Consider the following 121,896-nt stretch of genomic DNA (forward strand, 5'->3'; position numbering starts at 1 on the left):
GGTAGCTATATTGAATTGGGTTGTGCTATAAGTATAAAAAATATAACAACTTTGAAGGCTTAGTTTCAGAAGTAAGATACATCATTAATATAGTTTTATGTTGGTTGCACATTGAAATGACAGTATTTTTATTATTTTATGTACATAATAGCATATTATTAAAATTAATTTTAAATGCTTATTTTTACTTTTTTTCATGTGGCTACTAGGAAGTTTAAAATTACATGTGCAACGTGCGTTATATTTCTCTAAGATAGCATTACTCTGGTGTATGCTATAGTTTAATTACCTTTACTTTAAAAACATTGCAAGGAAGTTGTGAAAAATTTTCCACCCCAGTAGAGGAGACAAATTAATTGATAGTCTACTGTGCTGCAGGCCCTGATATTTTACATGAGCTATTTTGTTTAATTCTCCCCAAATCTTATTAGATAGGTGTTATTACTATTCTAAGACAGGTAGACTGGAGCTCAAAGAGTTTAAGAAAATTTCCTTAAGCCCTTGATCAAACAGCTACTGTCAATACAACTTACTCAAATCTAACCTGACTTTGGAGATCGTTCTCTTCCTACTAGAGAACACTCTCATCTGCCTTTCCTTTTCAGAGATTGGCACCATATGCTAACAGAAATTCTAATAACACCCACAGTTGTGAGGTCTTACCAGACCTTACCGGGACTTACCAGGTCTTTGAAGCCTGTTACTTCAAAATAAGGTCCTATTTCCTTTTTCACCCAAATGAAAATAACATTTAAGCCCCTCATATACTAAATATCAGGAATTCCAGTCTTTTTCTATGGTTCTCCTCCCCCATGTAGTCATAAATGACTGAGAATTGTTTACTAATGCCTGAGTATTGATCCATTGGTCTTATGAATAGACAATAGAGTGGAAATTCAGATACACTCTTGAGGCTGGAGGACCACCTCACAAACTGTCTAGAAGAGGGTTAATTCCGTGACAGTGGTTTTGTTTTCTAATGCTGTGTAACAAATTATGATTAGTGGCTTTAAACAACACCCGTTTATTAGCTCATATTATCTGTAGGTCAGAAGTCCCACATGTCATTGCTGAATTCTTGTTCATGGTTATCACGTGGCTGAAATCAAGGTGCCTGCAATTCTGAGCTCTCGTCTGGAGACTTTGGTGGGGGGGTGGGCATAAATCTGCTTCCAAGTACATTATTGTTGTTGGCAGTATTCATGCTCCTTGTGGGTAATAGGACTTAGGTCTTGTTTCCTTGTAGCTGTCTACCAGGAGCCATTCCTTCTTTCTGGAGATGGAGTGTATTCCTTGACATGTGCTCCATACCCCGTCTTCCAGCCAGCAATGGCTCATCAAGTCTTTTTCATGTTTTGAGTTTCCTTGATTTCTCCTTCTGTCACTAGTGGTAGAAAACGCTCTACTTGAAATGTTCTTTTAGTGAGATGGGGCTCACCCTGATAATCTTCTTTTAAGGTCAACTATGAAACAAAACAAACATAATCATGGGACTATCTCATCCAAGTCACAGGTTCCAGGAATGAGAGTACCGCATATTGGGGTAGTGGGTGGTACATTTTCATCAATCTGCCTACTATAGTCCTGGGGATTATATAAAACATGTACACCACCACAGTGGTAATGACACAGAGACGACTATCAAAATTCTCCCCGCTACTTAGCTTTGCTAGTCACAGGGAGAAAAGCAAGAGCTGTCTTACTATCAGGTAGTAACGCCTGCCAGGGAAGGAATGGAGGATGCGACATGAAAGATCCTGGTGTGCTCCTTTCCCTTTCTTCCAGTTATACCCTCAAATCTTACTCATCATAAACTTTCCTTGTGAAAGCAACACAAAGGTTAAGGGCATTAGGTGGAACTATAACATTTCTGTCCTATCTGGTTTAAGGGCAGCAATGTCCAGTCATTTTGAGGTATGTTGGAGCTTCCACCTCTCCTCTTCCACACCACTGCAGAGGTGTGAGTCCTACTGGTGCCTTCTGAATGGCTTCCTAAGAGGTCACTGAGGCCCGTTCTCCTGGTCTCTGAGCTAAGGACTTTCCTCAAGGTGCAGGGAGTAGCACCCTCTTCCCAGCACAGTACAGACCTCAGACCCTCTTGGTTACCTGCCTTTTGGACTCTTTCCCCACTCTCGTATGCCAATCTGCCAATATTCAGCTCAAAATCCATTGTGGCTTTTGCTGTCCCTGGGAACTCGCCTTTAATTAAGTGCTAGTTGCTGAAGTTGTCTTTGCTAAACTTTGTGCTCTCCTAAGTGCCACATCCCCTTTCTTTTTATTGCTACTATTGTTTACTTGAGAGGTTTCTTTTAGCTGACTCCTTTTAATTGTTAACAAATGTGTCAATGAAATTTTTCTCACTATCACATGTGGAAAATCTGAGTTATGTGTCATATATAGCTGTTAACTGTAAGAAAAAAAAGGAAAAAAGAAAAAAATTGTTAGTCACTGGTAGTCTCTAACCTGACATAGCAGAATGCCTCTCAAAAGGCTCCTTTCTTCTCTAGTTGTCCCCAGGGGCATTTTTATTACAGTTCCTAACGCTTTTTGTTGTTGTTTTTATTTTTGTTTTGTTTTGTTTCATTTTTTGGTTTTTGGTTTTTGTTTCGAGCTGAGGGGCTATAATTGTGATTACATTTAACCCTTGAACATCATGAGTTTGAACTGTGTGGGTCAACTTACAGACATATTGTTTTTGATAAATATAGCATAGCACTATAAATGTATTTTTTTAAGGAACTTTTTTTCTTCCTTAGGGTTTTCTTAATATTTTTTTTCCTTCTAGCTTACTTTATGGTAAGAATACAAATACATATCACATAAAAACTGTCATATGGGGCACCCGGGTGGCTCAGTTGGTTAAGCTTCTGACTTTTGATTTCAGCTCAGATCATGATCTTAGGGTTGTGAGGTACAGCCCCACATCAGACTCCATGTTGGGCATGGAGACTCCTTAGGATTCTGTCTCTCCCTCTCTGTCTGTCCCTCCCTTCCCAGCTCCCACACTCTCAAAAAACAAAAAATATGTGTTAGTTGACTATCGTTATGTTATGTTTGTTATGTTATGTTATGTTATGTTATGTTATGTTATGTTATAGGTAAGACTACTTGTCAACAGTAGGCTATTAGCTAATTTTGCAAGGAGTTAAAGGTTAAACATGGAAGGGCTAGGCCCCTCACTAACCCTGTATTGTTCAGGGGTCAGCTGTACATTTGAGGCTATGTGTTGAAGCTGCAGGTCCCCAAACTACCTATCCCTATCCTTGCCCCCAAACTACCTATCCCTATCCTTGCCCCCTCTATCCATGCTTCTTTTAAGTTTATTACCTAAAATCATCTCCCATACCACCAGAGGTATGCAATAAACAGAAAACACTGATCTACTCCCTTTTTCCCAGAGACCCACCTCAAATTCCTTTCCCTCTAAGAGACCTTTGCTGACAATACAGACCTCAGTGATCCCCTCCATGGCATTCATAAGGCTACTATGTCTAATTATTCAAATGCTGCTGTGTGACATTTCATTAAGGACAAAGACCATGCTTTATACTAAGTTTTCCCACAGCACTTGGTATGCTACCTGGCAAACAGCAGGCATTCAAAAAATATTTGTGGTTTGATGAACAGCAAGGGGCAGCTCTGGGTAAAAGTGTGGAGTGAAGTTTGACTTAGGTTCTTCTACCTTTGACTGCCTCCATCACGGAAAGGGCCATGGATCATGATACTCCTCTGAACTGGTCATTTTCTCCTTTCTCAATCAGTTCCAGATGTCTCCCAATTTTTCTCAATCTCCCCAAATCACACTTCATGTGCTCTGTGTCTCCTTATCACGTTGACTACTAGCTAAGGTATTTGGTGTTTGCCACGAGATTTTGTTCTATTTAAAATTGTGTCACAAAAAATTTTTTTGTATCTTCTATCACATCCAAGACAGACATATGTATACTTAATAGATGCTCAATAGATATTTATCATACAAATAAATGAATCTGTGTTATATTGTTTGTGTCTTAAGGTTTTGCTGTTACATTTTTAGGAAAAAGTAAAAAAATCACCCAAGTAATTCATTTAAGATTGGTCAAGGGAATTTACTAAGTTTATTAACAAGTATATAAACATTTTATGGTTTTGATTCAGAATAATAAAAATAAGATCTTCTGTTTGCCTTTTTTTTTTTTTTTTTTTTTGGTTCTTCTTCGGCTCCTTCATTTGTCCACTTGGCCAATCTAAATGTTTCTTTTAAGGAGCAGTGTAAGTCTCTATAGCTTTACATAGAACTGATGGTTCCTTCTCTGTATTCTGAACATGCCATACATACTTGTAGTTAGGGGTGACCACATAATTTATTGTCTAAACCTGGACATACTGAGAATGAAAGTACGCACAAAAAACTATTAAGCCAGGATAAGAGGTGTCCCTGACAAACCAGGAAGTATGCTTATACTACTTTGAAAGTAGTTATTTGCTAACTATATGTCTCTTGTCATTCAACTGTAAAGCTATTTTAGGTCTAGGCCTTATTTCTCTTAGTTTCCTTCTTATCTAGAACTGTGCCTACCACTCATGGTGGTAGAAGAAATGTTAGTGTCTCTTTAAAAATGTTCATTTAATTGCATATTATACTATCTTGCTGTAGAACTCAAACCATCCCATTTGGGTCCTATTATGAGCCATTTTCTCAGTATAAAAATATAGGGCATTGAGCTTAATTGTATGCTTGTGTAATGATGGTAGCTAGCATTTACCAGCACTTAACATGTGCAAGGCCCAAGGCTAAGAATTTTGGTTGAGTTTGGATTTCTCACAATTCTTGGAGGTAAGTGTTGCTATGATCCCATTAAGTTAGAAGAAAAGACACATTTAGAAAGATTAAGAATCTTGTTCAGGGTCACCCAGCTAATTATGTAGCAGAGTTTGAACCTCAGACTCTGATGCCATACACCATCTCTCCTATGTGTAAGAAATAACTGGTACTAAATTTTTAAAGTAATTTTAAAAGATTAATACCATACTTCTAGAAAAAAATTCATATGCTTCTGCATGTTTACAGGAGAATGTGTTTAAGTAAAGATTGCAGAATAAGGTCAATGTGGCCACAATGTGAGGTCACGAGTAGTGATAGACAAACACATTCTTATCATTGTTCTTGGTGTTAACATCTCCATTTGTTATGAGACAAATATACCTTTAGTTTTGTTGAGATCATTTTCTTGTTTTCAAACTAGTAAGTGTGCAAAGCAGTTTGTAATACAAAAAACCTTTGTACTACAACAGTTGGGTGTACTTTCAGCAGTATTTTCAGTGCACATTATGTGAATAAATTATAAACAGTGTGTATTTTCTACCTTGTCCTTTTGACAAGATTCTATTTGGTAACAATTTTAATGATAGTCATTATTGAAACAACATTATATTAACTCCAGAAAAATTATTATTTGTTACTATCATAATTATAAACCATGTTTTGATGTTGATAAAACACATTATCAGTGGTTCTTAAGCAAAAATAGTCTAATTGTATAAAAAATAATCTAAATTGTGAGGATAATCTGTAGTTTTAACCTGTTTTAAATCATAAAGGTTAAATTAAATGCATAAAGAGACTATACTATAGGGGCGCCTGGGTGGCTCAGTGGGTTAAGCCACTGCCTTCGGCTCAGGTCATGATCCCAGGTCCTGGGATCGAGCCCCACATCGGGCTTTCTGCTCAGCGGGAAGCCTGCTTCCTCCTCTCTCTCTCTGCCTGCCTCTCTGCCTACTTGTGATTTCTCTCTGTCAAATAAATAAATAAAATCTTTAAAAAAAAAAAAGAGACTATACTATAAATATGATACTGAGCAAATAAATATATACACAGACTTTCATACAAAAGGGTATCCTTCAAAAATTGTATTCTTAATTTTTTTTTCTACTGACAAGAGAGGTGTGTGAATAGCTGTAGCAACTAAAATTAGATTATTATCAGGGTATTCAGTTGCATATGATGTTTTATAAACATATGGGAAGCCTGAAAACAAATGTTTACATAATGAATGTTAACTCATAAACAAGTGATAAGAAAAGTTACTCTTAAGGCATTCACACAAAATAACTACATTTGCAATTCAAAGGAAGGATTAGAAACATACAGGACATATTAAGTTAAGGAATTTTGTTTTGTTTTGTTTTTTGTTTTTATTTTTTTTAGCACCCCAAATTTCTTTTAATTTTGCGGTAATTATAGATTCACACAGAGTTGTAGGAATTTCCTGTTTTTTTTTGTTTTGTTTTGTTTTTGTTTTTTGTTGTTGTTGTTTTTGTCCGAGGAAGTTTTTAGAATTAATATGCCTTTGAATTTCAGGTCAGAAAGCTTCCTCTAGTTTATTATGTTATTCCTATTTTTTGAAGTAGGATACCAGAATATCACGGGTCAGGAAAAACTGCACTGAATGTCAAGTTTTCAATGTACTCAGGGTAACTAGAAAATTAAAATACTTATATTATAATGTAGATAAAGATCTATGGTTAACTGATAGAAATTGGGACCAAGAGCAAGTTTAACATAAAAATATATATATTTTTTTCTTTGCATTTTTTATTATCTCAGGGGACTTAAACATTTCATTTATTCTAGGTGCCAGGGTACATCAGCTGAACAAAACAGACAAAATTCCATTTTGTGTTGGGGAAGACAGGCCTTAAGAATAAACATACGAAATAAATAAATTATAAAGACTGTTGCAAGGTTTAAAATGTCATGGAAACAAAAAAGCCAGTTAAGGAATGAGAGTTTGGGTTGGGGCGGTTGCAATTTTAAATAGTGTGGTCAGGCTCAGCATCACTGTTGGGGTGAGATTTGAGCAAAGAGTTAAAAGAGGGAAAGCAGACATTGAGGAAGAATGTTCCCAGCAGAAGGAAGAACACTTCAAACGCCCTAAGTATTTGTCTGGACTATTCAAGTAACAAAGGGTGGAGATGGAGTGAGAAAGGTAAGGGAAGAGGCACAATCAGGGGCTTCGTAGGTCACAGTAAAGACCTTAGTTTTTACAGACAATGAAATAGGGAGCCACTGAAAGGTATCCTTCAAGAATTGTATTTTGGGGGCGCCTGGGTGGCTCAGTGGGTTAAAGCCTCTGCCTTCGGCTCAGGTCATGATCCCAGGGTCCTGGGATCGAGCCCCGCATCGGGCTCTCTGCTCAGCAGGGAGCCTGCTTACTCCTCTCTCTCTGCCTGCTTCTCTGTGATCTCCGTCTGTCAAATAAATAAATAAAATCTTTAAAAAAAAAAAAAAGAATTGTATTTTGGCCAGATGAGATTGGAGCTGACTTTTCTTGTTAAGATAGTATTCTGTTTGTTGCTCAGACAATAGAGTTAATGGTGGGCAGAGAGACCATTTAGCTAGCAACTGAAGTAGGCCCCTGAAGTATGATACAAGTCAGAGAAGACGGAAGTAATGCACTGATTGGCCTGATTCTGATTTACTCTGAGAGTACAACAGTCTTGCCTGACAGTGTGGAGGTGAAGATCAGTGAAGAAAGGGAGCCAAGGTCTCCACAAAGTATTTGTTATGAGCAACTAGCTAGGAGGACCGTGGCTAGGTCTTGAACTGCTTTTTGAGCAAGGGACAATTAGAAACTTAGGGGAGAAAGAAAACTAATATTGCACTAATATAATCAACCCAGATGAAGAAGACGTATATATTACTACATCATATTCCAAGTGTTGTAGGCCTGAAAACTTAATGTAGGGGTTTGGTGGAAGGCTGACGGCTGGATGGACACTCTTAGGTGTTACTGATTTCTGGGTTATACAAAACACAGCTAAAGAAGACTCAGATTCCAGGAGACAAGTAATTTCACACTTTTCAAATGTCAGGTGGAACTTCTAGGCCGTAAAAGCCAGTTAGGACAGATTCAACGATTCTGACGTTTACATTAGTAAAAAGCGCTGGTCCGAGGATTTCAGGGCATCTTTCCAACAATTCCAACTGACAAGTGGTGCCAGGACTCTGCGCCTAACCTGGGCAGCCTGGGAGCGTCCGCGGTCCCGCTAGGAGCGCAGGCACCGCCCCTCCGCGCGGTTCGGGGTGGGGGCTCCAGCCGCCGCTGCCAGCCGCCGGGGGGAGGGGAGGGCGAGGAGGGGCTGTCGTGCGCTCCCACCCAGCCTTGGTCGCCATCTTCCGACGCGTCCTTTCCCGCGCGGGCTCCAGCCCCAGCTCTCGGCCCTCCTCGCGCTTAGGAAGAGGCTTCCTAGCCCGCGCAGCTGCACGGAGCTGCGCGCTGCGGGGTCGCTGGCTCAGTCCGACGCCCAGGCGGGGCAGGGGGTGGGGCCGGCGCGGCGGCGCAGTCCTCGCGCGGCTCTCCGGGCGCGCGCCGCCTCTCGCTCCGCCCGCGCGCGAGCCTGGGCGGGGAGGGAGGGGCCAGGAAGCGCCAAGCGCGCTGGGGAGCGCAGCTGCGGGCGTGGGGGTGGCAGGAGCCGCGGAGCCGGCACCGAGAGCGGCTGCGGCTGGAGCCGGCGGTCCAGACAAAGGCGACGGTGAGTGCCCCGCCGGCCCGGGTCGTGCACCGGCCCCCACACCTCGCCCTCGCGGCCTCCTGGGCGGGGGCCCGCAGCCTCGAACCCCCGCCGCCGAGGGCTCGGTGGGGAGCGCGGCCCGGCCCTGCCCCCCGCGCGCTGCGGGCTGTGGGCTGAGCCTGCGGCTCCATTTTCAGGTCTGGGCGAGGTCTTCCTGCGGACCCTGCCTTTGGTTTTTCTTCCATTCCTTCTGAGAAATGGTTACATGCTCAGTTCAAAATTGACGACAGGCGGGCGGCTGAGGGAGCCAACCGCCAGCCTGATGTAAAATGGAAATGAAAAGACCCCCTCCCCCCAACTTTGCAGGTCTGGGAGTCGGGAGGGGAGGGGAGGGGCGGAGGGCAGGCGGAGAGGGCCGGGGTCCTTCAGGTGTGAGTTTGGGGGTGGGGCTGGAACCCCTGCCTGAGGAGCCGGGGCTCTTTCCTGAGGCGTGCGGCGCGTTCCGCTCGCGGGTCTCGCCTCGCTTCTCTTTGGGCTCCGGAGAGAAAGCCCTGCCTGACCACCTACACGGAGGAAGGAGCTCGTGTTACTCGTACAGGTTGTCTTTCCTTTGCCGCTTCAGTTGTGATTTTTGGTAACGGGTGTGGTAGGTAGCGGCTGTCTGATGCCCCATTCATCGCCGAAAAGCCCCGGTGGGCCGATTTCATGTGTACTTGAAACAACATTGGAATTTCTCTATAGTTGCTGTTATTTCAAATGATAAACTTTTGTAGGGAAATTTGGTGCTGATGTTCAGTTTACAGAACTGACAGTTTGTTTAAAGAGTCTGGCTTATAGTAGGTGCTCAGTAAAATATTTGAATGAATGAACAAATCTTGAAATATGAAAACTGATTTCACAGCTATTAAAAATTTAGGCACAAACCCTCTTGACTCAAGGGGAAAAAAAACCGTTGGGAAACAACATGCAGTTTCTGTTTATATGCTGTTTTTTTATTTTTACCCACCATACATGTAGTGTTGATCAGTTATTATCAATGTTACAAGTGTAGGAAATGTAGTTGAAATGTGAAATTTTTCATTTGGAGGAAAAGTCGGTAGACATTTTCTGTTATTTAAAAAATAAGTATTAAAAGACAAGGGTTATTTCTGATTTTCTTTCGAAAGTACAGAAATTAAAGAAGAGGTGTTTGGATTGTACTTTGTTCTTTTGAGACACCCAAAGTCTATTTCATTATGAATAGATAAGTTTATGTGCTTTTGGCAGGGCATGGTGGCATGGTCTTCAGTTGCTTTTTGAGCCAGAGGCTCTCTAAAGTTAGGGGGAAAAGAAAACTAATGTTACACTAATTAAACCCTACCGTTTATTCAGCCGGTGTTCATTAAGCACCCATTATGTACTGGCACCTGTGTTGGTTGCTGAGTTTCTAGAAGCAAACAAAACCCACAATTATCGCTTTAACCTGAGCGTGAAGTTCTTTCCTCTTTATCGATGTTGCCAGTAAGGACTGTCTTATACCTCTACTGCCTACTTACAGGAAAGCTGGCAAGTGGAGTGCAGGAAGTATGGATCCCTAACAGGCTATTTAAAGGTTAATAAGTAACTTACTAGGGCTGAGATTATTGGTTTGCATTTTCTTATTGTCAGTTTAATAAAATCAGTCTACATTTTAAAATGAAGGGAGGAAAAGGTTTAACAAACTAATTTTTCCCCTCTTTCCATAGTGGATGATTTTGGTACAGTGTGTTTATAGAAGAGTAATGTACTTCTGGTGGTTTTCTGTAAATAATCTTTGCTATACAGTATTTTCTATTTTTTAAATTCTCCAAGGAGGGGCGCCTGGGTGGCTCAGTGGGTTAAGCCGCTGCCTTCGGCTCAGGTCATGATCTCAGAGACCTGGGATCGAGCCCCGCATCGGGCTCTCTGCTCAGCAGGGAGCCTGCTTCCTCCTCTCTGCCTGCCTCTCTGCCTACTTGTGATTTCTCTCTGTCAAATAAATAAATAAAATCTTAAAAAAAAAAAATAAATTCTCCAAGGAGAAACAGTGGATTACTTTTCTACAAGGAATGTTTTAAATAAAGCACCTATTTGGAAGTTTTATTTTGACCTTTTAGTCGCTATTTACAGATAAATACAGTATTGACTTAATCATGGTGAAAAGGGAAGGACTACTAGTGATAATTTGTGGTTCCATATTTGGACTTTCCCCCTACTATTGCGACTGTGATGGAACTGCTTACTAAAAGGAGAATGCTGTTTGTAGTATTTATTCTGAACATAAGGTTGCATTGTGTGTGTTTGTCTTAAATACATAGGATTTTTTTAATATAAAAACACCTTGTTTTTTTTTCTTTTTTTTTTTTTAAAGATTTTATTTATTTGACAGAGATCACAAGTAGGCAGAGAGGCAGGCAGAGAGAGAGGAGGAAGCAGGCTCCCTGCTGAGCAGAGAGCCCTATGCGGGGCTCTATCCCAGGACACTGGGACCATGACCTGAGCAGAAGGCAGAGGCTTTAACCCACTGAGTCACCCAGGCGCCCCTACATAGGATTTTTAAAAAAATATATTTTATTTTTATTTATTTATTTGAGAGAGAGAGACAGCGAGAGAGAGCATGAGCGAGGAGAAGGTCGGAGGGAGAAGCAGACTCCCTGTGGAACTGGGAGCCGGATGTGGGACTCGATCCCAGGACTCCAGGATCATGACCTGAGCATAACCAACTGAGCCACCCAGGTGCCCCATAGAATTTTTTTTTTAAGTGCTTTTTTTATTTGGCCTATCCAAAGGCCAAATTGATGTGTTCCAGTGTCATTTTTTTGAGCATTACAAAATAATGTAGATTAATAAATTTTTTCATAGATGGCATTTCAGTTTAGGTAGATTGACTTGTTAACACCTTATACATTATTGAAGATAATTTGTACTTTCAGATAGAACTTTCAGGTTTTTAGGTTGGCTGTTTGTTTTTTGTGGTTGTGCCTGGGAGTAATGTGGAAAGTAATCTCAAATTTTAGTGGTAGAGGGTTTTGTTTTATTATTTTTTTTAATGTACATTTATTGTAGGAAGAGTTACTTTGACAATATACTGTTGATAGTCTGGTGCTGATGAGAAACCTAGTGTAGTAGGTGATAATAGTGATGTTGAAGAAGGTGTAAGCAAGCTGTGATATGTTGAATAAAATGCTTGGTGTATTGTATTTGGTTAAGAACTTCATCATCAGAGCTTGTGACAGTCAACAGTATAGAGAAATACTAAAATTTTTTCAAGAAGTAAGAACCCATGGAAAACCTGGGTGGTTTGGTAGGTTAAGCATCTGCCTTTGGCCCAGGTTGTAATCGCAGGATCCTTTGATTGAGCCTTGCGCCTGCTCAGGGGGGAGCCTGTTTCTCCCTCTCCCTCCGCCACTCCCCCTGCTTGTGCTGTCTTGCTCTGTCTCTGACAGATAAATAAATAAAATCTTAAAAAAAAAAAACAAAATCATGATTATGTTTTTGTACCATAAAAAATACTATATTTTCATAGTATTCTTTTTTTTTAATTTTTTATATTTTTTATTTATTTTTTTTTTATTTGACAGGGATCACAAGCAGGCAGAGAGGCAGGCAGAGAGAGGGTAGGAAGCAGGCTCCCCGCTGAGCAGAGAGCCTGATGTGGGGCTAGATCCCAGGACTCTGGGATCCTGACCTGAGCCAGAGGCAAAGGCTTTAACCCACTGAGCCACCCAGCCGCTCCCATAGTATTATTTCTATCTCAGAATAGTTTATAATGTTTTGAGTCTAAATAAATTCCAGGATCATCCCATTTTATAATTGTTGGAGATTTGAAATGATGCTTTCTTCCTCAGGGTGTGTGTGTGTTCGACAGGATGGGAGTAGGGAGTTTGTTCGTTTTTTTTAAGACCCTTCAGAATGCTTTGCAAAGTGTTTTATCGTATGTAATTAATAAAGTGATTAAGAATGATGCCCATAAAAAAAGCATTGCAGCTGTGCTCATTTTTGTATAGATCATTAAAGTATCAATTAGCATTTGTATAAAAACATTTCCAAAATGCTTTGTAAGTAATTTGTCACATTTATTCTCTAGGACAGATTACTATTACATTTTTTATATCCCAGGTGTCACTTTTTGGAAGCATTTAGGTTTTCATCTGCTTTTGGATGAGTCTGGGGTACTTTTGTTAACATGTCTTAAGTTTTTTTTTTTTTTCCTCACAACTGGAAATGTGTATTGGTTTTCATCTGTTACAGTGTTCTTAATCTCAGTCCCCATGAAATATTTTAGCATTGTACTGAAAAATGTTAGTGATGTTTTTGAGAGGAACATTATGGATTCCCTGTACATTCTTGAGAAGAACTGAGTGAAATGTGTACTTACCCTTAATTCTTACTTATTAGTTAGGTGAGGGAATTTATCCTGATTTTTTCCCCCATACTGTGTGGAAAAACTTGAAATTTAGCTTGTTAATAATTAACTTCATGCATACTGCTGCCTTACCTCAAAGCTTAAGAATACTGGAACTTTTCTATAATACAAACAAATAACAGGGCAGGATTTAGCTGAAAGAGTTATAGGAATCCATCCAAAGGGAGTTTCTGAACTGAAAGCCAAAAGACTTGGTAATAAGCTATCTTTATCATGACACCATAAAATACCTGCAAATGTATTTTAGTCAAAATGGATTACAGTAAAACAAACTCCCTCTTTTTCCTAGAAAGCATTAGATAACTGCATGTTAAATTTAAGTATCTTTGAAAATGACTAAATGATGAGCACTGAAATTTTTTTTTTTAAAGATTTTATTTATTTATTTGACAGACAGAGATCACAAGTAGGCAGAGAGGCAGGCAGAGAGAGAGAGAGAGGAGGAAGCAGGCTCCCTGCTGAGCAGAGAGCCCGATGTGGGGCTTGATCCCAGGACCCTGGGATCATGACCTGAGCTGAAGGCAGAGGCTTTAACCCACTGAGCCACCCAGGTGCCCCTGAAATTTTTTTTTTAAAGATTTTATTTATTTATTTGACAGAGACACAGCGAGAGAGGGAACTCAAGCAGGGGAATGGGAGAGGGAGAAGCAGGCTTTCCTCCGAGCAGGGAGCCTGATGCCGGCCTCCGTGCGGGCCTCGGTATCAGGACCCTGGGATCATGACCTGAGGGGAAGGCAGATGCTTAATGCCTGAGCCACCCAGGTGCCCTTAAATTTTTATTTTATATCTTACGCTTTTAGAAATTCATGCTAAAATTTGTTAAATCTTTGATTGGATTATTGTAAGCATCTTTTAGTAAAACAAAATCATTTTATTCCATGTAGCTTAATAATATACTTCCACTTTTTGCTTAATAAAGCAAAAATGAATTTTTTGTATATTCAGAATTGTATATGTTTTGCACTTACATATGGTGAGAACCCATGGGTATTTGTGGAACTGGTATGTGCAGTGGATTGGACTTGATAAAACTTAAGGAGAAAACAACTCTCTCCCTGTACCTTCAAACTGTCGCTGTAGAGTAAGTATTTCCCTGCCTCTGGATGAGCTTTTAGGAAGGTCAGGTAGCTTTTCTAGTTAGTTTTAGGTAATAAGAATTCTTGTGCTTACTCGTCAATGATAGTGTTACTTTAGTCATTACAAGGTACAGTTCAGTATAATCAGTGTTAAAACTCTTACACAATTCAGAACTTCTCTTTATGGCTTAGAACTTTTTGAGCCCTAGAAGTCTGCTTTGGAGTAAGAGTCCTAGTAGGTGTCTTTTATTTTACCAGCGTCACTGTGCTGTCCATTCAGCTGCCCAGGGTCTACCTCGGTGGGGAGAGAGAATTGGGGGTGGTGGTGGTGGTATGTTTTTAATGTGGCTCATCCTCTTGTGCTCTGGCATTGGTGCCTTCTGAATCAGCCAGGTTGTTCAAAGTGGACTTTCTCCAGAAGTGCTGGAAATGGTTTTCTTGGGGATTCCACGTCTGGAAACCTTCCAGCTACAATTCTTGTGATACAATTCTTCCATTACTGTTCCTTCATCTTCCAGTTTCTCTCATCTACAGGCTCACTGTGCCTAAGGAGAGGTTTTGCTTTAGTCTTCACAGTAGTTCTGTAGCTTTTTTTAAATTCTTTTTTTTTTTTTTTAAAGATTTTATTTATTTATTTGAGAGAGAGACAGTGAGAGAGAGCATGAGCAAGGAGAAGGTCAGAGGGAGAAGCAGACTCCCCATGGAGCTGGGAGCCCGATGCGGGACTTGATCCCGGGACTGCGGGATCATGACCTGAGCCCAAGGCAGTCGTCCAACCAACTGAGCCACCCAGGCGTCCCAGTTCTGTAGCTTTTTAACCGGATCTGCTCTTTACTAAGATTATTTCATAATATGCAGTTTTGTGCATTCCACTCTGACCTCAACATTGTACCTTTCCAGCTCTTTCTGTTAATTATCCCCACTTAAACAGGACTTCTGTGTCTGGGACCTATGCATGTTGCTAATGTACTGTCCCAAGCCTCCTTTCTCCATATCCATGCTTTGAATCCCTGGTCCTCTGTTACAGATTTTACTTTTGTACACCCTCAGTTCTCTGTCGTACTTCTTTACTGTACTCATCTGGCAATCTGCCCCCTACCCCTTCTCCATCTAGTCTAGCCTATTCATGGCATTTGAGTGGGACTTGAGGAAAAAAAACACCAATGCTCACCTCATCTCCCTGTAAATTCAGGAGGGTTCTTCATGCTCCCACAGTTCTGTAATCTTAAATATTTAATTTCTTAAAGTAATTCCTACACCCAACATGGCACTCAAGCTCAGAAGCCTGAGATCAAGAGTCACACATTCCACTGCCTAAGTCAGCTAGGTGCCCCAGTTCTGTAATCTTAGTACATTTGTTGATTGAATCACTCTCCCACTCCCCTAAATGACTATTTTACATCTCTCCTGAAACTCTCTCACCTCTTTGCATTTTCAGCTGATGACTCTGCTTCCTGTATATTAAAAATGAAAGCAATCAGAAGAAACTTCTTAATCTCTTTTTGCATTTATACCCACACTTACTGCATTTTCTCTTATGCTATGAACATGGGTTCCATTCATCTTGCCCTTCTCTGGTCAAGGACATTGCATTGCCTCAGTATTCATCCCAGGCTCCTGCCTGCCAGTGAGCTGTGTCATCCCTGTTTGCCATTTCTACTTGATCATTCCTGTCTGTGTGGAGATAGGCTGAACTATCTCCCATCTTTAAAACAAACAAACCTCCCCCAACACCACATTTTTCTTATTTATGGCTATCAGTCCTCTGTATCTCTTTTGGGTCCATTACATTCAGTTTTTGTTTTTGTTTTTTTCTTTTATCTTCTTTTCTTTTTCACTCTAACTACTCTTGTTGAGGTTACTAATGACCTCCTTGGTGATATATTCCCTAGTCAGTTCTCAGTCCGAATCCTCTTGATGTAGCAGCAGCAGCATTTGTCATGGTTGATAATTTTCTTCTCTTTGGAACCTTTTTTTTCTTTGCTTCTGGGACACTATTACTTATTTTTAGTTTGTTTTTCTGATTCTTTTATGTAGCCCCAACTTTTAAAAAATAAGGCAGTGTCCCAGAGCTCTATGTTTAAGTCTCTTCTATATTTATATATAGTCCTTTGTAATCTCATCCTATTCTCTAGCTGGAATTACCATATATTTCAAACTAAAAATGTTCTCTTCAGCTTGGATCTCTTTCCTGACCTCCACACACGTGTACCCAACTTTTGAGTCGACATTCCTAATTAGGTATCCCATATTTCATAAGTCAAAACTGAACTTTTCATCTTTGTTTCTCTCCTACCCCAATTATTGTTCTTATCCCATCTCCCTCATCTTAGAGGTGTCAATCCCATCTTTTAGTTTTTTTGTGGCTGAAACCTTGTAGACACTTTTTTTTTTTTTTTAAGATTTTATTTATTTGAGAGAGAATGAGAGAGAGTGCATGAGAGTGGGGGAAGAGTCAGAGGGAGAAGTGGACTCCCTGCTGAGCTGAGAGCCTGTTGCAGAACTTGATCCTGGGATTCCAGGGTGATGACCTGAGCCAAAGGCAGTCGCTTAACCAACTGAGCCACCCAGGCGCCCCCTTGTAGACATTGTTGATTTCACTTTCTCACACCCCCACATCTAAATCAAAATAATGTATCATGAAAGTATGTCCTGTATTTACTTTAAAATCTATCATAAGACCACTCATGACACTCTTTTCTAAGCAACCATCATCTCTTGCCTATCTTATTTTAGCAGTCTCTTTCCTGGTCTCTTTGCTGCTTCTGCTCTTTTCTGTTCTCAGGACAGTATCCAGGGTGATCCTTTTGAAATGAAGTTTAATTCTGTTACTTTGATGATCAAAATCCTTCAGTGGCTTTCCTAAGAGCAAAAGCCAGAATACAGCAGGGCCTTCAAGGCCCTCCATCATCCGTGCCTCCTACCTCTCTGATGATATGTCCTATGACTTTCTCCTTGGTCTATTCCATGCCAGGCATATGGGTGTTCTTGAGCTTTCTTGAACCTGCCAAGCACAGTTTTGCTTTCGTATCCTTAGGGAAAGAGCTTTCTTTTATTCACTGCAGAATATCCAGTATTTGTAACAGAGACATGCCCATGATGGGCATTTACATTTGCTAAATGAGTGACTGCTTATCTTGTTATTCATGTCTTTGAAGAGAGCTTTTATGTATGTTTGTATAACCAAAAGTATTTTGACTAAAAATATTTCACTTAAAACCATGTAGTCCTAGAAGAATTAAGTAAAAACTTTTAGATACAAGGAGAAAAAGTATGTTAGATTAATTTATGTGTATGGAAAGTGAAAATATGTGGGAAAATGGTTATGGACAGAGGAGGTAGGAAAGCAACAGAGAGGTAAAGTAAACGCAATAAAAAGAAAAGGCTGATTTGGAAGTAGGGTGACAGCACTTAAACTATCTTTGGCTTGCTCCATACTTCTTTTGGGCTCTTTCTTGAATTGGGTTTTTTTTTTTTTTTTTTAAAGATTTTATTTATTTGACAGGGAAAGAGAGAGAGAGAGAGAGAGAGAGCACGCAAGAGAGCATGCGCACAAGCAGGGGAAGCTGGAGAGGGAGAAGCAGGCTTCCTGCTGAACAGGAAGCCCAAGGCAGGGATCCATCCCAGGATCCTGGGATTCATGACCTGAGCTGAAGGCAGACAGTTAATGACTGAGCTGCCCAGGCGCCCTTATTTCTAGAATTCTGAGGGTTGGTAATTTACATGGACTTGGGCTCTTGAAGTTGGGCTATATTACACCTTTCTTTTATCAGGGATATTGGTTTAAGTGAGTTTGGGATCCAAAACTTGGTTGGTTTTCTATTGCCAAACTCCTTTTGTTAAAAAAAAAAAGTTGCTGTTATCTGGCTTTATCTGAGGATATTCTTAGTATTTCTTAATTGTTTTGTAGAGAGCCCAAACAGAGGTGTCATAGCTTTAGAGAGAGATTTTCAGCATACACAAATTTATTAGTATGCTGTGTTCTCTCGGTATTGCACAGCATGTTTACCACCCCCTCGGAAAAGGTGGGGCCTATAAGTAGTTTTATTGTAGTTCTGTGGTAAGCTAGCAGCTAGCTACATTAATGTGCACAATTTTATTGAGTGGTATTTATAAGCATACTTGTGCTCATAAATGAAAAATACTTGAATGCATATAAATGCATTTTTAAAATTGTACTTTAATATTTAGGTAGGAAAAAGGAGTGTGGGGGAAATTAATGATAATGCAAACTTTCAGTCTTTCATTATGCTGAGACAAGATTTTGTAAACCCTTTTAAAAATTAATTAATTAATTTTAGAGATTTTATTTTTAAGCAGTCTCTGCACCAAACGGGCTCAAATCCACAACCCTGAGACCAAGAATAACACGCTCCACTGACTGAGCCCAGCAGGTGCCCCTAAAATTTATTTTTAAACTCTTTTTTTTTTTTTCTAAGTTATAAGTCTCATTTCCTGTTGATTAAAAAAATCTTTTAGGGGGTGGTTGGTTGGCTCAGTTGGTTAAGTATCTGCCTTTGGCTTGGGGCATGATCCCCGGATTCTGGGATTGAGTGCCTGGTGGGCTCCCTGCTCAGCAGGAAGCCTGCTTCTCCCTCTCCTTATGCCTCTGCCCCACCCCCCTACTCCCCCGCACGCGTGTGTGCGTGTGTGTGTGCGCGCGCGCGCGCGCGGGCTTGTGTGTTCACACTCTTCTTGCAAATGGTTAAATCTTTAAAAAAATCATTTAAAAAAATCGTTAAAAGAGGTGGCTTAGAAGTTCCTGAATGAATAATTTTTTATGTATTAAGCATAAATTATTCTCCAAAAACCAGTCTAGACATTTTCCTATTTTTATGTAATATGCAGTAATTTGTCTTGATTGACTTGTCTGATGGACAAGTCATGTGGCCATAATTTCATGTGGCCATAATGCGGACTTAATTTTCATGGCCACAGAGGTATGGGTATGTATGTGTTGGTATGTATCGTTTGTTCTTATAATATGCAGATGTAATATAAACTTGTATATGCTTTATATTTTACTTTAACTCCTAAGCAGTGATATCTGTAAGTCAGATTTGGTATATTTTTCTTTCATATTAAATAGGGAATTAAAATATAAAAATTTTCATATTAAAACATGACATTTTTTATTTTTTTATTAAAATCTTTTTTTTTTTTTAGGATTTTATTTATTTGACAGAGATCACAAGTAGGCAGAGAGGCAGGCAGAGAGGGAGGAGGAAGCAGGCTCCCTGCTGAGCAGAGAGCCTGATGCGGGCTCGATCCCAGGACCCTGGGATCATGACCTGAACCAAAGGCAGAGGCTTTAACCCACTGAACCATCCAGGTGCCCCGAAACATGACATTTTTTAAAGTTTATTTACAAATCTTGTAAAATCATTTTGGATGACATACTAACAAGTGTTTCCTTACAGTTTTGAATTAATTGTTCTATTTTGTAGGGTAATTATGTAATCTTCATTAGAATTTGACATTGGTCTATCTGAATTCATGTTACTATTTCACATATGAAATACCCATATTGGATTAATAAGATCCTTATTTCTGGGACACCTGGGTGGCTCAGTCTGTTAAGCATACTTCTCTTGATTTTGATTGAGGTCATCATCTCAGGTGGTGAGATAGAGCCCTGCATGGGGCTTTGCACTGGGCGGTGGGCTCTGTGCTGAGCATGGAATCTGATTAAGATTTCCCCACCTTCCCCATCTGCCCCTCTCCCCCATCTCTTGCGTGCATTCATTTTCTTTCTTTCTCTCTCTCTCAAAAGAAAAAAATCCCTATTTCTGAACTAGTAAGTAGTCAAACCTCTAAATTTATTTCAAGTATATTCATAGTTTGAGGCCTGCTATGGCCTGCTTTAACTTCTTAAGGTTCTAGGTGGATTGTGAAGTAACCAAAATAATCATATTGAGAAAAGTGAATATAAGTAATAGGCTGTCAACCAAGTCTCTTAAGGGGTTGTGAAAGTATGCATGCATTTATTCATTTAACAGATTTATCACACTACTCTTCCCAGTCTACTCAGAATAAAATACAAACTGTACTCTCCCAGAAAATACAAACTCACTCATACTCTGTCTATATAATATAGACCTTACAGCCTCTCAGAGTGGCTTACCTTTGCTCACTGCCTTTAGCCACAAATTAATTTCTCAAACAGGTCTTGCTTGTTCTAGGGTTATGGTTTTTATACTAGTTGTTTCCTCTGTTTGAAATGATGGTTCCCAGATCTTTGCAAGGTAGTATCACCTCATTTCCTCGCCACTCAGTTTAAAATAGCACCCTCCCATCACTGTTACACTTTCTTTATAGCATTTGTCAGACCTTAAAGTTATATATATATAGAGAGAGAGAGAGAGAGAGAGATGTAATATGTATTTTTAAAGATTTTATTTATTTATTTGACAGATCACAAGCAGGCAGAGAGGTAGGCAGAGACTGAGAGGGAAGCAGGCTGCCCGCTGAGTAGAGAGCCCGATGTGGGGCTCCATCCCAGGACCCTGAGACCATGACCTGAGCTGAAGGCAGAGGCTTAACCTACTGGGCCACCCAGGCGCCCCCAAATAATATATTTTTAATTTAAGTGTGTCCTAAAGTAGATCATAAGCCTTATGAGAGCAAGGAACTCCTTTTTCTTGTTCCTTGCTGTCACAATGCTCAGAACAATGCATGACACTAGATAAGTGTTTAGTAAAAAGGTGTTGAATGAATAAAATAAGGTAGTAATCTCATTTATTCTTTTTTAAAATTTATTCTTTTTTGTGAATGAATTTTAGTGTATTGATGTCTTAAAGTGTCAGAAATGTATGCCTCCTAGCCTAGGGGAGTAGGAAATGGGATTATTCAAGTAAAAGCCTGATTTAAGGAAAGTATGAAAAAATTTAGGAACTGCTCTGATGATCCTTAGATGAGAGTACTGGGTAGAAAAACTGTTGGTGTGTTGGAGCTGGTGAGCTGGTCTTTTGCGTCTCTCCAGCTCCACGTTCAGTAAGTAACACTGTGTTGGCAGCCTGAAACTGGCTATGGTAGGACGATTTATGACATGGAGATCTACAAAAGCTATAAGTCAGGGTCTTTTTTCCAGAGAGGTAGTTGTTAAATATTTATCAGCAGACCACTGGATGGAACCACATGAAATTGCTGTTTTTATGGATAAAAATGCTTGACTATTGATGAACATTTTTTATCATTTAATGTAGCAGAGTTAGTTATTTTGGTTTAAAGATAATTTCTTCCTCGTGGTCTGTGAAATCAGTCAGCGACTTACCTCAGTGCTGTACCTTTTTTGTTTTTCAAAGTTGCATTCCCTTCACATCTGATGTTGGTTTGTAGATTTTTTTATTGTGTAAAAACTGGTTATTTGTGTGTTTGTATGTTAATTGCTTAACTGAACACCTTATTTTGACTGGTTGTTACAACACAAGCATAAAAGATCTTGAGATGCCTTTGAAGGTGTTTTTGGTTTTCCTACTGAGTTGCTACGCCCATTGTAAGGTGTTCTTTTCCTGGTGAAGAAAGCGGAGTGGATTGGTTTGGTCCTAGATTATTAGATAACTTTTATTTTAAAATTTGCTTTTCAGAATGATTTACATAAATATACCTGAGTTCAGGTTTTCATTTTTTTTTTTTTTTCTGGCTTGTTTTCTTCTTTCGCCCCTTATCCTCTAAGTGCTTACCTGATGTCTCTGATGATTTACTTCCTGCTACTCTGATTTTTTTTCCTATGGAACCGTATCTCTAAATCAATGAAATGATGTGGTCCTATTTTTCAGGTTTAGTAGGTTTTCTCTATTGTCTCTTCTATGATCACCTGGACATTCCATTGCCATTTTTCACCCTTATCTCCCCTCCCCCCCAAGTTCTATAAAGAGATTATTTTCTTATAGGCATCTGAGGAAATTTATTTTAAAATTTCTTGAGGAAATTAAAAATTGAACTTTGTTGATTCACTGACAGTTTTTTTTTTTTTTTTTTAAGATTGTATTTATTTATTTGACAGCGAGAGAGGGAACACAAGCAGGAATAGTGGGAGGAGAAGCAGGCTTCCGGCTGAGCAAGGAGCCTAGTGCAGGGCTCCATCCCAGGACCCTGGGATCATGACCTGAGCTGAAGGCAGATGCTTAGCGACTGAGCCACCCAGGCGACCCCCCAACTTTTTTTAAAACCGAAATAAGATCTTAGTACACAATTTATCAAATACTGTGATCATAAAAGCATTACTTTTATTACTTCAGTTTGAAAAAAATCTCTTTGGAAAGTGAAAATTTTGTTTGACAGTGGGTAAAGCTGTAAGTAAAGTTGTGATTAAAAACAATGGTGTTTATGGAGAGTAGAATTGTGGTAAGTCACCTCAACTCAAAAATTACTTGAGCAGTAATTTTTTCTTAAGAGCTCTTTTACCATTGCACAATAGCTTGATTGTGTTACACCAGCAAAGGAAAACAGTAAGTGATTCTGTGTACAGTAGACTTATTTTAATAATAGCCCTAGGGTAAAATAAGGGGCTGTAGATAAGTTCCTGTTTTTTGGTCTGCCCCAAGTCCTAGTGATGCCTTAATATTAAAATAATTTTAGAAGAAAAATGTTTTATTCAAGGCTTTTATCCAGTTTGTGACAATTTTATTAGATACTGCTATCCTTTTTAATATATCAGAATGAAGAATGAGGAGGTTCTTGGGAAAAAAAAGTTTTAGTTTAAGAATTCTTGTATTAAAAAAAATTATTGTATTAATGTTTGATTTTGTTTCATGTATGTGCAAATCCTTGTGGAAGAGTTCCTCAGATATATTGGTATATTCCATGCTTTGTAAATCAGTCTTAATCTTATCAAATAGCTGTTTTGGACTAAAAGTAGTTCTTTAAAGCTAATGAAGAGTCCTTTAAAGACTGAATAATTTAAAGATTTTTTTTCTTATTTGACAGAAACAGTGAGAGAGGGAACACAATCCGGGGAGTGGGAGAGGGAGAAGCAGACTCCCCACTGACTGGGGAGCCCAAAGAAGGGCTTGGCCCCAGGACCCTGAGATCATGACCTGAGCCAAAGGCAGATGCTTAACAGCTGAGTCACCCAGGTGCCCAAGGGTTGTATAATTTAAATGCCTTTTTCTTTATCACAGTTATGTTCATCAGTTGTGGTAAAGTAGAAAGCTGGTTTCTTACCTTGTTTTTATTTATTTTTTTAACCTTGTCTTTTTATTTTTTGTAAACTGCTTGCTCACAAGCTCTTGTACTCTGTATCTCTTTATTTTTTTTATTTTTTAATTTTTTTAAAAAGTAGGCAGAGAGGCAGGCAGAGAGAGTGAGAGGGAAGCAGGCTCCCTGCCTAACAGAGAGCCCGATGCGGGGCTCAGTCCAAGGACCCTGAGATCATGACCTGAGTCGAAGGCAGCGGCTTAACCCACTGAGCCACCCAGGTGCCCCTGTATCTCTTTTTAATAGCTGAAGTAGTCATTTCTCTTAATGTAGTGCTACTTCCTAAATGGTGCAAATAATCCTGAAAACATCTCTCATGTGGTAAAGAAAAATAAAAGGCATTATAGTTGATGTGGCCTTTTCTACAAAGAAATGATCCATTTTTATATGAAGGGGAGATTGGCAGTTCCTGAAAAAATGCTTTTCAGCGAGTGATCACGTTTGTAAATGTTGGAAGATTCAGTGAATATTGATATAAATTCAAGAAAAATGTTTAGAATTATTTTGTACATTTGCTGTTTAAGAAATAGGTATTTTTTAAGACTTTGATTTCACAGTGGATTTTTAGCATTTTTGTATTTATTTTGTAAGTAAGGACCTTGTTTTTATAAAATGATACCTACAAAGCTCAGAAATTAGTCACATAATAAATGGCAGAAAAAGTGTTCCAAATGTCTGATTTTCAGAGTCATTGACTTTGGAAGCATTGTTAAGTGGCAGAAAGAGTAGGGACTTTGGAATTAGGCACACCTAAGTTTAATCCATAACTTTGTCACATACTCGCTGCGTGGCTAAGGCCTCAGTCTTGGTGATTTTAATTTTCTTTCTCGATTAAATGAGGGTAAAAGGTTTGGTAGGATTGAAGTAATTGGCTTGTAGAAAGTGTTAATAATACTTTATTTCCTTTTTTGCTATCTCATATTATTATTTATTATTTTTTTTTAAGATTTGATTTTATTTGACAGAGATCACAAGTAGGCAGAGAGGCAGGCAGAGAGAGAGAGGGAGGAAGCAGTCTCCCTGCTGAGCAGAGAGCCCGATGCAGAGCTCCCCAGGACCCTGAGACCATGACCTGAGCCAAAGGCAGAGGTTTTAACACACTGAGCCACCCAGGCTCCCCACTTCATATTATTTTAAAACATCTCCAGGGGCAACTGGATGGCTCAGTCCTTAAGCGTCAGCTCAGGTCATGATCCCAGAGTCCTGGGATTAAGCCCCTCAAGGGGCTCTGTGCTTTGCGGGAGGCCTGCTTCTCCCTTTCCGGCTCCCTGGCTTGTGTTCCCTCTCTCTCTGTCTCTGTCAAATAAAAAAATAAAATGTTAAAAAAAAAGTCTCCAGAGTCAATTGGATATTTTACTTTAAAGTGAATTGCAGTCAGGAAACTGGAAATTCAAGTAACCCAGGTGAACTCAAATTGTAGTGTCCTTTTAATCTGCCTATTTTAGGGGAGTGATTCTTGAGACTATTTATTTATTTGACAGAGAGAGGGACAGGGAGAGAGAGAACACAAGCAGGGGGAGTGGGAGAGGGAGAAGCAGGCTTCCCGATGAGCAGGGAACCCGATGTGGGGCTTGATCCCACGACTCTGGGATCTTGACTTGAGCCAAAGGCAGATGCTTAATGGACTGAGCCACCCAAGTGCCCCTCTTGAGACTATTTTAAAAACTTTCAGGAAAAGTTTTAAAGTTAAAAGCTGAAGTAGAACAGAGTGAGGCTGAGTTCATTATTGCTGGCCAAAATGGTAAGAAAGTAACTAATTTTGGTTTATGGTATAACGGTTGTGTGCATAAAGAAGTCTGTTTATTTTATTTTTAAGTAATCTTTACACCCAACATGGGGTTCAAACTTATAACCCTGAGATCAAGAGTTGTGTACTCTTCCAACTGAGCCAGCCAGCCAGCCTCCCCACAGATGTGTATTTTAAAGGCTGAGAACTTACCCTTTGCAGAAAAAAAAAAGTGACTAAAATGTGGAAAAAAGTGTTCAACTTTAATAACAGTAAGTTTCTCTTACCAGATTTAGGATTTAAGAAACGGTGCTGATTTACCTGAGTACAGTGACAAAGGTACTAAATTTATTGCTGGAGGGAGTATACATTTATAGAACCCCCCCCTTTTTTTTTTTTTTAAGATTTTATTTATTTATTTGAGAGAGACAGTGAGAGAGAGCATGAGAGGCGAGAAGGTCAGAGGGAGAAGCACACTCCCCGTGGAGCCAGGAGTCCAAAGTGGGACTTGATCCCAGGACTCTGGGATTGTGACCTGAGCTGAAGGCATTGCTTAACCAACTGAGCCACCCAGGTGCCCAAAGACTGGTATTTTTTGTCTCTGAGGCTATAGCCTAAGAAAACAATCCTCAGGCTTTTTTTGAGGGAGGAGGTTCTTTTTTTTTTTTTTTTTTTAAACCCTATGGCAGCTTTATAGAGATAATAGGTGTGATACTGTGAGTTACAATAAGATATAACCTATTTAGTCTTCCCTTTTCTTTTCTTTTAAAGATTTTATTTATTTATTTGACAGAGATCACAAGTAGGCAGAGAGAGGAGAAAGCAGGCTCCCCGCAGGGCAGAGAGCCCTTTCCCTTTTCTTGGTGCAGAGCTCCTAAAACCCTTGGATTTCCTAAGAGAGCCATAAAGGTGTATTTTGTTATGTTCCTGGGGTGACTTTTGGGAAGCACATACAGATGGCCTCTGGTTGCCAGGGGAACCAACTCTGTGATTTGATTATTGGAACTTTAAGTCCCACTTCTCTGACCTGGAGAGGGGCCAGGTGCTGGAATTTGAATTGCCAGACACCAATGATTTAATCGATCATGACTGTGTATTGAAGCCTCCATAAAATCCAGAGGATGGAGTAGGATAACTTCCTGGTGGTGAACACACGGAGGCGCTCCGGAGAGTGACATGCTCAGAGAGCAAGGAAGCTACAGACACCTTTCCTTTCCCTGTGTATCTCTTCCATTTGGCCTTTCAGAATGACATCCTTTCATAATAAACTGGTAATCTCATGACTGAAATGTTTCTCAGACTTGTTTAAAATGCTCTGGCATATTTTTATTTTTTTTATTTTTTAAAGATTTTATTTATTTATTTGACAGACAGAGATCACAAGTAGGCAGAGAGGTAGGCAGAGAGAGGGGGAAGCAGGCTCCCCGCTGAGCAGAGAGCCCAATGCGGGGCTCTATCCCACGACCCTGGGGTCATGACCCGAGCCAAAGGCAGAGGCTTAACCCACTGAGCCACCCAGGTGCCCCTGCTCTGACATATTAATCAAACCTGAGGAAGGGGTCCTGGGAACTTTAGAAGCACAGGTGACGTTCTGGACTTATGATTGGCCTCGGAAGGGCTGGGCAGTCTTGTAGGGCTGAGCCTTTGGCCTGCCTGGGATCTGGTGCTGTCTCTAGGTATGTCAGGATCGAGCTGAATTATAGGACACCGAGGTGGTGTTGGAGAATTGCTTGGTGTTGGTGTGTTCTGCACCAACGGGATTGGTGTTAGGGTTGTTATTCACATAACGTATTTTACCTTTTAAGCATGTAAGTTAATGTTGTGCAACCATCAGTACTGTCTAATTTTAGAATATTTTCATCACCCCAGAAAGAAATTAGCAGTTATTCCCCATTCCTCCATTTCTGCCAGCTCCTGGCAACCACTAATCTGTTTTCTGTCTCTTTGGATTTGCTTCCTTTGGACATTTTATATAAAGGATCATACAGTGTGTGTGTGTCTGTTTTAAATATTTTTTTAAATTTTTATTTATTTGACAGAGATCACAAGTAGGCAGAGAGGCAGGCAGAGAGAGAGGAGGAAGCAGGCTCCCTGCTGAGCAGAGAGCCCGATTTGGGACTCGATCCCAGGACCCTGAGATCATGACCTGAGCCGAAGGCAGAGGCTTAATCCATAGAGCCATCCAAGCACCCCATACAGTGTGTTTTTGTGAGTGGCCTTTTTCACTTAACATGATGTTTCAGGATTCATTTATGTTGTAGCATGTATCAGCACTTGATTCTTCCTTGTGGATGAATGTTACAGTTGTATGGATATACCACATTTCATTTATCCATTCATCCATTAATGGGTATTTGTGTTGTTTCCACGTTTTAGCTATTATGAATACTCCTATGAATATTCATATGCAGCTTTTTGTGTGGATATGTTTTATTTTTTTTTTAAGATTTATTTATAAGAGGCATAAGCAGGGGGTGAGGCAGAGGGGGAGGGAGAGATAGAAGCAGACTCCCCATTGTGTATTACTGATAAATTCCTTCAGCCAGGATCATTCAGTGTTAGAATGTTACTTTTGTATGTTGCCCTAACAATTGTCTTATATTTTATTTTTAAACATTTTTATTTATTTATTTATTTTTTTAAAGATTATTTATTTACTTATTTGACAGAGAGAGATCACAAGTAGATATAGAGGCAGGCAGAGAGAGAGAGCCCGATGTGGGACTCGATCCCAGAACCCTGAGATCATGACCTGAGCCGAAGGCAGAGGCTTAACCCACTGAGCCACCCAGGCGCCCCCAATTGTCTTATATTTTAAATAAAGTCATTTTGGACTACTGCTAAAAGAAATACTTTATGCTACAATTGAAAGACTAAAAAAAGCCAGCTGTCAACTCTGAAATGTGCTTTTATGGCAGTCAATATCACTTGAGCTGGAGAGAGAGAGAATGTCAAGCTGAATCCCCAACTGCAGAGCCAGTCCCTGGGCAGGATCTCACAACCGTTGAGATCATGACCTGAGCTGAAATCGAGAGTCAGGTGCTTGACTGACTGAGTTACCTAGGCACCCCAGCCATGTACATTTTAAACTTAACCATAGTCTATCTGTGAGAGTTCTTTGCAAGATACAAACAGTACTCTGGGATTTTCAGGTAGATATTATACAGGGAATTTGATACTTAAAAAAATCATTGGATAGTTGGGAAGAGTTGGAGTCAGAGAACCATCACTGGATTATGTTTGAGAACATGAGGCCATAGCTAAAAGGTCAGGAAGGTAAAAACTGGGGAGCCATTAAAGGAATGCTGAATATGTGATGTGACTGCTTCTTGCTGGCATCTGGTGACTAAAGTTACTGTAATTGCTTCTAATCACGTTGATTTTGTTGTGTCATTGCTTACCACTTAAATCAGCAGTGGAAGGATAACTTCGTAATTTTCTTTTCCTTCACTTTTGTTTTCCAAATCTCAAAAGAGGACTTCTTACTGGTAGAAACTGATTTACATTCTGAATACAAACTATAACTTGAAGTCTGGGAAGTGTAGTTTATTGGTTTTATTTTGTTTTATCTTTCCTGCACCTGAGATACAGGAAGGTGTGTATGTAAGGAGTAGTAGGAAAGAATGAATGCCAAGTGCTACTTGAGTAACCTAATATTCAACAGAAGCCTTCCTTTTTTTTTGGTGATAAGGCTTTATGTCTTTATATGCAGTGTATTTTGAAGATGGTAGGATGAAAGAAATCCACCTGAGACTTGATTTTTCTTTTCCTGTAATGTGAGCCCTTACCCTTCTGTTACTTTTATAAAGTAGCATGTCTATTGTAATATTTCCATTTGAAAAACTCAGGTGTTTCTGGAAAGTTCTTTCATACTGTGTTTACCTCTGGGTTGAATAGGTGAGTAGGTGAAGAGGTGAAATATTTTCAAAGAATATAACTGCAAAATACTATGTTTTTTTGGGTGCCTGGGTAGTTCAACTGTTGATTTCAGCTCAGATCATGATCTCAGGGTCACGAGGTTGAGCCCTACGCTAGGCTCCGAGCTAAGCAGGGAGTCCACTTCAGATCATTCTCTCTCCCTCTCCTACTGCCCCTCCCCCTGCTCATGCTCTCTGTCACCCTCTCTCTTTCTAAAATAACCAAAAAAAAAAAAAAAACCTTAAGTTTTTCCTTTATTGCTTGTTTTTCTCAGGATTGAATTAACATGTAATTTATTTTTTTTAAGAATTTTATTTGTCTGGGAGAGAGAGAGTATGCGCGTGCACACACAGAAGCAGGGGAAGGGGCAGGCAGAGGGGAACAAGCAGGCTTTCCATGGAGCAGGGAGCCCAGTGTGGGGACTCAACCTCAGGACCATAATGATCTGAGTTGAGGGCAGAGGCTTAACTGACTAAGCCACCCAGGTGTTCTCTAATACGTAAATGTCTTTTTAAAAATCGTTTATGCTACCTCAGTTTGTTATTTTATCAATATAGGAGAAGCTGTAGTAATCTTTAAAAAGAATATGGGAGCTAGTAAAAGCTTTTCCCTTTATGATTTAGAATGAAAACATGTATGATTTCTTGATACTGAGCCTCTTTTTTTTTTTTTTTTTAATTTATTGTGGCATCTATCTGGGTGGCTTAGTTGGTTAAGAGTCAGACTTTGGTTCAGGTCAATGATCTCAGGGTCCTAGGATTGAGCCCTGCATAGGGCTTCTCCTCACTCAGTGGGGAGTCTGCTTCTCCGTCTGTGTGCCCCCTCCATCTTGTGTGCACATGCATGTGCTTTTTCTCTCAAATGAAATAGGTAGATGACTGGAGCCAAAGTTAAGAGTCAGATGCTTAACAACTGAGTCACCCAGGGGCCATGATAGTGTTTTAAAGAAACTTTTATTTCCTCATAGAGTATTTATACTTCCCATATTCTGTGTTCAGTAGTTTGAGTATGGTGAGCATATCATTACATAGCCTTTTAATAAATAACTTTCAAATGCTATGTCTTAGGTTCTTCAATATTAAGTATTTTTTTTTAAGATTTTATTTATTTATTGGACAGAGATCACAAGTAGGCAGAGAGGCGGTTGGGGTGGGGGGGAAGCAGGCTCCCAGCCAAGCGGAGAGCCCGATGTGGGGCTCAATCCCAGCACCCTAGGATCATGACCTGAGCGGAAGTCAGAGGCTTTTAACCCACTGAGCCCCCCAGGTGCCCCAATATTAAGTATTTGAGAATATGTTGTTATATAGCTTCAGTTGTCATCTGATGTTTGCAAGGGAAAGTATTAAGTTCACCTGGAAACCTGACTCTGCTTTATTTATTTTTTAAAAATTTTATTTACTGGGGGCACCTGGGTGGCTCAGTGGGTTGAGCCTCTGCCTTGGGCTCAGGTCAGGGTCCTCGGATTGAGCTCCACATCAGGATCTCTGCTCGGTGGGAAGCTTGTTTCCCCTCTCTCTCTGCCTGCCTCTGCCTATTTGTGATCTCTGTCAAATAAATAAAATCTTAAAAAAATTTTTTTTAATTTACTCATTTAGAGAGAGTGCCTTCATGAGCAAGGTGGGGGGTGGGGAGCAGAGGGAAAATCTCAAGCTGAGCCGAAAACAAGAGATGAGTACTCAAGTGACAGAGTCACCCAGGTGCCCCCTAAGTCTGCTTTAGAGATGGCTGTTGACTGCTTGCAGGGAACATGAAATTAGGGTTTTTTTGGGCACTGAAATTGAAGGGTTGGTCTCCATTTTTTTCCTCCCAGCTATTTTCTAATTTGATTATTTTTAAAGAGCTAGTAGTATTCTGTTGCTGTTCTAGTTAGTTCTAGAGCACTGTTATTCTATGTCTACAAGTTAATGTTATCTTTGAACTTTCTTATATATGTACCTTTAAAAGTTTTTTGAAAAACTTTGTACTTCATAAATTTTAAAACTGACATTAAAACTTCAAGTTTATGAAATTATCAAAGATGTAATTTCTGAAATATTGTATGTTGTCTTTGATTTTAAAGAATATGCTGCCAGACACTTTGACCCTATTTGTTCTGCTTACTCACTTTATTGGAAAGAACTGCTGTAAAATTTGTTAGCCCTCACTGTCAAGCCAGATTGTGTATGTTTTTCTTGTCAAAAGTGGCCTGACGTTTGCAGTGCTAATGGAAATAATAACACCTGCACTGAACAGCCACTGGACAACTATTTTCACTACCAGATTCTAACATAGATTGATTAGGCAATGAGTCTTGCTGTGAATTTCTTTGAATATTTCTTGCTTTGCTTAAATGAGACTCCATCTCTGCCAGTTTTGCCTTTGGTGCATGGGGGACTTGTTAAAAATCAGTACCATATTAAGGTTTGAGATGAGTTAAGAAATGTGGCTTTCTCCTACAACATGGAAGTGTTACTGTGAAAGGGAAGGTGGAGGAAGAGAATGACTGATGCCTTGACACATCAATTTTATTTAATTAGAAAACATTTAAAGTAGGGGTGACGAGGTGGCTCAGTCCATTAAGCGTCTGCCTTCAGCTCAGGTCATGATCTGGAAATCCCAGGGGGAGTTCCACATCAGATTCCCTGCTCAGTGGGGGAGTCTGCTTCTCCCTCTGCTCTTCACCCAACTCGTTCTCTCTCTCTCTCTCTCTCTCTCTCAGGTAAATAAATAAAATTCTTTTAAAAACCCAAAACACTTTAAAGCTCTTTTTTAAAAGTAGTTTCTGTGCCCAACATGGGCCTTGCAAACCTACAATCCCTAGACCAAGAGTTGCAAGCTCCACTGACTGAGACAGCCCAGTGCTCCAGGGCTTTTCAGTTTCAGAAAGAAGCATAGAAGGAAGTTGGAGATCTGGAAATGAATTTCCTTACAACTGTCCAGACCTGTCCTCTGTAGTACCTGGAAAGTATCAGACCTTACGCTGGGTTGAAGATCCTTGAGTGAAGGGAATAGCTTATCTTCTGCTTTAATTGGTGTTGTGTATTTATCCTTTTAAGTATATTACCTTCCTCCTTTTAAATTTTGCCTTGAAAAGCTTTGTTTTGACAAACAGCAAAACTGACCTTTGTGATGAAACCATTGTGGTTTTTTTTTTCATTGTGGTTTTCATAGTACTCTATAGCCCTTTCATCATAGTAATCAGAACCTCATGAATATGATTGCCAGTGCAGAAATTAGAAAAAAAATAAACTGATTATCTATCTTACAGTTTATACCATGATAAGTTCTTGATTTTCCAGAGTTGAGTATGCAAAAGAAAACTTTAGAAATACTGGAAGAAAACATGAGTCAGTATAAAAACTTAGGTATGGGGAAACCTTCACAAGCCATCCAGTATATAGTAATCCCCATTATCTATGGCATACGTATTTCTAAGACCCAAGTAGATGTCTGAAATCATGGATAGTAGTGAGCCCTCTGTTACTATACCTCTGTTACTATATTTTTTAATACATAAATATCAATGATAGAGTTGATATATCAGGCATAGTAAGAAATTAATAACAGCATCTAATAATAGAACAATTGTAACAGTTTACTCTAATTTTTTGTGTGAATAAATTTATGTAAATGTGAGTTCTTTCTCTCAGAGTAGCTTTTTTTAAAAAGTTCATTTATTTATTTTAAAGATTTTATTTATTGAGGGGTGCCTGGGTGGCTCAGGTGGTTAGGCGTCTGCCTTCAGCTCAGGTCATGACCCGGGGGTCCTGGGATCTAGTTCCACATCGGGCTCCTTGCTCTGTGGGGAGCCTGCTTCTCTCTCTCTGCCTGCCTGCCGCTCCCGCTGCTTGGGCTCTCTCTGTCTCTCTCTTTGTGTCAAATAAATCTTTATTAAAAAAAAAAAGAGTTTATTTATTGAAATAAATACAGCAGGGGGAGGAGCACTGGGAGAGGGATAAGCAGACTCCACACTGAGCATGCAGCCAGAGACTGGGCTGGATCCCCTGACCCTGAGAGCATGACCTGAGCCGAAACCACGAGTCAGATCCTTTAACCAACTGAGCCACACAGGTGCCCGCTTTCATTGATTTTTTTAAAGTAATCTTCTATATCCAGTTTGGGGTTTGAACTCACCTCCTCAAGATCAAGAGTCACATGCTCTTCCAAGTGAGCCAGCCAGGCGCCCCTATCTTGATACATCTCACTGTACTATAGTCCTTCTTCTTGTGATGACATGAGATGAAAAAAATGCCTCTGTGATGAGTTGAAGTGAAGTGATCTACACAGGCATTGTAAGGTAATGTTAGGCTACTCTTGACCTGATTATATTTCAATAGGAGGATCATGTCCTTGTGACTGTGGTTGAAGATGGGTAACTAAAACCAGGAATAAGGGGAAGACTACTGTACTTTTTGTCATTAGAAAAGTAAATCTCTGGGAGCCTGGGTGGCTCTGTTGGTTTAGCATCCCACTCTTGAATTTGGTTCCAGTCATGAACCGAGAGTTGTGAGATTAAGCCCTGCATTGGGCTCCATGCTGGTCGTAGAGCCTACTTAAGACTCTTTCTCTCTCTGCCCCCTTCTTAAAAAAGAATAAAAAAGTAAACCTCAGATTTATTGTTTGTGGGCCGTAATTTTTTTTTTAAAAATACAGAATCTTACCTGTTTCAGAAATACAATTTTAAAAATACATGTAAAAGTTCCAAGATTCTCATTTAAATCTAAGTTATCTTGCAAATTTCATATATTTTCCCTCTTTTAAGCTTAGAGAAACCTTTCAAAGTGGTGTTGTAATAAACATGACCTAGTACCCATAAACCTTCCTGATGATTCCTTTGCTAAGTTTAGAGTTTATTTGGCTCTTGGTAACAGACAGGTTGTACATACACAGGAGTGGGTAGAATTGAAATTGTTAGGAAATTGGCTTTTGTGTTTTCTTGGAATAACGTATAGATCTTCCTCAACTTAGAATGGGGTTATATCATAAGTTGAGACTATCCAGAACCTAAAAGGCATTTGATGCACCTACCAAACATCATCCATTAGCTTATTACCTTACATGTTCTCCAAACACTTGCAGTAGCCTACAATTGGTCAATAAAGTGTGGAATATCTCATGTAATTTTTTGAATGCCGAAAATGAAAAACGGAATGGTTGTAAGTTTATCTGTCATTTACCTTCAAGATTAGTATGGCTGACTGGGAGCTGTGGCTCACCGTTGCTGCCCAGCATCATAAGAAAATATTGTGCGCCATATCACTAGCCCAAGAAAATAACACAATTTGGAATTTATGAAGTACTGTTTTTATTGAGTGTATGTAGTTTTCTCACCATGGTAAATGTGAAAAATCCTTAAGTCAGGGACTATCTGTATTGATTACTAAACTGTTTTAAGATGGAGATCTTCATCCTGAGTAATACTATGTATAGTTGTTAATTGGAAATCTGAATGGTTGAATAAAGATATTTTTATAGCATTATTTAAATTTGTTAAATTTTAATATAAATATGAGAACTTCTTTTTCTTTTTTAAGGCTTTTATTGATTTGACAGAGAGAGCAGAGGCAGGGGAAACTGGAGAGGGAGAAGCAGACTCTGCACTGATCAGGGAGCCTAAGGTGGGGTTTGAACCTAGGACCCCAGGATCATGACCTGAGCCAAAGGCAGACACTGAACTGACTGAACCACCTAGGCACCCCTGTTCTTTATCTTTTCTATAAAGTATATACCCTCTTCACTCCCTCCCAGTGAGCAATTTGTCAAGGGCTACTTTGACCCACACCAGGGCCTAATTGAAATGCGTACTGAGTGCTGTGCAAGAGAATGACGCAGTTTACCACATCTTAAGTCCTTAGGCAGTTGGGACAAATTAAATATGTATTGACTTTCTCAAAATAAGTTGAGATTTCAGCACCCTCTGCATTTACCAGAAATAATACCACACTGAGTCACTCTTCTGGTGATTGAAAATGTACAGCTGGTAGAAGAAATTTCATGTTAATGGTTACTGTTATTGTGGGAGGGCCACTACATAAAAGATGCAGAGACTTGTCCTTTAATATTCAGAAAGGTCTCAATATTAGCCTTATCTTTGGGCAAATAGGCTGAAATAAATGGAGACATTACTGTGTTCACAGCGTATATCAAAATCTAGATTAAATTAAATGTAGCAAACTCATTTCACATAATATAGCTAATACAGGACAAAAAGGACAAATTACTGATCAGTTCGGAAACTATTATTTTGCCTTAAAGGGAAGATGTGTTGTCCCTTTTCATTATCATGTATGGTTTTCTTTTGTGGAATTTTATAAAAACATTGAGTTATTCAGTAAATACTTAGCACTAGCTGTGTGCCAGGAATTTAGGTAGTAGTTCGTTGCAAACTAAAATTGTTGTCTTCATGGAGCTTACTTTCTAGTTGGTGAAGACAAGCAGTGAATGAATGAGATATATAGAATGCCAGATAACTTGAAGTGCCATGAGGAAAAATAAAACATGGGATCAAGGTAGGGACTGTCAAGGTAGGGAACAGGTGATTGCAGTTACAAATAGGATGGCAAAAGAAAGGCTCAGTGACAAGACTATAAAAAGACGTCTGTAGGGCGCCTGGGTGGCTCAGCGGGTTGAGCCGCTGCCTTCGGCTCGGGTCATGATCTCAGGGTCCTGGGATCAAGCCCCTCATCGGGCTCTCTGCTCAGTGGGGAGCCTGCTTCTTCCTCTCTCTCTGCCTGCCTCTCTGCCTACTTGTGATCTCTCTCTGTCAAATGAATAAATAAAATCTTTAAAAAAAAAAAAAAGATGTCTGTTAGAGCATCATTTATGATAAAGACAAATATTGGCAGCAGCCTAAATATCCATCTACAGAGGATTAGTTAAATATATTATGATACATCTATATAGTGGAATACTGTATAGCAAATAAAAATATAAGTCAGGGCACCTGGGTGGCTCATTTGATTAAGCTTCTGCCTTTGGCTTAGTCATGATCCTAGGGTCCTGGAACCAGTCCCACATCAAGCTCCCTGCTCAGTGGGAAGCCTACTTCTCTGTCTTTCTCTGCCCCTCACCCCCACTCATGTGTGGTGTGCATGTGTGTGCACTCGCTCGCTTGCTCTCTCAAATCTCAAATTAAAAAAAAATTTTTTTTTTAAGATTTTATTTATTTACCTGACAGAGATCACAAGTAGGCACAGAGGCAGGCAGAGAGAGAGGAGGAAGCAGGCTCCCTGCTGAGCAGAGAGCCTGATGCGGGGCTCTATCCCAGGACCCTGGGATCATGACCTAGGCCGAAGGCAGAGGCTTTAACCTACTGAGCCACATAGGCGCCCCTCAAATAAAAAAATCTTAAAAAAAAAGTCATACCTGTAAGAATCATTTCAAATATAGGAAGTAATAAAAATTAGGTATGGAATGATAAATGGAGTATGCTACCATTATGTCTACCACAAAAATTTGTATATTTTATATATGTAATTTTATAAATGTATGGAATATCATTGGAAGGATACATAAGAAAATGTTAATAGTGCTTATCTTGGGAGAACAGGGTGATTGGTAGACAGACTGAGGATGTAATAGTTCAAATTCCACCCAAGTGTCCGTGGATAGATGAATGGTGAAAGTGATGTGGTGCATATACCCAATGGAATATTACTCAGCCATAAAGAAGAATGAAGTCTTCCCATTTGCAGCAGTGTGGATGGAGCTAGAGTATTATGCTAAGTGAAATAAATCACTCGGACAAAGACAAATACTGTATGATTTCACTCATGTTGAATTTAAGAAAAGCAAATAAAAGAGACAAACCAAAAAACAGACAATTAACTCTGGAGAACAAACTGATGGTTACCAGAGGGGAGGTAAGTGAGGGGGTAGATAAAATAGGTATAGGGGACTTACAGTGGAAAGCAGTCAATTATGTATAGAATTGTTGAGTCATTATACACATAAAACTAATAAAACATTGTATGTTAACTATACCGAATTTAAAATATTGAAAAGAACCCCAAACCAAAAAACTTTGAATTCATTGAAAAAAATTCACATCGCATTTATTTTGTATTTATATTACTTAGTCAAAATGAGTAAATAACATGTAAAGAATGCAAGGACTGTTTGCCTAATTAGAAAGTGATGGAAAAAAATATGCGTATTTATAATACCCAGTGGCCTAGATAGCAGTCTAGCCTAGATAGTGAATAAATTGATAGTTAATAGAAACACGGACTCAAAATTGTAGTTAATAGAAACAGGGACTCAAAATTGTATTGAGCTGGAGACCTTGTTGTTGGCAGTTATAGTTGCAAAGCGATGCCAATACTGTTTTCATTGGATGATGGATTGTAGCACTCACGATGGTAACATTTAGATTCATGTGATGTTTGTTTCTTTTCTTTTTTTTCTTTTCTTTCTTTCTTTTTTTTTTTTTTTTTTCCTCTTCTAATCAAATGGAAGGTGTTCATTTCCTTGGCCTGCCACAGTGAGGTACCATCAACTGAAATTTGCTGTCTCATCATTCTGGAGCCTAGAAATCCAAAATTAAGGCATCATCAGGCCCAGGCTCCCTCAGAAACCTGTAGGGGAATCCTTCCTTGCCTCTTCCTAGTTTTTGGTGGTTTACAGGCAATCTTTGGCATTCCGAGCTTGCGGCTGCATAACTTCACAATTTCTGTCTTCCTCATCACATAGCATTTTCCCTGTTTTTATCTTCACAAGGCTGCTTTCTTATAAAGATGCCCATTATAGTGGATTAGGGGCCCACCCTACTACAGTATGACTTCATTTTAACTGATTACATCTGCAACAGCCCTATTTCCACATAAGATCATATTCAGAGGTAGTGGGGGTTAGGACTTGAACATGTCTTTTCTTGGGAGGGGGGCAGTGAAGGGAAATGGATACAATTCAACCCCAAATAGAGGCTTGTCTCTTTACTGTTACAGCCTTCCATATATACAAAAGTGTTTTGTAAAGTTGTATGAAAAGATAATGTTTCACAAATTTATTTTTAAATTTATTTATTTAAATTTATTTTTAAAGACTCTATAAGGAGAAAAGATCCCATCTCTGAATCAAATCAAACTTAAGAGTGAAGTCTATTTATTAAAAGTTATGTTTGGGTGCCTGGGTGGCTAAGTGGGTTAAAGCCTCTGCCTTTGGCTCAGGTCATGATCCCAGCGTCCTGGAATCAAGCCCCGCATAGGGCTCTCTGCTCAGCAGGGAGCCTGCTTCCTCCTCTCTCTCTGCCTGCCCCTCTGCCTACTTGTGATCTCTGTCTGTCAAATAAATAAATAAAATCTTAAATAAAAGTTATGTTTTAATGAGAATGGAGTATTTTTTCCCTCAGTATTGGAAAGTAAAAGTATGGGGATTGTAAATAGTAGAGAGTTAGAGATAAAACGGAATGACTAATTCAGACTTCGTGCTTGTTAATAAAGTTATACTATGAAGATAAAGACCTATTTTCTTGCGTGTTTATTCTCACTCATGTAAAAATGGCTTTTTCCAGATCAGTGTGACCTGAAGATACAACTAAATATGGCAGCAGAGAGGACAGAGTATTGAGCCCCCTTCCATGACCATTGAATTCTATAAAACATTAGGAAAACTTTAAAAATTCTTTGTCCCCTTTCTCTCTTCCTCCTGTATAAATCAAAAGCCAAGTATTTGGTAGTCTACAAAGTCTCTTTAGAGATTATTTCTTAAGCCTTTTTGATACCTTTTTATCCTTTGAGAAATAAGCATTCTGTCTGAATAAACTGACCAATTGTCATTTAGATTTTCTTCCCCCAACCCCCCACTCAGGATCAAATAAAAAAAGAAAACTCTCCTTATTTACAGTCTTACTTAATGTGCTTTTTTTCCTCTCTGAAATGTTCATTAATAGAGGAAAAATATGTATTCAGCTTTTTTAATAATGAGTGATTCCTCTGATTTCTTTGTGATACAGCTAAATCTTATATCTTAAGACATTATGTTCTTTTTTTTTTTAAGATTTTATTTATTTATTTGGCAGATTTATTTATTTGACAGATTTATTTGACAGGCAGGTGGGGGCCGGGGCAGGGGCGTGTGTGGAAGTAGGCTCCCTACTGAGCAGAGAGACCAATGCAGGGCTTGATGCCAGGACCCTGGGATCATGACCTGAGCCGAAGGCAGAGGCTTTAATCCACTGAGCCACGCAGACACCCCTTAAGACATGTTCTTAATAGGGTAGGCTATGGTAATATGTTTTAATTCAGCTGCCACCAAGTCATAGTTAAAATACTTTTATAAATTCATGTGGTTTTTATAAATTTTGTATAAAATTTACTAGTTTATATAAATTTTATAAATTCAGAATGTTAGAATTCATTTGGTCTGTCAGTAATTGCTTAGTCTGATGTTCTCTCAAATGTGGGCATCTTTTCTTTAAATTTTTATTTATTTAAAAAAAATTTTCATTGTTCCAAAATTCATTGTTTATGTACCACACCCAGTACTCCATAATACCCACACCAGGCTCACCCAGACCCCCAATCCCCTCCCCTCTAAAACCCTCAGTTTGTTTCTCAGAGTCCACAGTCTCTCATGGTTGTCTCCCTTTCTCCACTTCTCCCAATTCACTTTCCTTTCCTTTTCCTACTGTCCTCCATGTTATTCTTTATGTTCCACAATCTTTTTAAATTTTTTTTTGTTTCAAGTTTTTATTTAAATTTTAGTTAACATATAGTGTAATACTGGTTTCAAGAGTAGAATTTAGTGACTAATGACTTACATATCACACCCAGTGTTCATCTGAACAAGTGCTCTCCTTAAAACCATCAAATGTAGGGATCTTTTTAGTATTCCTTCTTTTTTAAAAATTTAGGGAGTATGAATTCACCACTTCTCTATCTAGTCCAGTATCTTTTGGCAGGCAGTTATACTTAATATGGTTCTTTTTTTAAATAAAAAATTGCCGGGTGCCTGGGTGGCTCAGTGGGTTAAAGCCTCTGCCTTCGGCTTAGGTCATGGTCCCAGAGTCCTGGGATCGAGGCCCGCATCGGGCTCTCTGTTCAGCGGGGAGCCTGCTTCCTCCTCTCTCTCTGACTGCCTCTCTGCCTACTTGTGATCTATCTCTCTGTCAAATAAATAAATCTTTAAAAAAAAAATAAAATAAAAATAAAAAATTGCCTTTCTGAAACTTATGCATAATGGCTTTGGTTCCATCCTCTTTGATAACCCACAGTAATGCTTCCTCTTTTTCATGCTATATGCTTTGGCCTACACATATTTGAAGGCTGTCTTATCTCTGTTTTTTTTCTGAGCTAAATCTCTAGTTCCCTTAACTCTTACCTGACATCTTTTTCAGACTTCTTACCATTCAGCTCTTCTCTGGATATATTCCTTTTCTAATTTTTAATTTTTTAAAAAATTTGAGTATAGTTGACGTACAGCATTAACACTGGTTTGACGTGTACAGCAAAGTGGTTCACCTTCTTTATGTGTTATGGTGTACTTACCACAACTTTAGCTACTGTCTGTCACCATGTGATACTATTACAATATTGGCTATATTCTAAATGCTATGCTTTTATTTCTGTGACTTACTCATACCACGACTGTATCCCTGTACCACCCACTCCTCTTCACCAACTTGACCTACCCCCACCCCAGTTACCTTGCCTCCCCTCTGACAACAGCCATCAGTTTGTTCTCTGTATTTATAGGTCTAATTCTGCTTTTTGTTTGTTTACTCATTTGTTTTTATATATTCCACATGAGTGAAATCAATGGGGTCTGTCTTTCACAATATGATTTATTTTTACTTAGCATAATATCCCCTGGGTCCATCCATGTTGTTGCAAATGGCACAATCTTTTCTTTTCTTTTTTTTTTTTGAGAGTGTGTGAATATCTTCACCCATTCAGTAGTTGGTCTTTTTGTTTTGTTGATGGTTTCCTTTGCTGTGCAAAAGCTTTTTATTTTGATAAAGTCCCAGTAGTTTATTTTTGCTTTTGTTTCTATTGCCTGAGGAAACATATCTTAAAAAATGTTGTTAGGGCTGATGTTAGAGAAACTACTGCTTGTGTTCTCTTTTAGGATTTTTATGAATTCATTGCTTTAATCCATTTTGAGTTTACTTTGGGTATAGTGTAAGAAGGTGGTTCACTTTCATTTTTTTAACACATAGCTGTCACATTTTCCCAGCACCATTTATTGAAGAGGCCATCTTTCCCCCATTATATATTCTTGCTTCCTTTCTCATAGATTAATTGACCATATAGGTGTGGGTTTGTGTCTGGGCTCTGTGTTCTGTTCCATTGGTCTGTGTGTGTCAGTGTTGGTGTCAGTATCATACTATCTTGATTACTACAACATAGTAATTAATATATCTTAAAATCTGGGATTGCGATGCCTCCAGCTTTGTTTTTCTTTTTCTGGATGTGTTCTGGTTAACAAAAACGTCTCTTAAGATACAGTACCCAAAACAGGGTGCCATATTCATGAACTTGTGAATCTGAAATTATAGACCTAAGTTCCTTTTCATGATGTGGAGGTATAAGCAGGATTGATAACTTCTTTAGTATAAGTGCCCTAAAGGAAAGGTGCCTGATACACTGTAGGAGCACCTAATACAGATTTGGGAGTTGAGGAAAGCTTCCTGAAGGAAGTGATGGCCATACCAAGTTCTGAAGGGTATGCCAGGCAAGAGGTGGACAGCAAGTGTGATGGCCTGTAGTCACAACAGAGAGAACCTTGTGTTTCGTGGAACACAACGAAATTGAAAATGGTTGGATGGCACAGTTATGGGGCATTGAGTGGAAGAGGAAGTAAATGATGTTAAAGGGAAACTGGGGACCACGTCATAAAGACCCTTAGAAACTGTATTAACTGAACTGTTCCTGAGGATAATAGTGAATCATTAATGGCAGTTTTAAGTAAAAAATAAACAAACAACACCAGCCATTCATTTTAGAAGGATCATTCTGTCCCAAATGCCAGTGAATTGGAGGGGCTGAGATGTGCCTGGAGATGGGTTAACAGCTATAATGGTATTTTTTAGATATAATGGTGGCACTCAGACCTTGACCAGTGGCTCTTAGGTTGGAGAGAAACAGACTGGAAAAATAGTTCAGGGAATTCCATTGTTTGGCTATAGCTGGGAGTGATGGAAAGGTAGGAGTCAAGGATTTGGTTTGTGAAACTGGGTAGATGGGAGAATTTAATGAAAATCATTTGAATGGTGGGGGGGAACACCTGGGTGGCCCAGTTGGTTAAATGTCTTCCTTCTGCTCAGGTCATAATCCCAGGGTCCTGGGATCAAGCCCCACATTGGGCTTCCTGCTCAGTAGGGAGCCTGCTTCTCCCTCTCTCTCTCTCTGTCAAATAAATAAAACCTTAAAAAAAAATCATATGAATGGGATTGGGATAGAGGAGTGCTGGGGAAGAAGTGGGGTTCAGTTAAGCTTGAGACAGAGTAGCACATGGGGTTGAGGTGTACTAGGTGCCTTTGGTTATGTGAGGTTGAACTGAAAGACATCTAGGCTGGAGAACCTTGGATAGAGCTTTGCTGGGAAAGTAGGTTTGGCTGTCATCAGTATACATATGGTAATTGAACTCAGGAGAGTGAGCTCAAATAACTTAGAAGAGCATTTGTACAGTGAAAGAAGAAGGCACAGGCTGAAACTCTTGAAGAACTGTGACCTTATTACATTTGAGCTAAACACCTTTGGTATTTCTGATTGGATTATTTGGGAACCAGCAAAAAGAAAGAAATCAGGGCTGCTCCAATTTATTTATTTAGTAGAAACCCACCTAATCCTTTGATTGGAGAAATGAAAAATGGTTCTTAAAGTATCTCCCTTACGGGGCGCCTGGGTGGCTCAGTGGGTTAAGCCGCTGCCTTCGGCTCAGGTCATGATCTCAGGGTCCTGGGATCGAGTCCCACATCGGGCTCTCTGCTCAGCAAGAAGCCTGCTTCCCTCTCTCTCTCTCTCTCTCTACCTTCCTCTCCGTCTACTTGTGATCTCTCTCTGTCAAATAAATAAATAAAATCTTTAAAAAAAAAAATATCTCCCTTAGTCAGCTGTCAGTGTCTGAAATTCATGTTACTAGAAGTTCTCTACATTGGGGTAAGGCATTGTTTCTCAAGGAGTTAACCTGTTAAAATGTAGATATTCCTAAAGACAGCTAACATTAATTGGTGGTGGTGATATTTCTAGGTCAGTAGGTTTTTTTTCTAGAATTCAGACTGAAGGAACAGATAGGAATTTGAGAAAGATTAGGCTTGGAAAAAATATGACATTGTTGCGGAGTATAGGGCAACAAAGAGGCCTGGAGGTTACCAAGTACCCGGATAAAGAGATAAGGAGATCGAGGGCCAGAGACACTCTCTCTCTCTCTCTCTCTCTCTCTCTCTCTCTCTCTCTGTGTGTGTGTGTGTGTGTCTGCCTGCCTGCCAGTGTGCATGCAAAATGGGGATGGTGAGTTAGAGAGCAAAGAGGTAATGCCATTAAAAAGAGCTAAGAGGGGCACCTGGGTGGCTCAGTGGGTTAAAGCCTCTGTCTTCAGTACAGGTCATGATCCCAGGGTCCTTGGATTGAGCTCTATGTTGGGCTCAGCAGGGAGCCTGCTTCCCCATCTCTCTCTCTCTGCCTCCTTCTCTGCCTACTTGTGATCTGTCAAATAAATAAATTTTTTTAAAAAAGAGATAAGAGAACATTTGAAAAGAACTAAATAGATGGAAAATCCTGAAAGTATTTCAGTTACAAATTAGGGCAACCATATAATTTATCATCTAAAACTAGGACATTTTGAGAACATGTTTTATCTAAACTGGGACATACTGTGATAGGGGAATGACTTCTGAGTAATCACATTGTGAAAACTTGCATAAACTGGGGCTATCATTAGCAAATAACAAATGGTCACTGTAGTTATAATGTGCTTATTTCAATATAGTATAGTAAAATACGGTCAGTTTTTAGCTACTATGTGTCAAGCATTGTACTAAGCAAGCACTTTATACATCTTAATTACATTCTTAAAATACTCCTCTGAGGTAAGTAGCTGTTGTTTCTTTATAGTTGATGAAACCAAATCTCAGGGAAGTTTGCCTATAGTTCTCCATGGCAGTCAGCCTTGGAAACAGTGAAGTGACATAAACAAAATCCAAGTAAACTCTTAAACACTACATTATATGGCACTGGCTGTGGGTGCGCATCTGTATTTTAAAATGCCCTTTAACTTGGCTCAGAAAAATTACTCTTGTCATGTTACATCATGTATTAAATCCCATTCCCCTTCTGATTGCCATTTATCTGAAAGCTTACTTTGTGCCAGGCTACATTTGAGGCATTTTACATGTATTAACATAATTTAAACCTCACAATAGCCTTATGAATTACTTCCTTTTTATAGTTTAGGAGATTGAGGCATGGTGAATAACTTGTCTAAACTCAACACATTTAGTAAGTGGCAGAGCCAGAATTCACACTCTGACAGTTTGACTCTAGGGCCCGTTTTCGTTTTCTTTTTCTCTTCTTCTTTTTTTTTTTTTTTAAAGATTTTATTTATTTGACAGAGATCACAAGTAGGCAGGCGGGGGCTTGGGGAGGGACAGGCTCCCCGCTGAGTGGAGAGCTGATGTGGGGCTCTATCCCAGGACACCAAGATCATGACTGGAGCCAAAGGCAGAGGCCTACCCACTGAGCCACCCAGGCGCCCCCAGGGCCCATTTTCTTAATTGCTATCCTCTACTGCCTCCTCTAGTCTGCGTTCTTTGTATGGACCTGTTTTCATTTCATTTTCATTTCATTTCATTTCATTTCATTTCATTTCATTTCATTTCTCTTGGGAGTGGTTTGTTTTGGTGCCTGGTAAAGTGTGTGTATACCTATATAAGAAAGTTTCTACAACGTTTCCAAAGTGATTGTACAACTTTGCATTCCCACTGGTAGTCCATCTTTATTACCTCATCCCTCCTTTTCTCTTTTTTTTTTTTTTTTATGAAGGCATATGCAGCCTTTTCCATTAGTTTTGAAACTCTGGTAGTTAGGAGTACATTCATTCTCCCTGTTTAAAAGTTTTGCCTAATTCATAGCTGCTCGTGTATATACCGTCGCTTCTGTCCGTTTCTGTATCCCTACCATGTCCTACACTTGTAGGGTCAAGGAATGTTAACAGCACCAGTGAACAGTACCAAGAAGCAAAATGTCTTGAGTCTTTAATTGTATCACCACTGCCTATGTTACTATTGCCCAGATAACTTTTCACTTAAATTGTGTAACTGAATGGTTATATGCCTTTCTTTACAGTGTACTTAAGGAGGAAATAAATGGTAGTGATTTATTGCAGTACTAATAGGTATTATAGTGTACTGATTAGTTAAGAATTTTAGGGCAAATTTCTTTACCTTTCTGAATGTGTAAAATGAAGAAATTGAACTAGGTTTCTAATAGATCTTTATTATTTTTGCCAGATCCATATTTCTTTGGGAAGAAAGAAAGAATTAGCATTTGAAATTAAATGAGCAAGGAGATGGAACACATACATAGTACATATTTTTCTTTCAGTATCAGAGTAATTTAATAGGGTCAGGGTCTGATAATTGAAGCCATTATACGTTGAGGAAAAGTGGAAACCAATCAGAAATGTTACTGTAAGACTTAGGGCTTTAGCTTCTTATAATTTGACCGGCTTAAACCTAAGACTTTTGAATTGCAGGGGATTTGGGGACTTAAAAATGGATTTTTATTTTTAAATTCAGAAGAGCATTTGAGGGTTGCAAGGAATCATAAAGTTGGTCTAGGTCAACTATCAGGTATTTTCAAATCACTGCCAGTAATATCCTGACTGGTGATGATAGGTGTCCTAGGCAGGACATCCCCTTTGAGGCAACAGTGGCTCAGAAAGATATTCTAATAGTGGAAAATAGAGCCTCTGCTCATTCATTCTAGTTGTGTCATTTGTGCTGATGCAGAACTAGCATAATTTTTCTCTGTGACTGCCCTAAAAGTATTATAAGGTAGTGCTGTTAACCCATTTCTCTAAAGATGAAGCCCTTCTTTCATAGCAGTGTCATGGAACTGAGACTGATAGCTTGGAGAATAGATATCTCTGGATAGAGATGGGCTTACACACTTTTGATATTACCTAAAACAAAATTTAGTGATTAAATTCACCTGAAGAAGTAATGTAATTTGCTGTTATCAGTATAAATAACAGGTAGATGGGGGTAGAGGTGCCATTTAATAAGGTGTAAAAAGCACCAAGCCATGCCAGCAGTTAACAATTAAAATGGATCTGATTTCATGTTTTCTTCATCAATTCTAAGCAGAATGTGAAATACATTGTAGTAGTGATACTGAGATGAATGCTAATAAAATTCCTATATTAAAATGTTTTTGGTTGACAGGGAACATTTTTTTTTTGTCTGATTCCTACCAAATGTAATGAAAGCCTGGGGTACTTTGTGGACTGCATGTGAATGAGTAGTAATGCCACTAAATTTTCTTTTTGCACATGCCAAATTATATGAGGTTAGCTAAGAGTGCAGTTTTGGTATATGCTTTCTTTGTGATTGGTAATTATGGTTTTGATCTTTAGCATTGACATAATACACTTTTCAGTGGAATTATTTTCCAGAAAGAAAAATAATGGCCATGATTTTCATAGTTAATACATTGAAAGGGTCTTGCCTTTCATATTAATCAGTTTTGCTACCAGTTATTAATATGCAATCAATTTGTTTTAAACTTAAAATGAACTGCACCATTTAAGTGTTCAGTTTAATAAATTTTGAAGTTTTTATACCTGTGGAATTACTACTACACTCAAAATAATGAAAATATCTGGCACCTCCAAAAGTTCTTTTTTCAACCATTGTGGATCTTCTTGTCCACCATCCTCTATTCCCAATTAACTGAATTGCTTTCTATCCCTAGAGATTCTAGAGTTTTGTGTATATGGATTCTACAAAAGGTACTCTTGGTATGGCTTCCTAGCACAATTATTTTGAGATATATCCATGTTAAATAGTGTATAATAGTTCATTATTTTTCTTACAAATAGTAATGTATTGAATGGCTTTGCCATACTTAGTGTATCAATCCACCTCTCGATGGATAATTGTGTTGTTTCTACTTTTGAGTGTTAAAAATAAAGGTGCTAAAAACAGTCTTCTGTGGACATAGACTTTCATTTCTGTTAGGCAAATACCTAGGAATGAAATAGCTGGGTTTTATGTTAAGTATGTGTTTAATTTTTTAAGAAACTGCCAAACTATATTCTAAAGTGGTTTTACCATTTCACATTCTCATCAGTAGGATATGATAGTTCCACTTGCTCCATATCCTTGCCAACGTTTGTATTTTCCTAATAAATGATGATGATAAGGTATATTTCCATGTGCTTATCTACTGTGGGTACATCATTGGTGAGTATGTTAAGATCATTTGTTCCTTTTTAAAATTGGGTTTTCTTAATGAGTTTTGAACATTTCTTTCTTATATTCTTTATGGATACAAGTCATTTTCAGATAATAGATTTGCATCTATTTTTTTTCCCCAGCATGTGGGTTGTCTTTCACTTTGTTAAGTGTCTTGCAGATAGCAGAAATTAGTGATTTTGATGAAGTCCTGTTTGTCACTTTTGTCTTTTACATAACATGCTTTTGTGTTTTATCTAAGAAATTTTTGCCTACGTTAAGACCACAGAGACTTTCTACTATGTTTTCTTCATGTAATTTTACAGTTTTAGGTTTTACTTTAGATCTGTGATGGATTTTGAATCAATTTTTATATGTGGCACAATGTATGGACATCCAGGCATTCCACCTCCATTTGTTGAAAAGGCTGTCCCTTTACCACCGAACTGACTTTGCAGAAAATCAATTGACCGTATATATGTAGTTTATTTCTGGACTCTCAGTTTTGTTTTATTAATCTATTTGTTTCTCTTCAGTACCACAGTGCCTTGATATTTGCAGTTTTTAAACAAGTCTTGAAGTCAGGTAGTATAAGGCTTCCAGTATTAATGATCTTTGAAGTTGTTTTGGCCGATCTAGCTCATTTACATTTCTATGTGAATTTTAGAATCAGCTTCTCAGTTTCTACAAAAACTGCTGGGATTTTGATTAGAAATACATGGACTCTTTTGCTCAAGTTGGAGAGAACTGACATGTTAAGATCATTGACTCTTTGAACATAGTAGTGTATCTCCATTTATTTGTCATCTTTACACATCATTTGATAATTTGTAATTAATATTTTCCAGTGGTAATATTTCCAAAAGTGGATTTTTTTTTCTTTAAAGATTTTATTTATTTATTTAACAGACAGAGATCACAAGTAGGCAGAGAGGCAGGCGGAGAGAGAGAGGGAAGCAGGCTCCCCGCTGAGCAGAGAGCCTGATGCTGGGCTTGATCCCAGGACTCTGAGATCAGGACCTGAACCAAAGGCAGAGGCTTAACCCACTGAGCCACGCAGGTGACCGGCCCCAAAAGTGGATTTTCTGATTGTTATTTGAATAGTTCTATAGAAACGGTTGATTTTTAAAATTCCCTTTTCTTTTTTTTTTTTTAAAGATTTTATTTATTTATTTGACAGAGAGAGAGAGATCACAAGTAGGCAGAGAGGCAGGCAGAGAGAGAGAGAGAGACGGAAGCAGGCTCCCTGCTGAGCAGAGAGCCCGATGCGGGGCTCGATCCCAGAACCCTGGGATCACGACCTGAGCCGAAGGCAGAGGCTTTAACCCACTGAGCCACCCAGGCGCCCCTCTAACTCTTTTCTTAATTTTGTTTTCAGATGAAGCATAGCATCCTAGTTCATTGTTAGTTTAGATCAGAAGAAACATGTAAGCTTACAAAATGTAATGGGTCAGTATCTTGCAAGGAATTAGGAATTAGGTATTACCCCCAGTATTTTGTCTTCATTTTTTTTTTTTTTTAAAGATAATTTCTTTGAGAGAGAGCATGCACAGGTGTAGGGGCCGAGGGAAAGAATCTAAAGCACATTCCCTGGAGCAGAGAGCCCCACGTGGGACTTGATCTCACCCAGAGATCATGCCCTGAGCTAAAGTTGTCAGACACTTAGTTGATTGAGCCACCCAGGCACCCCAGTTTTTTAAGTAATCTCTGCACCCAACATGGGGCCTGAACCTACAACTCTGAGATCAACAGTTGCGTGCTCTACCTACTGAGCCAGCCAGGCACCCGCCATCTTCATTTTCTTAAAATGAAATATTAGTATTCCTCATGATATGCAACCTTGAAACTTCAGAGTACCATTACTTAGTTGAATTTGTAGGTAATTTCAGGAAAGTAATTGATTCTGAAGGAGGAATTATTATTTTTATGGGATTCTGAAAATTCATTCAAATTACATATTTTAGAGAATCAAGTACTGTGGTACTAGTTTGGGGAGAATGAAAGAAAGTATATGATTAGGACTTTGAGGTTTGAGGCTTATGCGCATGAATCACATTGCAGCTTACCAAGATGCAGAAGACTGAGGAAGCCCTGAATTTGGGATTGTAAATTCAGCTTGGACATGGTAGATTTTAGGCCAGTTGTTTGTTGACTGTGTTAAGTGCTTATATGTTTATTAGGAGGCTTGTAGATGAAGAAATATATCTTAGGTTAAAAATATGCCTGAGGTCATACAGCTAAGTTATATTCAGAATTAGAACTCAAACCTAGGGCCTGCTGACTCCAAAGTGAATGTAGTTATTAGCCCTATACTATATTGTATTGTCAAGGCAGAAAAACATGCTTGGCTTTGACAGTAAAATATGTTCCCTGTGAGCTATTTTAGAAATATAGGGGAATTTGCAAAGTCAGATGCCAGCAGGATCCAGACAGATAATTGAGTTGTGTTGCAAGAGAGTGATGACATCTGCAGGCATCTGCAAAGCCTGTGACCCATCCAAAGGATTAACTGCTCATCAGCTCCACCAGATTGTTAGTTATCATGTGGGAATGTGGGCCCATTATTGCTAGATCTTCTGATTTTTTTTTTTTCCCCAAGAGAGATCAGAAATCATAATTTTCATGTAGGGTCGTCTTCTGATTTATAAATGTAGGCAGCTGTCCTTTAATATACTGTGTGTAGGTCAGCCTTAATTTGGGTCCACCACACAAATGTGTGTTGGATTCTATCTAGTGGGCAACCTTTGCTAAGAGTTTTACCTGGTACACTGTAGACACAATAATATGTATGATGTGAAAGAGTGATAACTGTGTAATAATCACACTACAGCTTTTGAAATGCAAGTTGCTTAGTTTGAACATGGTGCTTATTGAATCCAGTATTTAAGTTCAGTTTCCTTATGGATCAGTTAGTTATAGATGGGGGAGGACGGAATTGTTCCCCGTAGCTTTTTTTGCCTCCTAATTGCATGCTTTCATTTGCACACAGGGCTGGTTGTGAAGTTTGTGGATGTTTGACTGAAACCTGGAACCCAAATGAGAAGAAACCTTCAAGGAACAACTTCTGTTGATAGTGAGTCTACAGTTGTCTGTATGCATAATATGGAATGTTCTTAGCCCACAGATAGCTAAATGGGTGACTCCATTGACAAGGAGTGGTGAGTCTGACTGTCCCCACTGATAATTAACTAAATCCTATCATAAAAAGAGAACTCCTCCTCCTCCATTCTTAGCATTTACTCACTGTTGAATAGTAAGTTAATTTTTGTATTACAGAGAATGACAACAGTGCAGTTTAGGAAAGTTCCTTGTGCCTAACAGTGTATTTAGTGTATGATTGCAGTTTGACTTTTTTATTCAGTTATGCACATCCTTTCCTTTGCCATTGTATTTTTCTCTTTTATTTCTTTTCCTAATTATACCATCTTCCAAGTCCTGTCTTCTTAAAATATTCAGCTAACACTAAAATGATGGTCATGATAATTAACAGCATCTACTCAAATCTTGGTTAATGATAGGTGTTCTTGCCTTTGGAATCATTTTAGGAATAGATCCAGTTTTGGCCACTGAGTAGTAGAAGGGAAATCTGTAAGAGGATTCTGGGAAAGGTTTCCTTGATTTTGAGAAAGAAGGAAAGCGTTGATCCCTCTTCTCTGTAGAAGTGGTTTTATCTGGATGTGACATCTGGAACTGCTGTGGCCGTTTTGCTACTAGCCTAAAAGTGTTGCCCTGATATCAAGGAAGGCAGAGGCAGGAGAACAGCAAAGAAGTAGAACTAGACTCTACATAACACATGTAAAATCACCCTCACTGTGCATTCCTTGTTAGCTGAGATAATACATTTCCTTAATGTTAAGCAGTTTCCCTGTAGGTTTTCTGTTACTTGCTGTAGAAATCCTCTCATTTGATTTCTCCTCTTTCTGATTACCCATTGTCTTTAGTGTCTCATGCATTTATTTCTCCTTGATTATGTTCTGTGCTGTCCAGTGATGCTCCTTTGTGTATGTTGCTTTTGAGGCACATTGTAAACATTTTTGAAGTTAAAGACTGTGTTTATATCCCTCCTTTGTCTAACACCAGTATTGTCTTCTTAATAAAGTCATCAGAGCTTATTTACTGAATTGAATTGTTTGAACAAATGAGTATTTGAAAGACCAGTCTACAGAATTGAACAATTAGAGATTTTTCCTTCCTTCCTTCCTTCTTTCCTTCCTTCCATCCATCCATCCATCCATCCATCCAAATTTTTATTTATTTCAGAGAGAGAGAGAATCTCAAGTAGAGTCCCTGCTCATGACATGAGCCAAAACCAACCAATTAAGCCACCCAGGCGCCCCTACAGTGATTTCCTTTTAATTCACATCCTCTTCTTTGACCACATTGTTTCTCCTCGGGATTATAAATAAAGCTTGGCTTTTAAGATGATTATTGTATAACACATATTCAAGTGGTTAGTTCTACTCTTAAGAAAATGGTGGTTGTATTTTGCCTTTTTTTTTTTTTTTTTCAATTTTATTGTAAGTATCAGATCTTTTCCTATATATTTGAGTTCTGGCTTTCAGTGAAATAAATTTCACTCTCTGTTATAAAAACTGAATAGTTTATGTTCTATTTTCTCTGCTAATTATAGAAGTAAGGGATGTTAAAAAGTATGAAACATAGTAATTTGGAAATAATTAGTATTTGGCTTTGAAATGCACATTTACAAAAAGGCTCTCTATGCTGTACATCTCTGCTCTGTTCTTAGGACCTAGTTGTGTGTCTGTGTGTAGAGGTAGGTTTTGTAGTGAATCTAGTACCTTGTAAGAGGAGTCTTGAGTTACAGGATGGATTATTATTTTTTATAGCTCTATGAAAGAAAACCACTTTTTTTCCTAACTCAAGATACTCATGTAGTCTGCACTCTTTATTTATTTATTTATTTATTTATTTTTTACAGATTTTATTATTTGACAGAGATCACAAGTAGACGGAGAGGCAGGCAGAGAGAGAGAGAGAGGGAAGCAGGCACCCTGCTGAGCAGGGAGCCCAATGCGGGACTCGATCCCAGGACCCTGAGATCATGACCTGAGCCGAAGGCAGCGGCTTAATCCACTGAGCCACCCAGGTGCCCCTGCACTCTTTATTTAAATTCTAATGTTGTAATCTTGAAAAAGTTGAATGTAAACCTCTTTTGCTTTGAGAAAATATATAGTCTTGGTTTCTGTTGTATTAAAAAGGAAAATCATAAAGCCTGTGGGTAATTTTGTAATACATTTTGAATCCTTGAAAATGTGATTTTCACTTAGGGAAGAGTTAATTTTTTGTTTCTTGATGGGTTGTTATTAAAATTTGGGGGAATAACTTTTTTTTTTTTTAAAGATTTTATTTATTTATTAGACAGAGAGATCACAAGCAGGTAGAGAGCCAGGCAGAGAGAGAGGAGGAAGCAGGCTCCCCGCTGAGCAGAGAGCCCAATGCGGGGCTCGATCCCAGGACTCTGAGATCATGACCTGAGCCGAAGGCAGCGGCTTAACCCACTGAGCCACCCAGGCGCCCCGGGAATAACTTTTTAAGAGGGAGTGAAAGGTGTATGATATGCTTAACCTATCAATTTTAATTCAGTAATACCATTCAGTAATACTAGAAGTTGAAATCACTAAGGTCAACTCTAATGTGCTTTATTTCATAAATGTTATGAAGAGTTTGTCAGAATGGAACATGTGCCTTGACCCCAGGCAATCACAGCAGACATGTGATCTAAGCTAGATGAATCAGAATGATCTTAGGATATTTGCTAGGAATGCTGGGATAAAGGCACTGGTTTGTTTGTTTGTTTGTTTGTTTTGGGGGGGGCTGTATTTCAACAGAAATCAAAATGTACTGTCATTAAACTCCTGGCACCTATCTTCTGGCCATAAAAGGAAACCAGTTAAATAAGTAAACACTGAAGGAGTAGGACAGAGAAAAACTATGCTCTGACCACTAGGTCGAGTCCTCCCTGAAGATAGTATACCCCTAGACTTTATTTATTTTATGTGAGCCATTAAGTTCCAGTTTAATCCAGTGTGCTTTAGATTTTATGTTTCATGTGTATGAAAACATCTTTTTTTTTTAAGATTTTTATTTATTTATTTGACAGAGAGAGATCACAAGTAGGCAGAGAGAGGGGGAAGCAGGCTCCCCGCTGAGCAGAGAGGCTGATGTGGGGCTCGATCCCAGGGCCATGAGATCATGACCTGAGCCGAAGGCAGAGGCTCAACCAACTGAGCCACCCAGGCGCCCCATATATGAAAACATCTTAACTGATATATCCTTTATCGGCACCCATTCTAAACTATATAATGATAACTCAAGGACCTAATAAAACTTGTGAATTAGGCAGGTAAGTCTGATAATGCTGTCCATTATCAGGTGTATAGATGGCAGATAAGACTGTTCATTGATTGATTACAAAGATTGAAGTATTAAGTAGAAGATTTAAGGTGGTGAATAAATACTTAGTCCATGCCATTGCTAAGCAGTTTATTGTTAATTGGAATAGACTGACATGGTGTCCTAAATACTAGTAGGATTATTAACAGATTAATAATCTCTTACTAAACAAGGTTAGGGTTGTGGAAGAAAAGGAGTATCCATCATCTCTTATGACTAGCTCTTTGTTGGAGACTCCTGCTGAACCCTTCCTAGCTTTGAAGCTGCTGAAACAATTGTGGAATTGGCAATCTTTTTAAAAAATATATATAAATTATTATTATTTTTTAATATAAATTATTATTCATTTTTTCTAATAAACCATTAGAAAAAGGTATAGTTCTCAATCCTTTATTCAATTTTTGTTTGTTTGTTTGCCTTATTCAGAATCTTGAGTCCAAATATACAGGGGGTTTCAGAATTCTTCTAATTTTAGAAAGGTTAAGATAGTGCACACATTGTATTAATATCTTTTTTTTTACTTAAGGGACAAGGTGTTTCTGTTATTAATAAATACAAATAATAATGCCTTATATGAGTTGAACTGCTAAATGACATACTCTTTATACTTTCAACATTATCTTAACTATTTAACAGTTTTTTTAGTAATAGCCATAAAACATGAGGGATATGCATTCCATTTCTTTTTCTGTTCAGATTATCAAAACATAACTTTCTTCACATTTGAAAAATCCCCTTTCTTATGATTTCACCTATACATCCCGTATCTCATTTCACCCATTTCTTTAACTTCTTTATTGCATTGTGTGCACCTTTACCTGACTACAGAATCTACAAGTAATTACATCTGACACTTAAGTAGAGCTTAGAAAGGAAAAATCTTCTCTCCCAAAGGTTTCCTTACTTCACTGATAAGTCTTCAAAAAAGAAAAAAAAAATACTCTTCATTCATACTCTTCATTCATTCATTCCAAACTTGCACATTTCATCCACAAATCAGCAAGACAGTCTTTTCTTCTCATTCAAAACAGGATTAGATAGAATTCTTTTACTGAGCATTTTGATGCTACAATCCACTAATCTGGGAACCCAGGGTGCTGTTCTACTGTATAAGAAGGTCGTTTAGTGGAATAAAAGTCTATATAATTTATGGTTAATTTCAGTCCATCCTGTGTTGAATAATTAGTGATAGCCGGGAAGTAAATTCAGTCATCAGAATAAGGATCTTTGTAGATCTGAGGAGACCGCAAATACATCTTTGTATGTCAGGGTTCTTTCTGTTGGAATCATTTTGACTACAATACAGCTGTTGGTGCAGTAGCCTTCCATTTTCTTGCTGGTGAAGAATAAGAACTCAGGTAAGTAGGTGAAAATTTGCTGGAGCCAGAGTACAGGCCTTTACGCTTGGTTTTCTTTTGGCTATTATAATACCACATAGGTGGCTGGATCCTATTGTGTTCAGAGCAAGGGTTTCTGATTCTTAACTGGGCTGGTGAGGAGGAAATGCTGCTGATGGATGACCTTTGTTAATCAGTGGTAGACAAAGAAGGATGCGAATTGAATTGGTCTCACTCTAACATGAAATAAAGGTATAACAAAATAGTTCTGATTGTACCCATTCTTTTTAGAAATGCTTTGGAGATCCTGATGCCATAATGTATTCAAGACCTGGGCTGCTTTCTTCACCGCTTTCAGCAATGATCTGTCTCCTCTGCTCTTGGTTATGTTTACTACCTTCTCTATCTCCCCTGAGTTGGCCAGGGCTTTGTTGTTCTCCATGTTTTTGCTGGTAACCTCATGGAGAGCACAGCAGTTGGCTTGTTTGGTCTCATCAGACAGTACATGGGGGCCATTGCTACTGGGAAGGTGGTTGGCCAGTTCTCTCATGCTGTGAGCTTCTTGTTCCAAACATCTAGCACCATATCCCTCAAAGCAGTTACTTCAGATGGAGCATCTATCATTATGTGCTCTCAGAAGTCCTAGAAGGATGGGTACCCCTTTGTCTTTGTGAGTGGTCACCTGGATGTACTCTGCAAACTAGTTTCCAGCAGGGAGGCTGGAGAGTTCAGTAGAGCCTTTCAAGGTAGCTGGTGTGCAACTTTCTGGTAGAAGAGTCCGGTAGCATCTTAAACCCGTTGGAGGACTTTGGCAGTCTCGGGATATGACCAACTCCATCCCATTGATCCTCTTGTGTCCTTCTCTTTTTCTTTGTCCTCTGACATCCTGGACCCAAGTCCTTGCTGGGAGAGTCTTTTCCTGGTAAGGCATCCAGTTAATTCAGCCCCAGCAGCTGGGCCTGAGGGCCGTTGGACAGGTTCCATGGGGTGCAAATGCAGGACACCACAGTCTTGGTGTTGTAATCACATGTGTTCACACATGTGTGGATCCCATGCAAAAGTGAGTTTACTAGCACCTCACAAGGTCGCATTGCTTCTTCACTTCCTCCCCTGTGGAGCTGGCAACCTGTCATATTAGGCAGAATAAGTAAAGTCTGAAATTTAATTTTGTGATCATCATGAAAAGAGCTATTCCATCCAGAATAACTGGAACATTCACAGTGTTTGTTAAGGCCGAGAGAGCACCTTGATTGATTGATGTCTTTATAACATCACATGGAAATAAATTCCAAAGAACTCCTGTAACAAATTCCTGTACTTCTGCATCAATAGATTTGTCTCATCAGTTGGAACAAGGCAGGTATCTTACCCCAACCAATATTTTTTATTGCCAGTTTATTTTATTTTCGTCTATAGACTTGGCAGACACAAGGTTTCCAAGGGCACCACAGCATTTCCTCTGAACTTTGTCCAAAAAGTCTATCAGATGCTTGATTCTTCCTTACCTGTACACCTCCATCTGTCCTATGTTGTTGCCAAAGCACAGGTGCTGCAGGTAGGTGGCTGCATTTGCCTCACCTGATGGGAGGGGCGCTGCAGCATGTGAATGACTTCAGGTAGCTTGGGGTCATGCCAGGCAAACTCCCTGGGGTCTTTCTGAATATTGTCTATTGATGGGGATCTTGTGCCAGCACCACATGTGCTGTTGCATGCTGAAGCGTGCTAAAATGGCACTCCTGCGCTCAGTGCCTTATTGGCCCGTAGGGCTCCGCACAGGTAGCTGTTGTGTTCAGAGCATAATTATTTCTTTGGTATATAAGGGTGCTCTGCTGACTGGACATCCTTTGCACGCTTCCAACACGTACTGTACCTGTGTGATACAGTGCTGCCTGTGATCTTTGGAGTTCACGGTTCTGAGATTTGGTCTCTGATAACATTGAGCTGTAACAGGTCTTCCCCTTGTATATAGGAGTGATGAGCAGCTTGGGAGACAGAGCTGAACTAGGGTCTTTCCTAAGCTGGTTGTACTTACTAGAATTGGAACTGTAAGCCTTTCAGGCTGTCTAGCCAGTGTGGAGCCATACTCTTCATAAATGGCATACTGCTGCTGTCCAAGTTGTTCTGTGTCATGAACTGCCCTTTACAGTGAATGTCACAGGTGTTGTGGTGCAGTGGTCATCCCTGAGTGTTTGGGGGACAAAGAGCCCACTTGGCCTTGGGATGGGAAGCTACCTGAGTCTGTGCCTCCCATCAGGATCAGTGGGGATCCTGCTTTGGTGATGGTTTGGTACTGAAAGGTTGGTCTCTTTGGATTGGACATCTGCTGGGAGGTTATCGATCCAGCCCAATGGACAACTATTGGGGAAGAGAGTCTGTATGCAGAGTATGGAGAGGTTGCCTGCTGAACAAGTAGTGGGGTAAAGGAATATGCACTGGGGTTCAGTGGTCGGGAGTCACTCACTGACAGCCAAATCTACTCTCCAGAGAAGTTTTCTGTAACCCCTTTGAAGGAGACATGCCTCCTGATAACAAAAGAAAGACTGCTCTAGATGGAGCTGAACTAACCCTTCTCATGGCCTGATTGGCTACTGATGGCTGAACCAGTGTTTGTCCTTCAGCTCTTGAGTTTCTCACCAAATGGTTATTAGTTGACCTATGAATGAATGCTATGGTCTGTTGTCTGTCTTACTCAAATTCTAGCTGTTGTGAAAACTCCTTGTTTCCTGGTATCTACTCTTGGAATAAGAATCCATATGTGTTGAACTTCTTGAGTTATCGGGTGATGTTTCATGGAGAGATGTCTGTGCTGGTGAATAGAAGGTCCCTTGTGCTGATGCTGTCCTGATGACATCGTTGTTGGGATGGACAGTGTGAGAACTCCAGGCTCCTTTATACCTATACACTGGTATACTTTATACCAGTGTTTGGCACATCTGTTGATCTCTAAGGAAATGACTTCTCCGTTGAGCTGCTCCTTCAGGAAAACTAGAAAGGTAGTGGCCATGGTGTTTGGTTTCATGCCTGGGCCAGTGGAGGCAGATTTCTTTCCGTGGTTTCCGGTCCTACACCAGTGAGGGCTGCTCAGGAATGGGTATTCCTCTTGCTAGGTTAGGCAGTGGCTATTGTCACTCTGGGAATGAGGTCTCTCTGCACTGAGGAGTTGCCACTGCAGCACTGGAAAAAAATTAAAAAGTGTGTAGGGGGCTGCCCAACCCTCTCTCCCCATGTATACCCCTTTCCCTAAACTAGCTCTCCCACCACCCGTAGCGGTGGGTTAGAGCAGCTAACTTGCCTCTCTACCCTTTGCCCATGGTGTCACGTCCATGGCCAACATTGACAAGCACTCATTTTTATACTTGAGAAAACTTAGAGGCGTTAGGTGATTTTATGGAGGTTTATGTAGCTGTGAAGTAATAGAGTTGAGATTATACTCTGCATCAGTTTGGCTCTGATATGCATGTGCTTAACCTGTGTTGCCCTGCTTCTTCATGGTGCTGTACTGCTTAAATTCATCTGTTTATCGTTAACATGAATAAGATGATTATTCTTTGCTAAGTTTATTCAGCCAGCCTAACAAATATACTTAGTATTTCTAATAAGTCCTGGAATTGATTCACTTAGCTTTTCTGGGAATATAGTCTGTTTGTACTAAACGTTAATTTTAAATTTTGCTTATCCTTTTCAAATTTTATATCATATTGGTTCTCTTACTAGTTACATTGGCTAGAACTTGTGGGACATTGTGATTACAGTGAGCATGTTGTCTGGTTAATTTAATGCACCTAACATTTCACTAAATGCTTAACCATTAATTGGAATGTTGATACTATTTCACCCCTGAGCATGAAGCTAGATGTTAGTATTCTTTATAAATAAAGTATGAAAGGGATTGAACTGGTATCTTAATAGTTTTTAAAAATCTGGAGTGCCAGGGTGGCTCAGTCAGTGAAGGATCTGCCTTCAGCTCAGGTCATGATCTCAAATAAATAAATAAAATCTTAAAAAAAAAGCTATTAAAAATCCTATTTGGACATTTTTGTAAGCCGGATTTTAAAGTCTTAATTGTTGCTGTATCAGAATTGCTATAAACTAAAATTTGCTGTTACTTGTACATGCTTATACTACACTTCATTTTTCTTTCTCAAGATTTAATTTATGAGAGAGAGAGACATCGCGCATGTGCATGAGTTGGTGGGGGGGTGGGCAGATGGAGAGGGAGAAGGAGAATCCTCGCTGAGCTGAGAGCTTGATGTGGGGCTGAATCCCAGGACCCTGAGATCATGACCTCAGCTGAAGGCAGAAACTTAACCAATTGAGCCACTCAGGCACCCCATACTGCACTTCATTTTTAATCTCTCATAGTCTGTACATACATCTTTTAAATCTTCGGTATAATCATTTTTATACATTTAAAAATCTGTTTATTATGCTGTATAACTTGCTGAGTTATATTTGTCTATGTATTTAAAAAAATTTTTGTGGGGGGATAATATGTAGTGAATATTCTACATGTATATAATATGTAGTGAATATGTTGAATAAGTTAGTTTTTATCTTTTTATTATCTGGTTTAATTATCTGATTTAATTATCTGATTGGTGAGGCATCTTTATAAGCCTGTGTTTTGGCTAATGATAGGAAAATATTATATCAATTTTTGAGATGGAAAAACCCCAGAAAGTACATATTTATTATTGTTGTAGTTTCTTGGTTTCATAGTCCTGTGGCTGATTTCAAATTTGCCAGTTTTGCTGACTTGATAGCATCTTGCTGTGGGTGCCAGTATTTAGAAGCTCTCTGGTGGGTTTAGGTATTTCTCTCTCTGTCACACACACAAACACATGCACACACACATGAGGAATAATTCATTTACCAAATGTGAGAGCGTGAGGAAATGTGCATATAAAGAAAAGGGAGGTAGAATGGGATTCCCCCATTTGGATATTGCTCCTGAATGGTTCAGAGTTTCTCCTGTTAAACTTGTAATTATCTGTGAAGTACTTTCGGAGTTTTTTAGGGAATGGAATGATTTGGTATTAGCTCTTTAGTTTTGTCAGTATGATCCAAAATATCTGTCTCTATCTATAGCTAGAAAATATTTTTGAAAAGTCTGATAATAGTGTTACAGTTTAAGGGAATGAAACTGATGTTAAATTCCTAGTTACTTTGGTTAATGATCCAGGGTTTAAGTATCTGGAAATAATGTCATTTGAGGGGCTGTGCTTTGCTTAAGTAAATAGAATTGGGGCTCAGTGTTGGGCCCATTCAGCAGCTAACCGTAGTATAATCATCCTTACCACAGCAGCTGGAATTTATTGTAGCTGTTGCTCTATGTTCTCACTATAAAGGCTATGATTTCCATGAAGAAATCATAAAGGCAGGCCTTTTGTGGTTTTGATTACCGAGTGTTTTTCTGACCAGCATGAGAAAATGCTCTGCATGTTTTGTGCTATGTGGATATAAGACACGCACACTTTTATAAAGGAAGCCATTTCTTCTTTGGAAAGTAGTCACATGCAAGAAACCTATTTTCATTTATTGTTAGCATCTGATATTTGTGAATGGTTTTAATGTACATGTTCGCTGAAAAATACATAGAGGAAATGTTACTAATTAAAGGAAATGTGTTGATCTTAGGGTGGATATAAAAATTTTCCACTCAAGACCATATTCCCATGGTCATCTTTTTCTGTAGTTTTCTTTAAAAATGGTTGACCCATAGAACTGACCACAAGTTGAGTGCTATGTGTATTGTCATTGGGTATTTTAATTTATTTTAATTACAGTGTAGTTAACATACATTGTTGTTTTAGTTTCAGGTGTACAGTATAGTGATTCAGCACTTCCATACATCACTCAGTGCTCATTAAGATAAGTGTACTCTTAATCCTCTTATTTCACCCCCTACCTCCCCCTGGTAACCCTGTTTGTCATCTCCAGTTCATAGTGTATTTATTGGTTTGTTTCTCTCTTTCTCTCTCTCTTTTTTTTTTCCCCTTTGCTCATTTGTTTTGTTTCTTAAATTACACATATGAGTGAGATCATAAGGTTTTTATTTTTCTCTGACTGGCTTATTTTGTTTAGTATTATACTCTCTAGCTCCATCCATGGCATTAAAAATGGAAAAATTCTCCATTGTATACATATATACACACACTACCTCTTTATCCATTCACCTATTGTTGGACACTTGGGCTGCTTCCATAGTTTGGCTGTTGTAAATAATGCTGCAGTAAAATAGCAGTATATATATTCCTTTGAATTAGTGGTGCTCTATTCTTTGATTAAATAACCAGTAGTGTGATTACTGGATCATAGGGTACTCCTATTTTTAATTTTCTGAAGAATCTCCATGTTGTTTTTCATAGCGGCTGTACCAGTTTGCAGTCCAGTTAACAGTGCACGAAGGTTCCTTTTTCTCCACATTCTGGTCTACACTTATTATTTCTTGTCTTTTTTATTTTAGCCATTCTGACAGGTGTAAGGTAAAATCTCATTGTAGTTTTGATTTGCATTTCTCTTATGGTGAATGATGTTGAACATCTTTTCATGTTGTCTGTTGGCCATTTGTAAGTCGTCTTTGCAGAAGTCTCTCTTCATGTCTTCTGCCCATTTTTAAATTGAATTATTTTATTTATTTTGTGTTGAGTTGTATAAATTCTTTATGTATTTTGGATGCTGATTTTTTTTAAAGATTTTATTTATTCATTTGATAGAGATCACAAGTAGGCAGAGAGATAGAGAGAAGCAGGCTCCCCGCTGAGCAGAGAGCTCGATGCGGGGCTTGATCCCAGGACTCTGGGATCATGACCTGAGCCGAAGGCAGAGGCTTTAACCCACTGAGCCACCCAGGTGCCCCTGGATACTGATTCTTTATTGGATAGGTCATTTGCAGACACCTTCTCCCATTTAGCAGGTTTTGTTTTGTTTTGTTATTTTTGCCTTTGCTGTGCAGAAGCTTTTTATTTTGATGTAGTCCTAATAGTGTATTTTTGCTTTTATTTCTTTTTCCTTAGGATGTATCTAAAACGATGCTGTTATGGCTGATGTCAAGAGAAATTATTGCCTGTACTGTCTTGTAGGATTTTTATGGTTTCAGATTTCCATTTAGGTTCTCAAACCATTTTGAGTTTATTTTTGTGTATGGTATAAGAAAGTGGTATAGTTTCATTCTTTTGCCTGTAGCAGTCCAGTTTTCCTAGCACTATTTGTAGAAGAGACTTTTTCCCATTGCTTATTCTTGCCTCCTTTATTGAAGATTATTTGACCATATAATTACGGGTTTCTTTCTGGACTTTCTACTCTGTTCCACTGATCTATGTGTCTGTTTTTATACAAGTACCATAGCGTTTGGAATTCTTCAGCTTTGTAACATAACTTGAAGTCTGAAATTGTGATACATCCAGTTTTATTTTTCAAGATTGCTTTGGCTATTTAGGGTCTTTGTTGCTTCCATATAAATTTTAGGATTTTTTCTTCTAGTTCTGTGAAAAATGCTGTTGCTGTTTTGATAGGGATTGTATTAAATGTGTAGGTTCCTTTAGGTAATATAGACATTTTAACAATATTTTTTCTTCCAGTCCATAAGCATGGAATGTCTTTTTATTTCTTTGCGTTGTCTTCAATTTCTTTCTTTGGTGTTCTGTAGTTTTCAGAGAATAGGTCTTTCACCTTTGATTAAGTTTATTCCTAGTTATTTTTTTATTCTCGGTGCAGTTATTGGGATTGTATTCTTTTTTTTTTTTATTAAAGATTTTTATTTATTTCTTTTACAGAGATCACAGGTAGGCAGAGAAGCAGGCAGAGAGAGAGAGGAAGGGAAGCAGGCTCCCTGCTGAACAGAGAGCCCGACTCGGGGCTCAATCCCAGGACACCGGGATCATGACCTGAGCCGAAGGCAGAGGCTTTAACCCACTGAGCTACCCCAGGTGCCCTGGGATTGTTTTCTTAATTTCTCTTTCTGCTGTTTCATTACTAGTGTATAGAAATGCTGTGGATTTCTGTACGTTGTTTTGTATCCTGTGGCTTTACTGAATTCATTTATCAGGTCTAGTTTTTTTTTTTTTTTTTTTGGTGCAGTCTTTTGGGCTTTCTTTCTTTTCTTTAAGATTTCACTTTAGAGAGAGAGAGTGTGCATGTTCGTGGGGACATGAATGGGGAGGAGCAGAGAGTTAGAGAGAACCCCAACCAGACTCCACTGAATGAGGAACCTGACAGGGGACTCGATCTCACAACCCTGAGATCAGGGCCTGAGCCAAAATCAAGAGTCAGAGGCTTAACTGACTGAGCCACCCAGGCACCCCTTTAAGGTTTTCTATATATAGTATCATGTTATTTGCAAATAGTGAAAGTTTTATTTCTTTACCAATTTGGATTCCTTTTATTTCTTTCTGTTGTCTGATTACTATGGTCTTATTATTTTTTGTTTGTTTGTTTTTTAAGATTTATTTATTTTAGAGAGAGAACAAGAGTGCATGTGAGTGGGGGGCAGGGGAAGAGGGAGAGAATCTTCAAGCAGGCTCCCCACTAAGCACAGAGACCCACGTAGGGCTCATTCTCCATGACACATGAGATTATGACCTGAGCCAAAACCAAGAGTCTGACGCTCAACCAACTAAGCCATCCAGGCACCCCTTGTCATTGGGTTTTAATGGCCGAGAGGGAAGAATAAATTTTACTCTTTAAATGTTGGCTAACACTTTCATCCCTAATTACATCCCTAACTATTCTAAGGTAGAGTTACATTTCTTTGGTTCCCTTATATATTTCAAGCAGTTTACAAGGCAGATTTACCAGTAAACAAATCTTCCTAAAACTTTTTAATCTTTTTCTTTTTTTTTTTTAAGATTTTGTTTATTAATTTGAGAGAGCAAAGAGAGAGAACAAGGGGAGGACCAGAGGGAGAGGGACATAAAAAACTCCATGATGAGTACCAAGTGTGACTTGGGATTCCTGGACTCCTGAGATAGTGACCTGAGCTGAAACCAAGAGTTGGACGCTTAACTAACTCAGTCACCCAGGTGCCCCAGAACTTAAATAATTTTTAAATGTCCAGTAAATTAAACTTGCAAATTTAGGATATCAGATTTTCTTATCTTTTAAATATTTTAATAAATAGAATATAAAATATCATAATAAATTATTACAGATACATAAGAGCACTAAAATATTAATAGTGTAGGTTTTGCTTGACTTGATCATTTCTGTATCAATTTCCATATGTTACCAGAGTTAGAATATTATCCACCCAAAGGGAAACAATTACTGTCAAGGCCGGTTGAAGTAATATGGTTAAAAATCGTGACTGTGTGCTATTAGGGTGAAAAACTATAGATTTCAAATGGATTTCTGGGCAAAGAAACTTGAGGCTGATAGAGAGCTCTAGGACCTAGATGTGCCTGCCAAGGCTGAACTGGTCATGGTTAGGATGGGTGTTTTTCTTAGGGTGAAGTTCTACCTGTCACTTAATAGGACCTTGGGAGCCATTCCTTTCATCTATATACTTGAACACATAGCTTTTTAGTTTTATGCAATTCTTTGTACTCAAGTGAAATTCTGGTCTTTTAAATGAGTGGGGAGTAAAGGTTGGGACAAACATCCTTCTGGTTCCCACTGTTAATTTTTTTTCTCCCTCAGATTCAGGGTCCCACTTCATCCTGGTGTTCTAAGCGTGTAGTAAACCACTCATTTAAAGTTCTTTATACAGGATAGAATTCTAAACCACTTATTTCAACTATAGTTCTCTACACTAGAGCCACAGAAAGTGATTTGGAGAACAGTTTCTGCCTCTGGAAGGAACTTCTTTTTGTTTCATGAACAATGACAAATCTGTATTGAGATGAAACATAGAGGCTGTAGTTACCCTTCTAGATACAGCCACACTGTGTAATGGCTCCCCTTGTCCCTTAACCAGTACAGTTTTTCAGTTGGACACACAGTTTATTTCTCAAAAAGTAGATTACCTGTAGTAGAATCACCTTAGACTCAAAGAGACTTAGAGACTCATTAGAATTCAGTATCTGAAAAATACTGTTCTAATTTATAATATAGCATGATGCCAATAAAAATACCAGAAAGGTTTTAAAGAATTAGGCTAGATGAATGTAAAATTTAAAAAGACAAAAAATACCCAGAAAAGTTATGAAAGAAAAGGAAGTAGTTCTTTCATATATTAAAAATTTATTCTAGGGGCACCTGGGTGGCTCAGTGGGTTAAGCCTCTGCCTTTGGCTCAGGTCATGATCTCAGGGTCCTGAGATCAAGCCCCACATCAGGCTCTCTGCTCAGCGGGGAGCCTGCTTCCTCATCTCTCTCTGCCGGCCTCTCTGCCTGTTTGTGATCTACCTCTCTCTCTCTCTCTCTCTCTCTCTCTCTCTGTCAAATAAATAAATAAATAAGTCTTTAAAAAAAATAAAAATGTATTCTAAAACAATAATGATGGAGGCACCTGGGTGGCTCAGTTGGTTATTGGACTCTTGGTTTTGGCTAAGGTCATGTTCTCTTGATCATGGGATCAAGCTTAGTGTTGGGCTCCATGTGCAGTGGGGAGTCTGCTTGAGATTCTCTCTCCCTCTTCTCTTCCTCTTGCTCACTCACTCTCTCTTTATCTAAAATAAGTAAATCTTTAAAAAAAACCCCATAAAATTATAATGATGAAAAAAATAAAATAGTGGAAACATTGTGATTCTGTATATGAGCTAGGTCATTAGTATAGGATAGAAGTTGTTCCAGATTCATAGGGAAGTTCAGAATACAATAAAAGTGCAATTCAGGGGCACCTGGGTGTCTCAGTGGATTAAAGCCTCTTCCTTCAGCTCAGGCTATGATCCCAGGGTCCTGGGATCCAGCCCCGCATGGGGCTCTCTGCTCAGGAAGGAGCCTGCTTCCTCCTCTCTCTGCCTCCCTCTCTGCCTACTTGTTGATCTCTGTCAAATAAATAAATAAAATCTTTTTAAAAAATGCATTTCAGATCAGCAGAGAAAAGGATTATTTTTTTTTTTAAATTGTAGTATTATAGCAAGGTAGTAGTCCAAAATTTAAAAAAAAAAAAAAGATCCTTCAGAGGAAGAAAACACATTTTTTCTTTCTTTATTGGAGTTAGGAATTTTTTTCAAAGATTGGAAATACAAATACTCTAATGCATTGTTAGTGGGCATGCAGTTTGGTATATTCTGTTAGGAGGAAATTTGGAAAATATTTGTGAAAATCTAAAATGCCTGCCAAAATTTAAATCTGTAAACCATCATACTGTACATGTGTGAATATACAATATTATTCTGTGCATCATGTTTATAGACGTAAAAGATTAGAAATAACTCAACTTTACATCTGTTGGAGACTAGTTATACTCATGATAAAATACAGCCTTTATAAATAGAGGGAGGCAGTTTTTTAAAAGTTACTGATACTGCCTGATTTCTAAGATAAAGTGTTAAGTGAAAAAGCAAGGTGCCTAATGATGTGTGCAATCACATGAAAATATTTTAAAAAGGGAAAAATATATATGTGCATTCTTCTATGTGTGCAGAGCATCTGTGAAAGATTACACAAGAAGCTAATACTTGTGGCTTTGTCTAAAGGGAAACTGGATGGCTAGGGATAATGGTGAGAAGATTTATTATTCATGATTTACTCTAGCATCTTTTGAGTTTTATACCATGGTGATATATTGGCATATTACTTACCAAAAAGACACACACACACACACACACACACACACACACACATATTAATATATAGTACTGAGGAACAAAACATATTTATCCAAATTTTCATCTTTATCAACTCATCAGAATCTCTAAGGGTGAGACTCACTTCCAGTTACATGAGGAAGTTTTTTTTTATTGTGATATAAAATATGTAACATAAAAATTACTGTCTTAACCATTTTTTAAAAGTATAGTTTAGTAATATACTCACATTGTTGTGAACAGATTGTCATCTTGTAAAGTGAACTCTAGAACCCATTAAACAAAAACTTCTGTTTACTTCCTCTTCCCAGCCCCTGGTACTCTCATTATACTTTGTTTCTGTGAATTTGAGTACTTAGATAAAAGTGGAATTACTCATATAAGTGGAATATGGTATTTGTCTCTTTGTGACTGGCTTAATTTCAGTTAGCATAATGTGTTTAAGGTTCATTCATGTAGCATGTGACAGGATTTCCTGCCTTTTTAAGACTGAATAGTATTGCATTATATGTGTGTATCATATTTTGCTTATATATTTATTGGTTGATGAACATTTGGCTTCCTTCCACCTTTTGGCTATTATAAATAGTATTGCCTTGAACATAAGTGTGTAAATATTCTTGGTGACTCTGCCTTCAGTTCTTTTAAATAGATAACCAGAAGTGAGATTGCTGGATCATTTGGTGGTATTATTTTTCAGATTTTTCAGGAATCGTCTATTGTTTACCATAGGAGTTGCACCATTTTATGGTTTTACCAACAACACAGAAGAGCTCCAATTTATTCATGTTCTCACCAGTACTGTTTTTTCTTTTTCTTCTTTCATTTATTTATTGATTTTGGTTACTAGCCATCATAATGGATATGAGGTGATCTCAATATACGCTTTTAACAAGCATTATAATCATATATTTATTGTATATGTAAAAAAGTTTATCAAGTATATTTAACGTAATGATTTCAGTTTGATTACCTAAAATGCAACAAGTAGCCACTTTTTAGAACTTTTTCTCAGTGTGCTTTGTTGGTGTAACTTGAGGTGTGTGTTGTATAATCAGATCTTAAAGGGCTAGTACCCTTTACTGTGCCTCCCCTGTTTTTTCCTTCTATTTAACCATAATTGAATGACCCAGGAACAGACTAGACTGTATTTATTCCCAAAGAATTTTGCCAGTAGTTGAAATTCGAAGGTTCTATGTGTTATGAGAATTCCTACTGTGTACCAGCATTATAAACACTATGATTTAATAAAAACACTTGTCATTTTCACTTTGTAACATAGTATTTGACCTCTGTTTATTTCAGTTTTTAAAAAAGATTTTATTTATTTATGTATTTGAGAGAGAGCACAAGCTGGGAGAGGGGCAGAGGGTGAGGGAAGAGTGACTACTTGCTGAACAGGGAGCCCAATGTGGGACTTGATCCCAGGACCCTAGGATCATGACCTGAGCTAAAGGCAGACTCTTTTCTTTTTCTTTTCTGATTTTTATTTATTTATTTGAGAGAGAGAGAGTGAGCATGAGAGGAGAGAGATCAGCGGGAGAAGCAGACTCCCTGCCCAGCAGGGAGCCCAGTGTGGGACTCGATCCCGGGACTCCAGGATCATGACCTGAGCTCATGACCGAAGGCAGTCGCTTAACGAACTGAGCCACCCAGGCGCCCCTGAAGGCAGACTCTAAATAGACTGAGCCATCAGATGCCCTTGTTTACTTTTATTTTTATTATTATTATTATTATTACTTTTTTTTATTTTAAAGCTTTTATTTATTTATTTGACACAGAGAGAAATCACAGTAGATAGGCAGGCAGAAAGAGAGGGGGAAGCAGGGTCCCTGCTGAGCAGAGAGCCTGATGTGGGGCTCTATTCTAGGACCCTGAGATCATTACCTGAGCTGAAGGCAGAGGCTTAACCCACTGAGCCACCCAGGTGCCCCCCCGTTTACTTTTAATTGAAAATTTTTACCTTCATAGTGAAAGTTTTGTGTTAACTCTTCTCACAAGATGAATTCAGTCTTAAGTTGTCTTTTAAGAGGAAGGTCAAACAGTCTTGAAGGATTTTATCCAGAGAACAAAAGTACATGAAATCCCAGTGAAAGATGGAAAAGGGGTATAAATTGTTTTCCAGTTTTGTTTTTTTTTTTCTTCTCCAGGAAAATTTTAGGGGCATTATTTATTTGAAAGAGAGAGCACAAGTCGGGGTAGGGACAAAGGGAAAGGGAAGAGCAGACTCCCTGCAGAGCGGGGAGCCCAATGTGGAACTCAAAACAAAATTAATGCCTGGTAAAATATTTTCCATTTTAAGTAAATTAATTGCAGTTTTCTTTTCCTGACTTGAAGTTTCTGAAATTATTTTTTTGGCATTACTATCACAGAATCGCCTATTCTATCTTGCTAGTATTTATTCTTTAGAAGTATTTAGTAGTGGTATTTAAAAGTATTGCATCATTGTGTGAGTATCTAGCTATAACCTAAAATTACACTGTAAGTATTAGAAGTCATTTGAAAATAATTTTTGCTAGACTTTAAGTTTCACTACTGTGCAGTTTATGATTTTTCCTTTAAACATTTAAACTGAGCAGTTGGATTTTATGATATTTGGTGTGTGAGTTGGTAAAGAAGGCTGCTAAGTGATAGTATATGGCTTGGGAAGGGTGGGGGTTTAATCCTCACTGTCGGTTTTGAGAAAGATAATGAAATCCTTTATATCCCTTTCCATAGACATGCATTTCAAAGACTTACATTTTAATAAGAATTGGTTGTGCAGCTGCAACCCTGGCAACACAGACTAGGAGAGAAGAATTGGGGCAGAATTCCAGAAATCAGGGCAGGCAGTGGTCTCATGTGGAGCTGAGCTAATGAAAACTGATAAAAATATAAAGCACTTAGTAGAAATAAGACCAGTCCTTTCTTTGGCATAGTGGATGTTGAAATTTTCCATACTATATTTTATTATTTAATAAGTCAGAAAGCTGTCATAAGCTGCTTACTCAATAAAAGTAGCTGCATTATATTGTCCTTTAGTATAAAAACACCTTACAGACTCTGGGAAGCTAATATTTCTGTGCAGTATATCTAAAAAGTAATTGTTGCTGGCCCATTCTTGGCAAAGTATTGAGAACACAATGTACCAAGTTTGTCAGATTTTTAAAAATAAGTTTTTTAAAGTTTTACTAATTTAAGAAATAAACGCTCACAGTAGTTTTAATGTAAATTTCTTGTGGTTTTTGGGCTCTTGAGGTGCCCTCAAATGATAAAATTTGTAAACATAGTCTTCTCTCTTAACACTATGACAGTGGTATAAAATCTGTCATGAAACGGTAATTTAATTATTACCAATATTTAGATTGTGTCTGGGATTTTCCCTGCTGTCATAAGTATTGCCATAAAACATTTTTTGTGCATATAAAGATTTTGCTTTTTTTTTTTTTCTGGATTAATGTCAGTAACTTTTGGATTTTCAGAACTGATACTAACATAATACCTGTAAAAAATTTTTGGTATTTTCTAAACATACTACCAGTTTATCATCTTAATTTTTCTAGGAATGAGTTTTTTCCTTAATATCTTATTTGAGCTTTTAAATCTTGACTTTTAGTTCTGGAAAGGTTTATTCTCATCATTTTTTTAAAAAAGATTTTATTTATTTATTTGACACAGAGAGATCACAAGTAGGCAGAGAGGCAGGCAGAGAGAGAGGGGGAAGCAGGCTCCCCACTGAGCAGAGAGCCCGATGTGGAGCTCGATCCTAGGACCCTGAGACCATGACATGAGCTGAAGGCAGAGGCTTTAACCCACTGAGCCACCCAGGCCCCCCCACCCCGACTCCAGTTTTAATGAGCTTTCCTTCCTTCAGTTTTATAGTTACTCCGTGTACATTTCTGGGTTGTCCAGGTCGGGCACTCTTCAGATGGTGTAAGTTGTTTAGTGTTCGTCTTTATTTTGCAGTAGTTTTCTGATCCAGATGTCTCTTTATTGTGGATAGTAAGGTAATTATCCCCTGGGGTGGGGGGTTAGGGGACTATTATCTGCTGAATCTAATAGTATGTAGTGGGAATGACTAACAGCCACATCTTAGTTTGTGTCAGTCCAGGTAATTTTAAGGAGTGGGAGAGCTTGAGTCTCAGTACAAATAGCCACCCAGCAGCACCAAATTGCTCTTGTTTTCCTGTTGGTTGCTACTGCATCAGGCAACTTCTGTTCAGGGTTTATTTTTTAAACTCTTAGAAATAAGTAGTAATACTTTCTGGAGATAAGAAATACTTATTATTTAATAGAAATAAGAAATAATACACTAAGAGGTAATTTCTTTTAGATTTTATTTAACTACCAGATCTGTAGGGTTTTGGTGGTGTGGTGGGGGAACTTAACTGAATGGAACCCCAAAGTGAATTGTATCATCCGTAGACAGATGAAATAGAGGGTGACCCTATAGATTTAGGCATACTACATATTATATGTAACCTAGTTAGCATTACATTTTTTGAAGTGTTCAAATCTCTTTTAATTCCTCTGTTGATAATTGCTATGTTGCTAGGCTTCATACATGGTTATTGCTAAACAATATCTGCCAAGGGGTTTGGATGCATATTGTGGATTTTTTAAATTATTTTGTTCTGAAATTAAAGTATGCAGAATAAAAAATCTGTCAAAATAAATGCATGTATACATACATATGTACATACTTTTATAGTGAAATTGTACATTCAAAAATATATGCTGATTTTTTTAATTGAAGTGCAGTTAACATAATATTGTAATAGTTTCTTATGTTACAACATCGTGATTCAGCATTTTGTATACATTTGGACGTGATCACAGAGATAAATTTAGCTACCATCTGTCCCATACAGAGTTGCTAAATATTAGTAACTATATTTCCTGCGCTGTACATTGTATACCTATAGTTTGGCCTTTTAATCCCCTCCCCTTATTTTAAGTATTTTCTATTCCTTATCCCTCTAGCAAACACCAGATTGTTGTCTATATCTGAGTCTGGTTTCTATTTCGTTACATGTATTCATTCATTTGATTTTTTTAGATTCTATATAAAAGTGAAGTCATAGGGTATTTTCCTTTACAGTTTGACTTACTCTTTACTAAGGATTTTTCTCTAGGTCCATCCGTGTTGCTGCAAATGTAAAGATTTCATGCTTTTTTATGGCTAATATTCTAGTGTGTATATAGAGTACATTATCTTTATCCTTCCATATTTGGTGGACATTTAGATTGCTTCCATATCTTGGATATTGTAAATCATGCTGCAGTGAACATAGCGGCATATATTGGTCCAAATTAGTATTTTCCTTTTCTTGGTATGAATACTGTGACATAGAATTGATGGATTATATGGTACTTATATTTCCAATTTTTTGAGGAATCATTATGCTGTTTTATCATAGTGGCTGCACCATTTTGTATCCCCACCAAACAGCACATGAGGGTTCTCTTTCCTCCACATCTTGGCCAGAACTTATTTCTTGTGTTTTTGATACTAGCCATTCCAAGAGGTGTGAGGTGAGATCTCATTGCGGTTTTGATTTACAGTTTGCTGATGGTTAGTAATGTTGAACATATGTTTATGTGCCTGTTGGCTCTCTATATATCTTTGGAAATACCTATTCAGATCATCTGCCGAATTTTAATAGATTTTTTTGGATACTGAGTTGTGAGATTTTTTTCTGTATTTATAATATTAACCCCTTTTTGGATAGATCTTTTGCAAGTATCTTCTCTTATTGAGTAGGTTGCCTTTTGTTATGTTATGGTTTCATTTGCCATCCAAAGCCTTTTAGTTTCAGGTAGACCTGTTTATTTTTGCTTTAATTGCCCTTGCTTGGTGAGATGATCCAGAAAAATATTATTCAGACTGATGTCCAGGAGCTTACTGCCTGTGTTTTCTTCCAGGAATTTAATGGTTTCCAGTCTTACCTTTAAGTTGTTAATCCATTTTGAGATTATTTTTGTATATGGTGTAAGAAAGTGGTCCACTTTCCGGGGGGTGGCTCTGGCTCAGTTAATGTAGCGTGTGACTTTCAATCTCAGGGTTGTGTTTGAGTCCTGGGTATGGAGATTACTTAGTAAAAAAAAGAAAGAAAGTAAAAATATTTAGAAGGAAAAGGGAAGCTGGTCCACTTTCATTGTTTTCTTTGTAATTGTCCATTTCCTCAATACCATATTCAAGAGACTGTTTTTCCCATTGTACGTTCTTGCCTCCCTTGTTGAAAATTAATTTACTGTTTGTATCTGTGTGTTTATTGCAGGACTCTATTATCTTCCATTGAGCTGAGTGTCCTTTTGTGTTAGTACCATACTGTTTTGATTTCTGTAGCTCTGTAGGATAATTTGAAGTCAGGGATCATGATATATCCAGCTTTGTTCTTTCTTCACACTGCTTTGGCTCTTTGGGTTCTTTTGTTGTTCCATACAAATTTGAAGATTCTTTGTTCTAGTTCTGTGAAAGATGCCATTGGTATTTTATACAGATTGCATTGAATCTATATATTTCTTTGGGTAGATGGACATTTTAACAATTTTGATTTATGCTATCCATGAGAACAGAATAGCTTTCCATTAATGTCTTCAGTTTCTTTTGTCTTTGTCTTACTGTTTTCAGAGCGCAGGTATTTTTATCTCCTTGGTTAAATTTACTCCTGCATATTCTTTTTTGATGTGATTGTAAATGGGATTGTTTTCTTAATTTCTCTATCTGATAGTTCATTATTAGGGCATAGAAATGCAACAGATTTGTGTACATTAATTTTGTAACCTGCAACTTTGCTGAATTTATTTAGTATTCATAGTAGGGTAGTAGGGTTTTTGTTTTTGTTTGTTTTTGTTTTTGTTTTTGGTAGAATCTTTAGGGCTTTCTGTATATAATGTCATGTACCAGTAGTGACAGTTTTACTTAGTTTTTTTAGTTGGATGCCACTGATTGATTGGTTTTTCTCATCTGATTGCTATGGCTAGGGTTTGCATTACTGTGTTAAATAAAAGTAGTGAGAGTGGGCCCTTTTGTCTTGTTTCTAATTTTAGAGGAAAACCTTTCAATTTTACTCTTGAGTATGATGTTAATTGTGGGTTTGTCATATATGGCCTTTATTAAGTTCAGGTATGTTCCTTCTGTATCTACTTTGTTGAGAGTTTTTATCATAAATGGTGGTGAATTTGATCCAATTTTTTTTTTCTGATCTGTTGAGATAATAATATGATTTTTATCCTTTTTTGTTTATGTGGTTTAACGTGTTGATGGAGTTGAGGCTATTGAACCATCCTTGTATCATAGAATTTGGTTCATTGATGTTCTGTTGAGGATTTTTACATCAATGCTCATCGGGAATTTTGTTCTGTGGTGTTTTTTTTGTCTCATTTTGGTATCAGGTTATTTCTGGCCTTATAGAATGTGTTTTGGGGTAGTGTTCCTTTTTCAGTTTTTTGGAATAGTTTGAGAAGAATAGGTATTAACTCTTTTTTAAATGTTTCCTATAATTTGGCTATGAAGTTCTCTGGTTCTGGACCTCTGTTTCTTGGGAGTTATTTAATTACTCATTAAGTCTTCTTAATAGTAATGAGTCTGCTTAGATTTTGTCCTTGAGGAAGACTTTAAAAAAATTTTTTTTAAAACCTTTATTAGAGAGAGAGAAAGAGCACAGCATGCTCATGCACAAGCACCAGTGCGGAGAGGGCAGAGGGAGAGAGAGGGAGAGAATCCTCAAGCAGACTGCCTCCTGAGTGTGGAGCCTGATGCAAGGCTCAATCTCAGGACCCTAAGATTATGATCCATAGTGAAATCAAGAGTCAGGCATGTAACCGACTGAGCCACATAGGTGCCACTCCTTGACTCAGTCTTGGCAGATTGTATGTTTCCAAGAATTCATCCATTTTTTCTCTTGGTGGTTCATTTATGCTCATAGTAAACTCTTATGATCCTTTGTATTTGTGTGGTATAGGTTGTCATTTCTCCTTCTTGAGATTTTATTTATTTGAGCTCTGTATGCTTTTCTTGAAGAGTCTGTCTACAGATTTATCAGTTTTGTTTATCTTTTCAAAGAACCAGCTCTTAGTTTCATTGATTTTTGCCTATTTTTAGTATCAATTTCATGTATTTTTGCTCTAATCTTTATAATTTCCTTCCTCCTGCTAACCTTGGGCTTTGTTCTTTTTTTAATTTGCTTTAGGTATAAGGTTTGATTGAGATTTTTCTTGTTTCTTGAGGTAGACCTATATGGCTATAAATTTCTCTGTTAGAGCTGTTTTCACTGCATCCCAAAGATTTTGGATCATTGTGTTCATTTTAATTTGTCTTCATGTACTTCTCGATTTCCTCTTTGATTTTTTTTCTTGACCTGTTGGTTGTGTAGTAGAATGTTGTTAAGCCTCCATGTGTTTTTTTCCATTTTTTTCTTTGCTTTGTGGTGGTGGTCAGAAACCCCTATAATGTGAACATTAGTATACTTGATGTCCTAGTATTGACTTAAAGTATTTTCATTTTTTGGATTCCTTTTTTTTTTTCTGCTGTTTATTTTTTAAAGATTTAAAAAAAATTATTTGAGAGAGAGAGCCAGAGTCGGGGGAGAATCAAAGGCTGAAGGAGAAGCTGACTCCCCACTGAGCAAGCAGCCTGATATGGGGCTCTATCCCAGGACCCTGGAATCATGACCTGAGCCAAAGACAGATGCTTAACCATCCAGGTGCCCCTCTTTTTGCTGTTTTCATTGGGTGTTAACCACTATACTGTCTCTCAGATTGCTGATCTGCTCTTCTGCATCATTCAGTCTGCTGTTGATTCCTCTAGTGTATTTTACATTTTAGTTATTGTATTCTTCCACTTTGATTTTTTTCCCCCAAGTATTTTCCATGACTTTACGTTTTTAAACTGTGTTTGTTCTTTTTTCGAGTTTGGTTAGCATCTTTAGTTAGTTACTTTCAACTTTTTATCTGGTAGATTGCTTATCTCTGTTTCATTTTCTGTTCGTTTTCTGAGGTTTTGTCATGTTCTTTCATTTGGAGCATACTCCCCCTGCCTCCTTATTTGCTTTAGTCTCTGCTTATTTCTGTTAATTAAGTAGATCATTTCTATCTCCTGGTCAGTAAGGAATGTCTTCATGTAGAAGATGTTTTGTGGGGCCCTGTAGTACAAATTCCCCTGGTCACCTGAGTCATGTGCTCCAGGAATGTTCTCAGTGTGGTTTGCATTTCCCCTTTTGTTGTGGATGGGTCATGATTGATGCGGACTTGCTGGTGTGCAGGACTTTCCCCTGGTCTATCTCTTGAGGTCTAGCCACTAACTGCTGCATGCATGATGGTAAACAAGGAGGTCCTATGTCTTATGTGGCTGGGCGGTCCAATCATGACTACTGTAGGTGCAGTGATATATGTAGTTGGCCCACAGTGCGGCTGGCTATAAGGATATGCTGCAACAGCTGGGGTTTACTGGTCTTTTGGACAGCTTGCTATGAGGTATGGCTGTGTTGGTTATGGGAGTTTCGGTATTTGGGACTGGTCCCCCAGGGCAGGGTGTTTAGGAGGGGCTCAGGGCCAGCCAAGGCCACTGGCCAATTGTGGTGGGGGTGAGAGGGGTACTGTTTGGGAAGGACTCCCAAGTTGTGTGGGTGGGTTGGGTGAGGCGAATACACAGGACAGTGTTGGATCAGGGTTAGTGGTGCTACCGCAGTGAATGGAAAATATCAGAAATTGTTCTCACAGGCCGGCTAAGTAGAGGAGGGTAAGAAAAGGGACACCCACAAGCAGTTTGCTCCCCAGAAAACTTGCCATCAGATTGCTAGCCCTCTTTTACTAAAATTCATTAGTGGATTTCCTTCACATGTAACCCAGGCACAGCTGCCTCTGTGCTGGGACTCTGAGCCATTGAGATGAAGCATGCCCTTTAAGAGCAGAGTCTTGTTTTCTTACTGCCCTCTGGCTTTCTTGGATGTAAGCCCCATTGGTGTTCAAAGCCAGACATTGTAGGTGCCTGTCTTTCCAGTGCAGGAGCCCTGGACTGTGGAGTATCATGTGGGGCTTGGACCCTCGTTTATCAGGGATGGCTTCTCCAGTTGTGATATTCCTGCTGTGGGTCACTGTGCCTATGCTGTGGATCCTGACTAAACTGCTTGTCGGCTCTTCTACCCTCTCAATGTGGCCTTTTTTTTTTTTTTTTTTTTAAATATATCAGTGTGTATGATCCATTCTGCTAGTCTTGAGTTAATTGTCGAAGATAGTTGTTAAATATGTTTTTGTGGATTTTGGTGTTTCCCTGAGAGAAGGTGGGCTCAGGATCTTCATATTACACTTTCTTGATCCTACCTTTTGAAGTTTGTTTCTGTTATCCAGTTAAGAGGTGGTATTAGAGGGTTATTGATTACGTGATTGGAGTAAAATACTTTAAAAGATGCTAAATGTGAGTGTACTTTTTAATTTTCTCACTGATACACTGCACTTTAATAAAGCAGTGGAAGACTTCATTAGTAATGATATTACAGGTGTTTTATACTTTGTGTTTAAGTATTTGTCTTATACTCAAATTGAACTTATTATCTTTGAGATTATCATACTATAAGATAATCTATTCTAAAATTTTTTTTTATATTTTTACATGTAAACTGTCAACACCATTTATAGAAATAATTTTTTTTAAGATATTATTTATTTGACAGAGAGAGACATAGCAAGAGAGGGAACACAAGCAGTGGGAGAGGGAGAAGCAGGCTTCCCGACAAGCAGGGAGCCTGATGTGGGGCCAGATCCCAGGACCCTGGGATTATGACCTGAGCTGAAGGCAGACACTTAACCAGCTGAGCCACCCACACACCCCTAGAAATAAATTTCATTCTGGGGCTAGAAGATAAAAGGTTATAGAGAAGTATTTTTCCTTAGTTTTTCTCTAAGCAACCAAAAGGACAATAGCTTTTAACCATTAACTAGAATCCCACATAGATACATTTTTATCATTTCATGTGAATTCTAACTTAATTTTTCTTGATTTTAGTAAAACATATATCTTACTCCTGTAAAGTTCATGTGTGGGCAAGGAACAAGAATAGCACATTAATTTTGGGGAATGTCCTGTAACTTTTGGGAGTTTTCATTTCATCATGTTTTTAAAGTTTTATTACATAAATGCACTGAGGATGTTCATAAGAAGAGCTTTTTTAAAGATAACAGCAGGTTTTCTCCTTTGACAACTTAAATTTTTCTATTATTTTACTATGCCAGACACATTAAGTTTTAATGAACCTAATCTTTAATCTGCCTATAATATATTTTACTAAAGAGTTCAGTGATTTTTCTTTTGGGAAAATACAAACTCATTACTACAGGCAGCATATTGTATTGCTTCTCTGTGTTCGTGAGAATACAGTTCGAGATACCATGTTCTGATTTGCAGTTGATGGCATTGATTTAATTTGTTTTTTTCTCATGGCTTCTGTAAAATTAGCAAAGGATTTCAGTATGATATTTTCTAGAAATTTTTTAAGGCCTGTGGAAACAGTTCTGTAGATCTGCAGATTAAAAAATCTCTTTGGTAAGGGTGAGAAAGACCAGTTTTTTGTATAAATTTTATCTTCTTGGTACCAGAAGCAGTAGTTTAATTACACATTACTTATTTTTTTTGGTAAGGATTCCTGTGGCTTTTATTTTTACTAAATTTGGTATATCTTTATTATTTTTTTTCTTTGTAATAAAGCGAATGGTTTATTTTTTGATTCACATTTTCCCGGCTTCCTAGTCCAGCTCTGTATAACTTCATGTAGAGCATATTTTTCTACAGTAGTTTCCTTTTCTCCTCCCTGTCTACCCTAAGAAGATGAGAACCTATTCAGCCTTAGTGACAACCACATACAGACCTAAGCAACTATTGAAAAAATAATAATTAATTATTAGTTTGAGAGCTGTAAATAGTACTCTGGTAACTCTAGCAGGGGGCAATGCTTTTTTTTGCCCTTGTTGTCATTGTTGATCTTTAACTTACTAATGATACGAAATATTTAAGTAAAACGTGATGTGTACAGCTTTTTTTGTTTGAGCTCATATCTTCCATCTGGAACTTAAAAGATAGTATGTACATACGTAATTCTTAGAAAGTTTTTTTCTGTAGATATTATTGGTCTCTTTAACAAGAAAATCTTTGAACCATTTTAAACTTATAGGATGTACTATGTCTGATGCTTGACCTTCAGTTGATATTGTTTGATGTTTGACTTGAGAGGAAACTGATAACCTAATAACGTAAGTCAGCTTTTACCTTGTGCAAGGTAGAATGTTAATCACTTTAATACAATTTGATGTTAATTTATGGTGGTGTTGAGGTGGAGGAATTTAAAACAGCTAAGAGAGCTCTTTAAGGAGTGACAGAGTTCTCTCTCTCTCTCTCTCTTTTTTTTTAAGATTTTTTTATTTATTTGACAGAGAGATCACAGGCAGAGAGGCAGGCAGAGAGAGGGGGAATCCACCTCCCCACTGAGTAGAGCGCCTTACCAGGGTCTCTGCCTTACCTAGTTCTAAACCCAGAAAAATGACTGCAGTTTGTACTCATTTGACTTTCACCTTCTCAGGGGATTGATAGGAGAGTCCATTCCTGAGTAAGAAGCCTGAATTACACACACTTTTCATTCTTCAAGCCTTTTAATTACCTTCCCTCAGCCTTGCTTTTGCAAAATAGATTTGGCAGCGAGTTCAGGCAGTAACTAGGGTATGGACAACCATTCCCTTCTAAAAGTTTAAATCTCTGATACCAAGGCCTTTTATACCAGGGAGAGAAACCCTGAATAAATAGAGCTTATTATAAGAATGTATCTTTAGGGGTGCCTGAGTCATTGAGCGTCTGCCTTCGGCTCAAGTCATGATCCCAGGGTCTTTGGATCGAGCTCCACATCAGGCTCCCTGCTTGGCACACCCCCTGCTTGTATTCCCTTTCTCACTGTGTCTCTCTTTGTCAAATAAATCTTGGGGGAAAAAAAAAAGATAAAAATTTGATTATTGAATTAAGAGTCAATAGTTGGGAGAAAATATTAATGGTGAAAATGAAATAACAGTTGAGAAACAGGTGAAAGAATCATAAATAAATAGAAATGTATCTGAAGCTAGAGAGTCTATGAAATCTTTAAAAACAAAACAAAACAAAACAAAACAGGTGAAAGAATCATAAATAAATAGAAATGTATCTGAAGCTAGAGAGTCTATGAAATCTTTAAAAACAAAACAAAAAAACACCACTTTGAAAGATTTTTCTTTCCCAAGATTTCATTTCTTTATCTGAGAAAGAATGAGAGAGAGAGAGAGAGCACACAAGCAGGGGGAGGGGCAGAAGGCAAAGGAGGCTTTGGGGCTAGGTCCCAGGACTCCGAGATCATGACCTCTCGCTTAACCACTGAGCCACCCAGGCACCCCGAAAGATGTTTAAAAAAAGAAAGCCCAGGAAAAGATATTTACAGTACATATTTTGGACAATGGACTTTATCTAGATTATATAAAGAACACAACTGAATAAGATAACTAAATTAAAAATGAGCAAAAGATCTCAACATATGTAACCAAAGAAGATAAATTGCCAATAAGCTTAAGACTATCATTAGTTACCATCAGAGTGCAAATTAAAATTGCAGCAAGATCCTACTTTATACCATTTGAATGACCAATATTGAAAAGACTGACAATTGTGAAACAATGGGAATGCTCATAGATTGCTGGCACAAGTGCAGAATGGTACAGTGGATTTGGAAAATGGGTGAACGGTTTCTTACAAAGTTAAAATTAAATTAGCGTAAGATCCAGCATTTTTATTCCTAAATGTTTACTCTAGAGAGATGAAAACTGATAAAAGTGCAGAATGAGGAGAGGAAAGCTGATGATGGAGAGTACTACTACAGGGTTGTGGGGTTTTGTTTTTTTGGTTTTTTTTTTTTGATTCATGCCAGTCTCTTTAAAAGTGGGGAGACTGAGCTTTTAATTCAAGGGATCTCTGCCAATCACTAAATGGCTAGGTAATTTAATTTAAGCTGTTCTAAAATTGTATGTCTTGTGAATCTATGCATTTGTGAAATAACCCTCTGGTGCTATAGACCAGTCTGACCCCTTATATATGTGTGGGATGTGCTGAACTGTGTTTTAAGCCAAGTTTAGACGTTGATATTGCAAGGTGACACTCCTTTCATTGTCTTAAGATTTTAAAAGTATAAGGTTTTCAGAGTGGAGATGTTTAAGCACCTGTCAGCTTAAGAAATGAAAGTAATTGAAGTTTATATATTACTAGGGATATTGTGATAAATTTAATACTTCTCTCAAGTTCATATATAAATGTTTCAAGTCTATATACGTTTGAAAAATAATTCTGACAAAGAAGTTCGTTTAGAAAAGCAGGAAGATGGAAATGTATTGGCATGACATTCCAAGGCATGTTTGAGACATTTTTAGATTTATATATTTACTTAACAAATACAGAGGTGTGGAGTTGCAAACATCTGCTTAGTTTGAAAGTACATTTCACCAGATTGATTATCTCGGTGGAAATAACTTAAGCTGTATATCCTGTCTCTCTTATTTCCCAAAATGAGGCACAAATTATTGCACTTTATTTATTTATTTATTACTTAAAAGATTTTATTTATTTATTTGACAGAGATCACAAGTAGGCAGAGAAGCAGGCAGAGAGAGAGGAAGGGAAGCAGGTTCCCTGCTAAGCAGAGAGCCCGATGCGGGGCTCCATCCTAGGACCCTGAGCCAAAGACAGAGGCCCGATGTGGGGCTCGATCCCAGGACCCTGGGATCATGACCTGAGCTGAAGGCAGAGGCTTTAACCCATTGAGCCACCCAGGCACCCCAAATTATTTCACTTTTAAAAATCATTCTTCAACTGAACATGAGAGAAGAGGAGGTCTTGTGAATGTCATTTTCCCAGATACATGTGAGTGGGAAATTGTATATTTTAAAATTCACAAGTTAATGAATAGCTTTGTTCTAAATGGGAAGGAGGTTTGAATTTGGAACAATGCAGGGTGATAAGTGATAAAGTATTACAGATTGTATATTAGGAAGCTATTTATTTTAGTATTAAACAGAAAGAACATTTAGTTAAAAAGAAGAAGTTGATGCCTGGGTAGCTCAGTTGGTCAAGCGTCTGCCTTCGTTTGGCTCAGGTCATGAGATTGAGTCCAACATAGGCTCTTCTCAGCGGGGAGTCTGCTTCTCACTCTCACTTTCCCTCTACCTCTGTTCTCACCCTCTCTCTCTCAAATAAATTTTTTAAAAAGAAGAAACTACACCTCCCCATCCAAAATTAATATTTGAAGATGCTTTCTGGAAAACACAATTTCCAAGTAAAAAACAAATTTGCCTGCCTTTATATGTAGATAAGAAACTAGAGTAAATTAAACCATAGATTTTTTTTTTAAGTTTTATTTATTTGATAGACCGAGATCACAAGTAGGCAGAGAGGCAGGCAGAGAAAGAGGGGAAAGCAGGTTCCCTGCTGAGCAGAGAGCCCGATATGGGGCTCGATCCTAGGACCCTGGGATCATGACCTGAGCAGAAGGCAGAGGCTTTAACCCACTGAGCCACCCAGGTGCCCCAAGCCATAGATTTTTAAACACCAGATTTTTTAAATCCAAAAGATGTGAAGTTTTTCCATGTGTGTGTTGCAACAATGATGAACATAAAGAATTTTCAGTTTCAAACAAAAGTTTGTTTTTATAGATAGAATTGGTTAAGAGAGATTTCATTTCATGTGGTTCAGTGGGTTAAGCCTCTGCCTTTGGCTCAGGTCATGATATCAGGGTCGTGGGATCGAGCCCCCGCATTGGACTCTCTGCTCAGCAGGGAGCCTGCACCGCCCCGCCCCCTGCACCTCCCTCCGCCCCCCCCCCTGCCTGCCTCTCTGCCTACTTGTGATCTCTGTCGAATAAACAAATAAAATCTTAAAAAAAAAAAAAGATTCCATTTCACAATGTCATCTTTTTTCATTAAAAAAAATTTTTTTTATAATGAAGTGTAGTTGACATAGTAGTTTCTGGCTTGCAGCATAGTAAATGGGCAATTATATACATTATAAAATGCTCATCAAGAGAGAAATGTAGTTACAATGTTTCACCACCATTGTTATTGCCGTATTATTGACTATTCCCTGTGTTGTGCTTTTTTCATCTTCATGACTTATTTTACAGTTGGCACAATGACTTGTTAATGCTTGAGGTCTTTGATCAGGGTGGAATTAAACTTCTTCAATGCAACACTAAAATAATGTTCCTGTTATTGTGAATTTTACCCTTTCCTCTTAGATTCTTCCTAAGAAGAAAGTAAGTGAAACCTAATGTTCTCTTGAGCTTCTGAACCTTCACAGTATTTACCTAGTTCATTGGACAAAGTCAGTTACAACATTGCCACTTCTTTGTTTTGGAAGTTTGGGTGAGATGAGGAATATTCATCCCTGCTTAAAAATAAATCTTCCAGGGGCGCCTGGATGGCTTAGTGGGTTAAAACCTCTGCCTTTGGCTCAGGTCATGATCCCAGGATGCTGGGATCGAGCCCCGCGTCACGCTCTCTGCTCTTCGGGGAGCCTGCTTTCTCCTCTCTCTCTCTGCCTGCCTCTCAGCCTGCTTGTGATCTCTGTCTGTCAAATAAATAAAATCTTTAAAAAATAAATAAATAAATCTTCCAGGTTCTCAATTTTAACTATGGCAAGAATGTAAATTTTCTTCCTTCTTGCACATAGGCTTAAGTCTTAACCTGTCATTTTCCTGTAGTATGTTAGGGCACTTGTCCACTGAGCTCTGTGGAAACAGAGTCCCACATTTGTGACATTAAACATATATGCATTTATGTTATTGAAGATTTTCATCCATACAAATACAAAAATGACTGTCATTTATGTCTTACCACATTTCCAGTCATGGCTTTGGAGAACACGAAAGAATGTTATTTCTCTTAGTGTTCAGGGTCGGTGATCCTATAATGTAGCTAGCTGTCTTTACTGATTTATAGTTGGCATAGCTTATAAATGTATGGTATCTTTTTCAGAGATTTGTAAATATGTGGTATCTGATGACTTGGGACAAAAATGTTAATACCTCTTTGAGTAATCTGGTTAATGCATCTTTGATCTTTGATCTTTTCATTCCCAGATGGCTTTTTTCTTCCCTGTATCTACCACCCTACCATGTCTTCTCTGGGAAATATTTCCTACATTTGTTGACTCTGCTTCTTTCCCTTCACTCACTCCTCAACTTACTCAATCTGATTTCTGCCTACACTACTTTAGTGAAACTGATGTAGCCAGGGCCACCTAGTTTCTTCTGCCCATTCTGATGGACATTTCTCTGTCTTTGCTATTTCCTTAGCAGTTAATACTATTCACAACTTCCTCCTTGAAAGAGGCTCCAGTGACACCACATTAACTGGTTTTCCTCCCCAGTCTCTCTTTGTGGTAATACCCAAATATTCTTGGTGGACTTTTTTCCCTCTACCTATAGTTAAATGATTCTATTACTTAAAGTTCTCTATTAGGCCCTCTTTGCTTTTCATGATGCAGCTTTCTTTAGAAATTAGGATGCAACAGCGCTTGGATGGCTCAGTCAGTTCAGTGTTGGTGAACTTGGGTTCTCTCTCCTTCTCCCTCTGCCCCTCTTTCCTCTCCCCCGTTTTCTCTCTCTCTGAAATAAATAAATCTTAAAAAGGAAAAGAATTTAGGATTCATGTCTTAATTTATGATCTGCTGGTAATTCCAGCAGAATTTCATTGGCTTCAGAACTGTACATCCAGGGGTCTAGTGGACATCTTTACCAGCTGATTGTACTAGGCTGCAGGTGATAGAAATCCACTTCAGTGTAGCTTCAGGATCAAGAGAGAGAAACACAGCCTCACAAAACCGAAGCTCAGGCTCATAGGTCAAACTGGTCTTAGGGATGAGTGGAAGTAGAGGTTCATGTCCTCTAGACTTGCTCTCCTCTCTTGTCTATGCTTGTCAGCATTATCTCAGAACAATCATCTACATGAAGTTTGGAATTTACTGGGCTAAGGCCTTTCTTAAAGTCAACAGCTTTGGCGTCACGAAGAAAGCATAGGTTCACTCTTTGCCCAGCTCCACATAGAAAATTGCCTGACATGATTCTGAATGAATCATCTTGGTTGGCTACCAGTGGGATATAAACTGTTTTTACTGACACTGATTCTGGTGATGGTGGTGGCAGGAATCTAATGTCTTAATTCACAAAATGAAGCCAAAATTAGACCCTGTCCATCTTTCATGTTCAATTTCAACTTCATTGGAGAGGCTGCTACTTTTGTTTATGGTTATTGATGAGTTAAACAGCAACTTAATTATCTAAGAGGAGTTGATTGCTCTACCAGTTACTTTCTGGGTTATCTTTGAGAACAGAAGTTCAGGTGAAGAAACCTGTATGAAAATAAAAATTCTCTTGGAATTTCAGACTTTTGTATGTCTATCTTGGTGTTCTAGTTAGTGATTTAAAAAAATAAAGTTATTAGAATAATTCAGAATTTTATAGTCATAAAATAGGATGCCCTGTGAAGTCAAGGATTTCTTATTTCACTGCTATATTCCTAATACCGGACACTCAAGAGTATTCAGAAAATTTTATTGGATATCAGTTTATTAAAATTTTGTGGTTTTTTTTCAATGCTTACTTTTTGGGGAAATATTTTTAATTTTGTCACAGAGTTTAAAAAAAAGCATCTAAGGATAAGTACTTATTTTCTTCTATTTTTCCTTCTTTTTAGACTACCTGTTAGACGCCCTGCGTCAAGACAACAATTTTTGTACCTTCCTGGTGGTTGAGAAGCGAGTCTCTGTAGAACAAGAAGGAAAGAAAGGAAAACAGATTGACTTTCTTCATTAAATTGACTGTATAAGATACTTGACTTCCAGGAACAAGAACACAGAGAAGTAATAAAATTATTTTTTTAGCATCATTGGACATTCAGCATATCAAGGAGCTTGCTTTGTGAAGTTTCCTGAGCCAAGATTTGAAAACTTCATTGGTGCTCATTTATACTGTGGACTGTAAGCATGAGTGAATTCTGGTTGTGTTTCAACTGCTGTATTGCAGAACAGCCTCAGCCTGTAAGTATGAAGTAATATGTGTACAGATTGGGTGGGGTGCTTATTAAATGTACCACTGGTTCTCAAGCTGGGAGTCAGGCCCCTGGTGGTAATTGCAGGGCAGATCTAAGAAGTGTCAGAAAGTAGTTCATGGAACTCTGAACATCTGGTTAAAAAAGGAGAGAGAAAAAACTTTGAGTAAATACTGTGTGTTAAGAACTGTGCTAGACATTATACATGACTGAGGAGATTGTCTCCTCTACCAAATAGACGGCTTCTAGAGGAACAGTGAGAGGTTGACACCCCAGCTTGAAGTAAAACAGTGGAGTCAGCCTTGAAAGTCATTGGGTAAAAGATGTGGCAGCCAGATTGTTCACATCATTCTGAACCTACCACTTCTTTTTCCTCTCAGCTACCATCCAAGGAAGATAACATTACCTTATTCAACTGGAATGGATACAGTCTTTGCTCAAAGTTCTGTAGATAGTAATGGGTCTTAGGTGAATTTTTGGTGCATGCCCTGCTTTTGTGCCTTCTAACCTGCGCACTCATATTGTTGTTGCCAAATCTTGCCCTCCAACTCTAATTTTCTGTTCATCTGCTAAGATGCCTCGATCAAATGTCACCTCTGTCAGATCTTCAGCTTTTTCCTGACTTAGCCATTACCTCGTGTATTCCCACTGGCTCCTTACTTTATTTTTCTATTATAGCCTAGAACTTCTTTACGGTAAATAACTGTCCTACAGTTTTTCCACCACATTTTTAGTTCTTTGGGGGTCCTGACCATATTTACTTTGTATTTTCAGGAGCAAATCTATTATCTTGGAGCATGTAGCTTTACATGCCAGTTGGTTAGCTGGCTGGCTGAATAAGTGACTTTATATTGTCTCATTTACATTTGTAAGAACATAAATGGAAAAATGAGGTGTAATCTTGACATCTCCTCAAATATTTTTAGAGCCTGTTCCTGGGCATATGCAGTCCCTTTCTAATTTTCCTCAGGTATGCAGAGTTTTTTGAACATCCTAGTTTTTCATGTCTGGCTCCCAAAGGGGGAAAAAGTGAAAAATGTCGGGGGTTGGAGGGAGAGGAGAAAGGGTGCTGGTTTTTAAATCCCCTGCAAGTGATTAACTAGAGGGGGAAGTGCAAAGGCTGCCCCTCTTTGCTCCTTCATGATGAAAAGCACAGGTAATTGAAGGAGAGGTTCATTTTTGCCCATCCTGGTTCCACAAGATGTGCGTTAAGCCGCTCTAGGAAACAGCTAGGAGTGGGTGGGGATGTAGTGCTACTGTAGTAAGAGCTGAAATTGACTGAAATTAAATGTAGTTTATTTTCCAGGTCTTTCCTTGGAGGCTGCAAGCCTTGAACAGACTCCAGAGTTCTAAAGTAGTTGTATCAGACAGATCCTGCCAATGCATTTGTTGCAGAATCCTTGTGCTACTTACTCTGCCATTTGCCCTTTTACAACTTTTATAATTTTGTTTTTCACATTTGGCTCTTTAGCCCATAGAATAGGGAAGATTGTTCTTTGTGGTGTGAGGCAGGGGTCTAATCGTTCATGCTAATCAGCTACCTAAAGACAGTTTATTAAATAATCTTCTTAGGAGTTTTTTCAAATGTCACTTTTGCTAAAAACCGTGTTTTCATATATTTGAAGGGTCCATTCCTGAAGTCTTTTATTTTTTTGGTACATGTGTTTACACCTGTGCCACTACCATACTGTTTTAACTGCTGTAGTTACTAAGTAAATTTTTGCTGTATCATAAAGGAAATCTCTTTCATGGATCTTTTTCAACAGTATTGGTAATGTCTTGTGAGCTGGCTTGTTGTTCTGTGGTTCCTTATCAGGTCTTTCTCTATCTTTTCTCTCTATATGAAGTATTTTGTAATGCTTATTTTTAATCCTGTAGGTGCTTACTTTACAGTTGTGTTATATGTAGGTGCAAATGAGTGAGATTTGATGTCTTCAAAATTCTGAACCATCCCTTTAAGAAACATGGCATATGTTTGGGGCACCTGGGTGGCTCAGTGGGTTAAAGCCTCTGCCTTGGCTCAGGTGTGATCTCCAGGTCCTGGGATCAAGCTTCAGGCTCTCTGCTCAGTGGGGAGCCTGCTTCCCTTCCTCTCTCTCCCCCAGTCTCTCTGCCTACTTGTGATCTCTGTCTGTCAAATAAAGAAAATACTTAAAAACAAAACAAAACAAAGCATATATATATGTTTTATATAGTCCCTTTCTATTCTTTCAGTAAAGCTTAAAAATTTTATCATTAAATTATACACATTTCTTACTAGATTTGTTCTAAGTATTTTGGGTTTTTTCTTACTGTTGTAAATCAAATTCTGTTCTTTAATTACATTTCCTAAGAGAATTTTAATAGTATATAGGAAATGAATAATATTTATCCACTAATTTTCTTAACCATGCATCTTACTGAATAGTTTATATTTTCAAAATACCTTTGTATGGTGACAGGTTTTTTTTTTTTTTTTTTTTTTAAGTCTTTTTCCTCATGAGTGAATGTCTTATCCTGGTGTCTTATTGCATTGACTGAGGTCTCCAGCTTAATGTTGAGTATTTCCAGTGATGTGTGGGAAAGGGAGAAAGGAAATGGGACAGATTCTAAATAAAGCATAATATGGGTATATATGTTTACGAATATATGTTTACCTGTACATTTAAGTTATTGTGTATAATTTGTTATCCATGATACTATCAAGGATTTAATTTTCAACAGTTTTTAAATTAAGGAGTTTAAAAAATCTGTTGCCATATTGTTTCAGTATGCCTTGTAAAATTTTTTCAAAAGTCAGGTATAGGGTAACACTGAGTAAAGGAACTAAGGTAAACATGAGGTTTTAGCATGAGGTTTTATGTTATCTATAGTAGTATTGGGCTGTGATTACTGAAGCTATAGGTGTCAGGATAAAATTTCCAGTGGTGTCCTTGTTTTTGTGCCTTGTTTTCTTTGGGTTTGCTTGGAGACTTCTTAAAAAAGGTCTGAGATGTCTCCTTTCAGTTCTGTCCTTTTACTGTGAAGCCTTATTGATGTGTTGATAAGGCTTGGGGGAAGGGGAAGCATTATGTGCTGTTGTGGTTGGGTTTGGGTTTTTTAGTGAATCTGTGCCCCTGGGCTGTTACTCAGGGAAGTGCTTTTTAGTGTTTTGTTTTGAACTCCCTGGTTGAAGCAAAAACCTTAGAAGGGGTTGGAATTAGGTATTTCTCTTTCTCTGTATGGAAGGCTAAACTGCAGGGGTGGAGTGGGGGTCTGGGATTGGATAATTCCCTTCCCAGGAGTTGGTTAGTTCCTGGTAAAACCCCAGCCCATTAGCTCTGGTAGAAGTGTGTGTCTTGAGGGTTGGCTTTTGTTTTGTTTTTTAAAGATTTTACTTACTTGTCAAAGAGAGAGCTCCTACACTCATGCATAAGCAAGGGGAGTGGAAGAGGAAGAAGTAGGTGCCCCGCCTGGCAGGGAGCCTGATCTGGAACTGGATTCCAGGGCCCTGGGATCATAACCTGAGCTGAAGGCAGATGCTTAACTGACTGGGCCACCCAGGTGTACCAAGGGTTGGCTTTGTTAAGAACAGAATGGCCTGCCTTACTGAGAAATGTTTGTATTTCCTTTTTCTTGGCTGAAGCACAAGGAGATGTTTCTCTCATCTTCTCTTGAGAATAGGGTGGAATTCCTGGAGGTAAACCTAAGACTCCCCCCACCCCGTGGCTTTTAACCCTTAAATTCATATACATTCCTCTTCCACTAATTCATCAGATACAGTTTACATTTTCCTGCACTGGTCCTGGATACCTGGAAGTTTCTCATCTTGAGTTTCTGTTCCCATAAGTTGTGATTTTCTGTGTCTGTCTGTCTGGTTTTGGAAGCAATGATTCTCTCTGTGATCTAGGTTCTCTATGGATCTGAGAAGAGTTGGTGGTTTTTAGTTAGTTCAACATTTTTCTTGTGTGTGGATGGGAGTGAAACCTTACAAACTCTTTATGTGCCACATCAGAAACCAGTATTTTGTTTTGCTTTTTTTTTTTTAAGATTTTTTAAATTTTTTTTTCTTTTTAAGATTTATTTATGTATTATGTATTTTAGAGAGTGTGAGAGCATAGGGGAGAGCAGGGGGACGAGAGGGAAAGCGAGAACCCCAGGCAGACTCTGCATGAGCACAGAGCCCAGTTCCGGGGCTGGATCTCACAATCCTGAGATCGTGACCTGAGCCAAAACTAAGAGTTGGATGTTCAACCGACTGAGCCACCCAGGCGCCCCAGTATTGCTTTATTTTTTTAAGATTGATTTTTTCCACTTTGTGTTTTTCTAGTGTTTGGGTATTCTTTTTTTTTTTTTTTAAAGATTGTTTATTTATTTATTTGACAGAGACACAGTGAGAGGGGAACACAAGCAGAAGGAGTGGGAGAAGGAGAAGCAGGCTTTCTGCCAAGCAGGGAGCCTGACGTGGGGCTCAATCCCAGGACCCTGGGATCACGACCTGAGCCTAAGGCAGCTGCTTAACAACTGAGCCACCCAGGCGCCCCATTGTTTGGGTATTTTTAATCAAGTAAATTATGATGAATACTCATGGTACATCAGGAAATAAAAAGGAGTTCCATAAGTTTTTCTTTATAATTTACTGTTATCACTCAAAACTGACATTTTAGAGTTATTAATTCCTCAAGACAATGTAATAATAATTTTCAGAGCTCACATTCTACTGTCAAACTTTCCAATGGGGTTATAATTAAAATGTCAACTCAAAAAGAAAAGATTGATTTTTTTCATGACTAGTATTTGTAATGGGTATAATAAAGTGAGTCCTGTTGCATTATGTGATGTAGGTTTAGTCACTAGTAGCTAAAATAGGAAAATATAGATTAGGAGTGCAAACACCAGGAACAGAAGGCCTTGGAATTACAAATATGAGACTTTAGAAATACATTTTCTGCTACATGAAGGATTTATAGCTTCAGTTTTTTGCATACATATAACGTGTCAGTACTGTGGTACGGTTGACTAATACATATTTGTGTGAAGTACTCCGTAAATGTTAGATGGGCATGTGATTTTTTTATTCTTTTTGGCCTGCTGAGAAAAATAACACAAAACTTAACAGGGCCATGTGGTTATTACAGTACAAGAATAATAGCTTATTGGCATCAGAAAAACATTTAAAGGATGCCCTAATAATTTTACATATGTTTATAGTTTACAAAAACATATCCTTGCAGTTCTTTTTTTATTTTATTTTATTTTATTTATTTTATTTTTTTTTTTTTATTATTTTTTTAATATCCTTGCAGTTCTATAAGACAGTATCAAGAGTGCCTTTTTTGAAAGCTGCTTGGTCATCTCTAAAGTTTTCTAAAGTATTTTCTGAAATGAAGTGTTGAATGCCAACTCTCCTACTTGTTCTTTGCCACCCCCTACTCTTGCACATTCCATGTGTGAAAAAGAAACAACCCAGTATGGGAAGAAAACAGAATGCATTTTTCTGTGACATGGCATAAGAATCATACTTTTTCTTCCTACTCGTTCAGTTTAGCACAGCAGAGTACAAAGTATAATAGAGTCCCAGTTTTTTTGAGTCTTGGCAATCCAAACTTTTCAAGTTAACTGTATTTTATAAATGCTGTAGTTGTTGTTGCTAATTATAGCTAAAGTTAGAAATTTAAAAGTGGGTGGTTGCTGCCTTGCGATTTAATTTTTTTTAAAAATGAAAAGATAGGCAGCTCTTTATAGGTTTATAGTGATTATTTACCTTTTTGATTCTTTACCTTTCTGATAACCTTTTGATTTACCTTTCTGATACCTTTCGATTTTTAACCTTTTTACTTATTGTTGCACGTTGGAGTACTGGTGGATTTTTATTAAAGTATAATTGGTATACCAAAAACTGCAAATAATTCATGTATACAATCTAATGAATTTGGACATATGTACGCACTTGTGTTACCATCACCACAATCAAGGTAATAAACTTCTAAGGTATCCTCAAAAACAATGAATATTAATTACAACCTTCCCCCACTTTTCATTTCATTTTATGATATTTTGTAATGCTGTTTGTCTCTGAAATGTGTTACTTTACTTAGACATACACACATAGTCATATAAGTTCGTGCATATACGAATGCTCCAGGATTTCTGCAGTGAGCTGGGTATTGATGAAATAACAATGAGTAAAGCAGACATTGTTTCTCCCATCATGGCTCTCATTCTAGTGAAGGAGAAACTTAGTGAATGAATAAGTGTATGTGATGTCAAGTGATGATAAATGCTCTTTGGAAAAGGAAAGCAGGGAATGAAGATCAAGAAGGAGAAATAGGGGTATTAAGGTTGTACAGTGAAGACCTCTCTGGTGAAGTGTTATTTAAGCAAGGATGTAAGGGAATAAGGCACATGATTTTCTAGTCAGACTAGAGAGTGCAGTGCGTGTGTGTGTATAGCATCAGAGAAGGCCAAGTGGCTATAAGCACGGGGGATGGTGCTTGGAGATGAGTTCACAGAAATTGCTAAGGGCCTATTCACGTGTGGTCTTTCAGGCCATGAAAAGACTTTATGGTATCTGTTCTTTATGAAATGGGAAATCATTGAATGGTTTTGAGCAAAAATATCAAGTAGAACATACTCCTTTTTTTTTTTAGATTTTATTTATTTATTTGACAGAGATCATAAGTAGGCAGAGAGGCAGGCAGAGAGGGGGGAAGCAGGCTCACCACTGAGCAGAGAGCCCGATGCAGGGCTCGATCCCAGGACCCTGAGATCACGACCTGAGCCAAAGGCAGAGGCTTTAACCCACTGAGCCATCCAGGCTCCCCAGAACATACTCTTTTTCTAGTGGTTTGAATGTTCCTGTAAGCCCAGACTGCGAGTGAGCCTTTATTGACTATACTGTCACACTCGGGGCTGGTGAGTTACTCCCTTATTGTAAACTCAGTCGGCAATCCTTGATCAGCCTATAGAGTGTTCTGCAGTAAGGTTGTTTATTCCCTCCATAGCTTTTCTTTCTGCCATTTTTGTTGTTTTTATTGTTGTTCTGATACAGTTTTAACCTACAGTTGTATGTTTGTATGTGTGTGATGATGCTGGACAGGCCACACCAAAACTAAACATTGTGCTCAGTGTTCTCAAGTGCTTGAGGTTCCTTTTTTTTTTTTTTTAAGATTTTATTTATTTATTTGACAGAGAGATCACAAGTAGGCAGAGAGGCAGGCAGAGAGAGAGGAGGAAGCAGGCTCCCTGCCGAGCAGAGAGCCCGATGCGGGGCTCGATCCCAGGACTCTGAGATCATGACCTGAGCCGAAGGCAGCGGCTTAACCCACTGAGCCACCCAGGCGCCCCGTGCTTGAGGTTTCTTCAAGGGAAATGGTTGAGGAATTGGGAGGAGGATGGCATGTGTCACTAGATGTTTAGGAATTGAAAGAAGACTGTAGACATCCTGACGAGCATCAAAGCCGTGACTGCAGCCTGAGAGGAGAACTAACAATTCTGTGGAAGGCTCTAGAGGAAACTAGCTAAGGGTGCTGTATGATTTCAGGTGCTTTATGTAAAGTCGAGGAGCACTTACTCAAATGTGGTGCTTCTTCAGAGGTGCTTTATTCTGTGACCTCAGGTGGTATGTTCATTTAGAACGAAGTTCCTCTTTTTCTGAAGCACATTCTGTATGCCACATATGCAGTGCGAGTATGGTAAAAGTGTTATCTTCATTCCTTTTTCTGAAAACAAAAATGTACATACTTCCGATTTAAGTACATTTAAAATCATGTTATATAATCACAGGAATCTCAAAACACTTAATAGATGAATTACTTAATAAAAAGGCAATTATCCTTATCTGTTGAGACATGAAAAATATCCCTACTTTTTAGAAAGGTATTGCAGAGGACTGATTAAAATGTTTCCTGATGGGGCGCCTGGGTGGCTCAGTTGGTTGGGTGACTGCCTTCAGGTCAGGTGATGATCCTGGAGTCCCGGGATCAAGTCCTGCATCGGTCTCCCTGCTCGGCAGGGAGTCTGCTTCTCCCTCTGACCTCCCCTCTCATGCTCTCTCTTTCTGAAATAAATAAAATTAAAAAAAAAATTGTTTCCTGAGACTATTTTATGCCCTGTCTCAGGAGTAGCCACCGTGTTTCCTCAGAGTCACCTGCTTTGGGGTGTGGTGGTTTGTATTCCCTGTGTACTTAATATCCTGAGGAGAAAGCAGAATTTGTGTAGATGTGCTTAAAGACAAGTTAGAAAGGCTCTTGACATGAGGATAGAGTGGAAAGTTTTTGCCCTTAACCAATCAGGAGGCCCTGTAGTTAGTGTCCATAACAATTCATGTGAGTTCAAGTTTGGAGATGAGTGGAGGAAGATAGTAGAAAGCCATTTCTTTTCAGAGGTTACAATGCTTTTATAAGTTTGTAAATGTTAGTTTTTTTTGCTTATTGCTTTTCTTAAATTGATCTTTGTTTAGATTGGAGTTCTTTATTCCTCAGAGTCAGCAAGCTATTTCTTAGCAAGCCATTGATGATTGCTGCCATCTTTTGTTACTTAAAAAGGGGTAACAGTGGGACGTGCAGGGCAGGGGTGGCTCATTTGGTTAAGCTTCTGACTCTTGATTTTGGTTCAGGTCATGATTTCAGGGTCCTGGGATTGAGTCCCACGAGGCTGTTCTCCCTCTGGCCCTCCCCCTGCTCTGTGCTCTCTCTCTCTCTAATTAAATACATCTTTAAAAAGGGGGAGAACAACAGCAAAGGTAGTAAGTATTAAATGTAGACAGTAGGTTATGAATTCCATGCACCCATCTTTCAGCTTCAACAGTTTCATTTCTTAAGTGATTTTATCTTACTTCATCCACTTTTGCCTTTATTATTTTGAACACCACTACCAAGTATTATATACTTCTATCCATAAGTATGTCAGTATTTATTCCTGTAAATGACTGTTATTTAACATAACCACACTACTTTTACACCAGAAAATCAATAATTTAAAAGTTTATTTTACATCTAAACATACAGTATAATAATTATGAAACAAAAATATTAGGAAGAAAATATTACCTAAATTAAGAAATGGGTCATTACATCCTAGAAGCTTCCTAATGTGCTTTCCAAATACACCCCTGCTCCAACAGTTGGAGGCAACACTACCTTGGGTCTTAGAGTAATCACTTACATCTGTTTTTTTATTTTACCATCTATGTATGTATCCCTAAACAGTGTAATTTAGTTTACCTATTCTAACTTGAAATGAATAGGGTTCTTCTGGATGTAGTTTTATGTTTTCTTCTTTAATTCAAATATTAACTTTCTGAGATGGGTCCATGTTCACCCAGGTAACTAAATTTCATTTTTCTTGCAAATTTTCTTATATGACTACACCATAATATATTTATCCACTATCGGCCTTTTGAAAATCTGAGTTGTTAGCAGTAACCTTCTTGTGCCTTTCTGTGAGTGTGTTGTCTGGTGAATACGTATTTGAGTTTCTTTAGGGTATATACGTAGAAGTGGAATCGGTGGCTTTAAAGTCTAAGGGCAGTAATTTTTACCATGCCAGACCAAATTATTTTAATTTGTTGTTTTAATTTGTTGTGGTCAGTTTTTCCACCAGTATTTTGAGTGTCCCATTGTTCCATATCCTCATGAATATATGGTATTGACAGACTTTTACATTTTTATCAGTCTGGAAGAAAAGTAATGGCATCTCTTGGAAGTTTTAACCGTGGTATGTTTTCTTGGATTTTAATGTAAAGGAGTGAAAAGTAACCTGACTTTTTTCGACTCTTCAGTTGGGAGCCTCAGGATTATACACAGATCAGAGATTTCTTAAAATAGAATTCCCCAATTCAGCTCTTGAAACTTTGTTCATCAGCACATTCTACTTTTATTCTAGGATAAGATCACTTCTCTAAGTGTACAGAAAAGACACATTTAGATAGGGGTGTCTGGATGGTTCAGTCGGTTAAGCATCTGCCTTTGGCTCAGGTCATGATCCCAGGATTCTGGGATCCAGCTCTGCAGCAGGCTCCCTGCTCAGAAGAGAATCTGTCCCCCCAACCCCACTGTGCTCTCTCTCTGACTCACATGCTCTCACTCTCTATCTCAAATGAATAAAATATTTTTTAAAAAGATACATTTAGATAAATCTTAAAAATACTACGAAAAGGAAAAGAAAGGAAGAATTTTTTGTATGAACCAGGAGGGGAAAAAGCCCATTGTGGTCAAATAATTAAAAAGTATGTATGTATATGACAAATAATCCATTTTTTTTTTCTTTATGCTAGTTAGAAAATCCATATCCTTATGTTTATAAAGAAAGTCTTCCTCATCTAGGAGGTCATGTTAAGTAATGTGAGCTTATGTTAACTAGCTACTTATAGGAATACTGAAACATTTCTTAAAAGGTCTGTTGTTTGCAAATCAGCTGATCACATCTGGGATATTGTTGGGTTTATTTAGAAAACATGTCTTCATTTATAACTTGTGTCATTTGTGTAAGTAGTGTGAAAGTCTGTATCATTTCATTTATTTGAGAGAGAGTGTGAGTAAGTGCTCATAAGCGGGAGGGAGGAGCTGAGGGAGAGGGAGAAGCAAACTCCCTGCAGAGCAGGAAGCCTGACTTGGGGCTTCATCCTAGATCATGACCTGATCATCTAAGATCATGACCTGAGCCGAAGGGAGATGCTAAATTGACTGAGTCACCCAGGTGCCCCAAGGTGGTAAATTTTTAAAATGCGAAAATAAAGGCCCTTCTAAAATAGCAGCATAAATTTTGTTTTCTTTTATTGAATCTTAGGGTTTTTTAAACCCAGAAAACAGCAAGAATGGAGAAGAGTAAGTCTTTATATGTCTAGAGTTAGTGTGGATTGGGTTCTGATTCTCACATTGTCTTTGTATTATATACAAACAGGAAAGAAAAGAATACTGTTAAGGATCATAAATTTTATTATTTTAAAAATTTTTAAAAAGTGAGTATACCAGGCAGGTAACAAGCTATTCACTATTGTAGAAAAATGAAGTGTTTATACAAATCTTACGTACTCTGTGATTAAGGAGAAATTAGAATTTAAATATTTTCTGGAACCTCATGCTATAGTGGTATTGTAATAATTATCTGGGATAGATACTTATGTTTTTAGTATTTTGAACATTTTTAGAAGCACTTCTTAAGAATATGTTTCTCACTGATGTAAAAACATAGAAAAAACCATTCTGTTTCTTATCCTTCTCTACTTTAAACTTATTTGTAGGCTCCTGGGTGGCTCAGTCAGTTAGTTAATTGTCTGCCTTCAGCTCAGGTCATGATCCTGGGGTCCTGGATTGAGCACTGCATTGGGCTTTCTGCTCAGCGGCAAGGCTGCTTCTTTCTCTGCCTCTCTGCACTCTCAATCTCTCTCTTTCTCTCTTTCACTTACTTTCTCTCAAGTAAATAAACAAAAATCTTTAAATCTTTAAACAAAAACTTGTTTGTAATGGGTAGAAAATATTACAGATAAGTTTCAACAGCAGCAGATTGTAAGATCTCAGCTGTTATCTCAAGTCCCAAGTACGCTGAAAGGTACTAAAGTCCCTTAGCACCTTTGTACATAGTACAAATTCTTCTGATTTTTTAGATAAGACATTTCTGGTACTTAATATTCCATTTGCTTTTGTACAATGAACTTTCTTTTAGTTCATCGAAAAGCAAATTTTCTGCTTAAATTCCTCTGTTTTAGAAGGTAAGGTGTTGTTTGTGATTTTTCTGTTTTTATTTGTGAACTGAAAGTAATTTTTGTACAGACATCTAGTCAAATGCTTTTTTGTGCTGACATGCAGATTTGGAAACTCTCTTAACTAGTAAACTAAGTTGAGACTAATGAGTTAATGGTAGAGCCTTTGCATTTTACGATTGGTTTACTTTTTAGTGTGTGTTTCCAACTTATATCCAAATGGAAATGAATAATGTATTGGATATGAAGTTGAATTATGAAAGTATGCAAATGCACATCAGTAGTTTTAATAAGATGAAGTCAGCAGTTTCAACATTTTAAAAGGCTATCCTTACCATCAAATGTTAATTACTATCTACCATTTTATAGACCCTCTTAGTTCAAATACTTTCATATATATTAACTTAATGATATACATATCTGTAATTTTCATTCCTTCTTTGCATTTTTCCTTCTGTCCCTCTTTGTATGTTTTTTTTGTTACTGCAGTGTCTACCTGGGTAATTTCCTTACTGGGATCTTAACATACACAAGTACTTCTGCATGTACTCATATATGAATATATTCAAAAGGCATTAAAATACTGGAAAAAGTATTAGCTGAGTGAGTTCTGCATATAGATTAAGTAAACAGAACTTTCTTTTCATTTAACACAGAAAAGCTATTACTAGGTACCATATTCTTGACTACTTTAAGAACAGGTAAAATTAGTAAGGAACATAAGAACATAAGAGAAATTTGCTTTCAGTAGTAGTCAGCTATGGGAAGTTGATCTCATTTTTAGGAACCCCAAAGTTAAGGGTAGTTATGAAAAAACAAATTCCCCCCCAAAGTTAAGGGTAGTTATGAAAAAACAAATTGCCCCCCTTTTTTTTTTATGATACCTGGATTTCTGGGGGGTTTAGAGTTGTTCAGATCAGGGTTTGAATTCCAGTGCCAGTACTTACTTATTCTTTGACTTTGAGGAGATTAAACATTTGCAAATAGGAATAATGATAGGAAAAATAGGAGTAATAATCCTAACTCCTAGGATTGAATATATTAAAATAGATAATAGGTTAAGTATGTCAAATAAGATAATTTATGTAAAGTGCTTAGTGTAGTGCCTGGCTTACAGAGTGCTCTTATAATAATGAATATTGAGTTGATAAATTGTGGGTTCCTCTCATTTAAAAATATTTCTTTCTGCCTTTTCTTGTTTTTATCTCCATTGATTATTTCTAAGTACATTGTATTTGAAATGAACAGGATCTTTCAGGTTTGAAGAGTTGGTCTCTTGCCGCAAGTATTTTGGCTTGGTTTGCAGTTACTAGGAAGAGAGATCCAGTTGCCTAACTTAAGATGAGAATGTTGGACTTCCTCACACACACTTCCCCCATTTCTTTTCTCCTGAAACCCACTTTACACCACATTAAAGGAATTTAAAAAACAAAAAGGTATGAACAGATAAAATTCACAAAGAGAAAGAGGTTAAAGAGGTAATTACCATGGAAGAGAGATAATAAAAAGTGGTTGATAGAGTAGGAATTGGCTAAGCGACAGCCACAACCTAGTTGCCTACAGAGGGGGATACTGACAAGAAGCAGCCTCACGCCCTGCTCTTTAGAATTCCTTCAAGAATAAATTACCAAAGTAACAATACAGGAACAGTTCCTGAACTGAAATAAATAAATAAAATATTTATTTATAATAAATAATAAAATAAATAAAATCTTTTAAAAAAATTGGGGGTCTCCTTCAAACCTCTCATCTGTTACAGGTTAGTTATCTATTAAACTCTAAAGGGCAAAATAAAGAGGTCTCTACTTAGGATTGGATTTTGAGTTCATTTTCAGTAATCCACCATTGGTAAATATTTCTAGCATGAAATATCCTGCCTTTTGGTACTTTGAGAGAATCCCTTGCTTGTAACTCTAGCTGGGTGATATGTAGTTTGGATCTCATCTTTTATTGAAATGTCTCCTTAATATAAGCCTTTTGACCTGAGGGCTAGTGCTGGCATTCCAGTGAGTGTACCAAGATCTAGAAACCAGAGGAACAGAATTATCACTTATTGCCCCAGAGTAGAAGATATAATATAACTTGTATACTGAAAAGTCTTACTATTTTTGGAAGTTTTGACCTAAATATAAGAATACAGATTTTAAAGTAGGCTACTAGTTATTGAAGGGCAGATTTTTTTTTCTTTTTAAAAGATTTTTATTTATTTATTTGACAGAGAGAGATCACAAGTAGGCAGAGGCAGGCAGAGAGAGAGGAGGAAGCCCACTCCCCGCTGAGCAGAGAGCCCAATGCGGGGCTCGATCCCAGGACCCTGGGATCATGATCTGAGCTGAGGGCAGAGGCTTTAACCCACTGAGCCACCCAGGCACCCAGGGCAGATTTTTTTTTTAGTCTCTGCAGTATCTCACTTTTGGTTTCTCTTCACTTTGCACCTAACCTATTAATGGGGTGGTTTTGGGTTATAATCTTACCAGACTTCCACAGGTGGTTCTATTAGCTGTATTACTAGTCATGGGAAAACTGGATCTGGCTTCTTAAACTTCTGTATCTTGGGCCTGGGGCACTGTTCTGACCCACCTCTGTCGCTTTCTTGATTCTTGGCACATTGACTTCTTAACTTTCTGACTAGAGGTGGGTGTTTTTCTTCATAGGAAACATGGTTGCCTTCAGCTTCAGGTTCATCATCTCAGTTTAACAACCGTTAGGAGCAAAGGGCTTTTGCCTGCATTAGTCCTTCCCAGTGAAGGATTCTGACACAGTTTGTGTTGTATGCACACCCTTGGAATCAGGGTTGTGGGCTGTTGTCATTGGCAGCCTATCAAAATCGTATGGTTGGGTTTGGGAAGAGATGACTTCCTGAAAGGAAAGGAGACTAGTGTTTCCAGAACAAAAAATATGCAGAAGAAATGGCATGTGTCCACTATAAAGATTTGTATCTATTTATGCACAAGAATAAATCTCACTTGGTCACTTTGGATATCTATTATTCTTTCTGGTAAACATGTTAAAAAACTGCCTTAAATCATTTAAGAACAATAAAAAATTATTATTGTAAGTCTGAAATACCCTAAGCTACTATATGAAAAAAAGAAGTTACCCAAATCAGTAGAATAGGAGCTAAGGGTATGAAATTGTAAACACAACTCTTGATCTTTTGGTAAATGGTAGCTTTAGAGTCAGAAACTTATATCTGTTTACCAAATACTGAAATAAACTTGGAGACTATTTTACATTGACAGAATAACTGAAGTGAAGAAGTAAAAGAAGACTAAAGATCTAATGCTAGTTATATAACTTTGGTAGGGTTTTAGCAAAGCTAAGGTCTGGTAAGCTCTTTTGACTTTTGTGCCATATTTAATAAATTTTGGTATGAAAGATAATAAAAGATAGAGGCCTCCTATATTATCTTACACAATTTATTCATATGGTTTTCACCCCCTTTCCCTTAAATTTCTAAGTGTTGTATCATTTTGAGCAGTGTATTGAAACTCATTAGATACATGTTGAGGGATTAATGGGTAATAAAATCTTATGAGGAATCAGATATTTTTGTATATTTTAAGTGACAATAACAGTGCTTATTTTTCCAGAGTTGCTTTTTTATGTCTGATTAGTGAAAAAACTTTTCTTGCTCTGTTTTGTTTTCCTTACTATTAATAGAGTATAGGGCGCCTGGGTGGCTCAGATGGTTAAGCGTCTGTCTTTAGCTCAGATCATGATCTTGGGGTCCTGGGATTGAGTCCTGCATCGGGCTCCCTGCTTATTGGGGAGCCTGCTTCTCCCTCTGCCTCTCTGCCTCTCACTCTTTCTCTCTCTCTCTCGCTCATGAATAAATAAAATCTCTGTCTCTCATGAATAAATAAAATCTTTAAAAAAAAAGAAAAAAAATAGAGTATAACATACTATCATTTACAGAACTATCTTCAAAGTTGGTCTGACTCATCAGTAAAAGGGCTCATGGGCACAGATGGGAGATAGTAGATTGGGTAGGTCAGATCATCAGCGATATCTGTAAATAGGTTTTTATGACCTCTGTATAATCATCCTGGTATGCTTATGATTTATCAAATCATTATTCAAATAAAACCATGACTCACACTGGAAGTGTGTTGTAGAAAACTTGGTTAGGGTCCACAGGTAGGGAATGAAAATGGGTAGAGGTAATTCTTAGGAGAGAACAATGGAGCTATTTCCCTCTGTGAGATAGGGATAGGCTCTTCTCTTCCCCTACAGTTTTGAGATATAATTGATATATAACATTATATTTGTTTAAGGTAATACAGTGTAAAGGATTTGATGTACATATATGCAGTTGACCCTCGAACAGTGCAGAGGTAGAGGCAGATCCCCCACATAATCGAAAATCCATGTATGACTTTTGACTCCCTTAAGACTTAACTGCTAATGGTCTACTGTTGATCAGAAGCCTTACTGATAACATAAATAATTAACATATACTTTGTATGTTATCTGTATTATATATTATACCTTTATAATAAGGAAAAAAGAAAATATTATTAAGATCTTTAGGAAGAGAAAATACATTGATAGTACCATACTGTATTTATCGGACAATCTCCACATATAAGTGGACCTGTACAGTTCAAACCTCCTGTTAATCAAGGGTCTGCTGTATTGCAAAATGATTACCATGGTAAGTCCAGCTAATAGCCATCACCTCATATTAGCTACAGATGTTTCTTTCCTGTGATGAGAATTTTTAATACCTACTAGTTTCAGCAACAGTCAGATACACAATACATGATCATTAACTGTGCTGTACACTGGGTCATCCACCATGCTCTCTGTAGTACATCTCCAGAACTTAGTATCTTGTAACTGGGAGTTTGTACCTTTTGACCACTTTTACCCATTTCCCCTATCCCTCTAACCTGACTGCCTCTGAAGAACTGGTATGTTCTCTGGTTCTGTGAGGTTTTGTTTTGTTTTGTTTTGTTTTGTTTTTTAAGATTGCTTATATAAGTGAGATCATAAGGTATTTGTTTTTTTCCAACTTAACTTCATTTAGCATGCCTTCCTTCCAGGTTCACCTATGTTGTTGTGAATGGTAGGATTTCCTTCCTTTTTAATGGCAGAGTAATATTCATGTGTATGCATAATACATCTTTGTGTTCTGTCCCTCCATCATCAGTGGATGCTTAGGTTGTTTCCATGCCTTTTGGCTATTATAAATATATTGCAGTGAACATGAAGGCACATACCTTTTGGAGCTAGTCATATTGTTTCCAACAAATATATAGCCAGAAGTGGAATTGGGGGATCACATGGTAGTTTTAATTTTTTTAGGAACCTCTGAACTGTTTTCTATAGGAGCTAACCCTAGTTAACATTCTCACCAGCAGTGTGCTAGGGTTTCCTTTTCTTTCCATTCCTGCAAACATGTGCTATTTCTTGTCTTTTTTTTTTTTTTTTTTTTTTTTAAAGATTTTAGTTATTTGACAGAGATCACAAGCAGGCAGAGAGGCAGGCAGAGAGGAGGAAGCAGGCTCCCTGCTGAGCAGAGAGCCCGATGCGGGGCTTGATCCCAGGACCCTGAGATTGTGACCGGAGCCGAAGGCAGACTGAGCCACCCAGGCGCCCTATTTCTTATCTTTTTGATGGTAGACATTCTAAGAGGCATGAGGTGATACCTTACTGTGGTTTGAATTGCATTTCCCTGATAATTCCTAATGTTGAGTACCTTCCCATTTACCTGTTGGTCATCTATATGTCTCGTTTAGAGAAGTATCTGTTGAGATTCTCCACACAATTTTTAGCCAGGTTGTTTGTTTTTTGGCTGTTGTATGAGTTGTTTATGTATTTTGTGTATTAGCCCCTTATATAATTTGCAAATAGTTTGTTTCATTCTGTAGGTTGCCATTTAATTTTGTCGATAGTTTCCTTTGCTGGGCAAAGGCTTTTTGGTTTCATGCAGTCCCACTTATTTTTTATTTTTATTGTTTTTCCTTTTGGTGTCAAATGCAAAAAATTACTGCTAAGATCAGTTTCCAAGAGCTTATCCCCTATGTTTTTCTCTAGGAGTTTTATGGTTTCAGGTGGTATGTATGTATGTATGTATGTATGTATGTATGTATTTATTTATTTTTAAAGATTTTGTTTATTTGACAGATAGGCAGGCAGGCGGGGGGGAGCAGGCTCCCTGCTGAGCAGAGAGCCCAATGTGGGGCTCAATTCCAGGACCCTGAAATCTTGACCTGAGCCAAAGGCAGAGGCTTAACCCACTGAGCCACCCAGGCACCCCAAGTTGTTTATTTTTAATGAGAAAAACCATTCAACCTAATGGCTTTCTAAGTAATTAAAAAAACAAAGATTGTAATATTTTATTCAGGGAGTATAACAGGTGAACAAGTGAGAGTATAATTCATAGACTTGAGCAAAGGTCAAGATACACTAAGTGGGAGTTGGCCAGAGGCCCTGAGATTTGAAGGCAATATTAAAATGTCATATTCTGCTATTGAAGGTATTAGCAATTGAGTTCTTGTGTTTAAAGTGCTTAGAAATGGGCGTGACATGTAGTAAGGCTCTTAAGTATTAGCCATTATTCATTTTAAAATATGCAGCTGTAAGTCTTTAGAGCCACTGCTTCTAAACCATGGAGCCATCAGCATCACTTGGACTGTTGTTAGTCGAGCAGATTCCTGGCCCTTCCCCAACACTGCTGGATTTAAAATTCTGCAAGTGGAGCTCTCCAGCCTGCATTTTAACAAACTCTCCAGGAATTCTGATGTGCACAAAGTTTGAGAACAACTGCTATTGAGGTTCTACCCAATCTAAAACCAAAATAGTGATGCCTGTTGAGCTCTATATACAGCATTACTGTGAGGCAGAGGGGGGAAAAAAGCCATCAAATGAGGGATTTTTTGCACAGAAATTAAACTCCACTAGAATTTGCATTACCCACCTCCCCCTTTAAACGCGTTCCATATAAAATAGGTCCTTGAAAAACACTTGGTCTGGATACTGGATAAGACCAGTAGGTTTTGGAAGACTGAGCTGAAATTGTTTCTTTATGAGCCATTTATCATACAGCAGCCATTTATTGTCTATTTTTTGTCAGGCACAGCTATGGTCCTAGAAGAATGTATACTATGGTAGGAAAATCAAACTACAAGTAAACTGTTTTGGTGTTTTAAGTGCTGTCATAGAAATATGAGCCTTGTTCTCTGAATGCTCAGATCATGGATTAATCAGTGAGTTCGAGCTGGGTCTTAAGGAGTGATAGCCAGTTGCTAAGTGGAATAGGTTTGGGGTGAGAGCATTGGTGCATTACTACTGTGAAAGTAATTTCTGTTTTTTGTGTGAGTGAAGACCCACTTTTCCTTTTCTACAAAGAATGTTAAATCCATTTTTATAGCTTTTGTTATTCTGTTTTTTTCTGTTGAATGAACTGGACGGACAGTTGGAGGCCCCTCAAAGTCACCTCATGTATCCAGGGAATCACTGTCAGTAGTCTCATAGAAAAAAGTAACTATTTTCTTTAGAAATGCCTGTTGCCTAGTCATACTGTCAATATTTCAAAAAAATAAACCTACTTCAGAGGCTCTCAAAGTTTGTTTTTGGTGCCCTTAACACTTGAGTAACATTTTTCATGGCACCTCTGGGCCAAGAGAAATTCTTTACAGATTTGGTAACTAGTTTTGTGCAGACAACGTAATAAACACTTATGTCCTAACATTTTGGTCGACTTTAAAAATATAACAAAAGAAAAATGAATTTTTTTTCCCTTCTGATACAATCAGGATGGCTTACAGGATGTGGGTGTTAGGTATTACATAACTCCTCAAACCATGGAATCAGAATGAAGACCACTACCCTCTCTTCTAGTTCCATGTTATCTTTTGTACAGTACTTGGGTTCTTATCACAGCACTCCAGAAAGCACCTCTTTGCAGACATGTGCCGTTAAAAAGAGTGGGTGGTGTCATTGTAGCTGGAGTGGAGGGCTGCAGGAGCACCTAGCTCTAGCAGTCCCAAGCAGACCAAGTCTGGCCATTTGCTGCTGACAAAATCCACAGACAGCTAGAAGAGTGGTGGTAAAAGGAATTTATTTCAATGAGTCCCAGCACTGGGAAGTCAATGGACTAATATCTCAAAGACCATCCAGAGTCCCGAAAATGCCTCCAGGTTTACGTAAGGAAAATGTGGGACAGAGGTTGTTGAGTTCATGCACCGGGTGGGCAGTGAAGGTCAAGTTGACCATTGTCTTTCAGTCTGTTAGGAGGGTCTTGCCTCTTCAGGGCAGTCCTTAGTGATTAAGGGAGTAGTTTCCGTTCTGCAGGGTCTTTTGCTTGAGTTAAGAGATAAACTGGAAAGAAGAACTTAAGCAATTAAAAAGTACTCACTGGAGTCCCAGTGTTGGTAGCTGAAGTTCTTTCATGATATTGAAATTTTGAATTATCTTGCTTTACTAGTTCACACAGTATCATACATAAGTTGAGTATCATTATGTTTCCCTCAAATTGAATATACTGTGTGGGGCTCGTGGATATTTGCTGGGGATCATGGGTATATTTGATAAAACACATGGGCTGGGATATACTTTGTCTAGGTCACCAAGTTGAGTCAGTAGCATATCTTTCTTTTTCAGTTGTTCATTTACTTAGGCTTCCCTGGTGTAAGTGATTCCTGTCTTACAGCCTAAAGGTACCAGCTTTTTTCACTGCCCCAAATGGCAGGCACATTAATTTTTCTTGTAAGTTTATTGTTTTTTTTTGTGATCTTGACGCTGAACATGTGGCTTAAAACTCAAGACACATGCTCTTTGAGCCCACCAGGCACCCTGGCATATTCATTTTCTATTCACTGTGTCCATTTCTAGAAGTACCTACCTGTGCTCTTACCTAAAGCCTCCTATTACCCTGTGGAACCTGGCCCTGAATTGCTCCTCAGTGGCATGTGTTTGTGCACTAAATTGCCCAGACAGAAGCCCTAGAGGAAGTTTGAACTTTCAAGTTAAGTGATCACTTAAGTGATAAAGTAATCACTATTCTTCTAGAAGCTCTATTTAGTTAATATTCAAGAAATCTGAAGGAGTTGGTGAATTTATTTTATTTTGGGGGGGAGCGTTTATATTACTGAAGAAATGCATTCGAAAAATTATGGCTTAAAAACATGAATTGTTGAGGCATGTGGGTGGCTCAGTCAGATGAGTGTCCAACTCTTCATATCAATTCCAATCTTGATCTCAGGTCATGAGTTCAAGCCCTGTGTTGGGCTCCACACTGTTACTACTATTACTTCATAAATTTATTCATTCATAAAAAGTTCTTTTGATGAATTGCTGTACATTATGTACTGGGCCTTGTGGATTCACATTTTACGTGGCAACCTATATAGGAACACATCTCCCATCCAGGGGACAATTTAAATCGAGTGTGAGATGCCAGTTTACTTTGGTAGGTGAACATGTCCCGGAATACTGAGGGGCCATAACCCCAGACTCAAGGGTGTAAGAGAGGCAGGACTGAGTTAGTGAAATTAAAGGCAGTCGGAAAGATTCTTCCAGGAGGAGTACTGGAAGAGCACAGTGTATGTAGGAAACCTGAAATAGCAGATGAAAGCTTAGAATGCTTGAAGGAATGTAAAGATGAAGTTGGCAAGAAAGACAGGATTTCCATAGGCTCTGGAGTTTTGAATTTATCCTGGAAGTTTTGGGAAGCCATTGAGTGATTTGAAATGGATGAGTAACATCGGTTTTGTAGTTGAGAAAGGTATGTTTAGATTTAGGGTGAAGCATTTTGGGAGGGGAAAGGAGGTTGGAAGCAAGTTAGTGAGGGGCTCCTGTAGGGAGGCAGGTGAGAGGCTCAGGGGCCTGAAATAAGGCTGTGACACTAATGTGGGGACCGAGAGAGGAAGTGGGCTGACTCCACAGGATGTTTTGCTAATTGGATGTGACCATGTGTGAGGGAGAAGATGCAGTGAGTGAGGGACTCCAACCTGACTGGAAATACCAGCAGAAATGTTGTTTACCAAACAGGGACTGGAGAGGGGCGTGGGCTTCACGAAGGTTATGTATTCAGTGTTGGACTCAGGAAGCCTGCACGTCCTCTGGATTTGTCAGTAAGCAGTTGAATGTACAGTCTCAAGCCCAGAAAAGTAGAAAAGAGGCTCAGTAGTCATCAGCGTAGCCTTAATAAGATGTGCAGGAGGGAAGAGGAATGTTGGTTTACACAAAATAAACAATAGCACAGAAATGGAAATAGTAGGAGAGAGAAGCGAGAAACCCGAGAAGAAGGATCTGTTGGAGTAATTCTTTCTCCAAATGGTATGTTCCAGGGTGTTTTCTTGTTTTTTGTTTTTTTTTTAGGATTTATTTTAGAGAGTGTATGCGTGTGTGCACGTGGGGAAGGACAGAAGGAAAGAATCTCAAGCCCACGCCCCCCTGAGCTCCCGAGCCTGCCATGGGGCTCGGTCTCATGACTGAAGCTGAAATCAAGAGTCTGATGTTTAACAGACTGAGCCATTCAGGTGCCCTTTCCGTTTTGTGTTTTGTTTTTTTTAAAGATTTTTAAAATTTATTTATTTGACAGAGATCACAGAGAGAGAGGAGGAGGCAGGCTCCCTGCTGAGCAGAGAGCCCAATGCGGGGCTCCATCCCAGGACCCTGGGGTCATGACCTGAGCCGAAGGCAGAGTCTTAACCCACTGAGCCACCCAGGCGCCCCCCGTTTTTTGAAATAAATATTTGACTAGTAATTTTAAGGTTTCATAACAGATGCCTAGATGGATAATAGTTATCATTACAAGCGCAGCATCAGTTCTTCCCCTCCTCTGTGATACAGGAGCCATAGTTGAAGCGGCTGACCCCTTGCTCTTGGGGACCCATGATGAGGTCTATGCTGCTCCTCAGAGACTGCCTGTCCTTCAGCAGTGATTGGTTGGGTTCAAGAGTTTGGCTCAGGGAAGACATTCTCTGGGTGAGAGGGGTTGTTTCAAGACAGGGCTTAGGACTCAGATGCCAGGGGAAGTTTTGTGGAGACCTCAGGGGAAATTTGCCTCGTTTTTTATAAAGCACTATTTTTCTCTATGTCTGTAAACACAGATGGAAGGCCTTAGATTGCTGCAACTCTGTTGGCTACTAGCCTGAGACTGAAACTGACAGGAGGGGAGAGCTGAGAACACTGCAGAGAAACCTTGTGGAAGCTCTGAGTATACCAAACACCTTGCCACTGGGCCTTACTGCTTAAGCTGTTTTTTTCAGTTGTAATTTTTTTTTTTTTTTTTTTTCAGAGAAAAAACTTATGCGATGGGAGTGCATGAGTGATGCAAATGAATGGCACAAACTAAATTGATGTTGTAGCTGTTAGCCAAATACTGTATGGTAGCTCTGCAGTGTAGTTTTCAAAAACTTAAAATATATCTTCTAATACTTTTGGGAGGAAGACAGGAAGTAGGGAATGATGTTAGAATTGTATCAGAAAGAATGAGGACAAAACTCAGTTCTGGTGGAAATCAGAAAAGAGATGAAGTGTTGATGATTCATTCTCATATCACACAGTTTTTACTTGTAAGCAGTACTTGTTAGGTTTTTGTATAAAGGTGTAAGAGTAGGAGAGAACTCACATCTTCTTAAAAAACTTATTTTGAAAAATTCATTAGGAAAATTACCAAATATACACCGAAATAGAGGGAAGAGACCCCCCCCCCAATCCATGTACGGAGCACGCAGCTTCAGAGAGTTGTCAGTGGAGGGCATCCTCTTATACTGTCAACCCCTTCCCCTAGTTGGAGAATGTTAAGCAAATTCTGGACATCACATTTCATCCCCAAATACTTCAGTATGGGGCACCTGGCAGGCTCTGTTGGTAGAGCGTGCGACTTTTGCTTTCTGGGTCATGAGTTCGAGCCCCATGTTGGGGATAAAGATTACTTAAAAATGAAATCTTAAAAGAAATTTTCATTATGTATCTCTAAGATTAAACCACCTTACTGAGGGATCATTGACATTGAGTAAATATGAAGAGACATTTTCCCTAATCTTATCCCTAACCCAACTAAAATCCTTGACCTTATGTAGAATAATAGTATTTCAAGGATGGCAAGAATTATTCAGAAGGTTGACGGTCTTAATAGAGTACCCTATAAAGAGCAGAGTGTGTTTCCAGGAAAAACGATGACTCTGCTACTGACAACAGTTAAAACGCATCAGAGTGAGTGCACCATTTCCTGTTTTTCTTTGCAGAGGCCCAACTCTGGAATTCCCCTTGTTTGCCCATGATTTAAATCTTGTCTCTGTCTTGTATTCTTAATACAACACACCACAGAAGTGTCCTATTTATTAAGTGTCCGTAGTGACTGAAAAATAGTACATTTTTGTATTTTGAAATATGTAATTATACTTAGCATCTAGGTTAATAGTGTTACAATACAAACCCAAAGAACATCTTAACCTGTGTCTAGATCTGTCCTTTGTACCCTCCCTGGAATGTTACCATGTTGATGATCACTTTACTTTCAGACTCTTTCACTGGATATTACCAGAAATTAACCTTTAGATCAAGTCTTTCTCATCTTAAAGGAAAAAATTAAGTCCTCTTTTCAGCTCAGCCCATTCTTTCTTGTCCTTATCCAGATAGATGGCCAGACTGTGCCCAGTTGTGTTCGATGTTCCATTTTCTGCCTCTTGCACACTCGTACGGCTCCTCAGAAGTCCTCCACTCTTACCCCTCCATAGGCACTCTCTTCAGTCTTTATCTGACCTCTCACCCGCTTTCAGTTGTGTTTGCCTGAACCCTCCATGACACCTTGAAGAGAACACACACCTGATTTTCCTCCTTCCTTTCAGGCTTTTTTTTTTTTTTTTAAGCCTCCTTTGATGGCTAATTTTTCTCCACTTGATGGTGGGGTGCACTTTCCTTCTTTATTGTGCTGGTGAGACTTGATTTCTTTTGTCAGAATCCTATATCCATGTATCCAACTTGCCCTCTTGATAACTTTACTTGGATGTCTCAGACATAACTCAAAGTCAGTGCGTCTTAAGCGCTTTCATCATCTTCCTAAAGCTTGGCCCTCTTCCAGTGTTACCTGCCCCTGTGAATTGTGTACATTCTTCTCAGATGGGAAATCTGTGCATCTTTCTTAACTTACGCTGCTCCTTACTTCTTAAATCTACCTAGTTCTTTCCACTTCAGCTGCTATAATTGAATCCAAATAATCTCTTTCCACCAACATTACTGTGATGACTTCTTTGGCTCCTCCAGCCTTCCTGCCAGCTGTATATTGTGGACTGGACTTTAAAAACCAACTTGTCATGGAGCATGTGGGTGGCTCAGTCTGTTAAGCATCTGACTTCTGCTTTTCCCTCTCCCTCTGCCCCTCCCCCGTTCGTTTTCTCTCAGTGCCCCCCCATAAATCTTAAAAACAACAAAACCTGTCGTATTATTAGGGAAGAAACCTTCAACCTCTGTACTATAAATTGATGTTAGATTAATAGCACAAAGAAACCTTCCAAAATCAAAGGGGAAAGCCTCTTAACTCAGTGAAGTTGAAGTTAAAACGTATTCACTGTTTTCAGATTTACAAATTATCTGTCCTTTCATTTTCAGTATGAGAGTAGTCTCTGTTGAACGTCCTTCCTTAGTATTCAGAATGTTTGTTTTAGTCTTTGATTTTGATTAACCACCTGATCCATTCATTACTTTGAGGAAACAATTCTGGGGAGTTGGGTAGTGCCTGGTGATGATCTCTCTCCCAACATCTTCCTTCAGTAATTCAGTTGTTAGAATAAATCATTTAGTGTGGAGATGTGGGCTAAGCGTAGCCTTTTGCTAAGCCCTGAACACACCATTCCGGAGGAAGTTATGAAGTTAGAACCTGAGAAGTTTCTCCTCTCTGTTCATAGGGCAAGGGATGGTCAAGACTCCCAGTGTTCTTAAAGTAGATCTTACTCTCTGAAATGTTCCCATCCCTTAACCTGCATGAGAGGGCCCTCCGGCTGTCTGTGGAGCTGTCTGACCTATGAGTGAGTTGCACAAGGCCTTAGGAGGAAGAGTCTGTAGGCCCATAGATGCCATTAGCCCCTGGAACTTCACTGCTGTCCTTTTTCTTCCACTGGAGGCGTCCACCCTTTCCTCCTGTGTGGAGAGTGCCAAGAAGCTAGAAGTCCTTCTGTCAGTCAAGGGCCTTACTGGGGAAGAAACCCCAACAATTTGTCTGGCCCAGGAATTGAGACAATTCTTATATTTTTGATGGTGAAGATAACATTTATGTGCCTGGATATACAACTTTCTAACAAAGCAGATTTAGTGGACGGTAACAGTATTAGCCAAGAAGAAAATAGGCACAAAACTATTAGCATCTTCTTTCCTTACCTTACTCCTAGAAAAGAGAAGGTAGCTTTGCTTCTTATGGCTCATTTATGCTGTGTTATCTTAGAATAGTGTAAAGGGGAAGTACACTGAATGGACTGGGTAGAAACAGATAAACTGAGAGTCCGGGAGAACCAGCACACTGCTGGTATGGGTGTTCCTAGTCAAAGGATGCTGTGGGTGTCAGGTCTGTGCTGAGGGGCATGGGGTCTGAGGTACATTTAGGGCACCTGAAGTAGCAGTGAGTAAGATAGAGATAGCAAGAAATCTGTGCCTTGTGCTGACAAATAGAACAATTGAAGAACATAGACAAAAGTTCTGGATTCTCTCTTGGTTTTCTGACACTTTCTTAACCTGAAATTTTTCTAGAATCCTAGGGAGAAGGGCCCCAAAAGAATGAATTTATCAACCCTTGAAAAAGGGGCTTGAAGTAAATGAATGAGAATATTTTGCTCCTACTGTTACAGACATAATTCATACAGTCAAGCATTTTGAGAGGGAAAATGGAAACAGGTAATGCAAATTCTCAGAAGAAAAAATACTGCAGTGATGTAATTTCATAGCAGAGCTTCTGAAAAAATAACTGTAATTGAAAAATAGTCTGATGTAGCTCCTGCTAAAAAAAATAATTTCTAGAGCTGGGATCTGCTCCCCGTTCCCCTGAGTGAGTGAATGTTCACTGAAATGGAGCTATCTATCCTTGCTTTGTTTGTGCACTGTGTGTAGTGGCTTTCATGCTGCAAGGACAACCGTGCAGTTGCAGCTACAACACATGGAATGGCCTCTTTACGTCATGGTCTGTAAGAAAAATTTGTGGATTTCTGAAGAAGATCAACTAAAGTTAGTTTTCAATACAGCAAAACTATAAAGAGAAATAAAAATGTTAGATAAAAATACCAGAAAATTGGAAGATTATACAAACACACACACACACACATTCTCACACACAATCTACTGTTCACCTAAGAGTGAAACAAATTGCACAAATGAACACAAGGAATGTTATAAAAACATAATAGAAAAAAACTTTTCCAATATGTAGGAATGCCTGTGTTCAGATAGACAGGGACACCACCTGCCAGGGGAAGCACCGGATGGAGAAACTAGCGAACTTGGAGAGAGCCCACTCTCTGCATGAACATAAATATTTCTAAGGAAAAACTTGGGCTTCTTAAGGAATTCTAAATGGCATCTGTAAAGCTAGAGAGTGGCCAAACAATGTATGCTGGCTTCTGAAATTAATATATGAGCTCCCCATTCTTGTAGCTTTGTAGAAGATTGTATTTTAATCCTGAGGTGGTGTTACTTGGGTCTGTCTTGGTAAATGTTTAGGATTTACCAGCATTTCAGTTGAGGTAGACACTGTAATTTCTGGAGTATATTGTTCAAAGGGAAGTAGCAGCATTGGTGTTGGGACACTGAGCCATCTGTGCAGTGTCCCCTCTCAGATCACAGTATCTAAAGGGTCATGGAAAACATGGGACTGATTTAAGATAACCTTTGTCTCTGGAAAGATCTCATGATCAGTGAAACAGTAGGATAAGGAACTTCCTCTAATGAGAATGCGCATATTGGTGGGGCAAGGATTACAGCTAGTAGCAGAAGTTACTGTGACAACAGCATTCTGTACCCTGTAAGAGGTGGTTGGCAGAAATTAGGAGGGGTCATTAAGCCCCAGCCTAGTAGACTGAGTTTGGATAGGGTTTCATTCCCAGCTATCTCAGACCAGAGGAGAGTGAACAGACTGTTCATCTCCTCCAAACAAAGCAGCTGATTCATTCCAGTGTGAAATGGTTGTGGGGGTATAATCTAAGTAAAAATAATCAAAATAATGTCAGTTTGTTAATGAAAGCTAGAAAGTGATGTTAAAATCAATGTTCTATTCAAATCACACTGTATTCTTCGCTAAGCATAAGGGTCACTGGTGATAATTTTACAGTTACCTCTTTTGAAACCGTAAAACCCAAATAGTTATTATACAAATAAGTCAGTGGCCAAAGCTAAGCGAAATAATGTATTTTAAGTTCTAAATGATAACCTGTTGTTTTGCTTTACCAGTCATTTTGTGTGTGTGCGTGTGCATATGTCTCTCTTGAAGTAATCCTGATAGTCCCAAGATGTTGGGATCCTGATGTCCTGGGGAAATTGTACTGTGGTCATGAAAATCATTCATCTGCAGTAAATAAACCCAACAGAATAAGCATGTTGCTAATAAAAACATTTCTCAACACATTCTTTCCTGTATTTTAGAAAAGGCGCCGGCGGATTGACCGAAGTATGATTGGCGAGCCAACAAATTTTGTGCACACGGCTCATGTAGGATCGGGAGACCTATTCAGTGGAATGAATTCAGTAAGTGTATTGGTGGAAGATGCAAATGGGTGTTGGGGTGTAGACTTAGGTCACGTGTATGACAGCTACATACATTCCTTAAGATTATACAGCACTCAGTGAATTTGTAGACACTGAATATAAATAAATACATAATATGAGCAAAGAAGAAAATGAGCAGTGGAAAATTAATCTCTCCTCTAACTTGCTAAACTATGCCTTTATTTCTACCTTTCTCCTGAAAAAATACTGAAAAGGAGTTGAGTTTACAATGATAGTTATAGCCCTTTGGCTCTCCTGACTCCTTGCAAAGGAATGTGAATGTCATCCTTTTAGTAATATTTAATTTCTTCTCTCTTCAATTAAGTTGCCTTTTGCAAACATTTATTGCATTTACCTTATAAAAGACTAGCCTTTTCTTGATATTAGAATGTTTGTGATTTACTCATAATTAATGTAAATACTTGTATATATTTGCTATCTTTTATAGAGATTTCAGTGAATTTCAAAACATAATTTAGATTTACTCACTTGAACATGTGTACTCCTTAAAGTTCAGCCAACAAAACAGTGCTCTGTAAGAGAAGCACTGTCAAGTCAGGGAGTCCTTCTTTTTGTTCTAAAGTAATATGCTACAAAGTATCGAGAGCCTCTTTCCCCCAAATGTAAAGTAAACTGATGTGTTTAAGTGACCTCTAAAGTGTTTAGAACCAGAAAGACAATAAGGCTTGTATAAATATAGAATTATCCATTGTATACTTGTTTACTGGACAGAAATAACAAAAGACTTAATAAGAGCTCAGAGACTTTTAAAATAGGTAGATCATATATCCTGGATACAGCAAGAAGTTTGTCACATCAGTTACTAGGTGAGCAAAGGAATAACGTGTAGCTTCCTGAAAGGAAACATCTTGTTTGTTTTAAACCTGTAGGAAAAATACTTTGTTTTGTTCAACTGTTTTTGTGGAAATGTAAGAGGTGTCAGGTTACTGTCACAATACAATTCAGTAGCTTTGTTTTCTGGATCAGCATGAAATGAAAAGATCAAATGAGAACCTATAGCTTTTGTTAATAGGGTTATTATTACACATACAAGTAGAGCGAATGGCTTAAATTTATTATACATGAATTTTATTTTCTTAACAAATGTGTTCTTCCCCATTTCACATTTTTCAAAAACTCCAGAATGAAATTTTTAGTTCATGGTATTTAACTTTTTAAATACTGTTTATACACATTTCAGGATTTCTTTAAAAATTCCTCTTTGACATTTTGTCTGCACTAGGAGCCTGTCATGGATGTGGGGGACGCTCGTTGCCAGCAGCGTAGCTAGAGCTTGAGGACAGTCTCCTTCCTGTAGGGCATTCGGGTCTGCGGCTTCAGCTGAGAGCTGGTTCCAGACAGCCCTCTGCTGTTAGTCTACCTGCGGAGTCCAGGCAGCCTGCTCCGTTCACGGACTAGGTGTTTTTATGAAGTGTTTGAGCTTTTTAGAACCCACTGTGTCTCCAAGAGGTTTTCTGTCTGTGTGATGAGGCGCACACGCGGTTCCAGGCTACTGCTTGATCGGGTGTGTTGGGGTCAATGTTACGGAATCCCCGAGTTCCTGCAGGTGACATCAGTGGAGAGATGTCACAGATATGAGCCTGATTTGGTGAGAGAACTCTTTTCTTTTGTGCAATAATAATATTGCACAGAGTGAGACAAAACCATAAATGTGGTTTATCTGCAGAAATAGGATAAACTAACTTAAGGCAAACTAAGAACTGAGCAGCATGGATGAGGTACTTGGCTCTGTGCAAATGGAATGGCCTGGCTGCACTGGATTCTTGAAGGGGCAGATGACTTGGGGGAGTGTCTCTTTTCCTCTAAACACACTATTCTTCCCAAGATTACCTTTCATACTAGAAATAGATCCCATGACTCTTTTAATAAGAGAGTGTTATTGTGTTAAAATATAATATATACACAGTCAAAAATAATCCATTAGAAAATCCAAATTGTTTGAAATTGAACAATTGACTTTTGGAGGAAAACCAGTTTTTTTCTTGCCTAGAATCAGCATGACATTATGAATGCACTATGGAAAAACACAAAAATGTTACTTTTTATAAATAGCCCTGAAATGCCTAGAAAAGGGTAACATGTTAGGTGGGGGAATTTTTGGTACCTGCATAGAAACATGTTCATGCCACAAAATTGGTTACCTGAAAGGAATAGGAAATGACTTTGAACAGATAGTTTATGCTGGTAGCCTTCTCAGACTGAGCAAGGTTACTGAAAATAAATAGGCCTATAGATTTCAGGGTTTTTTTTTTTTTTTAAATACTTCTAACTGAAGTTGTCATTTGAGTAATGTGAATATAGATAAGGCCATAATTAGAGTAGGATGTTCCACCTAAGATTTTTCTCAGTGAAACCCTTCTGGATTCTAAAGAAGGTATACATTTTATATTTTGCTTTTCTACTAGAATAAATTTAAACCTGCCTTGCTCAGAAAATAGGCAGATCATACTTCCTTTGCTTAAACATACTGACTCAGGATTGCCGTTGAAAATACCTCACACAGCATATTTTCTATCAAGTGCACAGTAAGTATTTGATAAGTAGATTAATTAATGGATGTTCCCATCCGTTGTCCCCCAAGGGAACCATGGACAGGTGAGGGACCCTTCGAGCAGATCACACCTGCTCGGCCTCAGCACTGTTCAGTCAGTAGCTCCAGCACCTTCTCACTGCTCCTTTTTCTGGCAATCTAGCCTGATTCTCTTCTTCTGTACTTACCATTTGTTGCTAGTTGGTATGAACTAAGATTAGAGTAATTTTGGTCCACTAAGGGCACTTCTCAGCTTGCCGATAAGTTCATTTGCCTTTGCTTCCACCAAGTAAAAGAAGAACCCAGCAGTTCGGTATCCTACAGTCCATCAGAAAATAGCCCTGTTTGGTGGGGAGTAGAGATTATCATGTTAACTATTTCACAGATCTTTAGAGAGGATAAATACTTAACCCAGGTTACAATGACTATAGATGAATAAATCTGGACTACCGTCCAAGTCTTTGGATTCTTTTTTTTTTTTTTTTTTTTTAAGATTTTATTTATTTATTTGACAGACAGAGATCAAAGTAGGCAGAGAGGCAGGCAGAGAGAGGGAGGGAAGCAGGCTCCCTGCTGAGCAGAGAGCCCCATGTGGGGCTCGATCCCAGAACCCCGGGATCATGACCCGAGCTGAAGGCAGAGGCTTTAACCCACTGAGCCACCCAGGTGCCCCCAAGTCTTTGGATTCTTTAAGGCTGTATCAGTTATGTAAGTTTTATCACATGGGACCTTTGAAAATTTATCTTTGGTCTAATTTCATTTGTATTTATTTTTATTTGATTCTCAGTAATTGAGGTGATCACCTATGTGAACGAGGTGTCTGTAAATTAAGAACTGGAGTTGCTCTGTATACTTCTGTTTTTGAAATGTTACCAAGTACATTGTGAATCACAAAACAGTTACTTTATCACTGCTAAGTGGGGAGAGGGAGTTGAAGCCTGAAATGTGTTTTTAGTAGCCTCACCATTTCCCTAAGGGCAATCAGAAATTTAAGTCTATAAAAACAGAATTTTTTCTATAGAAAGGATCCTTCTCAAAACTGCTTGGCTAAAACGTTGAGACCAGGATCAGTTGCATTGTCCCTAGTTTTTGATTTGGTTCTGTTTTTGTCTTATTTTAGGTTAGCTCCATTCAGAACCAGATGCAGTCCAAGGGGGGCTACGGGGGTGGGATGTCTGCCAGTGTGCAGATGCAGCTTGTGGATACGAAGGCTGGATAGCCCCGAGTCCTGTCTCCTGTGAGTATCTGCGTCATATGCTGGAAAAGGCCAAAATATTTTACCCTGCTAAGGGTTTCACGGGCTGGTTGCAGGCACTTTGAGTAGTAGTTTTCACTTATTCTTTCCCTCATGACCAACAGCCAGGTGGGGAGGAGCCTTTGACAGATAGTGTCCTTTAAACATGAATGAAATTACTATTTTGAGTATTTATACTTTGGGGAATGTCCTGTGTAGTGAAGTACCTTGATGTTTTAGACTGCATGATTGAGAAATCTTTGATGATAAACTTTACAAATTAAACATCAAAGTGTAAAAATAATTTGGATTTTTCTTTTGGTTTTATAGGTCATTGTGAATTTGTATTTTCTCTTTTCACTCCTCTTTAATTTGTTGTTGTGATTCCTTTTCAAATACAAAAAAGAAGTGTGATGGCATCTTGTTCGCCTTGTTGTGATTTCTCCAGTGAGACGTTCTTGTTCTGCTCTGAAGAAGCTGTTGTCAGATGAACCTTGCATTTCCTTCAGCTGGCATGCATGCCTTTGGACTCACGGACTTTGGATCGTGGCTTCATTTTTATCAATTATGGATCTGATCTTAGCATGATCTTTTTTTGTGAATGCTAGCACTATTTTGCATTCCCCCCCCCCCCCCATTTTAAACATTTCTATTTCCATCTCCAGCCCTCTGCCTTATGAGTTTGTTGGTAAGGTAGGACCTGCTATTGTTAGTCACTGTTTCTGTATATTTTGGAAGGTATGACATCCATAAGCACAATGATCATTTTTATTCATTTGAAACTTGAGCAGAATAGATACCGCATGCTTTATGAAGTTGCTTTGTCTGGGAGCCCAGAAATGAGTGTTTCTTTGCTGCTGTGGGCTGAGGGTAACTGCTGCTGTTAGACAGAGGTTAGCTGTGACACCAAGTCATATCAGTTTCACACAAACAAAGGTAACCTGTAGCTTACTCTATAATTAAAATCTGGCATTCATAACGTGTTCATTCAGTTGTAAATGTTCGATGTATTTATTCTGAGAGTGAGGACCTGTGATTTGCGAACAGGTGTGGTTGTGTGTCAGAGTGTTGTGGTGAGGCCCTCGTCCAGGCTCATTGTGTACTCACTCTGTTTTGACTTACTGTAATATGATGATCTATGTGTTTCCACTATTAACTTCTGGCCGGTACTACTAACTGCAGTGTCAGTGGCCTTTCCATATTCAAACCTGTTTTGGGGCAGTGGAAGTTAACCCAGAGCAATAGAGTGACTTGGCCAAATTGTTGCCAGTGAAGAAATCTATATGGTGATTTGTTAGGAGATTGGTGAGAAACCATTGCTCAGGCTCCAGAATCTTTATTCTTCATAGATGATGTGTATTTCAGATATTTCTGTAAGTACTTTCCCTTCTCTGTGAGGGCGTGGTGTATGTATTCTTGTTTAAATCCTATGTCCAGTGCAGTCCTAACTACATTTAGTAGGATTAATATTTTATGCAGCAAATGGGACTTAGGTGAAAATGTAGACAGCTAAGAAATTAGGTAAGTAATTATTTTCTTTGCATCTTAGTCCCAGGTTCTTATGAACCAGGTAACTGGATAAATAGCTTATATAAGGCAAACCAGGAAAGTGGTGCTTCTGAATAGAACTGACCTGTGCAGTGAGGCGCTGGATTCCTCAGTGCTTGTATTTCAACAGTTGGAGGCTTCATAGGTGTCAGTCCCAGAGAGAATCTGTCAAGGAAACATTCATGCTTACTAATAAAAAAAGGCCGTTTGCAGCTTAATTTACGGTGTGTATACTGTGTTCTGGCATTTGCTGAGGACCCATGTCGTTCTTCTCAGCCAGAGTCTGTGTCCTGCCATGCATAGTGCTTTGTCCAAGGTCTTACAAGACATTGGATTTTCTGGGCCTTGTCCATAGTGATGCTCTTTAGTCTATTTTGACTTTAAAAATTAGTAGAACTTTTACATATGTCCTATAACTCCAGGATTCCTAGTACAGGGAGCCCCGCTTCTTTTGTCTTGAACTCCTGATTTGTTTTACTCCTCTTTTTTCTAATCAAGATCTTCTGTGTGGACCAAATACTTCACTGAGTTCCGGAGCATATCTCCGTGGTGACCCCAAGGCTATGCTCTTGAGTGTGTAACTGACCTGCAGTAGCCACCCCGTGTGCAAGACCATATGCCGAGGGAAGGTGCCAATAAATTCAAGAAGAAATGACAAAAAATTTTAACACAGTAATCCTAAACACAGATTTTTTAGGGAGGCTTGAAGATAGTGAAGGGTGGCAAGTTCCCCATATCATCCGTGGGATTGTAAATCTTGGGCCATGCGTCTCATTTTAAAATTGAATCTAAAGTAATAGGATTGACTGTTAGTACTTTGCTGAAATACATGCTAACATTCAGTGCACAGGAAACTGAATGAAGGTTTAACCAATGCCATGGATTCTGTCAGTGATCTGCATTCGCTACAAGAGGTGCTTTCCCATGATGTAGGCAGAAGTTGGTGCCAATAAGAAATCCAATGCAGCATTATCGCCTTTAAAGATATTTTGTGAGTATATATTAGCTTTCACTTTTGTTATTAAATTATAGCAGTTTCATTATAGAGAGCAAGTAAGTTTGCCTTGATTTTGTTTAAAATGACTTCTGCTCAGCACCCAGAAGATAAAATTGACATATTTTTATAATATAAGCATACTTTTTTTGTACATTGTGTTCATTCAGTGTTGGCTTGTAGATATTAAAAGAAAGTATTGATTTTGATTCAATAAATGTTTTCTTTCCATCCTGGTTTGGTTTTTCCTTTCTTAGTTCAGGCCAACTAGAATTCACTCACAGGGTATTTTTAGCATTCTTATAGTTTCAGTTAAGATTAATGTCCTGCAAAATCATCCCTTTTTAAAAGCTGGTAGCTACCATATTGGGCAGGTATGGACCATTTCCAACATGACAGCAAGTTTGGAGGTAGCTGGCAGTTTGCTCCTCAGGAAAAACTTCCAGTGTCTAGAGGCAGTTTGGGTTGTCACAGCTTGAGGCATGGGGGCTGTCTGGTGGGAGGGAGTAGGCAGCAGGAGGGGCTGCTAACCATCTGTGGTGCAGAGAACAGCACCCTCCCAGCCCCAAATGTCATAGTGCCACAGCTGAGAATCCCTGGCTTAGGACAAAGAATATGGATATATTCACCAAGTACATCCAGTTAGAAACTCCTCACTGCGTGGAACCTTGTGCATTGGGCCGTAGGTTTGGCTGTATTAGGAGATGGGCCAAGTAAGGTTGGTTCTAAAGTAGAAAAATCAATGGGAAAAATATTAACATTTCAAAAAATTTTCATAACATTTGTCATTTCATGGCCAAAGACTGAAGTAATTTGGTTAAGGTGAAATTCTTTCCACAGCTGATAAAATAGAATAAAGCATCCTGATTAAAGTATCTGAAGAAACTGATAGTGGTTTATCAGGAGTCTATTTTGAGTACATTTTCAAAGGACATGAATAAAATGCACAAGGGTTCATAAGATAAACTGTTTTTATAGATCTATCCTACTTTTTGTGCTTTAGAGACATAGCAGGGAATTTGCTAAAACTTGTGGAAATGCAAAAATCTTCAAAACTGACAGGAAATGATTTACCCTCTGCTTGAAATACGCTTTGAGGACACTACAAAGAAAGCAAAGGAAATAAACCTTAGGTTTATTGTCTCCATTCCTCACGGGCTAATAAAACTTAAACCAGTAAGCAACTCATGTTGCTCAGACTTTATATTTTTAGCACATTCACTTTTCATTTTTTTAATGTTTTTGATGCTTTCCGCCAGGTAGCTACAGCCTCTGGGCTGCGTGTAACCCCAACTTTCATCCTCCAGTCTCATCATCTTAACAATTTCTGTCTGCCCTTTGACGCCCAAAGGAAGGAAGCTAGTATCAGAATAAGGAGAGCCAGATGTTTGATCCGGAGCCTCACAAGCAGTGGGAAACGGTGTGCTCCTGTTGCTGAAGGCCAGGTGATGGGAGCCGCAGAGCGAAGACACTGGCCAACTC

The 121,896-nt window shown here is 38.5% G+C and overlaps 1 protein-coding gene and 1 pseudogene across 7 annotated transcripts; one reads left to right on the forward strand and one right to left on the reverse strand.

The window, feature by feature from the left end:
- Positions 1 to 8,401: 8,401 nt before the first annotated feature.
- On the forward strand, positions 8,402 to 120,645 carry CDC42SE2 (CDC42 small effector 2). 7 transcript variants are annotated; one of them, XM_047729896.1, is made up of 7 exons: positions 8,403 to 8,514; positions 50,197 to 50,365; positions 56,375 to 56,513; positions 85,374 to 85,716; positions 113,965 to 114,066; positions 117,759 to 117,875; positions 118,203 to 120,645. In XM_047729896.1, the coding sequence occupies exons 4-6, from the start codon at positions 85,663 to 85,665 to the stop codon at positions 117,855 to 117,857; spliced, it is 255 nt and encodes an 84-aa protein (XP_047585852.1). In that variant the 5' UTR covers positions 8,403 to 8,514; positions 50,197 to 50,365; positions 56,375 to 56,513; positions 85,374 to 85,662; the 3' UTR covers positions 117,858 to 117,875; positions 118,203 to 120,645. The 7 variants fall into 7 exon arrangements, with proteins under 7 accessions (XP_047585855.1, XP_047585854.1, XP_047585852.1 ...); XM_047729897.1 differs by having other exon boundaries at positions 50,197 to 50,280; XM_047729899.1 differs by lacking the exon at positions 56,375 to 56,513 and having other exon boundaries at positions 8,402 to 8,514; positions 118,321 to 120,645.
- On the reverse strand, positions 55,894 to 57,711 carry LOC125101159 (plakophilin-4-like; annotated as a pseudogene).
- Positions 120,646 to 121,896: the final 1,251 nt, after the last annotated feature.

The sequence above is a fragment of the Lutra lutra genome, chromosome 5 (genome assembly GCF_902655055.1).
Source record: "Lutra lutra chromosome 5, mLutLut1.2, whole genome shotgun sequence".
In the NCBI taxonomy this organism is placed as follows: Eukaryota; Metazoa; Chordata; class Mammalia; order Carnivora; family Mustelidae; genus Lutra; species Lutra lutra.

Bases quoted from the DNA above. Each gene is read 5' to 3' on its own strand.
- CDC42SE2 (XM_047729899.1), top strand. From the start codon at position 85,663: ATGAGTGAATTCTGGTTGTGTTTCAACTGCTGTATTGCAGAACAGCCT. The intron at 85,717-113,964 runs GTAAGTATGAAG...CCTGTATTTTAG, and splicing joins TTGCAGAACAGCCTCAGCCT to AAAAGGCGCCGGCGGATTGA. The intron at 114,067-117,758 runs GTAAGTGTATTG...GTCTTATTTTAG, and splicing joins TATTCAGTGGAATGAATTCA to GTTAGCTCCATTCAGAACCA.